Consider the following 143,416-nt stretch of genomic DNA (forward strand, 5'->3'; position numbering starts at 1 on the left):
CTCCTCATAGCCCCGCGTTGGGAGAATCAGACATGGTTCCCGGAGCTTACACAGCTGTCACTGACAGCGCCGTGGCCCATCCCAGTGAGAGCAGATCTCCTCTCTCAAGCTCGCGGCACAATCTGGCATCCCCACCCAGAGCGCTGGGCGCTGCATGCGTGGGTGATCAACGACTACCCGTCGCTCTGCCAGAAGGAGTAATAAACACTATCATACACGCTAGAGCCCCTTCCACGAGAAGACTCTATGCGTCAAAATGGTCTGTGTTCTCAAAATGGTGCACCGACAGAGACCTGGACCCGCGGACATGTGGGGTGTCGTCGCTGCTCGTATTTCTACAAGAGCTGCTGGATAAGGGCAGATCCCCATCCATGCTCAAAGTGTATGTGGCGGCCATTGCGGCGTTCGCTGAACCCCTGCACGGCCAGTCATGGGGTAAAAACGAGCTGGTCATCCGCTTCCTCAGGGGAGCTAGAAGGATGAACCCCCCGCGTCCCCCATCGGTTCCTATCTGGGATCTTTCTATAGTTCTCGAAACTATGAAAGGCTCCCCTTTCGAACCACTTCAATCCGTGGATTTGAAATACCTTTCACTCAAAACCGTTTTTCTGACTGCCCTGTCATCAGTCAAACGTGTGGGAGACCTTCACGCGCTGTCTGTCAGTGCTGCGTGTCTTGAGTTTGGACCAAGTGACTCCAAGGTCATTTTAAAGCCTAGACACGGCTATGTTCCCAAGGTGATCGGTACTCCTTTCAGAGCACAGGTCATTTCCTTATCGGCGCTGCCAGCACCGGATAGCGAACGCGACGCCAATCTCCTTTGCCTGGTCAGAGCACTGAGATTGTATACTGCGCGCTCCGCCGCTTTCAGACGCTCTGAGCAGCTTTTCGTTTCGTTCGGAGGGCGCACCAAAGGTCTCGCCGCCTCGAAACAGACACTATCTAGATGGATAGTGGACGGTATTGCTGCTGCATACGCGTCAAAAGACCTGCCATGCCCGTTGGGCATTAGGGCTCACTCCACTAGAGGCATGGCATCCTCGTGGGCATGGTCCAGCGGGATTTCCATTCACGACATATGTGTGGCAGCGGGATGGACTTCCCCTCCACCTTTGTCAGAGTTTACAATATGGAAGTGCCCGCTCTGCAGGCAAAACTACTAGCGGTTTAATACGCTACAGCTCCCTGGTGAGCTGCACTGATGGGACACATTCCACACAGACCGGCACCGCCGCTCTGTCGCTCCCTTCCCACTATGTGCTTATGTATTACACAATCAATGACCCGCATTCTTGCCGGCCAAATATTATTTCCCCACTCATAAGGGCTCCCCGGGTCCCCCTTAATTCCCTGGGGCTCATACAGTGGATGCTTGAGCGCGACGGCGTTGACAATGGGTTCCCGTAGCATAAGCTATCTTACGCAATACGAGAGAACCTCTCGTAAGAGAACGTATCGGTTACCTAACATAACCTCGGTTCTCTCTAGATGAGGGAACGAGTATTGCGTAGTCGGCCGTGCTTCGCGCCACGGCGACTTTTCGCTTCAGTCAATGAAAACCAGGGTTCCAGCCTACTGAACTACGCTTATATGCACTCTAGTCACGCCCATTTTGGCGGGCTTTGATGCAGTGAGCGCGCGGACACCTCTCATTGGATGCGAGTTCGCTCAAGCTCGTCTATAGGCTGCAGCAGTTGCCGCAGAGCAACCTATGAGCTCGCTAGCTAGCCCGCTCAAGGTCTGCAGCTGCCGCACTGCGTTGACAATGGATACAAAAATTAAGGATAATTTTTTGGCTTCAATATCTCAGAAAAGATGAATCTTTCCCGTAGCGTAAGCTAGCTTACGCAATACTCGTTCCCTCATCTAGAGAACCGAGGTTACGTTAGGTAACCCATACGTTTTAGCTAGAGTTTCCACTCCGCCCACAAATTGAAATGACATTTTTCCAGCTTACGTCAGAGAGACTGTGTCAAGTCATTCTAGCAAGTCAGTCCACAAAAAATAAATAAATAAATAAATAAATAAATAAATAAAAAAGCAAGTCAGTCCACAGTTGGCCATCTTTGGAACTCTGTCGGGAGGCTATTTCCATTCATGGCAGTGCAGCTCCTATCTACTTGAATGGAGAAAGACCAAAATCTCAAAGAACATATTTCAAATTAGCAATAAAATCGGACAAATCTGATACTATGGTATCATAGTTGTTTTTACCTCATCTTACGCAAAAAAAAAAAAAATAACAACGAAATTTCCTCGGCTCGTGTAGCTACTACGCATACGCGTTCAAACATGATTGACAAGTGATGTCTCTATCTAAAAGATGATTGGCTCTTTTACCTGTAAGGCGGGACTTCTTGGTTGAGCGTTACGATTTCTCTCATTAATTTAAAAGTGGCCCATCTCTGCTAAACAGTCTCTGACTGTATGCAGCATTCAGCCACTTACATCCGGGTCATTTTCTCATCCTAATGGCAAGGTAAATTGAAAGGGATTTATTTAGTCAGTGTCATTTTCCACTGGTCAGACGCGATTGTCACTGATTTTGTTTAGTTAAAAAACACATTTAAGCTTTATACCTTTACGACACTTACAGTAGCCTAAGATCAGCGGTGACGCTTGAAAGACATTTTTACATTTCAGCCTTTGAAAACTCATGTGTGATACACCCTTTGCTGACTCTGTAGAGCATTTTGTACTAATGCACTTTCTTTAGACTGCATCAATTAAAATTGTGTGGGGTGTTTACTCGCACATCCTGACATTCAAAAGTTTGATTAATGATTCGTTAACAGCTTATAGAGCAGACAACAAATATTGACAACCAGACTCTGCAAATAATAGACATATTTATTGACAATATGTTTACATTTACTGTTAAGTTGCCCCCATTTTTCTTATATTCAGATGAGAATTAAGTTCAATATTCTGTTGTGTATTACTAGAAACCATTAGAAATACATTTGTAACAATGTAAAAATAATAATATTGCATTTATCAAGCACGACCCAAAATCACAATACATTGTGATTAACCATCATACATAATACTGGACCATTAAAAGTATCCTTATTCGTACCATTTTGACATTAAAGTATAGCAGTATGATTCATTACATTTAAAAAAAAAAAACAAAAAAAAAACGTATTAACTTATACAATTAAAAACCATTCAATGGTAAACTGCTTAAACAATCAAAATATTAAACTTTTCAAGTTTCCAAATGAATATTGTACATTAATTTAACACATTTTAAACATATTGATGTTCCCTTTCTGATTGTCTCTATTAAGCAGAGGAAGATTTTAATGTGACAAAACTGATTCATTTTCAAGTAAATATGAATGTACCGTCTCTGTCAGTCAAACTGTTATAAACTATGCTTTAAATGAAAATTACATGCCCAGCTGTGTACAATGACACAAATTAATGGCGCATAATTATTTATCCTGTTTAAAATTCATGACCTATGCAGCACTAGCACAACTACCTTTTTTATTATTAAAGCATGAACAAGGGTTATACTGAGCCATTAAAGTGCTAATAAACAAGTATCTCCCAATATTGTAAAAGTATGGTTGAATGGTCCCCCTAATCTGTTCTATTTCACATTTGTAAAATATTATTACATTGATTATGAGATAAATATATGTGATATTACACAACACATACCATAAAGACAAGTGGACATTTTATGATAATAATGAAATGATATATAGCTGAACTCTTAACTGTTTAACAACTGGTAGAAAAGTACCAGAGCAGTAAACAGCACTCTATTAAAAGCCCTGAGTGAAGTATAATTAAAGAATACCCGAAGAGTGTCTTGAGTATAGATTAAAACAATTAAATAAGGTAAATTTACTGCTTCCTTCTGAATTGGTCGACGGGAATGTTTTAATTGTGCATATCTGCCTCTGATTCCTCATCTGTCCTCGCCCAGCTCTGAATCTTTCCAGTGCCAAAGATCACGTAAAAGATGGCTCCAAAGGCACTCACTCCTGCGGACAACCAGAACACGTGTCTCCATCCCATAACTGAGTGCTGCTCAGTGAGAACAAAGAGGGTTTTGAGAACAAACATTAAAAGTGAGTATTGAAATGTTATCCCTAAATTATCAATTAAACTGTAGTGTTTTAAACTATAAAAGGACTGCTTACATCTTTGGTCATGTAACCCACTACAATTGGTGCAAGAACACCAGGAATGGTCCCAAAAGTGTTGGTGATTCCTAGAAGCATGCCCGCATACCTGAACAAACAGAGAGAAAAAAGACAGTTATGAAGAGAAAACTAATGCGAAAAAGTGGTACTTAAAAAAAAAGAAAAGTGGGATAATTATTACTCTATAGACTGATACAAGTTATGACCAAAATATTAGTTTTAATAATATAATAAACAATAAATAAAAGTAATATACAAATTACAATAAAATAATAAACGTTATGAAGTGGGGATACAGGGACCCTAAAATTATTGGGACACTTGAGCCACAAAAAAATTATGAATGTATTTGAATTATATAATAAATGATCAAATCAAGTAGCATCTATTTGAAAAAAATACTGTAAACTTTTCAAGAAAGACATTTCACAAAAAGAAGTTGTTTAGTTTTCAAATGATAAACAATAGATATACTGTTCAAAATTAAAACAAAAAGGTATTTGGACAATTTGGAAATAATGGTAATCAAATGTTAGTGGAACCATTATAACTTAGATATCCTGCATGAATATAAATAAAACACCTTTTGGATAAAAGTTATTACAAAAATGGCTGAGAAAATGTAAGATAGTTTTAGGTCCAGCATAATTCATTTGCAGATACCTCCTGGTTTGATATTTTGTTTGTAATGCTAGGAGATTCATAGATGTTAAAGTGTGACTTAAGTGTCCCAAAGTGTCTAAATACTTTTTGGGGCCACTGAATTCTTGAACAGAGAGTCAAAAGCATGTCAAGCAATCTTGAGTTTGTACCTTGGTGCAATATCAATCTGGTTAATGTAGACGCCAGCAGCACTGAAACCGCCGAGCGCACTGGATGTAGTAAGAAATGTCACAGCCAGCACACCACTACAACCCGAGAAGCCTACAGCAAGCAGGCACACAGCAGGTAGAAACAGACCTACAGAACACAAGATAAAGCCACAAAAATTTAATCAAATCACCGGTAAGCTGCAAGACAGTTCATCCCTATTAAATAGACTCTGTTACTATAATTAAGCTATTGACAATAACCAACTTTTATGTATCCGTTTTACATAGACAATGTCACAATAAATATTCAAAGTTTGTAACATGAACATTTTAAATAAACCCAGCAGCACTATATAATATACATACCAATAAAAGTGAAGATTTTTCTGACAACTGTGACACTCAGGAGCTCCCTCTCCAGAAGTGTGTCTGCTAACACACCTGCACCCACTGAGAACAGCCAGCCAGCCAGGTAAGGGAGAGCAGAGAGTAACGAATTCTGAATAACACACAGAATGACAGAGAATGAAAGTCTACATCTAAATGTACACACTTTTGTTTGAGATTTGTCTGATAACCTCTGATTTGCACAAATACTGTACAAGTGAATTTCTTTAATTGAATTAATTCATGTATAATCTGATTGTCTCACCTGCCGTAAATCAAAGTGGAGCACATTGTCCATGTAGATAGGAAGTGAGGTGAGCAGAGTGTAGTAAGACCAGTTGCTACACATCTGTGGGATGATAATGGCCCAAAGAGGCATGGAGAACAGCATAGATACTACAGGTACTGACCAACCATGTGGTGTCCCCTAGAAAACAGAAAATGTTAAATCCATCAGTACAGAAGAGCAAGGCAAGCTTATTTATATAGAACATTTCATACACAATGGTAATTCAAAGTGCTTTACATAAAAATTATAAAGAAAATACATGATAAAATAATAAACAAGAATAAAAAGTAATTAAATAATGATGAAAATGATTTATAAAAAAAAGAATACAGAAATAATATGATGCAGTGCAAGATGTGTTTTCAGTCTGGATTTGAAGGTGGCTACTGTTGGAGAATGATTTTATGATCCCTGTTGACTTATGCTACAAATAAATTGGGGATATTGGGGTTGAAATTGATATTATTGGATGACGCTTGGGGTGAAGTTTGAAGTGAGAATAAAAGTGTAAAATTAAAATAATAACAAAAGCAAAAGTTAACATTTGCAGAATTTAACTTTACTATTTCATTCTGAAATCATAGTTGATAGTAATTTAGAGAGCTAGACAACAGTAATTAAGAAATAAACCAAATCTGCATTTAGTTTATATTGTATTATCGGAGTGTTTATCTCTCCTTGCAAATCATTCTTCCAAAAATGGCTTGTATTTACACTCACCTAAAGGATTATTAGGAACACCATACTAATACTGTGTTTGACCCCCTTTCGCCTTCAGAACTGCCTTAATTCTACGTGGCATTGATTCAACAAGGTGCTGAAAGCATTCTTTAGAAATGTTGGCCCATATTGATAGGATAGCATCTTGCAGTTGATGGAGATTTGTGGGATGCACATCCAGGGCACGAAGCTCCCGTTCCACCACATCCCAAAGATGCTCTATTGGGTTGAGATCTGGTGACTGTGGGGGCCATTTTAGTACAGTGAACTCATTGTCATGTTCAAGAAACCAATTTGAAATGATTCAAGCATTGTGACATGGTGCATTATCCTGCTGGAAGTAGCCATCAGAGGATGGGAACATGGTGGTCATAAAGGGATGGACATGGTCAGAAACAGTGCTCAGGTAGGCCGTGGCATTTAAACGATGCCCAATTGGCACTAAGGGGTCTAAAGTGTGCCAAGAAAACATCCCCCACACCATTATACCACCACCACCAGCCTGCACAGTGGTAACAAGGCATGATGGATCCATGTTCTCATTCTGTTTACGCCAAATTCTGACTCTACCATCTGAATGTCTCAACAGAAATCGAGACTCATCAGACCAGGCAACATTTTTCCAGTCTTCAACTGTCCAATTTTGGTGAGCTCTTGCAAATTGTAGCCTCTTTTTCCTATTTGTTGTGGAGATGAGTGGTACCGGTGGGGTCTTCTGCTGTTGTAGCCCATCCGCCTCAAGGTTGTGCGTGTTGTGGCTTCACAAATGCTTTGCTGCATACCTCGGTTGTAACGAGTGGTTATTTCAGGCAAAGTTGCTCTTCTATCAGCTTGAATCAGTCGGCCCATTCTCCTCTGACCTCTAGCATCAACAAGGCATTTTCAGCCCACAGGACTGCCGCATACTGGATGTTTTTCCCTTTTCACACCATTCTTTGTAAACCCTAGAAATGGTTGTGCGTGAAAATCCCAGTAACTGAGCAGATTGTGAAATACTCAGACCGGCCCGTCTGGCACCAACAACCATGCCACGCTCAAAATTGCTTAAATCACCTTTCTTTCCCATTCTGACATTCAGTTTGGAGTTCAGGAGATTGTCTTGACCAGGACCACACCCCTAAATGCATTGAAGCAACTGCCATGTGATTGGTTGATTAGATAATTGCATTAATGAGAAATTGAACAGGTGTTCCTAATAATCCTTTAGGTGAGTGTATGTTGTATCGTATTCCAGATAAACTCTAAGAACTTTAGTACGATGACAATATAAAAGCCTATATTTTTATTTTTGCAAACTTTTTTTTTTTTTTTACACAGTATAAAAAAGGTCTTTAAACATAAAAATATTTAGCTGCTTTTATATTTCAGGAAGGGGTCATATACTAGGGGATCATCATATTTGGGGGTCCTTTGCATCAAGAAGTTTGAAAACATCTACAACACCCTGTTTGGTCGCATTCTTTATCCATCAGCAGTTAAACATAAAATTAGTTCCTACCTGTGAACCTATTGAGTTAATTATGTAATCTTTCTCTTGGTCACTGATTCTGGGGTGAGTTCTTGGCTCATCTGACACCAAGATGAACCAAAAAACTGCCCAAAGACACCCAGCACCACCTGGTGGTAAAAAAAAAAAGAAATAGAGAGAAAAGAGTTATGAAGTGAAATATACAATAGTTAGATTGACATGTCATTTATTATACATGAACAAATATTAACAACAAACTATAAAAGACATGGTATTTTCTTCTAACCGCAAAAGTAGAAGACTGCTGGCCAACCCAGACTATGGCAGATAAAACCGGTGAGAGGAAGAGCCACAAAGGCCCCAAAGCTAGACCCTGCACCTGAGAAGGTCATCAGACGGGCCCTCTCCAACGGAGGAGCCCAGCGGGCCCACATGGCCATCATGGCAGGGAAAGTCACACCCTATATAAAAACACAAGACACAACGTGATTTATTTACTTAATATTATTTTATTTAGTGTAAGGACCTGGATTTGGGATTATCAAAAAGCACTCCCTGACCTCACCAAAACCCTCCAGTGCACGTAAGGCAAACAGCCATTTGGCTCCAAGTTTTGCTGATAGTGGAGTGAGGAGGGTAAGGACTGCCGTTCCAAGCACACCCCCACCAAGGAAGATGCTTCCTCCGAAGTGACCTGAAAGGTATCCACCTGGGATCTGAGTAAACAAGTATCCAAAAAAGAAAGCACCAAGCAGCATTCCCTGTGTCTCTGAATTCCATGGGTATGTTGGAATCTGGGAAAACAAAATTAAATAAACAAATATAACAAGAGCCAGTTATTGTACGAAAATAGACAAATATGTGGTGAGCCACCAGGTGCATGAAACAATGCATTTGATTAATTCTTACCCCATCTGTCTGTTCTGAGCTTTGGCTGTTGTTGTCAAGTGTATGGGGGGGTACTGGACATTCATTTGACACATTGCTATTGAGAGATGACTGGTCATTGGTTCCATTAACCATGGCAACCATAGCAACACTGAGATTTACACGTAGACCATAGACCACAGCAAAACCAAAGAACATCATAGCAGCCAGATTGCATCGTACAGAGCAGCATTTGGGAGTCGCTGTCACACATATAAACATTCCGGGAGATCAAATTGATATATATTTAAAAGATGATTAGTATCGAAATTAGTTATGAAAGTATGTGTGACAAGACCTATGGAACTCATTTAAAACATTGCATGGCAGTGAAAAGGATCACTGCCAAATTTCAATCCGATGTCTTAACATAAAGACCTGCAAAGGATCAAAACATAGACCAACCTGTAATTTTTTCAACTTCTTTTTCTAAAAGTGGTGTAGAGTCGCTGTCCTGGTCCTCCGCAGTGGAGTTAATAGAGTAACCTGGTTGTAATGTCATGATCACAAAGGGTCAAGTGTAAGTTTTAGACTGACTTAAGACCGTTCAACAGCTTCCAGAAAGCCTGAAACAAAAACAGTGCATTTCAGATGATGCCAATCATCTCATTTGTGGTTTAAAAAAAGTTTACATAGACACATCTTAGTTGGTTTGTTTTTGTTACATGAGTCATAACAAATTTGACTCTGACAAATAAGATTGTCAGAGGTTATAACAAAGAAATCCTTTAAATGTAATCTTTGTGTCTGTCCAATTTGGTTTCATAAATGTCTGGAAAAACATAAATTTTCTGCATTTTCTACACAAAACTTTTTGTCAAAATGTTATGTGGTGTAACCAAATCCAGGGGGTGCTGAGTGACACCAGCCAGGTCTCCTAAGCAACGGAGAGTAGAGTAACATGGTAACATTCTTGTGGTCACAATTAGTGGTTCTGGCTCTCAATGGGGCGCGTGGTAACTTGTGCGTGGATTGCGTAGAGTAGCGTGAGCCTCTACATCCTGCGAGTCTCCGCGGTGTCATGCACAACGAGCAACGTGATAAGATGCGCGGATTGACTGTCTCAGAAGCGGAGGCAACTGAGACTTGTCCTCTACCACCCAGATTGAGGTGAGTAACCACACCACCATGAGGACCTTCTAAGTAGTGGGAATTGGGCATTTCAAATTGGGGAGAATACTCAGACATACTCCATATCTTTGAAGAAGTTATAATAATATAAGATATACTCACTCAGAGATTGACAGCATCTATTTGGGAAGTCCAAAAATCCTTGTAGAACCTTGCCGAAAATGTATGAGCACTATGGACACTGCAAAATACCAAATCATAATAATAATGCTTTAAGTGCAGAACACAGGAAGCATGTGACAGCATCTTAAAGCAGATCTGACCACAACATTTCTGCTGACAGTTGAATCACAATGATTAAAAGAACAGATCAGCTGACAAGAGTGCTGGAACATCAACCACAATTCCATGCTACATGCAACCTGGTACATAACCAGTGATAATCTTTTTTTTTTTTTTTTTTTTTACAATTCTTAAATATGATACAGAATAAAGGCTTGATATTTGACATTTTCTGGAATATTCCAAGCTGCTTAAAGGCACAGCTTAATGACTTCAACCTAAGTATGTGTAAACTTCTGACTTCAACTGTACATAGTCTGGGCATAAATTTGAGTGTCTAGATAAAATTCTGGATTCTTACTCAGAATTTTTTAATCTTAGAGCAAAACCACAGAGTATAGGCCATGTCTCCATCCTCCAACTGACATTGCCAGCAGGCAGGTGTGTCTTTTAGATCAGGCCTAAACAATCTAGAGCAATCATTCCCAAAGGCGGGGTCCCGACCCACAAGTGGGTCGCGGGAGATTTTGTATGGGTCGCCAAGTCGAGCACTATTTTTCAGTGTGCTATATATACTCTTGATTAAAATTTATGTAGTTCACCAATTAGCCGCACGAGAGAGCTCGTCGTTTTCTTCTGTTTTTTTTTTTTGTTTTTGTTTTTTTGTTTAGCTGCGCTCTGCACTCGGCAACCAGCCATAAAAATGGATGCTTGGCTAATTAAGAAGAAAAAGCCAGCTAAAGACCAGGCTAACACTGCCAGCAGCCAAAATACCATCCCCGAGGGAGGCCAGCGTGAAAATAGACTAGCTAATGTTAGCAAAGCTACTTAAAGTGAAAAACGCCATAATGATGAAGAATGTGAGGAAAGCGGAACCAGTGGATGCTTTCGACCAGACGCCGGAGCAGGTACTTCTGAGGATTTGGGAGAACAGCCTCCAAATAAGAAAAGAAAAACAAGACCAAGGCCATATAAAGACTACTTCCTGAAATATGGTTTTGTTAATTATTCCAAAACGAACCAAGAAGCTCGACCCATGTGTGTTATATTCAGCGAAAAACTCGCAAATGAGAGTTTAAAACCAAGTAAACGTATCGGTTACCTAACGTAACCTCGGTTCTCTCTAGATGAATGAGGGAACGAGTATTGCGTAAGCTAGCTTACGCTACGGGAAAGATTCATCTTTTCTGAGATATTGAAGCCCAAAAATTATCCTTAATTTTTGTATCCATTGTCAACGCAGTGCGGCAGCTGCAGACCTTGAGCGGGCTAGCTAGCGAGCTCATAGGTTGCTCTGCGGCAACTGCTGCAGCCTATAGACGAGCTTGGGCTGAACTCGCGATCCAATGAGAGGCGTCCGCGGCTCACTGCAACAAAGCCCGCCAAAATGGGCGTGACTAGAGTGCATATAAGCGTAGTTCAGTAGGCTGGAACCCTGGTTTTCATTGACTGAAGCGAAAAGTCGCCGTGGGCGCTGAAGCACGGCCGGCTACGCAATACTCGCTCCCTCATCTAGAGAGAACCGAGGTTACGTTAGGTAACCGACACGTTCTCTTCACGAGAGGTTCTCTCGATATGCGTAAGCTAGCTTACGCTACGGGAACCCATTGTCAACGCCGTGCGCGCCAAGCATCCACTGTATGAGCCCCAGGGAATTAAGGGGGACCCGTGGGAGCCCTTATGAGTGGGGAAATAATATTTGGCCGGCAAGAATGCGGGTCATTGATTGTGTAATACATAAGCACATAGTGGGAAGGGAATCGACAGAGCGGCGGTGCCGGTCTGTGTGGAATGTGTCCCATCAGTGCAGCTCACCAGGGGAGCTGTAGCGTATTAAACCGCTAGTAGTTTTGCCTGCAGAGCGGGCACTTCCATATTGTAAAATCTGACAAAGGTGGAGGGGAAGTCCATCCCGCTGCCACACATATGTCGTGAATGGAAATCCCGCTGGACCATGCCCACGAGGATGCCATGCCTCTAGTGGAGTGAGCCCTAATGCCCAACGGGCATGGCAGGTCTTTTGACGCCGTATGTAGCAGCAATAGCGCCCACTATCCATCTAGATAGTGTCTGTTTCGAGGCGGCGAGACCTTTGGTGCGCCCTCGAACTAAACGAAAAGCTGCTCAGAGCGCCTGAAAGCGGCGGAGGCTGCAGTATACAATCTCAGTGCTCTGACCAGGCAAAGGAGATTGGCGCCGCTCGCTAACGGAAGCTGGCAGCCCGATAGGGAAATGACCTGTGCTCTGAAAGGAGTACCGATCACCTTGGGAACATAGCCGTGTCTAGGCTTTAAAATGACCTTGGAGTCACTTGGTCCAAACTCAAGACACGCAGCTGACAGACAGCGTGGAAGGTCTCCCACACGCTTGACTGATGACAGGGCAGTCAGAAAAATGGTTTTGAGTGAAAGGTATTTCAAATCCACGGATTGAAGTGGTTCGAAGGGGGGCTTTCATAGTTTCGAGAACTATAGAAAGATCCCAGATAGGAACCGATGGGGGCGCTGGGGTTCATCCTTCTAGCTCCCCTGAGGAAGCCGGATGACCAGCTCGCTTTTACCCCATGACTGGCCGTGCAGGGGTTCAGCTGAACGCCGCAACGGCCGCCACATACACTTTGAGCGTGGATGGGGATCTGCCCTTATCCAGCAGCTCTTGTAAAAATACGAGCAGCTGACTGACACCCCACATGTCCGCGGGTCCAGGTCTCGGTCGGTGCACCATTTTGAGAACACAGACCATTTTGACGCATAGAGTCTTCTCGTGGAAGGGGCTCTAGCGCGTATGATGGTGTTTATTACTCCTTCTGGCAGAGCGACGGGTAGTCGCTGATCACCCACGCATGCAGCCCCAGCTCTGGGTGGGGATGCCAAATTGTGCCGCGAGCTTGAGAGAGGAAATCTGCTCTCACTGGATGGGCCACGGCGCTGTCAGTGACAGCTGCGTAAGCTCCGGAACCATGTCTGATTCTCCCAACGCGGGCTATGAGGAGCACCGAGTGACGCTGCTTCCTGATCCTCTGCATTACCTGTGGCAATAGCGAGACAGGAGGGAAGGCGTAAGCGGGCATCTGGGCCAGTCCTGGGCCAGCTGCCCTCGCTGAGAAAAATATTGGGCAGTGAGAGTTCTCTTTGGACGCAAAGAGGTCTATCTCCGCTCTGCCGAATAGGTGCCATAACGCCTGGACTGTTTGAGCGTGCAGGGACCATTCCCCTGGGGGAATATTGTCTCTGGACAGTCTGTCCGGCCGCCGCTCAGGTGGCCTGGCACGCGCGCCGCCCTCAGCGAGCGCAGGTGGCACTGGGACCAACTCAGTATGCGTTCGGCCAGATGGAAGAGGTTCCTGGATCTGACACCGCCCTGACGGTTTAGGTAGGATACCACAGATCTGTTGTCCGAACGGACCAGGACGCGGTGACCCTGAATGACCGGGAGAAAGCGACGACGCCGCACTCGACCGCTATCATTTCCAGACAATTTATGTGAAGGAGCTTTTCCTGAACTGACCATAGGCCTAAAACCGGAGAGCTCTTGCACACCGCGCCCCAACCCGTGTTGGACGCTGCCTGTCGAGATGACTTTTCGGCGAGATACAGCTCCCATTGTCACTCCCCGCTGATACCATTCAGCCACTGTCCAGGGCTGCAGAGCTGAAATACAGGTCTGAGTCACCTTGATGGGCTGGCGCCTGTGGCCCAAGCCCGGCGAGACGCCGGGTGTTTAGCCAATGCTGAAGCGGGCGATGTGCAGTAAACCCAGCTGAAGTACTGCTGCGGCTGAGGCCATGTAGCCTAGCACTCTCTGAAATTTCTTCAGAGGTGTGAGGCTGTTCATCTGAAATGACGCCGCTAGTCGCTGCACACGGCGCTGCGCTGTGTAGATAAGCGAGCCGCCATTGCCACTGAGTCTAGTTCTATTCCAAGGAAGGAAATTGCCTGACTGGGCTGTAGTGAGCTCTTGGTCCAATTGACTGCAAGGCCCAAACTGTTCAGATGACTGAGGAGAACTGTCCTGTGAGACAGAAGCTCCGTATGTGATTGTGCCAAAATCAGCCAATCGCCCAAATAGTTCAGAATTCGCGAAACCCTGACTCAAGAGGGGTGCGAGCGCCAAGGCCCATGCACTTCGTGAAAGTACGGGTGCTAAGGACAGGCCGAACGGAAGGACGGTGTATTGATAAACCTGGCCGCCGGGCTTAATCTCAAGAATGGCCTGTGACGGGATTTATCTGAATCTGAAAGTATGCATTTTTCAGATCGAGAGAAATAAACCAGTCCCCTGGCGCACATGCGCGAGGAGTTTGCTGGTTGTAAGCATTTTGAACGGTCTTTTGCAAGCGCTTTATTCAAAACCCTGAGATCTAATATTGGTCTGAGGCCGCCGTCTTTCTTGGGGACAAGAAAATAACGGCTGTAAAACCCCGACTCGCTCAGGGAGGCGGCACTCTCTATGGCCCTTTTGCACAGAAGGTTTGTTATTTCTGAACGAAGCATGCACGCTAAGCTTCCGTGTTCAAAGTAGTTTCGAGCCACGCCTGAAGCAAGGAGGACGGCGATCGAACTGTAGCAAATAGCCCTGTTTTATTGTGCTTAACACCCATTCGGATATCCCTGAATATCTTCCCACGCTTTGAAGCGTAATGTTAGAGGGTGAATGGCCAAATCGCTTGATTGCCGCACACAGCGCTGAACAGAATGTGTGAGCCGCTTACTGTGCTTATGCTGGACTGCTCGCAGACAGCATGGACAGGCTGTTCTGTGAGTGACTTCCGATTGAGGTGAATGGGGAAAGAGTCACGCCTGTTAAGTGATGCGCAAGCATAGCCACGGGCACGGACTTACATACAGAGAAGTGTTTGCTGGCCGTGGTGACAGAGCCGGCAGAGAATGGGCGCGCGACGATTCGTGAGCGCATTTATTGACTCTAACACTGAAAGTGGTTCATGAACCGCTTTTGAGTGTGTTCTGATGGGGACACGGAACGGTAATGCTTGTGTGTAGAGGTGAACACTAGATTGTGGGCACATTTTCTACACATAAGGCTGGTCGTGTGACAGAGCGGCCAGAGAATGGGCGCCGCGACGGATTCGTGGGTGCGCGATTAACCCTAACACTCGAGCCGGTCGTGAACCGCTTTATGTGAGTGTGTTTCTGATAGGGACACGGACGGTAATGCTTGTGTGTAGGGGTGAACACTGAATCGTGGGCACATTTTCTACACATAAGGCTTTATTTTGGGCCGCCGTGAAACGGCGTTTGAGTGCAGGCAAGCGGGTAATATCACCGCTTGTTGGCTGCTGAATCCACCACTGCAGTAGCCTGAGAGAAGGGGACTGACAGGGGCGACGGGACTTACATACAGCTGGCCGTGGTGACAGAGCCGGCAGAGGAGGGATGCGCAGACGGGCTCGTGGGCGCTTATTAACTCTAACACTGGAGCCGGTCGTAACCGCTTATGTGAGTGTGCTCTGATAGGGACACGGATGTGTAATGCTTGTGTGTAGGGGTGAGCACTGGATTGTGGGCACATTTTCTACACATAAGGCATGTTTACTCTTTACAAGATTTCTTAGGTCGCCGTGAAAACGGCGCTTGAGTGCAGGCAAACGGGTAGTATCACCGCTTGTTGGCTGCTGAATCCACCACTGCAGTAGCCTGAGAGAAGGGGACTGACAGGGGCTAAGCTTTGACGGTGGTCCGCCGCGGGCGGACTGAGCCGCCGCTTTCTCAACAACGCTTAGGAGGACTTCGGTTGCTCAGGTTTCAGTACAATCTTAGGCCGAGGCCCGCAGGGGGCGGCTGTCTGAGCGCTGACGAGGGCGGCCGCCCTGTCGACACTGAGAAGTCTGGCTTGTTGAGCTGGGCGCTGTGAAGAGGCTCGTGCAGGAGGCTGGTCACGTGGGCGGCCTGCAGAGGAGCTTAGCGCGACGAGGCAGAAAGAGATTCATGGCTTGGGCTTTGAGAAACGGTCAACAATGCCACTCACCGCTGAACCGAAGAGACCGGACAGAGAGAGCGCGCGTAGTGCGCTCAGCTTCTCCCAAGTCGGCTAGTCAGATCTGAAACAGCCTCTGTCTGTAAGACGGCCATGGAATGCAGAGCAGATGCGGCTTGGCCGGGCGGCGGTATAGGCGCCGCCAACACAGGCGGAAGTAGTTCTGCAGGCCTTAGACGGAGCACCAGCTTAGACCGCCATCTCGCGGAGGGCGGGCAAAGGTGCGGCGTGGAGTCTGTTGGGAGCCTGTTCAGGGGCGGTGACCACTGAGCCCGAGGCGGTCGACGGCCTGTGTGAGGAGGCGCGTTAGTTCCCCTTCGACCCGGCGCTGGTCCTGCTGGATTCCTGGGCCGAGGAGGAGGCGCGTGAGCCTGACCACCTCGCTGTCCGAGCCATGATGGAACAGCCCTTATCCTCCGCTTCGTCCGGAGATGGCAGCAGAGCAGCCGCCGGGCGGCAACTGCGCTGGCCCCGAGTGGGCGGGAGGGTGAAGGCGATGCTCGAGGGAGGGGCTCCGGCGAGGCAATCGCTCTACCACTGGTTCCGCAGCCTTTGAGAGCGGGCGCTTTTACTGCGCTGCTGAATGGAAGGCGCGCTGGCGGCTCGGTCCTGAGCGCTGAAGTCGAGCCCGCAGGGTCGACATCGAAGCTCCTCGCAGAGATCGCGATCCGCTTCAGCGTAGGGCGAGCTCTGCATGCCCCAGTCCCAGGCAGAGAGCGCAGATGACGTGGCGGTCTCCGGTGCTGAGAGGGGCGCGCATGAGGCGCAAGTGGAGCGAGGCATCTTTAAAAAGACGCTAGTACTTTTTGTGAAGTTCATAAGAACTAGCTTGCTTTAAAAGGATACGCCGCCGATGGCGTAGCTCGCAGGACGGCTGAAGGTGGCGAAGACGGCCGGCTTCTTCGAGCGCTGTCCACGCTTGCTTGATGCCCCTCGAACGGCGACGCCGCTTCCAGTTCAGAGATGCGAAGAGCTTCGCTGAAGAGATGAAAATCAGGGTTCCAGCCTACTGAACCACGCTTATATGCACTCTAGTCACGCCCATTTTGGCGGGCTTTGTTGCAGTGAGCGCCGGACGCCTCTCATTGGATGCGAAGTTCGCCCAAGCTCGTCTATAGGTTGCAGCAGTTGCCGCAGAGCAACCTATGAGCTCGCTAGCTAGCCCGCTCAAGGTCTGCAGCTGCCGCACTGCGTTGACAATGGATACAAAAATTAAGGATAATTTTTTGGCTTCAATATCTCAGAAAAGATGAATCTTTCCCGTAGCGTAAGCTAGCTTACGCAATACGAGAGAACCTCTCGTAAGAGAACTAATAAGACATTTTGAAACACTTCACTTCGACTTGGCAAAGAAACCTCTGGATTTCTTTCAAAGGAAGGCACAGGAGATTGAATCATCAGTTGAGCTTCCCCGTAGAAATGTGACATTAAATGACAAAGCCCAGTTAGCATCATACATGGTTTCTTACCATGTGGCCAAAGAGAAGCAGCCCCATACTGCTGCAGAAAAATTAATTCTGCCTGCCGCAATAGACATGGTTAGCACGGTTATTGATGAAAAAACCGCATAAAAATTAAAATGCATCCCCCTGAGTAACAACACTGTTTACCGAAGGATAAATGACATTTCAGACAATCTTGAGGAACAGCTCATAACAAGATTGAAGGCGGCAGGGGAATTTTCAATCCAGCTGGATGAAAGCACCGACGTCTCGGACTGCGCAACTTTCTTGGTATACGTAAGGTACGTGTGGGAAACAGAATTTGTGGAGGATTTATTATGTTGCTTGAATATTCCTACTGGAACGAAAGGTGAACAGATATTTTTCTGTACTGAACAACTACGTGGTTACAGAGTGCGGGTTGAGCTGGGTCAACTGTAAAGGCATAACGAGTGACGGGGCTGCAAATATGACGGGCAGAAACAGCGGAGTTGTGAAAAGAATCAAGGAGGAGCTGGTAAAGACATCGTGTGGAATCACTGTTTCATTCACCGCCAGGCTTTGGCATGCAAAGGAATACCCCCCGAGCTTGACAAAACATTGATAGAAGTCATTCGTGTTGTGAACTTTATTAAAGCCAGCGCACTCAACAGTCGGCTTTTTGATCAGCTGTGCGCCGGCATGGGGGCGGAACACACCCATTTACTCTTTCATACAGAAGTGCGGTGGCTCTCCAAAGGTAGAGTCCTCACAAGAATATATGAACTGAGAAATGAAATTCATGCTTTTCTCCTTGAGAAAAGTTCTTCACTTGCAGAGCTGTTCACTGAAGAATGGCTTATTACAGTGTCATATCTGGCGGATATCTTTTCATCTCTCAAGGAGCTATGTTTGAAACTGCAAGGACAGAATGATGATGTTTTCCAAAACTGGAAACACATTCTCACCTTTCAAAAGTCTCTGAAGCTGTGGCTTGCACGACTCAGAAGTCCAAAACCCAGCCACTACATGTTCCCTACTGTGTTACAGCACATAGAGGAAAATGATGTCACTGACACATAAGTGAAACACCTGACTGGGCTTATAGTGACACACCTAGTTGCACTCATTAATAACTTTGAGCACTATTTCCCTAAGGACAGATATGACATTTTGCATGATAAAAGGTGGATCCAAAATCCTTTTGATTTTGAAAGTCCAGAGTCACTGCTGGAGCTTGGACTAACTGCTTCTGAAGAAACCGAACTGTTAGAGCTGAGCAGTGACCAGACACTTAAAAGAAGACATGAATCCATGACATTATCATCATTTTGGGTAAGCATTTCATCCGAATACCCTGTCTTAAGCAAGGCAAGCATACTGTTGCTTATTCCTTTTACAACTACATACAAATGTGAAGTTGGGTTCTCAGTTCTCACAAAAATAAAGACAAAATACAGAAATAGACTGAATGCTGCACCTGATATGCGTGTTGCAGTCTCCTCATGTACACCAAACTGGAATGTAATTCTAAAAAACAAGCAGGCCCATCTGTCTCATTAGCTGGGTAAACTGCCTTGATTTGGTGAAACAATGATTATAAGGACTGGTGCACTTAAACATTACTCTTCTTCTACTAGACCAACATTAAAAAAATAAAATAAAAAGGCATGTTTTTGATAGCTCTGAAGGTTCATATTACTATTGTTCTAAATATTGTTTGCATACATATTTTTGTTTTGAGAGGAAAAAATGAGAGCCTGTCATACTGTGCACTTTATAAAATGTGTATATTACAGTGGGTGCATAAAAAAGTTCTCAAAAAATATTTCAGTAAGAAACTTGTTTTTGATTTAACTTAATGTTCATATTATTCTGGTAGATGTGCAAATCATTGAATGTTATATGAAAGGCATGCATTGATTCTGTCTGGTTTTATTGATGATAGGAAGGATTTGCACTTTGTCTCATTAAGTATAAATTGTGTACACTGTAATGATGAGAATATGAAAACAATGAGATGCCCTGTCAACGCTTCCTTTCTCATTTCACCTCTGCATTTTACTTATTGTCAACAACAGGTTAATAAAAAAAATTGAGCTTTGTCAAATATCTGTATCTCTTTTAAATAGTTAACTGGAAGCTTAACTGACCTTAAAAATGGTCATACATATTTTGTTAATGCATAAATTCTCTTCGTGATATATGAACTATATGGGCCTAATGTTTATTCGGTCACAAGGATTTATCGACTTTAAAATGTGGGTCCCCAGAAAAAAGTTTGGGAAACACTGATCTAGAGGGAGTCCAAAAGTGACGCGTCATGACACTTTTCATAGACTGTGAGCATTTAGAAGACCTAGTGCTTGCTAGGGAGGGTAGAGTCATATGGGGCAACCTCCTTGTGATCGCTATAATGTTGTTCGCTCTCGGTGGGGTGCATGGTGGGTTGTGCGTGGATGCCGCGGAGAACAGTGTGAAGCCTCCACATGTGCTATAACTCCGCGGTAACAAGCCGAGGGATAAGATGCACATATTGATGGTCTCAGATGCGGAGACAACTGAGATTTGTCCTCCACCATCCAGATTGAGGCGAGTCACTACACCACAATGAGGACTTAGAAGGCAGTGGGAATTGGGCATTACAAAATGGGGAGAAACTCAAATAAATAAATAAATATATTGGGGTTCAGCCATATACTTGAGGAAACATTTAGATAAGCATCAAATCTAAAGATACGAGAAACCTTTGTACATACTGCATTAAGTGTGAAATAATGGGAGGCGTTTTTACTTCTCTAGGCAATATAATAAAAAGACTTTACAATTGTGATTTTGGGGCAAAAACCACTTGTTCTTTGTTGTACCAAGGAGGGGCTCTCTCAGGTGGAAGAGACCAATGGGCCAAGTGCCTAAGATTAAAAGCAAAGTACCAAGACAAAATTTTTGGGAGATCGAATCCTTTGTCAATTGGTCTATGTAACTTACTTAAATGCAACCACGTCGTTTACCATTCCAAATATAGACTTAGATATTCTATCAAATTGTTTAAATTAAGAAAGATGAACTTCAAGAGGGAGGGACTGTAGTAGATAATTGAATTTGGGTTCAAAATTCATTTTATAACACTGACCTTTCCTGCCATAGACAGATGTATTGAACCTTAATCTTGAGGGGGGGTAAAGATTTGCAATCCACTTCTTCTTTTACACATTGGGAGCACCTGTGTCCTTCCACTTCCCTTTACCGGACTGAAATTAAACAATCTTTATGTAGACACTTCACTGTGAAAAAAAAGTGAGAAAAACAACCATTTACATAGGTTTTTCTACATAGAGATACAAAAGATGAAGATGATGATGACAAAGTCTGTTATTTACATGAAGAAAAAGCATGACTGTTTTGATATCTTTTAAATTACTTCTTACCATGGATCCCAAACAGAAACAAGATTCTGAACATTCGATGGAAGTTTTAAATACACAATGAGGCGTTTTCGACTCCTTACACCTCATGGTCTAAGCAACCGTTTCAATGCACTTGGTAACAGGAATAGGGTTTTTACAGTGGTAAATAATTATGCCAAACCGTCTTTGTTCTCACCGCTGTGCTGTAAACTTGAGACTGTCACGGACCTGTTTTGTTACAAGTATTGATCACATGATAGTTTAGAACACTTCCTGCTCTGAAAAACACTATTGTCTAAACGCTAAGGATCGACTGACTGACTCCATTTAAACGGCATGTCCTTAGCTAGTCTATGCTATGTAAATAAGAGTAATATTTACAGAGGAATATTTTCTTCTGTCATGTGATTGAACCAGAAGGTTATCACAGTAAGTGGACTTGCTGCAACCTCGAATATATATTTAGTTTTTAATCATCTTGAATGTATTTTTTAGACTTAGCATGGCTAGCTATGATAAGAGAAACCGACCGAGGCATCTCCTATGTAGTCATTCAAATAAGACAGACGATATGGAGTTGCTTCTGTATTTAACGCTGCTAAAATGAAACTCTTTCTTAACATATCACGTCAGCGCTGTTTCTTTTGATCTATTTGTTTACGTAAGATCTTATTTTTTGACTGTTTTGATGAGGCGCATAGATATGAGGATTGCTCACTTAACTTTCGTACTTCCTTAATACTTTCATGGTTATCTCTTCTCTTCCTGTAAGCGTATTGTGTTAAAATGGAGTGAAATTTTGTATTCATATCAGGCGCAGTCTTCCCTCAAAGCTAAAATGGTCTTATCATCGACGCTGAGCCTCATTGCTGTTTCTGGATGCGTGCTGCTGCTCTGTGGCTCATCCTGCGCATCTAATGACACCATCCCTCTGGTTATATGGCATGGCATGGGTGAGACTGTTATAAATAAATAACAGAAATGCTCAGTCAGAAAGAAAGACAAGGCCATAATACTTAAAAAAGAAATGTGTTATTCTTGTCATTATTTATAAGCTTTAAAGATTGTGTTTTTTTATATATGAGCTACTGAGCAAAGAAACAATGAATGTATTATTGTTTAGTGTTATAGTTTATTAATAAATTGATTAAAAAAATTATATATATATATAATGTATACATCTTAGTTTTTTACTGATACATTGGCCTTTTATTTTCTGTAATTCTTTAATGCAGTGCTCACTGTTATTTTTAATGTAATGTGTGAATAAAAAAATCATAATAATTAAATAATAATGAGTGAGACACTTTAAATCAAATCCAGACATCCAGCTCTAAAACCTGCTGGTGAATAATAGCACTGAATAATAAAAAGTGCACTCAGTAACATTTACTCGGACAACTAGCAGCTTGGATGCAACGCCATTTAAAATCAATAGTTTTCAGTTTCAGATGCCATTGTAAAACGAGTGTATTCACAGTCAGCCGTGATTGCTATAATCAATGAGTGAAAGTTTCAAATAACCTGATGGGTACTAAAATTAAGCAAGTAGAAAATGGGCGAGTCGTGTGATTTTTATCAAGGCAGCCCCCATGTGCGGACCCTCTCCATGTAAAATGAAACAGCTTTTTAAGGTTACTGATATACACTGATTTTCACTGTTATATTGTTTAATTTGTTTGTCTGTGTGAAGGTGACAGTTGTTGCAATCCTTTAAGCATGGGTGCAATGAAGAAGATGGTGGAAGAAGAGGTGCCTGGAATATACGTGCTGTCCCTGATGATTGGCAAGTCTGTCTTAGAGGTACACTAGAGCGAGACTGAAGAAACGCCCTTTATTCTTCTTTGAAATTTTGACATTATTGTCTCAAAGTCATACAAATCTTCTTGTCTGATTTTTCTTTGTTTATTTGTTTGACAGGACACTGAAAACGGCTTCTTCATGGATGTTAATGAGCAGGTGTCTTTTGTATGTCACCAACTTGCCCAGGATCCTAAACTGAAAGGAGGTTACAATGCAATGGGCTTCTCTCAGGGGTCACAGTTTTTGTGAGTAGTAATTCATTCAGATTATGCAGAGGATAATCAGAGCTGTAATTGTGTTGTTTCACCTCTCTCTCATTTATTATTTTCTATTTTATAAGGCGAGCTGTTGCACAGCGCTGTCCATATCCCCCAATGAAGAACCTTATCTCAGTTGGTGGGCAGCATCAAGGTACTGTGACTGCTGTACAGAATCTCTTCTTCTCTATGGTTGATTTACTTACTGCAAACAATGCTTGTTTACAGGTTTAAAAAAAGAGGAGAAACACTGCAGCACAGCACACTCAGTTTTGATTTTGCAAGTCCTGTTCCATCAGAATATGCAACCTTTTTAAAAATGAGAGGAAAAGAGAAGTGTTTTGATTTAACACTTGTTTTCAAGTCACATTAAAGGAATAGTTCACCCAAAAATGAAAATTACTCATGCCATCCCAGAGGTGTATGACTTTTTCTTCAGCAGAACACAAAGCTTATTAGAAGAATATCTCTGCTCTGTAGGTCCATACAATGCAAGTGAATGGTGATGAGATCTTTGTAGCTCCAAAAATCACATGAAGGAAACAGAAGCAATCCATATGACTCCAGTTGTTAAATCTATATCTTCAGAAGCGATAGGTGTGTGTGAGAAACAGATAAAAATGTAAGTCCTTTTTTTACTCATATTCTCTACTTTCACTTTCACATCTGAAAGTGAAAGTTAAAGTGGAGATCTGGAGTATAAAAGGACTTAAGTATTGTTCTGTTTCTTTAAATGTTATCATCATGAGACTGACATTGCTTTGAGGTTTAACATTTGGACTAACAAAAGTGATGCAATAAATGAGAAAACTCATGTACACCTTTTTGCCCTGTTTGATAGTCATAAAATATTGAGAAAGAGATAACCGATTTAGAGACAAGCAAGCATACTGTAAGCATACAGGCTTCTCTGACTCTTTACTGTAAATGTGATTTTGTCGTTCCTCTTTTTTGCTCTCACAGGGGTGTATGGTCTACCACGCTGTCCTGGTGAGAGTTCTCATATCTGTGACTGGATTCGTAAGAAACTAAACTCAGGGGCGTACACAGATGCTGTTCAAAAACAGTGAGTACCTAGTCATTATTTTGCTTCTCAACAACTTGTGTTGCAAAAATTACCACTTTTTATACAGTGACTCACCAGTCAAACAAATTGAATGTCTCATTTTACTTTAGCTTGGTGCAGGCACAATACTGGCATGATCCGCTCAATGATGACTTGTATAAAAAGTACAGTCTCTTCCTTGCTGACATAAACCAGGAACGGGTAAGTCTGAGAAAAGTAGAACATTTATTCTGAAATTGTTGTATTTGACTGTCTGGTCTAAAATAGCATTATTTTCCTTAGGTGGTGAATGAGACCTATAAGAAGAATCTCATGTCTCTGAATAAATTTGTCATGGTTAAATTCCTGAAGGACACTATGGTGGATCCAGTTGATTCTGAGGTAAACTGTGTTACATCAATAGTGTAAGTCTCTTTTATTGAAGTGGAAAAGATTGGACTCTTACTAACTAAACTCTCTTTATTAGTGGTTTGGTTTTTATAAACCTGGTCAAGCTGAAGAGATGGAAACATTGATGGACAGTGCTCTATATAAAGAGGTAAAGTTATTGTTGTAGGTAATTTGCTCTGCTTATTTTGCATGGAATAGTACCAAAAAGTTGCTTATTTTTTAATTGAATATTATGTAAAGATAATGTATAGTCAGTAGATTATCCTGCTTATTACATGGCTACTTACATAATAAATACATACAATTATTTTAATAACTTAATTGTAGATGATGGGAGAGACAGAAAACTTGTACTGCAATGTAGGAAACAGGGTTCCTGGATGAGCAATTGTACAGTGTTGCCATGGGCAGCGGTCATTATTCAAAATGATGTTACCACCGAATGGCTGGATTGAAATATTCCAGAGAGCTGTGTAATAATAGTATTTATGTATTTCAATGTCAGTCCTGTTACCATTTTTCAATGGAACCTTGACAGATTTGAGATACAGTAGTTGTTCATGATCTACCATTTGTTTCTGTATAGGATCGTTTGGGGTTGGCAGAGATGAATAAGGCAGGCAAGCTTGTGTTCCTTGCTACTAATGGAGATCACCTGCAGTTCACTACAGAGTGGTTTAATGAGAAGTTACTTCCCTTTCTGCACTAAATACAGCTGACTCACTTATTTCCAACTAGAGAGCTGATGTACACGCACACAATACCGTGTTGGCTGACTGTAGCATGCTCCTTACTACTGTTTCTTAGTCTAATAGTGTCTCATATAGACATTAAGACAGTTGTTTTGCTTTATTGCACTGATTTAATCAGGAAAAATTAATTCCTCAAGATGAACTTTAATGAAAATGCATAGTTTTTACTTGTTCTAATTTTGTTCTTTTTTCCAGAAAATAAAACTTTGAATCTTTTGAACACCATGGCCATTTCAGATTATTTTAATATTAAACATTTAACTCCCACTACCTCCTTACTTATGAAGCCCAACTGCCCACATTGCTCGAAAACTTTTTATTTAAGGGATCAAAATTAACTCTTAACTAAATCACACAAATTTGATGGAAATAAAATGCCCAAATATTTAATGCCCTGTCTGGGCCACTGGAAGGCATCTGGCTGAAAAGCCGTTACCGGGCAGTACACTGTCAGAGCCAAAGCTTCAGATTTAGACCAATTAACTCTGTATCTTGAAAACTTAGAAAAGGAATGAATAATTCTGTGGAGGCAAGGCAACGATCTAGAGGGGTCGGAGACGAATAATAAAATATAATTTGCGAAAAGCAAACGTTTATGCACCACACATCCCGCAACCACCCCTGGAAAATCATCCCTTCTTATCGCGGCTGCTAAAGGTTCTGGGCAAGACAGAACAATAATGAGGAAAAAGGGCAACCATGGTGCCCCATCCAAAGAAAAATTGTCTGAAATTAATCCATATGTTTGTACCGCCGCTACTTAATCCATCCAATAAAAGTATTCCCCAACCCACATATTTCCAAAATTAAAAAAATAATCCCATTCTACCATATCAAATGCCTTTTCGGCATCAAGTGAGATGGCGGCTACCAGAGTCTAATCATTCGTCAATGACCTCATGATATCGATGAAACTTCTAATGTTATCAGAAGAGCTGCGGCCCAAATAAACCCCACATGATCTATATGTATAAGAGATGTCATAACTTAATCAGTTAGCCAAAATGTTTACATCTAGCTGGATCAGGGAAATTGGACAATAACTCTTAGACTTGCTTGGATCTTTGTCCTTTTTAAGAATCAGACTAATCTGGACTTGTGTCACCTGTAGCATAATCTATAATTAGCATAATTCAGCAGCAAAACCATTATTGGGGCCATCGGCAAAACCGTCTGGCCCCAGAGCCTTACCTTTAGGCCTTATTTACCTCGCCCAAGCTTCTCCAAGGTTATCTCAGGATCAAGATAATTTTTTTGCTCAGTCATCAATTTAGGGAGTTCTAATGGTTCCACAAAATTTCTAATATCTTCAGAAGACAAAGACGTGGAACTATAAAAATCAAGATAGAACTCATTAAAATCATTATTAATATCAATGGCTGAGGTAAGTATTTCACTACCAGCAGATTTCACTAAGGGAATGGTAGAAAAGAGACTCTCTCAGCTTGATATATGTAGACAAAAGCTTCCTTGCTTTGTCACAAACTCAAAATATGAATGTCTTAAGCCAAAACTTCACCTTCCACAACAGAATAGTGCTATATCTGTATTTCAATTGGGTCAACACTAAGGCTATCAAAAGACATACAGCTCTGTATCTTGTGCTTTGGATTGTTTGATGAATGAGGCATACTGTATGATCCGATCCCTAAGAACCACCTTAAGTGCCTCCCAAGCCACGCCCACAGAAGAACCTTTTCAGATTCTTAAAAGTTCATTCACATGTAGTACTTGAGTATTGTCAAAATGTGTATTTGCATAAACGTCTCAGTTTTAGAATCTACAGATGATGGATGGATGACTGTCTGCAAAGGCCTTTAATGTTGGTGTTTTTGAGCAAAATATTGTGTTCTTCGTACTTGAGCATTGTGAAAAGATTTGTGGCTCGTTGAGTTTAGTGACATTTTTGTGAACTTATTCATAGTCTTTTTCACATGTCCATCTAGCCCTAGTGGGAATGGTAAACAGATTGTTAATGTAAACAAATTTGGCTTGCTGTCCGTAAAAGAAGGACTCAAGGATAAGGGCCTTAGGGCATTACATTGTCAGGCTAACTTGTAAAATTGGATAGAACTCTACATGTATTGTTTGTCTTGTACTTTTGATACAGTATTTTAACGTTTACGGATTGGCTTTCTATTGTAAGGGCTTCACTGTATTACAGATTTTTAAGTCCAAATAAATTGTGTTGATAAACATTGCTGCAAATGTTGTGCAAGAAGCTGGAATTTTGCTGCTAAAAATCACCCACCAATTCTCTCCAACAAAAGACATCAAAGACTCCCCAAAAGTGATTTTATTTATTGCAACAATTTTAATGTTTGTTCTCTAGTACTACTATCTGGTAAATTCTTGGCCAAATAAGAGAAGAAAACAAATATACAAAATAAATTCCACAATCATGGCCTCAATATTATAAGAGGATATTATAAGAGGAAAAGATGGAATGATTAGAGGTTGGAATTAAAGCATAAACTAGTTAATGAATGTGATGAGCAAGAGATGGAGACAATTCACATAAACCCAGTCTCTGTACAAGTTATTACAGCAGATGGTCATTAGAAATCACACAAGGCAGCTTTCAATTCAACATGGACCGTACCATAAGCATCAAATTATTATGCTTCAAATGTATCCTTCTCCAGTTTGTGCCAAAAACACTAAGAAATAAAAAGCTTTCCACATATTTCCATCATGAACTATGGAATGTTCATTTCTTCATATTACAACATGGATTGTGCCATGTGCTCTAGAATACATTACTGAAAAGGAGGGGGTTCCTATAATAATGCTTTTAGTCCTCTTAAGATTTGACACAAATCTTCATAATAATAATTATCTCTAGAAAAGTTAATAGTTACAGTAAATGTCTGAGTTGTGGTCATCTAAAGAGACATATTTGTGTGCTTCAGATCTGAATTGCATGTCACACAGAAACTGCTGTGACCTCCATTCACATGCCCCCGCTCAGAAAATGTAGAAGACAAAAATGAACACAAGACATCAAAATAACAAAAACCAATAAACAGATCTGATTACATGATTTGCTACTTTTAGATGGCCATTCACATGTTATTTTGCTTAGCACAGCTGTAAGATTGAAGAAAAAAAAAACTGTTGGCAATCATTTTCAAGTGCTTGGTTTTATCAGGTGGAATAGAACAAAATGGGTCCCTGCCATTGGCTGAGCAAGTGCTTTTGGTAAAGTAAACACTAATTTCACTAGTTGAGGGAAGATATGATTGGATGATAGGAGTGTAGATCTGGTTGGGATTCCATTCAAGCTCATTGGCCAGTCCGATAGGACACTGTAATGGAGGTGGTCTTGCACAGTTTAATCTTTTATCCAGCAATCTCAGTTGCTGTGGTGACCAGCTTGCTACCATCCCATATGGTTTTAAATTGTTCAGGGACTGGGATCTCAGTCTGGAAGGAAAACAACATGAAGAAGAAACTTAACTAAGCAAACTCCACATTCTCATTCTATCATTTGTCAAGACATTCTAATTAGGGTTGGGTATCATGAATCTGTGCTTGAGCATAACATCTGTATGAAGGACTGGCAAAGGCACAGTTTGGTCAGAGTGAAAGAAATGGGATTAAAGAGTCTACATGCCTGTATAAAGCGATTACAATTGGTGTACTCCACATACCTTACTGCAATTATCATTACTCTGATTATTAGCATAATTGCAATAATCATAGTATTCCATTTACATTAGTTTAATTGCAATACTGCCCTAATCGTATTATAACTGCATTATGAGGGTGCATGTAAACATAGCCACAGTACAGTCCAATTCACAAACTAACGTCTAATTTTGAAACGAATTGTCAAGGAAACGTTAAGCGGAACCAGAACCTGAAAAGCTAAATTTAATACAATGCCAATTTCTTTTATGATCGTTTTACTCACATATTCTCCATCTTTGTTGGGCACCAGAACGTTCATCTCAGAGCTCTTGGCACTGATGATTTCACATGCCAGGGAGTCCTTACTCAGGTAAACATGGCAGCCATCTGTCTTGTTGATGGAGATAGTTGGCACTTTACCCATAACCTGGATAGAAAGTCCAATGACTCAACAATTAAGCAGGCACAAAAAAGGAGTGCTAAGGTGTGCCAAAATGAACAAGTCTGAATGCGAAAAAGGTCAAAGTCTCACTTCTAATCTTGTTCAAGCAAATTCAAACTGAGCACACAAAACATTAAGATTGACAAGACATCGCTCTCTGTAAGTCTTGAGAGTACAAGTTTAAACCCACCTGGACCTTTACATCTTTACAGTTGATCACCTCAACAATACCCACAACATCTTCAAAGACGAGACCCATTTTCTTACAGTTATCTACAAAAAACCCAGAAAAGCATGAAATAAAGAGAAAAATGTTCTACATACATTTATATGGATCAAATTGAGGAGATGATGGTGATGCATACATACCTAAAATAATGGAGTTGATCTTTCCTTTCACCTGTAATGTGCTGTTGTTGCACTTAAAGGCATAAACCACCTGTTTGAGTTCTGTGTCACTGATCAAAAGGCCATGGGCACCCTCATGGTTTTCCTGAGAAGAAAAAAAATGCAAAGTGTGAGCTAAAACAAGAGGCTGAGTGAACGATTCCAAGGATGCAAGAAATGTTTTACACACAAACAGAGTTAAATTTATTAGTAATATTTAAATGTTTATTCAGAGGTGAAGTTTGTTATCTCAAATCTAATGTTAAACCAAACAAATCACAAAAATATGTAGACAGAAGTAGATTTAAAGAAAAATATGATTTGGCAAATTTATGGAATGTCCCTAAACGTGGACACACTTCTGTCCCAAACCTGTAGTCAAGCTTTTATTGGCATGTATAAACATGCAAAAGAATGATTGGGATTGAAATGGAAAATCTCCCTCTAAACATTTTGGTTCCAAAATTAACTTCAGCTGCATATACACTGACAGTCATTCTGACTCACTCACCACTTTCCATTTCTTGCCATCCAGCTCCAGCACTGGGGGCAGATTGCGGGCCGGGCCGGCAGCTGCTGTGGGGCGAGGAGTGAAGGGTTTGGGTCCAGAGGACACAGGACCTCCCTGGGCTTTGAGTGCAGGATTCTTGTGGGTCTTCTGGTCATCAGACACATGCTTCAGCCCTTAAAAATTGGTTTAAAGACATAGACAGGGATACAAGTTCTCAATAAATGTTGCTGTAGCTCAACTGGTAAAGTATGGCTCTAGCCATACTCAAATCCAAGTAATTGAGCTTATTTCCCAGAAAACATGCATACTAATAAAATGTATATGTTCAATGAACTGTAATCACATTGAATGAAAAGCATTTTTAAAATGCATAAGTACAAGTCATGGACAGACATCACATGGATTCAACTGTGAAAGGCTGTGAAGACCTTTTTTTTATAAACAATGATGCCCTTATTACAGCAAAAACAACTGGAAACATCTGCATCATTTCCCATAGGCCAAAAGGACCATTTAATGATTTAGCGAAATGCATTTCCTTCTGTTGAAAAGCTATAAAAGTACAAGTGAACATTTTGTGCATTGTAGGCTCTCAAACACACTATTGTATCAATGTATAATTACTAGATCAAGATCAGATATCCATGTAATACAGTACCTTTAGTAATATCAGCTCCCTTGTTGATGGAGGCGAAAAGAGCATTGCGACTGACTGCCCCAGAGTCTCCGTCTGATGACTTGTCAAAGTCCATGGGGGGTGGAGGTGGGCCTGGGGGAGGTGGGGCTGGTGCTCCTCCACTGGGGACAGCTCCAGAGGCTGAAGCAACTGGACCCTGTGAAACCAAAACAAATTTTTATAATCCAACCTCTGAAGTTTCAGTCTTCAGAAAATTTTGTCTGAATCAGTGACAAATTGAAACGCAATAATGTGACTTACAGTCTTGCTCCAGCTCAGTCCAGTGGTGTGGTGCAGCTTGATGTAAGCCTGCAGCTCAGTCCAAATGGACACATAGGCATGGACCCAGTCCACATGGGTTTTGTCTCTGCAAAACAACCACAACACAGATGAAATGACCAATTTGCAAATTGAGTGTGTGTAACAACTGAAAATGCTATAATTTATGACAAACTCTTTAAAAACTCATTGTGATTACATTTGAAATTCATTTTAGCCATTTATTAAAGACCCCTTGAAATCAAAATGAAAGTTTTGCTGCTTTTGTCTTTAAGGTCCTTTATATGCTAGAGTACTTAACGTAAAAAATAATAATACATTTCAGTGTATAACTCACAACTTAATGCATTCATTTTGTCCAATCAAATGCTTTTTAGAACAAGAAAGCAGCCTCCCCTTACATCTGATTAGTGCACATGGCTGTGTTCTAATTGTAGCCGATCATGTTGGAGGGGACTTTAATGGGAGAACATTCCATGCTGTAGGACAGTTCCAAATAGATTTTCCAATAAGAATCACTTAATTTCATTGAGAATAACCATTATCACCTTTCTGTCCTCTGAATCTTTCACACTGTATGGAAACTGTCCTTTTTTTTTTCCTCCCCAATTTGAAATGGCCAATTCCCAATGTGCACTAAGTCCTCGTGGTGGCGTAGTGACTCGCCTCAATCCGGGTGGCAAAAGACTAACCTCAGTTACCTCCACATCTGAGACAGTCAATCTGTGCATCTTATCACGTGACTGGAGCACGTTAATATGGAGACATGGCGTGTGTGGAGGCTTCACGCTATTCCCCGCGGCATCCACGCACAACTCAACACACAGCCCACTGAGAATCACATTATAGCGACCACGAGGTGGTTACCCCATTTGACTCTCCCCCCTAGCAACCGGGCCAAACCAGGTTGATTAGGAGACCTGGCTGGAGTTAATAAGCATGCCCTAGATTATAACTCCTGACTCCAGGGTTGGTAGTCAGCGTCATTACTCGCTGAGCTACCCAGGCCCCCTGAGGGAAATGGTCTTTGAAGGAAATAGGCATAGGAAATATCACTGCTGAATGGGACACGGGAGTTGGATGCGAGGAAACTGGCTGGAGCTTATTCATATGTTTAATGCAGCAGTTTTCTGAGAAAGGCTACATCCTAAAAGTTGCTCATCCACACTAAAACATTTGAAAATGCTTCGGTCTCCTTACAGCGCATGCGGAATATCGCAGTTCCATGTACGGGCTAAAATATAATTATCCTGGTGTTCCATCGCCGGACACTAATTTAGAGTAAACTTCCTGTCGCCTTTGATGGGAAGCAATGTTAAGGTTGTACAAAATAACATCTCTCTAACAATGCTATCAAAGTGGATATCAGTCAAAACAATGCCGTTACAACATGGGCCGTCATCTTAGGGTTGAATGGATCAAATGACTGCATCACATGACAACAAATACATTATCGTTTTCTGATGTCTCAGTTTTCCCAGTCCACAATAAAACGTCAAGTTGGCTTTTAAAATGTAGCTACTTGGGAAAGAGTTTCCGAAAAAGCACAGTTTTCGCAGTCAAAAGAGGTAGATCGCTTCCCCGGCTGAACGCCTGCTCTCACTGGCATGAGAAGCATCAGGTGTGTGTTGCTTTACAGGGCACTGCGATGTAAACTAAAGCAAACTGGCCGTTTTAAAAAAAACGAGCTGGCTGTTCGACATGTCCCACCCCAACTTCATGTTTCAGTAGGAAATAGGTCAACAGGCTAAAGAAAACAGTTTCTTTCAACACACTTCGAGGCTTTAAAAGTTATTTATTGACTACGTAAATTATCAGATGGTATTTTTTAAGTAAATACTTTGTCAGTTGAACCCCTGTGATTCAAGGTTGACAACCTATGTGCTGGTGTATAGGCAATTTGCTTTACACCACTGAAACATACTTTTCCTTGTAATCCTTGAGCACACGGTTTGTGTAGAACATGGCAGCATCCTGCATCTCCTTCACATAAGGGCCTGGCTTTGGGGCCTAACACATTTAAAATAAATATTATATTACTTCTCACTGTAAAAAAAAAAATAATAAGTAGCCAGTGTAACAATAAACAAAAATATGCAGAATCAGTGGCTTTTTTGCTTGTCCTGTTAAAGTGACACACTATACATGAATCTTTGAATAATAAGCAAATTATGCAAGCTTAAAAACACTACAGAAAACCCAGATTTTTCTCAAAGCAGTGAAAGGGACACACTTCAGAATGAGAACTCTACATTTTATTGTAAAAGTCCCTGAATAGTTACTTTAACTCCACAAAGAAGTTGTACACAACAACAAAACAAATTATGTACTTGCACCTCCTTACCATGGCAACCCAGCCGAGGGCGGGAACACTCTCACTGACAGCAGAGAGGTGATTGAAAAAAGGTGAGGAGCGGTTCTTCTCTCGGAACGATTGCACATCCTGGATCGCTTTAGATACAGGGGCTAGCAGAGAGGTCAGGACAGACTAAATGCCAGAGGCAGTAAGATACATTGAGAAAAATAGGAAGAGACAGACAAGAGATCTTGAGATGTTTAAAAATACCAACTGATGCTGGTGTCAAGTATATACATTTATAAAGTGACTAATATTAAAAGGCACAGCTCACTCAAATGAAAATTCTGTAATTTACTCAAACTTAAATTGTTTGAATTTCTTCCATGGAACGCAAAAGGCAGAATGTTGGGAGCTGACAGCCTCAGTCACCATTCACTTTCTTTGTATCTTTTTTTCCATATAATTAAAGTGAATGGTAACGAAGGTTGCTCTGCTGAACAACAGAAGAAAATAAAAGTCATGTGAATTTGCAACAACATGAGTGTGAATAAATTACAGGATTTTCATTGCTGGCTGAACCTTCCCTTAACTGAACATTTCTAAAAATGTTTACCATTACATTTATGACTAATATGGTGAAGGGACACTCACATCAGAAGGTTTCTGAGAGCAGGAAGCTTTGACCAGAAGCTGTCTTTGACTGGAGAATGCCTGCTTCATCATCTCAGACTATAAAAACAGAACAAAGGATAAGGAACATGGAAAAGGAATCACAGTGGAGGGTTTATCCATGTGGGCCACTGTTCCATTACGTACGTGCTTTAGGACATCACCCCCTATCTTCTGACTGAGGGCAGCGTACTGAGCAACGGGGCCAGAGATCAAGTTGTCATAGGATTCAACATATACTGCCACCACTGAAGAGAAGAGCAGCATTAGAATCATGGCTTCATACCATGCATTATAGAAATAAAGAATCCTGCATGGTGCAAAATGTTAAAATTTTCTAAGAAATATTTGAGGGGTGCATGCTTGGTCAAAATTCGGCATCATAATGCTGGGGTGTTGCATTGTATTGACCAAGTCCAAAGAGCCCACCCCAAGTGCTCCGGCCCTATTACAGAAACAAGGGGCCGTTCACAACTGGGATGCACAGATATGAATTTGTTTTTTGGCCGATACCAATTTTAACAAAACAATTGTGTCAATACCAATATTTTGCCACTTACCTTATTTTGTCATCAGATAATTGTTTTGCTCAGGAATCATGCTTTAAATGTGTACAAAGATGTACAAAAGCTTTCTATTGTTCTTTCAATAAATAATTCCCATTGAACATTGATTGGATCTGTTGTATCTATGAAAGATAAAAAGATTTAAAAAAATACATTTCTAAATATAGCATGATGACTGATTGTAAAATTTTACTTCTAAAACATTTTAGCACTTTTGTTTTTGCAGTTCAAAGCAACAGAACTTCCATTTTACATGTTTATACTGTATATGAAAGAGCTTACAAATTCAAATTATGCATATGATGGGCAATTCCATGGAAATTTCAACCACGTCATGGAAAAATTTAAAAACCAAAAGAAACAAACCCCCTTTTGAAATTCTGTATTATATTAGTATAATGGCTAATGCAGTCCATACCGATAGAGGGCGATTCACTGACTGAAGCACTGAAATGCAAATTACATTTTAAAATGCAGCCTTTTAAGGTTTAGTAATCGTGAAAGACCAAACTGCTTTTTAAATCTTATCTCAATCAATAGTGCAGCCTAAATGGATACCATACCAATGTCTCAGAAGTCAAAGTGAGTAAAGGCATTTTAGATGGTTTCCCAAATCACATATAGATGATGCCAGAAGTTTACATACACCTTCGCCAAATACATGTAAACTCAGTTTTTCCCCAATTCCTGACATTTAATCGTAGAAAGCATGCCCTGTATTAGGTCAGTTAGGATCACTACTTTACTATTATTCTGACATTTCACATTCTTAATATAGAGAGAATGATTTATTCCACCTTTTATTTCTCTCATCACATTCCCAGATTCTCACAATAAGTTGCTGGAATTTTGGCCCATTCCTTCAGACAGAACTAGTGTAACGGAGTCAGGTTTGTAGGCCTCCTTACTCACACACACTTTTTCAGTTCTGCTCACAAATTTTCTCTCAGATTGAGGTCAGGGCTTTGTGATGGCCACTCAAATACCTTGACTTTGTTGTCATTAAGCCATTTTTCCACAACTTTGGAGGTATGCTTGGGGTTATTGTCCATATGGAAGACCCATTTGCAACAGAGCTGTAAATTCCTGGCTGATGTCTTGAGATTTTGCTTCAATATATCCACATAATTTTCCTTCCCCATGATGCCATCTATTTTGTGAAGTGCACCAGTCCCTCCTGCAGCAAAGCACCCCACAACATGATGCAGTCACATCCAGGCTTCACGTTTGGGCCAAACGGTTCACATTTTTGTTTTATCAGACCAGAGGACATTTCTCTTTGTCCCCATGTGCACTTGCATACTATAGTCTGGCTTTTTTTATGGTGGTTTTGGAGCAGTGGCTTCTTCCTTGCTGAGCAGTCTTTCAGGTTATGTAAATATAGACTCGTTTTACTGTGGATATACAGCTCTGTCCAAAAGTCTTAGGCACATAAGATATTTTACAAAAACATGTGTCTTAATAAGGTTATTTAGATCTTCAAATAGAATAGACTTAGAATAGAACAGGGAGCCCTGAAACAGATGCCAATTACTCCCAAGGATGAACCAGACTTTGGAGGTCCACAATTTTGTTTCTGAGGTCTTGGCTGGTTTCTTTTGATTTTCCCATGATGTCAAGCAAAGAGGCACAGAGTTTAAAGGTAGGCCTTAAAATACATCCACAACTCCAATTCAGTACATCTATCAGAAGCTAACTGACTAATTGTCTAAAGGCTTGACATCATATTCTGGAATTTTCCAAGCTGCTTAAAGGCACAGTTACCTCAGTCTATGTAAACTTCTGACCCACTGGAATTGCGATATAGTCAATTAAAAGTGAAACAATCTGTCTGTAAACAATGGTTGGAAAAAAATTACTTGTCATGCACAAAGTAGATGTCCTAAACGTCTTGCCAAAACTATAGTTTGCTAATATTAAATCTGTGGAGTGGTTAAGAAATTAGTTAATTACTTCAACTGCAAGTGCTGCTTTCACAACTGTCACGCCTGTAACGGCAGTTTGTCCTCAATGTGAGAATGAGAAAGAATACAAATAAACTATTACATGTAGGAGTGCCAACCCATCTACATTTTTGGCTAACATCATTTCTAGATCTCTGTGATGCTAATAAATAAACCATTGGTTTTTCATGCTTATAACCGACAGGCCAGTGGCTATAATTTGGTCAAAAACTGGCCAATAAATGTCGGCAACCAATACATTGTTGCATCCGTAGTTAACAAAAGAATGTGTCTTGTGCTAAAACAAGCTAAACGCAGCACCCTAAATGGAGCAAAACTCAGGGGTCTCATAGTTGGTCCTATTTCAATGCAAGTTTATGGCATCATTTTAGACTCTTATGTCTTACAGACAAAAATCATAAGTCAGATTGATTAGAAAAGTAATAACCTCCTCTCTTCATTAAGTCCCACGATTTCAGGTATCACTCGTGTGTAGCATAAAGGAGCACAGGATGATTTACAAGCTAAAGCTTATTAATGCTTGTGCAGAAGCCAAACTGTAATTATGAACAACAGTGTACCTGCCTTAGCAACCACCACTATTTTTTTTTTCTCCATTAAGTCAGAGCTGGGATTTCATTACCTCCAGAAGGAGCAGCAGGGCCTCCTCCACTCCCCGAACTGGACATGGCCTCCAGACGACCCACGGCCAACTCCAAACGCTGCACTAGACCCGCCAGCTCTGCCATGCCTATACAGTGAAAGAAAGCCCGCTGAAAGACGACATCCACTAGACAAAAACAATAAAAGTTTTGTAGCAGCAACTAAAAATGTACACTTATATGGCAAACATGATCATGTGAGGTGTATAAAAACACGTTAAGAATAAGTAATCAGGACTAAAACTGTTTAAAATGTCATCAAGAAGCATAAAGCAGAGTAAAGAGGCTAGTGAGAATGCTAACTTGAATAGCAGGACGTGTCATAATATATTGGAAAAGAGTGCCAATTACCACAAAGTCGGAGGAAAAAAGTAGTATGCCATGTTTGCATTTTCTGGGCAGCTTTCATGGGGCAAGTCCATTACATCCATTTTTACAGCAGATATGTACACATGCATTATGCAGGCAATATTACATAAGAGAAACCTGATACATGAATCTAGTTGACTGGCTCATTCCCCCTTTTACAAAAATGACTCTTCAGGGAAAACAACAGGTATCCATATATGAGCCAGTAATCACCCGATTCTAAATGAGCTCATAGCAATTCCACATGGAAAATGCCAATTAAGTGGCAACTCCTTATGGAAATACAAATATTTCAAGACTGCATTGTAATTGCAGTCCTAAACGATAAAAACTGGACAAGTTTGTGTCCGATACACCAAATAATAGTATTGAGTGTGAAAACTGAACTAGGGCAACCTAGTCAACAGCTCAATAAGTTGCTATTTTTATTTATTATTATTATTATTATTATTATCTTTTATTTTTTTTTAAATGCTCAGGCAAGGAGATTGAACAAAACATTTATCAGGTGTTGGCAAATGGAACTAATATCGCAGAAGATACTAAAGCTTTGTTTAATCAATATTTGTATTTATTCTCCAAAGCAGAAACCTTTTTGCCAAACAGATTGAAAGCCTCTTTATATTAGCAATAATGGCAAAAGTAAACATTAAAACAATAGTAAAATGTCCCTCTACTCTCTCTTCTTTCACAATGCGAGTGCAACATTCAAATAGGAGTAGTCATATTAAGCCCGAAGGACAAAATTTCAAATTTCTAAGTGTCCAAGGATCTAGATCAAGAACTTTTAACAGTGTGGCATTTATTTTGGATTTGCATTATATATGATCAGTGCATGCTTTATTTAGTATGCAAGAGCCTGTGCAAATGCGCAAATTCCACATTTGAAAAGCCCTAGAAAATTAAAGAGCAACTACACAAAATCTTGAAACAGTATCAATAGGAAATGTAATGCATTACACCTGCTCTAAATTATTGGCAAACCCCTAAAGATAATTAGGACATTACAAGTCCTGGGTCATACGAAATAAATACTGAAACGCCAAGCATATTGGGCGCTTGGACATAAAAACAGGCCATTTGAGCTTCAGGACTTGGAAAACTAGGCCATATCGCATCCATTCTTGGCACTTGGTGAGACGTGCCACATTTATTAAACATAGTGAAGACACACATAACCAACAGACCACTGGTTTTCCTGACATATAATGCAAACCACCGTTAATAAGATTGCAACAGGAAACGATACAAGCCAACAGCTTTGATGTGATGTGATTTGACTCAATAATCGGGCCAACCGGGTTACACAAGCTCGCGCACAGTCGGCCAGACAATACAGATCGAAAGCTTAAAGAAAATAAATAGCAGATAGAAACAACATAACGAGTTGCATTGCCCGTTTCAGTTGACATGGCTTTGCAGTCTGACGGCAGCACTGAGACTCTGTGTTATGAAAAGATTTCCGCCGGCGAGTCACTCAACACAAACATCCGCTAATACAGGCAACGCGTCTGAGAGGCGTTTATCCTTACCGTCACCGTGTGAGAATGTTTAAGTGATGCTAGGTAGTCTTTGGATGTTGAATTGGTGTGTTACGGGCTCCCCGTCTGCGCTGTTTTCCAATATGAATGTGCTGAAGTTCCCAGCTCTCACCGCGAGCGCCGTTTCCGCCCAAACTACACCAACTGCTCCACTTCCTTATAAGGACAAGAGAGAGAGATAGAGAGATGGCAGGAAGGGCTATATTCTTCTAGACTTCTGCATTGTGGTATAGGTTTCAAAATAAATGATCTGATTAAATCAATATATTCGAAAAACAGGTGTGTTGTTAATATTGGAGGCAAACAAACTGAATTCTTCACCCAGAGAAGAGGTGTTCGTCAGGGTTGCAATTTAAATCCAACTTTATATTAACTTGCTGTTCAGTTGGATCACTGTGCTACTCATTCTCTCCCCCTCCTAGATGGAGAGGTGAAGTATCTGCTTTATGCTGAAGACCTCGTTCTACTGTCTCCTACTGAACAAGGACTACAGCTGCAGCTGGACATAGTAGACAAATACTGTCAAAACTAGGCCCTAGCAGTAAACATGAAGAAAACTAATGTCATGATTTTTCAGAAACGGCCCAAGTGCCATGAAAATAAATACCAGTTTACTATAAATAATCATATAATTGAACATAGCATGAGTTATACCTACCTTGGTATAACAATAACAGCATCAGGGAGTTTCAAAATGGCAGTGAATGCACTAAAAGAAAAAGCTTGAAGAGCCCTAAACGCAATTAAGAGAACATTTTATAATCTCCAAATTCCAATTAAAATCTGGCTGAAAATATTTGATAGTGTCATCCAGCCTATTGCGCTGTATGGTAGTGAAGAGTGGGGTCCACTCAGTCATCATAGCTATACACGTTGGGACAAACACCCAACAGAATCTTTACATGCAGAATTCTGCAGATACATCTTACATGTACACAGAAATACACCAACAAATGCATGTCGAGCAGAATTAGTCAGATACCCACTGACAATTAGCATTCAAAAGAGAGCATTTAAATATTTTATTCACCTTAAATCTAGCCCCCGAGACACCCTTCAATCCAAAACCCTCCAAATCCAAGAGCTGAGTCCAGAAAAGAGTCCCCTACATCAGTTGGTGCTGAGACAAATTGTCCCCCCTCAAACACATTTTGACCATTCTCACAACAACACTGTTTTCCAAACACCAATCAGAGTAAAGCAAATTATATCACAAGGCAAAGAAACCAATGAAACTAAAAGCGAGAGATGGTCTGTGCGATAGAATTATGGAAAATGGTGAACTAAAATGCTGGAATGCAAAACAAATAATTGGGATGCAATACCCCAAACAGTAAGTGTGCATGTCGCAATTGTACTCATACCTAACAGTGTATCCACTTAGAAGTAACTTAATTTACTGACCAAACCTAAATGGACATGGTTTTCAAAGGATGTCACAGTGGCTCAGTCCATTCACTGACACATTTCCAAAGATATATGCCTCTCAGTGGACATGTATGGGTGGGTGTCACCACTGGATTTCTAGTAAACTGTTGTAGGCTACACCCTTTTTTTAGTATAGATGACAGAAATCAGGTTCTCAGCTACTTATAACCATAGCTGACCATCATTTAATTGCATCTACATGCAGCAATTTAGTCTGCAACAAGTAAAATCAGTAAACTTGTGGTTCAGTAGTCAGTTCATGCATATTGCTATCACAAACACTGCCCTATTTGGTAAGGTTTACATAAAGGTGTACAGTCATAAGAGATCTTGGTAGAATAAAAAAAAAAGGTAAAGACAAAGTTGTAAATATATTTTCCATTTTATTTAATCAAGTTGTTTTAGAAGTCACATGAAATTGAATACTTCATTTTTGTTTTTAGTGAAAAATCAAAATCAAAGGAATCCCTTCATTTTTTTCCAGTCTCTGGCATAGGGGGTTCAAACACCCATGCATTCACAATGTACAAGACATGTGGGAGATTGCACACACACATCATGTAGTTAACATTCAGACCTTCATAACAAACCAATACAAGGAACATTAGAATTGGAGTGCCTCATCACAAAAGGCTGAGCAGAAACTTATTTTAAAACAGACAGAACATTTCTAGTCAATAAGCAATATCAGAAAACCAAAAAGAGAAACATACAGTTCCAATGCAAGCCAGGAGAAACAAAACCTGTATAAGGTTTGCTATTAAAATAAATTAAAAACTGACATGACTGTAAAAGGACATCTGGGTTTGAGATGTTGAGGTGAGGAGCAAGTCAGACCCTTTTAGTCATATCCATTCTCAAGAACAGTGAAGAAAGGAGCGTGAATCAAGTGATCGTCCCCAGTGTAACATCCAACACATTACCCAGTGTAAGATATGCCTCTTCCTAACATTGAAAATCATGGCTTTTATGCTGCAGACTTCCATATAATCCAGGGGTGTTAAAAGTAGCAAAACCCACCTCAGACACACACATACAGCCAACAAGACCAAAGAGACACAAACTTAGCACACACATTCTCAATTTAATACATGCAAACTAAATAAAAAATAACCAATGAAAAAAACCCTTCTCATGCAGTCACACAACTTGGCATTGTTAGGACTCACTGTCTGCATTATTACCACAGAAAACTCAACTAGCGTGCCGGGCAGCATTTGGAAGTGACAGGCTGCTGTATCAGGAAGCCTTGTAGGGAGAGGACAGTGGCAGGCTCAGTTATCTCTGTGTAACATTGTTGTTGGAAGAAGTAGTCATAAGAGAGCTACTTTGACACGCAAAACCTTTTCCAGTTGCCATCTGTACAATACGTATCTCTCAGCAGTTAAGCAAATACATTCTCAATGTCTTTTGAGGTGTGTGGCTCTACAGATTTGGCAAGTTCTGTACAGACAGAAGCCAAGAGATAAATTCCCTGTTATTAAAGAAATATTTCGATCTCTTTCCACCATTGGGGTATGAATATATTTTCAGTTTGGCTCAGAATGGGTAGGGATTCAACCCTGGGAAGCAGTGTCAGGGGTCACCTTTAAGTCCTTCAGGTTCTTTTTAAAATAAAACTTGTCTTTAGAGACACCTTGATGAGGGGTGAACAGTGTGTTGGTGCAATAGTGAGGTTTCCTTTCGTTAAAGCAGCGCCTCCCTTTGTATTTTAGGTTTATGGGGGCCTTGGCCATTGCGAACAGATCCATTTTGAGGTGGCAGGAGTTTTCCACGCTCTCTGTCAGCCCAAGGGATGCCTGCCTGGCCGTCCTCACTTTCCAGATCGGAATCTGAGAGCATGAGTGCCGAAGAGGTGGGAGCTGGAACTGGCTTCAAGCGACCTGCAGAGGAAAGAAAAGAATGAGCTAATGTGTCCTCCTTATGGAGACATTATCATGCAATCTTATTAGTTTCTATGGATAATTAATTTTATTACCTGCTCTTGGTATCTTTAATTCCAGAGGCTCTTGCTCATCTCTCTCCAGCATTTTGTAACGACTCCTTCGTCTTGCTTTGTTTTTCCTTCTGCTCGAGACAGCATATACAATTTTAATAAACGCTAGCAACACAAACAAACTCTAACATAAACTTCACAATTTTTTTATCAATCCTTCTAAAGTCCCAGTCACTCTGACAGCGACAAAGTAACAGGAATACATTGACTAAATTTACATGGACACCAGAAAGCGAGTTATTGCGAGAAAGTGGCGTTTCCGCTTACATGTACTGTATAAGTGGTACTCCTGTATACATACTGAGTCAGTAAGCAGTTTCTCCACAGTAAAGTAATTTCCCAGCAACGCTTATGTTAATGACAAACATGGCATCGGAGGAACACTTCACTATTTTATTACCAGACATTCCTAAGTTGTTGCGGTGTTTGTTTCCTTAACTTTCCATAGCAACATGCAGTAGATTTGTGCTGCAATAGTGGGATTTCCCTCTTATGTAAAACTTCAGGATTCCCTCAATGTAGGAGCGCATATACAGAATGTGAGGGACTGTCAATATTTTACATTACTGTGAATAAATGGGTATAGTTTATAGTGCATGTGCTTTTCCCATTGTACTCCCAGAATTGTTGAATTCTTTTCACTGTGTCAAGTCATCTTTTTTTATTTGTATAGCGCTTTTGACAACAGATGTCACTATAATAAGACATTATTCTGTAATGTCTTATTCATCATTGTGCTTTAATATGCAAGTAATATTTTTTTATACCCCCAAGTGAGCAAGCCAAAGGCAACCGCGGCAAGAAATAAAAAACTCCATAAGATGGTTAATGGAGAAAAACAACCCTGGGAGAATTGAGGCTCACTTTGGGGGGACCAGTGCTCTTCTGACTAAACCGCATGAATACACTGCCAATATTAGTTATTTATGTGTAGAACAAGCCATGTAAACCATAGTAAACTAAGTCCATTTTATGGGCCACTGTATAAACAAAATTATATTGAACTGTAAGATTAGTGACAAAGTCCATCCTGTATTATCTGTGGAAGTGCACATAGATGCAGTATCCATTAAAGATGAAGGCTTTAGTTGGCAGCTATTTCATTGTCTATATATTCCATTTTAAAAGAGTGTAGTCCATCCTTTGACTAAGATGAAACAGGGAACATTCAGTGAGAGGCATCGAAGTCCAGCTGGAAGCTTAAGGCAGGTAATTTTGGTTAAGTCCATCCTGAGTCCCATGTCTTGGAGTTTGCATCAATTCATCCTCAGTAAGGTCCATTGTAGTAGACTAAAGTGAAGTCTGGCTGGCATAGGCTGCAGTTGGTCATCATCGCTCAGTGACACGTGGCAGTGGGAGTCAGACATCAGGCAGAACCGGAGCTGCATATGACAGGCTCTGGTAACCTCAGGATGGTAGGCTCTGGTAACCTATGTATCCTGAGGTTGAGACAGGGGAACAATAGAATACTTGTTCTCTTGTTGTTGGGCTCCATCCTGTGACGTTTGTTATCCAGTCTGTATGAGCAACTGTATGATGTCTCTGGCCACATGCAGCGATATAAAATATATACAGCAAAATATTTTATGTGTCAGAATTGTCAGCATTCAGAAATTGATGAATGCACTAGTGATTATTTATCTTATGCACTCTTGTAAATAATATATTCCCCTGCAGAATGTTATTTTTTAGCAAAAGCAAACTGACTCCTTGTCTAAACAGAATGATATCTAATTTTATCCAGAAACAGATCTTATTTATAATCTGTTTTTTGAAAGCTATGGCAGGTACACAGCCAACCAATAACCAAACACCAATAAAAGCAGGGAAAACCCACAGCGACCTGACAACATCCAGCGGTACATTCACTGTTTGAACAGGGCTTAAATCTTACCTTCTACAGCAGCACACCATACCCCAGACTACAGTTGCTATGGCAACCATGATCATGAATGATGCGATAGTCACATATAAAACACTCCATTCTGAAAGACAACATCCAGTCACATAAACATCAAACTGAATTCTTTAACAAAAGAGTAGCTGAATTAAAACACCTTATTTCCTATTTTTCAAGTTCCTCACCACAGTTGCTTTCGGCATCACCAAGATAAATTCTGAATAAATTCTCCATCCAGAATGGGTGGCAAACACAGCGTCTGGTGAAGGAATCGCAGTCCCCATGACTGGAGCAGTTCAGCTGGCAGACTGGGGAAAGGCCAGACAGTCAATAACAGGCCAGAGCTGGATATTGCTACAATATAAACAGTAATGGGGCATTTGATGAAGCCATATCAATACTTACTGACTGTGTCCACCCGTCGGGCCTTAAAGATAAGGAAGTCATTTTTTTGCTTGCGAAGTTTGTTGCGTAGTTCCATAGCAACACTATGGCCAGACAAGGGGGGTCGTCCAGGGCCTCCAGACACAAGAAATACCAGGCGGGTGCTGGAAAAAGTATAATATTGTTATATACACAAAAGTTAAAGCAATAGTTTAGCCAAAAATGAAAATTCTGTCATCATTTTCTCCATTTAACCTCTTCTTTGGAACATAAGAGATGTTTTAAAGAATGTTCACAGAGCTATTTGCTTTACAATGAAAGTGAATGGTGACTGAGGCAGTCAGTCCCTAAAATTCCTCCTAATATCTCTTTTTGTATTCTAAGAAAGAAAGTCATATAGGTTTGGAACAACATGAGGGTGAGTACATGATGGCTAACTCTTTATTTTTGGTAAACTATCCCTTTAAGGTGCTAATCGTTGAGGTTCAATTAAGTATTATATCAATGAAGATTAAAAACATAACTGCAACATTTCCAGTAAAGGGTACTGAAGTTGCTTTTCAAAAAAATGAGGCAATGTAATCAGATCAGTTAAGGGCAGTTAACTGATAAGGGGCATGGTCATGTGTCGGTTGGCGGGACAGTGGTAAGGCTCGTCACCTGGGTTGTGAGCACTCTAACACCAGTCTCTAATTATAGTGATGGATGCGGGAGATCTGAAGAGGAAAGCCATAGTGGGAGAGAGAAACCAGAGGCTGTTCCTGTGTAGCTATACGACAAACACTGTTGTGTGTTTTGGCCACCAAGAGCCCTTCTTGTTTAAGTTTTGTATTATGATGGGAGAGTAATAAAATACTCACATTGACTGTTCTCTGTCTCCTGACTTCTCCATTACCCACAAACTTAGAAAAGATCACACCTATAATAGAAGCCTGTTCCTAAACTAAGCTGGACTGACCTGCGCTCATTGAAGGCATTAATCTCTCGCACAGTGATGTCACTGTCCAGGACGCCCAGGAGGACCCCAACCTGGCGGATCAACATATCCTTCTGTCTTCGAGACACCTGGGTCACAGCAACTTCCAGGATCAGCTCCACCAAGTCTCGATCATAGGCATCTTACAAACAGATGCAGCAGAAAGAAAGGCAAGACATTTTTTTTTTTCTTGTACACAGTATTTTGTGTTACGCGGGGAGAGTGTAAAAAACAGAGACCATTGTAAGCATACAAACACTGAAAAATAAATAATGCAATCAGCCGGCCATTATTACAAAAACACATCTGACAGTATGATCAGAACCATGATGCCATGTGGACTTTAGCAGCTTCTAACTTCAGCAGCATATGTGGAAAAGATGTAATGTCATTCGAATACATTTCTTATTTTACAGTCATACTGACCTGCTCGAACCTCCACAGTGCCTCTATCAGTACTGGTCTTTCCTTTGCTGTCTGTCACAGTCAGTGTGAAAGTGTATTTCCCTTCCACCAGATTACTAAGAAAAAGCACTGCCTGATGGTCAGAGTTATTCAGGATATCCTGCAAGAGAAAGACACAGGGCCCCATTCATGAAACTCCTAAATATATGAGTAAATTCAGAGTAATTCCCATGTTAAATTGTCCTTCACAAAAACTTTCCTCCAGATTCAAAAACACTTTGTATACCACAGATTTGTTAGTTAAATTTGTGTGTGTTAGTGAATTCCAAACATTCGTAAATGGGGCGTGTGCATGTTCACTCACAATTATCATAATCCACACACATAAACACGCACTTCAAGGAAGGCATCAGACATGCTAGTAAATGAGAATATGTGGAAACGGTAATGAGAGGGTTTTAAAATGAAGTGTGTTCAAATCGCAAAATTAAAAATGTTGCAAACATGCTGGTGAGGTCACAAAGAAAGTGAGGAAATTAATAGATCATGTTCTGGCATCAGAGGTTCTTTTGTGAACTGAACAGTCCAAGAGTTCAATAAAAATGATTTGACAAAAGGCTTAAGTGTACAAAAAAAAAAAAAAAAGTTCAGTTCACACTGGCAGGAGAATGTCCACTACTATTAACCTTATCTGGTTCAGTTGAGCAATCACCAGCATCATTCGTGAAACTTCTCAGGTAAATCATGATGGTAACATTGAAATATTTCCCTTGCAACTGGAAGTATCTTTAGAGAAATGAATAGAATGCCTGAAGAAAATCTTTGACCAAAACACTGTACGTGTAAAGATTTGCAAGCTATAATATGTGGTCTTTTTCAATTTTGTTTGTTGTATTGTGTATGAACCTGCCCACGACATGTGTTTATTTCTAAGTTTAACAGTTATCAACTGAATGTGATTTATCGATAACTACACTGGATTATGAAACCTAAATTGAGCTCATATCAAATGAAAAAACGGTCCAACAAGTCAAGTTATAGAGGGCAATAATGTTTTTTAACTCAAACTGCATCTTTCCACAAACTTGTCACCCCATACAAAGCACTTCTGATGATACAAAATGAAGCTGAGCTAGGGAATAAACTATACTTTGAAGAAATAAGTGCAATCATCAAAGAAATGTTTATAATTAAGTATATGGTTTAAAAAGAAAATAATAAACTGTATTTTAAAATTTTATATATGATATTTTTGATAGGGTTCATTTCACGAATTTAATGATGCTTTTTTTTTTTCATTACTTATTTAATTAATATTTAATAATCAAAATGTTATCATGACAGTTTGTCTACAAGAACACAAAACGTTTGGATGTCTTACATATGTTTTACACATTTTGTTCGTACCAAATAACATTTTGAAAATAGGAAAAGTTTCATGAATTTCAACATATGCGTCAGAACAGCTTTACAAACAATTTACACAAAAATTGTGTTTCTGCTCCTGTTTCATGAATGAGGTCCACAGAGTTGACATATGAGGCCACATTTCAATGAGAATCATAATGACTGTTGTTAATCAGTTTTTTGTATAGCTCCTTGTTAAGATTAAGTCACCTAACCATTGTGGAAGACACTATGATAGTCTTATAACAATGGCACCAAATGAACTGGTCCCACTAGTTCTGTCACTACCACACAGTCTCTCAGATGTACAAACAGCATGACTGTTGAATATTCAACAGGGCAATGAATGTAATTTGAATGTTTAGAGAAGTAGCCGACTGATACATCGGTTTTACCAATTAAACAGTGTCGATAGTTGCTTTTTGGAACTATTGTTTTTTGTCAAATATCTATGCTGTTATTTTTATTCCTCCATGGAGAATTTAACAGTCGGAGTGGAGTGGTTCAATAAAATAACAGTGGCCTCTAGAGGTGAAATAAATAAAATCATGTGATGATTCTTAGCCTTTCCTTACTATGACTGGCACAGACACACACCAATCAGCCACAACATTAAAACCACCTGCCTACATTGTGTAGGTTCCCCTCGTGCTGCCAAAGCAGCGCCAACCCTTCCAGACGGGCTGGTTAGAGTATTTCTGTAACTGCAGATCTCAAAGGATTTTCACACACAACAGTCTCTAGAATTTACTCAGAATGGTGCCAAAAACAAAAAACATCCAGTGAGCGGCAGTTCTGTGAATGGAAACACCTTGTTGATGATAGGTCAACAGAGAATGGCCAGTGAGAAGAATATCATATCAGAATGCTATTCTGAGATGCGGTTTGGCGCTGATTTGGCGGCACGAGGGGAACCTATACAATATATGCAGGTGGTTTTAATGTTGTGGCTGATTGGTGTGTGTCTTTGCCAGTCATAGTAAGGAAAGGCTTAGTATTTGTTATTTGTCATATTCTATATATTGATTTTAAAATCTATCTGCCAATTATTAAAAACATTTCTTAGACATCTTTCCTTCTGCAAAATCCACAATTGGTTCACCTATATTTTGGGGCATTGTCAATGTGAATAAAACAGAACTAACCCCTGCTGCTGGGCTACTGTCTTCTCGGCTCCAGAGGAAGCTGATACCACCGTTATCATCTGATGATCGGGAACCATCCAGAACTGCAGTGCGGATGGGTAGAGTGATTGGAGGACTAGACAGAACCTTGGCAATGGGCGGCTGGTCATCCTCTGGTTTGGAAAAGCAAAGAGGAAAATGATTTGCAGTATCACAGATTGATTGAAACAGAACAGGTTGATGGTTTGACTTTCCTTTTACAGTTACACATGAATTGCATAAGCATGCCTTCTAACAAATACTTTGCATATTTGCAAATAGAAATGCACATGCAGGCATACACAAACTCATTTACTAAATCAGGACATCCCATAGACTTCTATTGCTTTTTTTACAAAGCAAATAATAAAATTTTGTGCCCCAAAACTTTCTTAGGGATTTAAAGTACACATACCTTCCCTGACAATGACAGAGACTATATCAGAATTCTCCAGTTTCCTTTCATCCCTCACAGTCAGCATGAAAATGTACTCGCCCTCCTGCAGACCTGTCACCGTGGCAACAGCAGTGTCTGCATTTTCAATTTTCACCCCATCCGGGCCCCTGCGTCACCATCAAAAATATAAACTATGAGTCTACTGTTAAATGAATAAGATTGCTAAGCTCCTGCACTTTGGAAAAACACATGTAATATAAAAAATAGCTACTTTTTAAAAAAGTTCCAGAATTATGAATATATATGAATAAGAAAGCTGGTAAAAGGGAGTGCGTGAGTGTTACTGACTTGGTCTTTGTCCAGTGATACGTGCTGATTTTTTGGTCATCGCTGCTCTTGGTGCCATCCAGCGTGGTCCGATCGACAGGCAGCGTGAGTTCTTTGTCTGGACCTGCATCCGCTACAGGGGGCTTGTTATTCTCTGGTGTGATTTTACAAAAAGGGCACTCAGGAACAAACAGTAATTTAAACAGTAGATTTACAGTAAATGCTCTGCATTTACAAAATACCTGGCTGGACGATGACCGTGACCTGAGCCGTGTCTTGCTGCTCAGACAGGTCAGTGACAGTCAGCTGAATGGTGTAATCGCCCTCCTGCATGGCAGAAAGCTGCACAATGGGCGTCCTCACGCCCTAAAGAGAAAAAACCAAAGATAGGCAGATTAATCCACTCACTGATTAACATAAATAACACTTCCAACAAAATTTAAACATAGAATCACAACTGTCCTGCCAGTAAACATCTAATTATAGATGTGTAAACCCTAATAACAACATATAATGCAATATAATGTATACTGTTTAATGTATTGTTAATGTACCTGCATTTCCACCACTTTGCCCTTACTCTCAGGGCTGAGTGACCACTCATAGGACAGATTCTCATGGTCGTCAGTGCTTTGGTTGCCATACAGTGTGATATAGTTTCTTGGCAGTGTGATCACTTGGTTGGGTCCAGCATTAGCTGTAGGCCTGTAGTCCGTGGCCTTGTTGACTAATAACATGGCTTGGGTTGAATTCTGAGCTCCGTCTGAGTCAGTCACTGTGAGACTGTAAAGATGAAAAAAATTATAATAGTAATAATACTCTTACATTTTATTTTCGGTAGTGCTAGCATCACCAAACAGAACTGCATTTCAAACAGGTTTCCTGAACAATACCCCTGACTGCTAATGGTAGAACAAACAGATAGTCCAGCCCTAAATTATCATAATTTGTTGAGCTAATGCTGCTATGTAAGGCTACTCGGGATGCTCAAATAAAGAGAAATGTTTTAATAGTGCCACAGTGTTTTACTTGTTAGAGAAATCCTCCTATGAATGGTTTACTTGCAGTATAGATGTTTCTGCTATTAAGCTAGGATAGGAGTACCTTAGAGTTATTTTAATATCAGAAACATGGTGTCAAATTGTCAAGTGTTGTTTATTTTTTTAGTGTCTTTAAACAGTTCTGAGAAAACATGTAATGTACAAACACAGTATGTCAGCCTGGTATCTATAGTTTAAAGTTTACAAAGAAAAACTGGTGTGCCAAGTTTTGTAGTAGGTATTCTGATGATTTTTTTAACGCTTGGGAGGCTTCAACAAAAGGTTGCAGTGAAAGCCTGAAGAGAAAAGATGATGAACTGATCATAATGTGAGTGGGAAGATGGGAGTTCAAATTTACCTGAAGGTGTAGTTGCCAGGAACCAGGTTGTTCAGGGTGAGAATGGCAGTATCACCGGAGGCCTTTTCTTCTCGAAGTGGCCCCTTCACCTCCTCCCAATGCCATGACATCACTTTATCATCATCAGTACTCTCTGTGAAACAGACAGGTCATTTATAACCCCAAATATTTCATTTAATATCCTTTGTCACAGTAGAGAACAGAAGGTAAAATTTAGTTTTAAAATTAATCAGGCTCAGGACAAAAATTTCACAAAGTGAACAAAATGCCCCAGATGTTTAAATTGAGGGGGAAAATATATGCCCGCTGTAGTGAATTCCTGTTTTTTGTTTAACAATTGGAATATTTTATACATAATTTTCTATTCTAGGCCAGTCTATGTAAGGTTGTATTGCCTCTGGAGATACTGTGGTGACCTTTAAGGCCAAAGTGTACTTAGGTTGTCTGCATTGTTGATCACGCTGTGCACATTATGCGTAATGCAAACTTCTAAAATTAAAAAAAGAACAAAAAAATATTATACTGCATTACGTCACAACGTGGTGCAAATCCATGTAATATTGACTTCAACACCAGTATTCCCTAACAAGCACTGTTTTGGTTCTGTCACTTTGATTGTATGTTGTACTTTGATTGTATGTTGCACACTTAACATGTACAACATACAGCGAGCATGATTTTAAAAGTGCATCAATCTGGTTTAATGTAAGACATCTGATACGCACGGCTGCCATCAATCACAGTGGAACTTGTTGGCAAGGAGATTTCCTGATACTTTGGGGAAACCACAGCAACAGGTGGCTTGTTCACTCTTGGCTCTATAGAAATCAGAAAAGCAGGTTTTTAACATATTTTACTGACATCTATATGCCATCAACAACTCCATACGGGCTTAAAAAACAGAGTGTAACTCGTAAGCGGAGTACATTAGAATTTGCAGGCAAATCATCACTAAAGTCAGTTACCTGGTTTGACAGTAACGTTGACGTATCCTTCCCCATGTGCCCCATCACCATCCACTACCACCTCGAACTCATACAGACCCACTGTCAGCTAATGGGAAACATTGTTTGGAATATAAGGAACTTTTAGAACTTTCGTTATCTGAATGGAGTAAAAGAAAACAAAGCGCCTTTCCAAAGGTGAATTTTATTTACCTTACTGAGCTTGAGTGTCTTGCTGCGTTTACCCTCCATCTCTCCACTATAGTCTTTTGGATGTGTCCTCAAACGCCAGTCAAAGGCATAGTTAGTCTCTAAAGATATTAACAGAGACAGCGAATTATAGAACATATTTTAACCTCTAAAGTAATTTATTTCAGTATCTTGCCATCACAAGCTGATATTATAACAAATACAATTCATAGAAATAAATCCCAAAATATGATATTTTAAATTAAAATAATGAGTTGCTGTTTCTGACATAAACAATTCTTGGTTTGCAAACAGCTAATTTTAGATGCACCGGCTCTAGGACACTGAGAGTTACACAGGGGCATGAACTGACATACTTAGAGCAGTACCTGAAGGGGGTGCTGGCACTACAAAAGCATTCAGCTCCACCTCATTGCGCGGTAAAGTGACCTCCACACTGTTGCCAGCAGATACAACTAGTTGCCGCACTTGAAACATATTAAACACATTAAACAAATGTTTCATTATATTGCACACACGTCTGCTTTGTAAAATAGTGTGGTTAGTGGAAAGTAATAGTTGTATAACTGGATTCTTGTTTACTTAGTTTGTAAAAGACAAACTCACAAGAAAGGTGGTGAATAGTACAAACACATAATTATTGAGTGTAGTATGTTGTACCAGCTGGTGTTGTTGGTGGAGCCACTGAATGGGTGTCAGATGTGGCTTGTGGTAACTGATTACTGTTGTTGGATTCTGAATGATCCGTAGTGTCTGCTGCCAATGTTGAACTATGCTCAGATGCTGAGAGATCCACCTGTTCTCCACTGCCACTGGTGGACTGGATCAGGGTTTCACCTGCTGTATGTGCAGGAGCCAGACCTTTGGTTGTAGTCAACGATGCTGTGGGATGTACAGACTGGACCTGTGAAATGTCCTGTTAGGATTAAAATCTCACATTAGTTTACAAGAGTTAGGCCAGAAACATACTCCACGCAAGTATGCAAATGCAGACGCGAGTGCTTTGAATATGTTTTGCCAAAACATTGTGTGGTAGATCATACTTAATGTAGGCTTTTGTATTCACAAGCACTTTATCAGCACACCTGTACACCTAATTATTAATGTGCTAATCTAATCAGCCAATCATGAGGCAGCAGCACAATGCATAAAATCACGCAGATATGGGTCAGGAGATTCAGTTAATGTTCACATAAACAAATCAAAATGGGGAACAAATGTGATCTCAGTGATTAGAACTGTGGCATGATTTTTGGTGCCAGACGGCGTGGTTTGAGTATTTCTGTAACTGCTGATCTCTAGGGATTTTACTCAGAATGGTGCCAAAAACAAAAAAACATCCAGTGAGTGGCCATTCTGTGGGCAAAACGGCTTGTTGATGACAGATGTCAATGGAGAATGGCCAGACTGGTTTGAGCTGACAGAAAGTCTACGGTAACTCGGATAACTCTGTACAATTGTAGTGAGCAGAATAGCATCTCAGAATGCACAACATGTCGAACACTGAGGCGGATGAACTACAATAACAGAACACAATGTCGGGCACTTTATGAGGACCATAGTGTTCATAATAATGTACTCCTGAGTATATTTGAGTCTTTTCTCACCCAAATCCAATTGGATCAATTCAGAAGACATTGATTAAACCACTGAAGTCATATGGATTAATTTTATGCTGCCTTTATGTGCATTTGGAAGCTTCAAAGTTTTGGTCACCATTGCATGGACCAACAGAGCAGAGTTATTCTTCTAAAAACTTTTGTCTGTGTTCAGCAGAAGAAAGAAAGTCATACACATCTAGGATGGCATGAGGGTGAGTAAGTGATGAGAATTTTCATTTTTGGGTGAACTAATCCTTTAAAAATAAAAAACTCACAGTAGGGGCAGACAGTTCACACTTATATCCTCTTGTGACAATGCAATACATACTTTTGTTATGCTACGAATTGCGATCGGACACATTTCGGGACACAACAACCCACAAAATCAAGCTTGCGCAGCTAGAAGCATCTTCGTTCACGTACAACATGGAGTATGTTTCGGGCCTTAAACTTGATTTGCAACACTAAAATTCTATCTTTCTACTCTTCCTATTGCCGAGTTATGTAGCATGCATACTGCGCACAGTACACACATTTTCTGTATGCATAAAACCCCTGCATGACCTACTATATTTGCAGAGCTTTCTGCACAGAATAGTGTATGAGCTTGATCTTCCTTTTCCAGTGCAATGAATGAACCAGAAGAAAACAAATCAGCTAAATTGTTTTACTTCTATATCTTGAATCATTATTTTATCTGAATGATCTAGTTGCAATCACTTGCAATATAAGCATTTTGATGATAAATGGACGGCACTTGATGGAACATGATGTGACAAACACAGTGATGAATGTAGCATTCAATGTTTTAGTGGAATAATATCTACTGTTTCACTACACTAACTATTTTTAAAAGTGTGAAGTATACAGTATATAGTGTGCAGTATTCAGTAGTAGTAAACTAGCATTTCATTCTGAACACTACCAATGTCTTGCTCTACTGAAATCCTTTAAGATCATTAAATGCAGTTCTCTCTGAAGCTTACACGCTCGGTCTCCCTAATGTCTCTGACATCCTGAACATGGCGTGCTTTCCTCCTCCTGCGCATTCTCTTGTTGAGCTGCTGCAAAAGCCCCAGAGATTCTATAGGAGGCTGTGGGAGCGACGTGATGGAGCAGCCTTCTGATTGAGCACAGGCCAGTAACACACAGCGGCCACCGAGGCTCCACACAGCACCACAGGAGGGATTCAGGCAGCATGATTCCCAGCACCGAGGCCCTCCCTGGTCCATCGCCAGCGGCTGCCAGCCAAGACCAATAACGCTGCTCCAGTGGATGCCCAGTACACCTCCTGTTACTGTGCAAATGCTTGATGAAACCCCTGAGAGAGGGAGACACGAGTGTTAAAGAAAAGTCAAAAAGAGAAAAGGGGATGTATTCTAACACAATATGGACAGTGAAGGCATACATTGCAAAACATCAAGAAGCCATGGCATTGTGGTATCAAACTTTTTGGTCTCAACACATATTAATCAGTGTTAGGATGCATGCTCAGTGATGTGGCTATGCATGTGAACATTCAAATGAACTTTTTGATCAAATAATCATCTTGGCAAGGTAGACATGTAACACCCATTTAAGAGAATGAAATTTTTTTTAAATGTGGCAAAATATTGGATCTGTGCATTTTGACTTGAAGTGTAAATGCAGCCTCATGCTTAATACAGCTCTCTACTACGCTGTTAAAATGAATCAAACAACCCTATTGACAAGACAAATAGAAAACCATTGAATTCCTTGTGACAATTTATTTGAATAATTAATTGGAAAAACTTCCAATTAAGCAATCATGTTTACTAGAGAAATATTAAAAAGCTATATTCTATTGTTTTAATTTGATAATTTATATTAACACTTACATTTTGAAATAACACAGTGTGTTCAATAGCACATTAGTATAACAAAATTTGGCATTGAGACTAATAACTAATTTCATTGGTATTGGTTTCGACTAATAAAATTTGGGCATCATGACAATCTTACAGCCCATGCATGCTGACTTGCATCTAGAATGACAGGATAGGAAATAATGCTTTTTCATACTACCACAAGACAAGGCTATTTATCACGTTCTCAACACATTGACTTAACTGCACTGTGACTAGAGTTGCCCATTAGGAAAAAAGGATGCAAGAGTCCAGTTAAAAATCCACCCCCTTCCCAATCCATTCATTGACACTGTTTTGTCTCTGCAGACTTTCCATAAGAACAAAGGGTAGCTTATTATGGGATAGCAGTTGAACTTGAACAGCAAGACACAGTTGGAGGCCCCACCCATGCAGATTTCCTTTTGGGGACACACTATACGTCTGTTTTGTGATTTTGTCCTTTTGTGAAATTGAACACAGAGCACCCATTATGCTTCCCACATTGCAGTCTCCCAAACCAGTGCCATCACTCATGAGTGTAACAAGTCTTCATTATACACTCACATGTACAAAATTCCCATACAAACCCTAAAGAATACTTATGTAAATAAGGTTACAGTTTAAACACAACTGACACAGGCTAACAAAAGTATACCATTCTCAACTATTGCATACAAGAACATAAGTATGGAGAAGCAATAATTATTATTTAATTCACATTCGTATTTCTAATAGCATTGAAGCAGATTTATTCCACACATAAATCACAGAGAATCTCAGGCCATATTATGCCATGTGCACACAACAAGACTGAAGCTTGTCGCCCTGTGCACATTTAAAAAATCATTGTCTTGCCTTCTGTCGAGTTGATGCATATTTTGCACAACTAATCACAGATTAGGTGTCAATTACAAGATACATTTTCTCCTCAATTTTAGTGTCGTACATTTGCATTTGAACGAACAACATGAAGGAAGGGCTTGAACATGAAGGAAGGGCTTGAAGTTATTTTTACACTGATTTGCCCAGAACGTGAAAAAAGAAGGAAAGTTTCTGCTTCCTAATGCATTTATCTCATCCTCACTGGCTGATGCTTGTTGATGCTCGCACATTTGTTGGGACACAGTGCGTACCCCTGACAACTGGTCAGCTAGACAGTTTGAACTGCAAGCTAATCACAATCTGGGGCGTTTTGTTGCAAACTGCTCGCAGACTTGAAACATCAATGTGCGACAAGCGTCAAACTTGAAGTGCTCCCTTGGCTTTAGCTAGAGTAACTGCTTACCAGTAACAGGGCAGAGGAAATAAAGACAGGCCAGGTACAGGGAAGGTCTGGACTGCATTTGCAATTTCCAGGGGAAGGAGTTCCCCCTGTGCATCCTCAACTCTGCATTGGGCATCTTTCAACTAAGAGCAAGGACCTTACAAACAGAATACCAAACTCATAGTCAATTCATGTCACCAAGTGAAAAATAAAAAACCTTGATTACAAACCATTAACCTATTTTTTATTATTATTGTTATAACAATATACATATTAGAAATAATGTTACTTCACAGAAAACTTGAAATGTACCTTTACAGAAAACAGTGATTTTGGGAGGAAAATGGACTGAGATGTGAGTAGACAGATGAAGAGTCATCCACACAAACACCGCCTGAGCCCACAGCAGCATGGCACCACAATGAATACTTAATACTGTGGTAGTCTGTGGGACTTCTGTTAAAAAAAGAATCACAATTCTGTTTTATGACAAAAACGTGCAAAACTCATCTCAGTTATTTAGTAAAATCAAACACGTGTCCTGATCTAATCCTTGTATGTGAAATTTGAGACACTACCATTGTTGATTTACTGATTTATCTTTCAATATGCCATCTCAGACTCACAATACTGAAACATTAAACAGAAGTCATGAAAGAAACATTACAGGAATAGTTCACCCTTGTCAGGCCAGATGTGTGATTTTCTTTCTTCTGCAGAACAAAAATTAAGATTTTTAGAAGACTATCTCTGTTCTGTGTGTCCTTTACAATTCAAGTGAATGGTGACAAAATCTTTGAAGCTCAAAAAGCACATAAAGGCAGCATAAAAGTAATAGATACAACTCCGGTGCTTAAATCCATGTCTTCAGAAGCCTTATGATAGCTGTGGGTGAGAAACAGATCAATATTGAAGTCCTTTAACTATAAATTCTCTTCCTTACCCAGTAGGTGGCGATGCACAAAGAATGCAAATCGCAAAAACAAAAGAAGAAGAATGTGAAGGTGGACTTTTATTTTTAATTTTTAGTGATTTTCTCCCCAATGCACTCTAAATCCTCATGGTGGCATAGTGACTCGCCTCAATCCAGGTGGTGGAGGACGAATCTCAGTTGCCTCCGTGTCTGAGACAGTCAATCTGTACATCCGCAATGTAGCGTGTGTAGAGGCTTCACGCTATTCTCTGTGCCATCCATGCACAACTCACCACGCGCCCAACCGAGAGATAGAACCACATTATAGCGACCACAAGGAATTTACCCATGTGACCCTACCCTCCCTAGCAAGCAGGCCAATTTGGTTTAGGATACCTGGCTGGAGTCACTGAGCACACCCTGGATTCGAACTCGTGACTCCAGGGGTGATAGTCCGTGTCAATACTCGCTGAGCTACCCAGGCCCCCCTGTGAAGGTGGACATTAATCTAACCCACACCTATCATATCGCTTCTTAAGTCATGTATTTAACCACTGGAGTTGTATGGATTACTTTTACGCAGCCTTTATGTGATATTTGGAGCTTCAAAATGTTGGTCACCATTCAGTTGCATTGTATGGAACTACAGAGCTGAGATATTCTTCTAAAAATCTTAATTTGTGTGCTGCAGAAGATAGAAAGTCACACACATCTGGGATATTATGAGGGTGAGTAAATGATGAGAGCATTTTCATTTTGGGGTGAACTAACCCTTTAAACTAAATTAGGTAAATTTAAAGTAAGGCTCAATCACAGACTGTATATAACGTCTATGGGCTCAATGCCAGCAAAACCAAAAGTCTAGTTCTCAACAGAGCACATGAATTGTTACAAAATGAAACAGTTCAGTTACAGCAGATGTACATAGTAGATGCATAGTGTCAATGTGAGCAATTTTGGGAATCTGTTGGTCATTTTAAAAAGAACAGATTATGGCATTTTCTGAGAAAAAAAAATTGTCCCTGGAATAAAAAAAAAAGAAAACATTCAATGAGATCAAGTAAAAAAAAAAAAAAAAAAGAAAACATTTGGGCTCAGACATGCTGCTGCACTGAAGAAGCAATACAGCATGAACAATTCTCCTACTGACGCCACCAACAACAATAAACACATTGCAGCTATTGTCACGTTGTAAGAGAATGCCCATTTAACACAAAGGCTCACTTCGACGTTAAATGCTTCATCAATTTCTCCCTTTTATTAAATTTTTTTTGGGGCGTTTCAAAAGTATGCCAACATAGCTGTTAGCAGCACATTAGTTTTGAAAGCATAACAGACAAATTATTTGTGGATATTACTAGTCCATTTTGAAGTGAAATGTAAGGTTGCGCAGTTAATACAGAACAGATACGGACGATTAGATTCGGGCATGTGAATAAGACAAGGAATCACGCAGGTGTGAAGATCCGGGCTGACAAGCTGTCATTGCAGGCCTTAAATCAGCCAGCTCAAATACAGTATAACGCACTGGTTAAACGGATTCATTAGGCAAATCCACCATGGTAGTTGTTCTGTGCAAGCATGCGACAAACTGACAAAATCATTTTATATCGGAGATAGGCCATCTTTAAATTAACACGCAGTCTGAAAATCGTTTAATTCATATTATTAAATTTACGCCATTAAAAGAATTATCTGTTTAAATTATGTTTAACATTGTTCACTGACAAGCATATACAAATCAGATTTTAAAATACGAACATTTTACTTTTAAATTCACTACTTAATCTGCAAATTAGCAGGGCTCACATCGCGCGCTGGTGGTGCACATTAGATTCGTAATCCCCCACAAAACGAGAGAGATTAAAAACGTCAAATTTCATCGACAGTGTTTTTTTAAGATCGCGTGATTAAGGCAGGCATTCGGCAAATACCGGTGGATAACCGAGAGGCATGCTGATAACAGCTGTTCTGTGTTGCTTCCTACTAAATATTAAATAACTTACAAAAACGCGAACATCATCGCTCGATTCGCTCTGTATTCATCAAAAAATTACGCTCATTGATTACCAACGTAAGACTAATGTCACACACCTGCTCAGTGTCAGTCAGATTGTTGTCGCACGAAATGACATTAGACCCTTACAGTAGAATCTGTTTTCATCCTGATCTGGGTCAGTAATCTCTCGCAATTACACTTTCACACGGATACATGCATACTACGAGCTGCATGACATTTCCGCCCCGCACAGCAGGTCGTCATGTTTAAAGTCTAGAGTTAGAGGACTGAACAGAACAGATAGCAACATGCACAGAGTTTAAGGAAAATTATGAAAATATTAGGGTATCGCGAGCGTTATAATAATTTTATGAATTCTGCAAATGATAAAGCAAAGAAGATGCACTCACATTGTTTTATATTGAACTACAATAAAGAACAACAGACAAGACACAGTCAAAGTACATTCAGAACTACAGTAATACAGAAAAAAGAAAACACGTAGCCAGGGGGTAGGCTAAAAATTATAGAAATAGATTTAAAGAACTGCAGCTTTCTTGTTAAGCCTGAAAGAAGAATAGTCTTGTCTATATATTTTTATCTCTTGTTCAAGAATAAAAAACAAAGGCATGGTTTTACTATATTTACATTTATGTATATGATATTTAGCAAAAACAAAAATTAAATTAATATTATAACAATTATTTTGTTTCGCTTGAAGGGACATTATTAAAATGCCACTCACAAATATGGCTGCTACATTCGCCTTATTAACGTCACTTCCGCTTTTAATTTCGAGGCCCGAAAACACAGAAAAAAAAATGTGATTAAAAAATGTAGATTTATATTTAAAATGTACAGTTACAGTGTAGATTTTAATTTAGAAATATATTTGAATTTAATGTAGGTTTATTTTAAACAGATATTTTTATATATTTATTAAACCATAAATATTTTACAACTGTGTATTTATTTTTACATTTCCAATATTTTTATTTATTTATGCAATTTTTTTTTAAATCTACATGGTAAAACAACAAAGTAGATTTACATTTAGAAATATGTTTTCATTTAATTTCATTTAGGTTTATATTTAACAGGTATTTGTAAATATTTATTCAACCATAAATATGCAAAATGCAAAAAAACAATTTATTTTATTTATTTTAGCATAGAATCAATGTGTGTTGGCATATCTTTTCAGCACCTGGTACCTATAATTTTGTCCAGTTATCTTATCTCAGGGTGAGAAATGAAGGCCTCATTTTGAGATTAATAGATATGTAGTAATGTTAAAGGAATTTTCCACATTCAACACAAGTTTGATCGACATAATTTGTGGCATAATGTTGAGTATCACAAAAATTAATGTGTAAAGATTTTACAGTGAGGCACTTACAATGGAAGTGAATGGGGCCAATTTTTGGAGGGTTTAAAGGCAGAATTGTGAAGCTTATAATTTTACAAAAGCACTAACATTAATTCTTCTGTTAAAACGTATGTATTATTTGAGCTGTAAAGTTGTTTAGATGTCATTTTTACAGTCGTTTTAGGTGTGTTGACATTACATTGTTGTGGCAACGAAGTTGAAAAATTGGCTACAACTTTGCCCAGAAAGGTTAAGTGTTTACATGCATATTGTTTATTTTGTGGCTGCACTTTGAAAAAATACGCATTTTAACGTTTGCGGATTGGCCCTTATTCACTTCCATTGTAAATGCCTCACTGTAACCCAGATGTTTTCTTTTTTTTTTAAGATGGATGGGTCAAAATAATTTTTTTATGCAATTTAAGTTATGCCACATATGCTGTTGATTGAGCTTAACCTGGAATATTCCTTTAAATCAGACCTTTGTAAAATCAGGGTAAAAAAAAAAAGGAAAGTAAAAGGTTTTATTTTACTTTAAACTTAGCAAACATGCTAAGTTGAAATACTGGCTTCTCTGATAAAAATGCATCCAGTATATTCTACTATGAAGTTTCCATTCCGGGCCGGAATGTCTGTTTACGTTTTGGCCTGTGTGATACCGCCCACTGCCCAATCAACAATAGTATTTCACCATCGCCGGGTTGCCAGATTTGAACAAGTTTGCAGGCAAACAACACTGTGTGCTGCAGCCATGAAGCAAGCAAACGAACTGGATCAGTGATAACAGATTCCACCAGACATTAAAAGCCTCACCATCCGTCTAAAAACCACCATGTCCAGAGGCGTAGGAAAACAAGCATAAATATTGGAGATGCCTTTGGAAGATGGAGACAGTTTAAAGCCCAGAAATCCTTTAAAACATTCTGGCAACCCGCATGAGCATCGAGTCTGGAGCGTGTCAGACAACTCTCCATTATTTTGAATATGGACTGCAGTACCCATTTCAAACGCTTGTTGTGAATCTTACGTAAAGCACCTTTAAATAACATTGAACACTATCATTGATCGCTGTCATTGACTAACATTGATCGCTGTCGCCTTTTTTACTTACATGGTTTTGGCTCAACCACTATTTCTCCCTTTAACTAGTCTTGCATGGGAACACTACCCCACTAGGAGGCAGTCACGTCGGCCTGAACAGCAACTTTTCAAGTACAGATTCAGAAATGTGGCCTGTGCAGAACATTATTGCCGAGTTCTTTCTATGTCTGTATGTATGTGCATATACGTGGGTAGGCAATAGGCTTTTACCATTTTCATACGGTTGTATGTTTGTTTGTTTGTTTTATCAGCATCAGTATTTTAGGTTACAATTTACATTTTCTTTTTAGTTTTTTAGACGTTTTATATTCAATTTTTTTTTTCTTCTAGTTCATTAATGAATGATCTGCAGTGCCACAGATTGCTTTTTTCCCTCTTTATTAATATGAGGTCATAAAAAACTGCATGTATAATAATAATAATAAAAAATAATAATAAAAAAAAAATAGAAAAATGCTGTTAAAAAAAGGTTGAATGAAGCATGCAAGCACAGCATGTCACCAGTGATGGTATAAGGGATTATGTAATCATATTACAAAAATCAAGTTCTTGTAACTAGATTAAATTACAATTAAAAATACTCATCAGATTAAAGTTTTACGGATTACATGGTTACATATTAATCAGGCAAAGTAAATTGTTTATATATATATATATATATATATATATATATATATATATATATATATATATATATATATATATATATATTAAATAATTTATTTTTAAATGTTCATTCTTAATTTAACTGACATCTGATATATGCCTGGTAAGTGGAGTAATTTAGAATAAAGGAGTGAAACCCAAAAGAAATCAGATTAGATTACCTGAAAAATTTAATCCAAGAGATTATGTCACTGACAACAGTTTTAGTCAGGTAATTTGTAATAAATACCAGATTACAATTCAGAAGTAATATACCCAGCACTGCATGTCACATCGCAGGCAACTGTTATCAACTTTTCAAAAGAATTTAAAGTCAACTACCCATGTATGTATGTATTGTATGTATGTGTGTACTGTATTTATGTATGTATGTATGTACAGCTCTGAAAAAAAATTAAGAGACCACTGCAAAATTATCAGTTTCTCTTGATTTACTATTTAATCGTCCTTCACAAGACGAATCTGGCAGATTGCAGACTTGCTGAAGCACCCCCAGATCATCACTGATCCTCACCTTGCTTCAGCAAGTCTGGAATTCATGCGTCTTTGTGAAGGACGCATGAATCAAGCCATGTACAAAGTTATCCTGGAAGAAAACTTCCTTCCTTCTGCTCTAACAATGTTCCCCAACAATGTTTTTATTTTTTTAGCAGGACAATGCTCCATGCCACACAGTCAGGTCAATCAAGGTCTGGATGGAGGATCACCTGATCAAGACCCTTTCATGGCCAACCCAGTCTCCAGACCTTAACCCCACTGAAAATCCCAAGAATGTGATCAAGAGGAAGATGGATGGCCACAAGCCATCAAACAAAGCAGAGTTGCTTGAATATTTGCGCCAGGAGTGGCATGAAGTCACGCAACAGCAATGTAAAAGACTGGTAGAGAGCATGCCAAGACACATGAAAGCTGTGATTGAAAATCAGGGTTATTCCACCAAATATTGATTTCTGAACTCTTTCTAAGCTAAAACATTAGTGTTGTGTTGTTCAACAATGAATATTAACTTCTTTGCATTATTCGAGGTCTGAAAACACTGCATATTTTTTGTTATTTTGACCAGTTGTCATTTTCTGCAAACAAATGATCTAAATTACAATATTTTTATTTGGAATTTGGGAGAAATGTTGTCAGTACATTATAAAATAAAAAAATGACAATTTTACACAAACACATACCTATAAATAGTAAATACAGAGAAATTTTTCAGTGGTCTCTTAATTTTTTCCAGAGCTGTATGTGTGTAATTCTTTCAAACTCTACTGTAGCTAAAACAGACATCTCCTGGAAACCTTGTCAGGAAGTTGACAAAATGCTCCATGTCCTGGGGAAACATCTGGAGCCTCAGACATGAATGAGTTGGTGTGGGGGTGGGCGAGGGCTGTCAATGATGCCATTTCTGTCCACAAGGACCAAAAGACTCTCACCCTTTGCTCGCTTAAGAGGATTTCCAATGCTTTGGTGTCTAGACGCTTTGAAGGAGCAATACCACAGCAGCATCAAGGTAAGGGTAAGTGCATCTAACATCAAAATGTCCCTTAAGCCATCTGTGTATTCAGTTGTACAGGTTTCTCAATGGAATTCATCTATTTTACAACTAACTACCTAAACTCCCTCTATCACTTTGCGATACATGGACCAGATCAGCAAGATGTAAGAGGGAAGAAATATACCTTACATGTGCTAATGTGTAATTATACTATGGATTCCTTCGCATTGGCCATATAGCTCAGTGCTGTGAGCACACCAGTGGTCAATTGATCAAAACAGGACTCGGTATGTTTGCATAGAATGTGAAAGGGACAAAAGAAGAGATTAAGAGCATGTCCTGTAGCAGGGCAGGGTACTGTTTCTGAGCATTGAAACTGGTTCAAACACTGCACTAAAGCAGGTTTTTCTGATCACATTGTATTATTATTAAAGATGCTATATGTGATTCCAGCCATTTTGTTAACTTCCCCCATTCTTTCCCCAACCAGTACACCTTCACTCTCCAAAAACCCAGAGATCAAAAGATACGTCAGTAAACCTAAACAAGTTAAAAGGCAGAAAAATTTCTCTGATTGGCCAAAAAAAAAAAAAGTGTGGGCAGCTCCCCTGACTATATTTTGCTGTTTACAGAGCCTAGGGCTGTTACAAAGACAAGCATGATCTCTCGGGACAGCTATTTCAGTGGTATCACATAGTAGGGACATTTTATGTGTGGTATTCCAAAACAAATCTCTTACAGCACCAGTCAAACCTGCTTAACTCCACTGATTTAGTCCACAAAAATCAATATTATTTTTACAAATATCATTGCTTCACTTACATCACACACCAGTTTATTTGAACATTCAGAGCAATTCAGTATCAGAGATAATTTAGCTTTACTAAGATATTGTCTAAGACATTGTGAAAAGTAAAACAAGTGAGAAGTAAAAATTGCCAGATACTATATGGTGTGATGTTGATCTGATGTATGATGTTAGTTCATGCAGTTGATGCTTTTGTCTTTTAACTTGTCTGTTGTGAGCATTTTTTAAGCTAGCCCTAACTATCCTAATAGTGGAAAATTGGAGTCCTCATGTCATTATGACTTGTATGTCATCTAAATCTCACATCCTCTCTTTGCAAGTGGCAAAAAAATCAAGACAGCACTCTAATCGGCCTCTCATAAATACATGCAGGCAATATAGTAAACTGCAAAAATCATTAGGGTTAGTACAGTGGCGGCTTATGGCTAGCATTTTGTAATTTTTTTAGGGGGAAATCTGTTGGAAGGACCCCACAGCTTGGGGTCATTATACTTATTCTACCATTATTATTTTTCTATGCCGACTAAGGCATAATTTAAGACTTTTCACAGTGTCCAAACATCCCCATGACTACATTTCATTGGCAGAATATTTAGTCTGTTTTGAAATGCTTGTAATTTAAAAACTTACACACAAGCCCTTTAATCTGCTTTAAGATGCTCTCTTCTTTTCTTTCTTTCTTACTGTTAAATGTAAAAATGTCTAACTTCAAGCATTTAAACCTATTTTAAACTTTCAGACAAGGTTTTGTCAAACCAATATTATAGTTTGTCTCAACAAACTTTATGTATCTAGTTTCATAAGTACTTTTGAACCACACAAAGTAAAATATCAATATTGTCTTTTTCCCAACCACCTAAACCAAGTTATTTTTTGTAATGTTGGGCAAACATGTTGTTAAAGCAATGAATAGTATAATAAAAGTATTTGTTCAACATCTCTTTTATGCAAAGAATAAAGCTTAACCATATAAAGCCTAACATACGAAATAGTCAGAAAATTATATATTTGAAACATGTTTAAACCTATTTTTCTATCATATAATGACATTTTAAGCACATGTTGATTGAATTCAATAAATACTAATTTTGAAATATCAGTAACAAGATAAATGTTATTGTTAATTTAACTTGATCAAAATCAGCAAAGATTTCAAAAAAGATGAATGCATCAAAATATGAAGGTAGCTATTTTGGAAAATATTTTACAAGGTCTTTGAGTGACTCAAAATATGTCATTAGAAATAAGAAGGCAAAAGGGTCTTATAAGAGGGCTGGGAGCCCTCATAGTCACAGGGCCCAGTTGAGAGGACCTTGTATAAGCTGTGGGGGCCACATATTTAAGCATATATAAACATTTGTTTTTGAAGTTGATGGGCCGTGAGACCTAGCAGCCCAGGGCCCCCCGGGCCCCTGGAGGTCAAGGGCCTCTGGGCACTGGCCCCATTGGCCCAGTCTGTATTTCACCTAAGCATCTATACTATGCAGTTATTAAAATGAGTGTCATTCTTGTGTCACTATACTGTCTGCATGCAACCTAGTCGTCTTGACAGCATTTGATTGTTATCAAATGCATAAACTTAATTTGATGGTACAACGTGGACCTGTCCAGTGAAGTCAGATCAAATGTACATTTTCCTACACAGTGCAAAGTACCTGTCACACTTACACTAATGAAACATTTACTCATCATTCATGCTCTTAAATGTTATGGCTAACTTCCATTTCTGAATCATTAATGGAATTTAGGCTCATGTAATGAGACGAGATTGCGAGATTTCAAGACTGCAGACTGGTTGGTGTTTCTTTTCTTGAAAGTGCTAAGGTTAGGTGGGTGTTCATGGAATGGAGCTTGAACTAATAAATTATGATACAATGCAATGTAGCCTGAGGTGTACATCACTACTGGAGGAGTTGAGGCATTAAACTGTTATTGGCTCCATAGCTTTAGGGAGTTGACATTTAATGTAAAAAATAAATGCTACTTTTTAGGTTTCAACAGCACCACAAACCTCACATCACACATCACCTGAGCTTATCAGGGGTGTAACAGAAATGTGTTATCATTACACACACACACACACACACACACACACACACACACACACACACACACACACACACACACACACACACACACACACACTAAATAAAAACAAACAAACACATATGCATGACAGATGAATGGATACAAATAACATTTACTTAAATAATTGTCTGTAATATGACTTTTGCAGATGCAGCTGTGTCGGCAAGGCACAGCATAAAGGAAAACCTTTATGTTTAAAATGCGACAAGCATATAACATCAGATTCACTCATCCTGGCATAAGCACACATGAGTAAAAGTCTAATGATAACCCAGGCAAAACATCAAGGTAGACTGTGCAAAACCACTTAACATTAAGAGCACGTAATTGGTTTGTATGCATTTATGTGTGTTTAAATGCAGCAGAGAAGAGAGAGCTGGCTTGTGTCACATGATACACAGGTGTGATATTACAGCAGGAGAGGAGAATTGTGGGTGGCACTTTTCACAGGAGTCTGCCAAACAGTGAAAGGACTCCGTGTTATGAAGAACAGAGTGCTCTTAAGAGAAGCGGTCGGACATACAGATCACTTTGTCATGCTATAACTTGTTTGCAAACTTCAAGGTTGCAAAACAAAATAGGCTTTGCAGAATGCTTGAGAAATGTGTTCCAGAATATTTTCAAAAAAGAAAGACAACATTAGTATTGCAAATATATCTCTAGCATGCAAAAAAACTGTTATTCCTTTGTTCCCCTACTTGTTTATGGGCCTATGACTAAAAACAAAATGTTTTTCATTTTGGTTCATTCTGAGCAAAAACAGTATATTTTCATTCCGGTTCAGAAGTTCTGCAGCCTCCTTTCCAAAAGGTTACCGGTTAGAACAAAATAAAATAATGGTTAATAACGTTCTTTTTAAAATGACAGTACTCTGCGCTAAGGGGTGTGTGAAATATCAATTGCAGTGTTGCCAAATCTCACAAGAGAAACTAGTAACATGGTCAAAAAACAAGCCCAAAATAAGCCACTTCCCTCACCAAAATAAGCTAAAATAAGCTATTTTGTGTGTGTGTGTGTGTGTGGTGGATTTATTGGCATGGAAATCATAACAAGCAGTTAATTAACAGTTAATTATAATTTTGTTTACAGATCTGCATTTCAGTCAAAACCAGGCAGCATCAAATCTGTATTAATGCATAATTTCTAACAATAATTAAGTGAAGACTTGGAAACAACTGAGAAATGTACTTTTTACCTCTAATAAGGTTTTCCCTGTATCTGGATTAGCTGTGCATGTATATGTAATATTTATACATATTCATTCGGGCCTGGGTAGCTCAGCAAGTACTGACTCTGACTACCACCCCGAGAGTCACAAGTTTGAATTCAGGCCGTGCTGAGTGACTCCAGCCAGGTGTCCTAAGCAACCAAATTGGCCCTGTTACTAGGGAGGGTAGAGTAACATTGGGTAAACTCCTTGTGGTCGCTATAATGTGTGGTTCTCACTCTCGGTGGGGCACGTGGTAAGATGTGCGTGGAAGCCGCAGAGAATAGTTTCCACGGTAACACGTTCAACAAGCCATGTGATAAGATGCGTGGATTGACTCTCTCAGACGTGGAGGCAACTGAGATTTGTCCTCTGCCACCCGGATTGAGGCGAGTTACTACACCACCACGACGACTTAGAGCACATTGGGAATTGGGCATTCCATATTGGGGAGAATTCACAGAATGCGACATCCACATACAACGGGCAATTAGGCAAAGAAATGTGTGATGCAAAAGTTTCCTTCAGGATCGAAGCACAAGATAAATTTTTTCGGGGAACATGAAGTGGTGTAGTTCCAAAAAGTAACTGTGATAAACCCTTTGGCCTTTAGTTTCATGAAAAAATTATCGGAACAAAATTAAGCATTATAACCGGTTACAGCATTTAAAAATAAACTTTTTACCCCGGAAAAATTAAAAATCACTTTATACCGGTTTTTGGTTACGTTCTGCTAAAAATGTAGTTTGTTTTCGGTTTTAGTTCCTTAAACCGTTTTTAGTGCCTGCTGCTGAGACACACCTGAGTCACATTCAAGCGAGTGAGTGAATGAGTAATGGATATATTGTATATGCATATACAATGGCTATCTTGAATATTTGCAGATTCCATTTTTGTGGTTATTACAAATAATATTTTTTTTTTTGTTGTGGGATTTGAGTGACCTCATGTGAATGTGTACAAAGTGGTGAGCTTATGTACATAGCATAAAAGGTGAGTATGCTGGTGTGTATGAGGAATGATTATGCGGTGGTGAGTGAGTGTCTCTTAGTTGCGCTGGCACATTCTTCAGGGGGCCGCGCCCTTTCTCACACCCTCCCTTATCTGAGTGGTTGCTAAGTTAAATAACACATGTATATGCACGCGTGCACAAACACATGTTGGTGCAGGTCTCATTATGAGGACTCTCCATAGACATAATGATTTTATACTGTAAAAACTATAGATTATATCTACCCCTAAATCTAACCCTCACAAAAAAACTTTCAGCATTTTTACATTTTCAATAAACCATAATTTATTATGTTTTTTAAGCGATTTGAATTATGGGGACACTAGAAATATCCTCATAAACCACATTCATAGCATAATACCCTTGTAATTACCAGTCACCTAAAAAAAAGTCCTCGTAAACCACTTAAACCTGCCCACACACACGCGCACACACACTTACATTCATAATCAAACACACAAGCATAAACATGAAGAAGAAAACTTTTTGCAATTTTGCTGAAAAAGGGTGAAGAAATCTTCAGTTCAAAGAAAAGTTCTGCATGCTAATAGGGGTGAGTCTGAGAGATTATGGATATGTTTTAGCCTTTTTCTTTTAAGTGTGGGGCAAAATGTCCTCTGAAATCATAAAGTATGTTCTTGATACAAAAGAGCATGCACAAAAAATAATACTTTGATCACTTCAAAAGAACATATATTAACTCTTTAATGCGTACCATGGGTCTTTAGTGACCCCGACCTCATTCCATTTTTTGTTATGCATATACATCTTTAGTATTCTTCAACCTTTATTTTCTGATAAAGAAAATGTATAAAAAATAAATTTTAATAACTGCTTAATTACCAAAAGCATTGGGTCATTAAAGATCGAAGAAGTTTTTGCAATTCCATAAATCATAATCATAATGATGATTATAATTATATGATTATTTCATATCTATATAAATGTACTAGAACAGGACATGCTGTATATGTATTTGTTTATTACAAGACAAATTAGTACTATATTCATATGAACCAATACTATATAACGTTGATTTTCTTTTAAAAAATTGTGAATTATTTGTATTCCATATGCGTGTCAAGCACATATACACTCACCTAAAGGATTATTAGGAACACCATACTGATACTGTGTTTGACCCCCTTTCGCCTTCAGAACTGCCTTAATTCTACGTGGCATTGATTCAACAAGGTGCTGAAAGCATTCTTTAGAAATGTTGGCCCATATTGATAGGATAGCATCTTGCAGTTGATGGAGATTTGTGGGATGCACATCCAGGGCACTAAGCTCCCGTTCCACCATATCCCAAAGATGCTCTATTGGGTTGAGATCTGGTGACTGTGGGGGCCATTTTGGTACAGTGAACTCATTGTCATGTTCAAGAAACCAGTTTGAAATGATTCGAGCTTTGTGACATGGTGCATTATCCTGCTGGAAGTAGCCATCAGAGGATGGGAACATGGTGGTCATAAAGGGATGGACATGGTCAGAAACAATGCTCAGGTAGGCCGTGGCATTTAAACGATGCCCAATTGGCACTAAGGGGCCTAAAGTGTGCCAAGAAAACATCCCCCACACCATTACACCACCACCAGCCTGCACAGTGGTAACAAGGCATGATGGATCCATGTTCTCATTCTGTTAACGCCAAATTCTGACTCTACCATCTGAATGTCTCAACAGAAATCGAGACTCATCAGACCAGGCAACATTTTTCCAGTCTTCAACTGTCCAATTTTGGTGAGCTCTTGCAAATTGTAGCCTCTTTTTCCTATTTGTAGTGGAGATGAGTGGTACCCGGTGGGGTCTTCTGCTGTTGTAGCCCATCCGCCTCAAGGTTGTGCGTGTTGTGGCTTCACAAATGCTTTGCTGCATACCTCGGTTGTAACGAGTGGTTATTTCAGGCAAAGTTGCTCTTCTATCAGCTTGAATCAGTCAGCCCATTCTCCTCTGACCTCTAGCATCAACAAGGCATTTTCAGCCCACAGGACTGCTGCATACTGGATGTTTTTCCCTTTTCACACCATTCTTTGTAAACCCTAGAAATGGTTGTGTGTGAAAATCCCAGTAACTGAGCAGATTGTGAAATACTCAGACCGGCCCGTCTGGCACCAACAACCATGCCATGCTCAAAATTGCTTAAATCACCTTTCTTTCCCATTCTGACATTCAGTTTGGAGTTCAGGAGATTGTCTTGACCAGGACCACACCCCTAAATGCATTGAAGCAACTGCCATGTGATTGGTTGATTAGATAATTGCATTAATGAGAAATTGAACAGGTGTTCCTAATAATCCTTTAGGTGAGTGTATATTATAAATGCTATTTCTTATACAAGGTGGCAATGATGTTAAAGTGATATACTTGATTTACATTTAATGTTGCAATTTTACGAAGAAGCAATGTGGAAGTAAACTATAGCAAGTGTAACACATGAACAGAATGAATTGTTTTTTGTCATTTGGATGTACTACTGAAATGATGCATGATATATGTCTATTTAGACTCAAAAAGTGCCTGAGAAAATGTTTATGTGTATCTTATGTGTTATGCGTTGCTCAATATGAGTTTGACACAGGGACTAAAAAGTAAATGTTTTTCATTTCACTTCAGTCTGAGCTATTTGGGGGGGGCAATGTTATAATGTCAAGAGGCAGCAGTGCAATGTACATAAAATCACGCAGATATGGGTCAGGAGCTTCAGTTACTGTTCACATCAACCATCAGAATGGGGAAAAATCGCCGTGATTTTGACCGTGGCATGATTGTTTGTGTCAGAGGGGCTGGTTTGAGTATTTCTGTAACTGCTGATCTCCTGGGACTTTCACACACAACATTCTCTAGAATTTACTCTGAATGGTGCCAAAAACAAAAAACATCCAGTGAGTGACAGGTCTGTGGACAGAAATGCCTTGTTGAAGACAGAGGTCAATGGAGAATGGCCAGACCGTTTCAAAATGACAAAGTCTACGGTAACTCTGTCCAATTGTAGTGAGCAGAATAGCATCTCAGAATTAACAATATGTCAAACCTTGAGGCAGATGAACTACAATAGCAGAAGACCACGTCGGGTTCCACTTTTGTCCATGAACAGAAAGCTGAGGCTGCGGTAGGCCTACCATCTGCATGTTGCAGCAGAAATCAAGATTCATTAGACCAGGCTATGTTTTTCCAGTCTTTAACTGTCCAGTTTTGGTGAGCCTCAGCTTTCTGTTATTGTCTGACAGAAGTGGAAGCCAATGTGGTCTTCTGTTATTATAGTCCATCCACCTCAATTTTCGACTTGTTGTGCATTCTGAGATGCTGTTCTGCTCACTACAATTGTACAGAGTTATCCGAGTTACCGTAGCCTTTCTGTCAGCTCGAAGCAGTCTGGCCATTCTCCATTGACCTCTGTCACCAATAAGCCGTTTTCGTCTGCAGAACTGCCACTCACTGGATATTTTTTTGTTTTTGGCACCATTCGGAGTAAATTCTAGAGAGTGTTGTGTGTGAAAATCCCAGGAGATCAACAGTTACAGAAATAATCAAGCCAGCCCGTCTGGCACCATGATGTGAACATTAACATAAAGTGGCCAGTGGTGGCTCAGCGGTTAAGTCTCTGGGTTACTGACCGAAAGGTTGGGGGGGTTCAAGCCCCAGCACCGCCAGGTACCACTGTTGGGCCCTTGAGCAAGGCCCTTTACCCTGTCTGCTCCAGGGGCGCTGTTTCATGGCTGACCCTGTGCTCTGACCCCAGCTTAGTTGGGATATGTGAAAACAACTGCATTTCATTGGCTCTGTACCTGTACTTTGCACAATGACAATAAAGTTGAATCTTTATCTTTAACTGAAGCTCCTGACCCGTATCTACATGACTGTATGCATTGCACTGCTGCCAAACGATTGGCTGATTAGATTATTGCAAGAATAAGTAGGTGTAGGCCTACAGGTGTACCTAATAAAGTGGTCATTGAGTGTACCTGTATTTGATATGTGCACTGCAACATGTGTTGTGGTGTGAGGACTCAAGAAACAAAATAGGGAAATCGTCAAACAGGGAGTGTTAAAATATTAAATATGAATGAATAATTAATTTATCTTAAATACTGCTTAGCCATCAGCAGCAGATATATATACACAAAAACCTAGCTGTGTGATCTGGGTGTGCCTTTGTCCTACGATGAGTAACAATCCACCGTCTGTATGTTCGGTGAAAGAGGAAGAGAGGGGAAACTGGTGTATGCCTGCTATCGTGAATGTTTAGGCGGTTAGGCAAATGGCTTATAACTCTAACAAGAAAGGCTGCTGCAGAAATAATTTCTTCCGTACATATCAGGCGGTTATATAACTTTGTAGTTTAAATTTGTTTTGTTGTTGTTTTTTTGTGGAAAGTTTTGTATTGTAATAGGAATAGTCTAGTGAGCGGTGACGCCGGGAATGGTTGGGAGGAGTTATACAACTGAACTTCAAAGAGGTTTAGCCGTTCTTCACGAACCGAGCTGTGCATGTTATCTTAACGGCGCATAGACGTCCGGCGGGCGGGCAGGACTCGGCCGAACGCGAACAGGTTTCGCCAGAGCTGGTATTCGCCTTCCAGCTGAATTGCATTAGGGTGGGGTTTCCACCGACACCAGGAATGTACCGCAGATGCGCTCGCTGAAGAGGGGGTGAATACAGCCGACTTTTTAAGGACAAAAAGTTTCATCCCCGGGGTCTACTGCTTTTTTCCTAACTCTAAGGTAAGAACAAGCCTTTACGACTCTAAACTCCCAACAAACAGACGAGTTACAAAGAATGAAAGAGCAGTTGATGGTTGACTGCAGAAACAATTGTAGCCTGCTCTTCCTCCACGAGCTGGGCACATTTGGTGTTTGAAGGGGCCGTTCACACCGAATGCATATTTGTCTCCGTCTGCGCAGTTTTCTAATAGTATTTGGATGTAAATAAGCGCTAGACGGACCTCTTTGAGCGTTGCGGCGTCCACCTTTTCGGACTGAACAGCCCCTTAAAGTTTTTATTATTGTCAAACGTTGTTGTCGCTTTAATTTAATACAACATCGAACTCGTATACTGACCAGCACCCATTTAAGCGTAAATCTGACTAACATCTACAACAATTGAATATTAAACAACCTGTTAATTGAAGTCATTTAGTAAAGGATGGAGAAGCTTTTGACAGCTGTGTGGCGAGGCTGGGGAAATAAAGGCACTGTGTAAACTCCACATTGTGATAATGTTTTTCGTGCGCTTTCTCCCATTTTTTGTTTAGAAAAGTACTAACGAAAAGTTCTTAAAACACAAAATATTTGATTTGATTATATATGTTTTATTAAAGTTAGGCTGCCATTGAGCTTTGAAATGTGAGTGATTGTTGGTGCACTTAAGTCTGTTATCAGGGTGGACTTTAGTTAGGGATTGGTTTGGGATGTCCACTCCTTGTAGTGCCACCAGACTTCATTGGATGGCTAGTCAGTTGATCGTAAAGCATTACATAACTCCAAATATTAAATTATCATTCAGTGTAAATCTTCTCTTTTTAAACGGATTCTTGTTGGGTGAGGCCCAGTAACCACACCATCAACTGACAAACTACAGTCGAAGTCAGAAGTTTACACACACTTAGCATTAAGTCATTAGACCTAATTTTTAAACCTCTCCACAAATGTCTTAGGCTTGCCACCCGTCCCGTATATAAAGATAAAATTATGCGTCAATTTGTCCCGTATTTAAACTGGTCAGATGGCGTCACAGTGGAACCGTTCCAGATCGTCAATTTAACATCGAAATAAATTGGAACATTTGCCTACGGTGGGTAAGGGACCGTCTGTAAAGTCCACATATGGTGGTAAAACTGTGTAGATTTTTCTATATAAATGTTCAATAAGATCAAACAATGTATGAATACAATCATAAAGACAAGTACAGGTGAAGGAAAAAAATTTATAAAATACATTTTTTATTTAAAATAAAATGTATAAACAATCCAAAATGTATACATAAATATGATAACGAAGACAAATAATCGAAAAAAATATTAACATAAAAAAATACAAATAAAATATTGCTAAAACTGTTGAGGATGTGGTTAGGGGCCGTGATTCCATCTCCTAGAGATGAATATAGTTTGGTGCAAAAAGTGCAAATCAATCCCAGGACAACAGCAAAGGACCTTGTGAAGATGCTGGAGGAAACAGGAAGACAAGTATCTATATCCACAGTAAAACAAGTCCTATATCAACATAACCTGCTATAAACTCCAAAACTGGCATAAAAATGCCAGACTACAGTTTGCAAGTGCACATGGGGACAAAGAACTTACGTTTTGGAGAAATGTCCTCTGGACTGAAGAAACAAAAATTGAACTGTTTGGCCATAATTACCATTATTATGTTTGGAGGAAAAAGGGTGAGGCTTGCAAGCCGAAGAACACCATCCCAAACATGAAGCATGTGGGTGTCCGCATCATGTTGTGGGGGTGCTTTGCTGCAGGAGGGACTGGTGCACTTCACAAAATAGATGGCATCATGAGGAAGGAAAATGACGTGGATATATTGAAGCAAAATCTCAAGACATCAGCAAGGAACTTAAAGCTTGTTTGCAAATGGGTCTTTCAAATGGACAATGACCCCAAGCATACCTCCAAAGTTGTGCCAAAATGGCTTTAGGACAACAAAGTCAAGGTATAGGAGTGGCCATCACAAAGTCCTAACCTCAGTCCAATAGAAAATATGCACACACTCAAGTGTCTAACATCATTCCTTGGCTCAAGACGAACAAAATGTATAACTCCGATTTCATTTCAGTCATGAATTTTTTTGCACTAATTTGCATAATTCAAAAAACATACTTTTTCGAACACGTCCTGAGCTGTATGTCCGATTCGCACGGAAATTGGGGTGTGTCTAATATAAACCCTACTGACAAAAAGATTTGTCGAAGAGTTGCGAAGGTGTAAGCCAACAAATTGGTCAGGCATCATCCATTTTGTACTTATTGACCAATATCTGCCAAATGAAAAGGCCAAATGTTATGAAACATGATACACATAGACAACAGGGCATTCTGAGGATGCACGCAAATTAGCAAAAAATTTCACCCATAGGGGATGCTACAACAAAAAAAAAACCTCATAACTCCACAACCGTATTATCAATTAAGTTGAAAATGTGTTTGCATCTTGTAGGGGCCAAAGGCTAACATATTCTAAAATATCAGTTGGACAATTAAAAAAATATGGCCGCCAGCAGCCAATCAACTTTCAGCAGCTAATAACATAAAATCTGAATGGCGACTGTTACGAAACGTGAGATATTTCTAGACAGTGTCAGAATGAGGCTGTGTACCAAGTTTATTTTTTTTAAATTGGCCACAAGTTGGGACTATAACAAGTACATTTACGTTTTCGCCAATAACTCCACAACCGAGTTGAATAATCTCAATTATTTTTCCTCTAGTTCCTGGTACCAATGCCTACAAAATGTATATCTTCGTTTTATTGTATTTTATAAAATGTTTACACTATTCTAATTTTCTAAAAAAGCTACTTTTTCTTACTCCTAGGACGTATATCTGATTCTAACAAAAATTGGTGTGTATCTACTATGAACCCTCCTCAAAATCGTGAAAACATTTGCCTATAGGGGTTGCTAAATCTAAAAAATGCTCATAATGCCGCAACTGCGGCTGTGTCTCGTTTGGAAGGATGCGTCCTCCGGAGGTCGCATTTGTAGGCCGCATACATCATCGAGGCTGTCTCGTTTAATTTTTTTTTTTATTGGGAATGCAAAAAAGGTTAACAGTTGTATACATGTAAGTCCATATACATAAAAGGCATTGACAATAGATACAAAATATGAAAAAGAAAGACCAAAAAAAAAAATGAAACGAGACAGCCTCAATGACGTATGCGGCCTACAAATGCGACCTCCTGAGGATGCAGCCTTCCAAACAAGACACAGCCTGTATTATCAATGAAGTTGAAAATTGGTATGCTTCTTGTAGGGGCCAAATGCTAACATATTCTACAATATGACATGGAAAACATGGCCGCCAGCAGCAAATCAAATTTCAGCAAAATGGGTGTATAAATGATGTTTAAATTATTGTATATTATTCAATGTTACCTGCTATTGTGAACTATATCTAGGACTCCCTAGGTCAATAATTATCAAAGAAAAGTTTAACTTTATGTGGGGTTGACCAAGTGTATCCAAAAGCCTATAATTCCTAAAATAAATATTTGAATTTCTAAAACCTTTGTGGAGATTGGGTCCTTTGTGGCTTTATAAAAGGTAAAAAGTAAAAACAAAATGACAACCATAACAATTATCCTGTTTCAGGATCGTTGAACACAAGACATCAGTCATATTTAACACCAGTTTGCAAATTCGGCAACTTACAAAGTACATATACAAATACATACCTTTTTTGCATACTCTGAAAGTCTTTAAAAGGCTTGAACCCTGACAATTGATGCTTGCAGCTATATTTATTATTATTATTTTAGAGGTAATAAAAAAAGATGATTGAGCAGTCTTATTGTTTGCAATACAATTTTTAAGATGAACATGATGTAAATCAAAGAGTTTAAGCATATTACCCTTTGAGTCTGGTGAAAAACAAATATGCAATTCTTGTATGTTTAATGAATTGTTTTTTTGGGAAGGATGTCTAAAATATCCATGCAAGTGTGAAATGAAATAATGTAAATAAATCTAAACATTATCTTTAGATGGAAATCCAACTAAATAAAAAGTTAAAGGGGGATTATATGTAAAATGACTACACTGAGAAATAATAGTTAACTGTTGTTGCTGTTAAATTCAACATATATTAATGTATTTTACAATCAAAAGTTGTATGTTAACAATATTTAATGCATTATTAACTAACATAAACCAACAATGAACAATTGTGTAGCCTATTCATAAATGAACATTTACCAAGATGAATAAATGCTGTAAAAACATTGTTTATTGTTAGTTCATTACGCAGTGAATGAGAACTGAATGAGAACAGCTACATGTGTACAAACCCAATTCCCAAAAAGTTGGGACAGTATGAAAAATGCTAATAAAACAAAAAGGAGTGATTTGTAAGTTATAATCACTCTTTGTTATATTGAAAGCACTACATCTAAACATATGATGTTTTACCTTGTGAATTTCATATTTTATTTTTTATTTTTTTTAAATGTACAGTAATTTCAAATCAGATGATTGCAACATGCTCCAAAAAATTTGAGATGGGCAATTTAAGACTTAATTACAATTGTATGTGTTAAAATAACTAGGCAATGTGAAACATGAGATGTTAAACAGGTAAGACAATCGTGTCTTAGTATATAAGGAGCATCCAAAAACATAGATATCATGAACATGAATATGGGCTTGTGATTACTTTAGTAAACCTTTGTTAGTCAACACCATTCGCCACTGCATCCACAGATGCAAGTTAAATGCAAAGCAGAAGCCTACATCAACACTGTCCAGAAGTGCTGCCATCTTCTCAGAACAGTGGAACAGTGAAACTGTGAATTTTGGTCCGAAGAGTACACATTTCAAAAGTTTTTTGAAAAACACAGCCGTCAAGTTCAAAGAGGAAAAGGACCATCCAAGGTGTTATTAGCATCAGGTCCAAAAGCCAGTGTCTGTATGGGTCAGGGGTGTGTCAGTGCCCATGGCATGGGTAACTCACACATCTGTGAGGGCACCATTAATGCGGACAGATATGTAAACATTTTGGAGCAGCATATACTGCCATCCAGCAGTGTCTTTTCCAGGGATGTCCTGGCAGCAGGAAATCTTCAAACCAGATACTGGCCGAATAACCAGAGAGTGTGGTTGCTAGATTGGCCCGCCTGCAGTCCTGACCATCTCCAATTTAGAATGTGTGGCACATTATGTAGCACACCATACAGCAATGAAGTACAACTGTGCTGCTGAAGACCTACATAATGGATGAATGGGGGGGAATTTCCACATTTTAAACTTAACAAAATGGTGCCTTGGTGCCTTTCACAGACTTAAACACTCGACATTCCCAACTTTTTTGGAGCTTATTGCAATCATCTGATTTGAAATTACTGTACATTAAAAAAAAAAAAAAAATAAACAATGAAATTCACAGGGTAAAACATCATATCATATGTAGTTGTAGTGCTTTCAATATAGAAAAGGGTGAATCTATTTAAAAAATATATATTTTTAGTTTTTATTAGCATTTTTCATACTGTTCCAACTTTTCAGCTAATACAAAACCTCATACTACACTGGTCTCGTCTTTATTGGAGTCTTGCTCTTAATCTTTCTGAATAGTAAAGGAGTGTCAGGGTAAAGGTTTTAGTCATGTAAAAACTCATTCTTTGTTTACTGAAAATAATTATTAAGATCACTACAAATCTGTACCTACAGAGTATGAATTAACATATTTATGCTAAACATTGAGTACTTAGTCTTGCTGATAATTTTGTTCTAGACAAAAACTAGACCACTTAAAAATACCTGTTATGTGTCAGTCTTCACCCCTTTGATGCCATTGTTAATGATATCCCAGGTATTTGAAGCATCTTCAGCCTCTGTCTTGAGTGTAAGAATGTAATGCATAAGTGAGTGCCTGTGCAGAATGTGTGTGAACACATAACGTCTCAGAAGGTAGAACAGAATCACATTTAATGATTGGTATTGACAGTTCAGTGTCAAACCCTTAAAGAGTCTCCCAACCCTGGATCAATGGAACCAAATATTAATTTCATAATATTAATGATTAATTACATATGGAAATGCCTCGGATTTATTCTTTTGGGTATTTTTTCCCATTTTGCTAACCAAATGTTAAACTAATTCAGCATGGATAGATTTTTCAATTATTGATAAATCAGTCAATTGTTGTATAAAATTTGTACAACCCCTAAGATTTTAATAAGATTTTTATAAACAAGTTCAGTCTTAATAAACAGTGACATTTAAATGTAATGTCTGGTAAACTTGATTGAATCTGCTCCAACATGATATACTGGTCTGGGTGTCACCCTTATAAGGAAACATGCTGACAGCATTGGCTTCAGATTAGTTGGCAAAATTGAATTATGATAATAAACAATACTATACTGTACATAGGCAGAGCATAAACATTTGTGTCTAATGTTAGATGCAATCAGAAAATTCTAGTTGCCACTTTTTGAGAATCGTTTTGAGAATCTTAAAATAGTCCACTGAACTTTTCAGATCACAATGTTATCAACATGCTATGAATCAGCCACAGTCAATTTTATGACCTACTCAAAGTCTAATTCTTACTTGCACAGTTAGAGCTCACGGAGTTCTTTTTCACAAGAACATCAGCATAACACTCCCTTCTTTGGCTCAGTCACATGTTTCTTCAATTTTCCCTTTCTGTTGATGTCTGTTCTCCTTTTGGCCGCAATGAGTCACTCGCCAACTGGCTGCCACTGTTTCTATGGTGATGTCTAAAATACAAACAAATGTACTTAAGTGTCCATAAGCTTTGTATGTCATACTGGATCCAAACCTAGCTGAGAGGTCATTGTCTGGATCACAGAATGGATAGGAATTCCGTATGTACACAATAAGTCAAACAGTTCCTAGAGTTTTTCAGCGAGTGAATCAAAACCATGCCAAAATGGAATACAAAAGTAGAGGTTTAGCAGTGGAATTTGGACAGTATCAAATTTAGAAAAATTTGCTGTTGTTCAACAAGGCAAACATTTATTTGGTTTAATCAACATCTTATTAAACTTGGAAACATTTGACTGTTTCTTGATTTTACTTGTTTGTGAAACATCTAATATGCAAAATTCAGACAGATTTTTGCCTTAGCATGCATATTTAGTTTTTTCCTTCTTGGTTCCTTCAGTATCATAGTAAGTTAGTTAAACAATTTTGACATTGGTCCAAACACAGTGATATTTTTATTTCTGTTAAAATCTGAATTTCTTTCATTTAGGTATTTGCTTTTATGATCAAATAAAACAGTGCTTAAGTAGAGCTACTCTACAAACCTGTTTCTTCTAAAACGGTAAAACATTTTGCAAGGATTATTTCATTGAAAATATAGCACAAGAGTATGGTTCCGGAAGTAAAATCCCATTTATTGTTTTCATAGGGGAATTGATTATTAATGATAATTTATAAACTTTAAAGGTACACGTTATTAAAATTTTATTTATATTTTAAAAATCACATCAAATAATGGAATGCTTGATGAAGAACTTCAATACAAATAATCCCGAGGAGGAAAAATCCCCAAATATATCCCCAAAATCCCTGTATACAGTATCTAAATATTTTGAAATATATTTTAAATATACTGATCCTATACTTATACTCAATAACTTTGACAGCTACAGAAAGAAACAGAAATTGCAACCAACTTTACTTCCATGTTGTGACTTATTTCAGAATGATACGGCTTATCAAACAAAAAAAAATATATGGCGGGGACTTGATTTTATCCATCGATTGTTGATTGGATTTTGAAAAGTGGGCATTGCACATCAGAATGGAGGCAGACCTGAATGCGAGTTTGCAGTCAACAAACAGACACACACACCCTTTCCGATGCGCTGCTTGTTCCAGAGCCAGAGAAAACTGAGAATCAGTTATATACCGGCCCGCTTTTGAACTGACTTGAGAACCGAATGATGATCTAATTGACAACAATACATAACCATCCCACAAACACACCCTCCACATTGTGATCTTTGCCTATGAAACTGGAGCCATTGTGCAAGTCCAGTGCAGATGAATATGAAGCAAGTAAAAGATCACAATATTTCAATGTTTTGAATCAAAATACACTAAATATAAAGGGAAAAAAGAACACTTAGGCTGTGTCTACATTAATCTGCATACATTTGAAAAAGGCGTTTTCATTTTCAAAATGCTCTCCTTCCACACTGTCGTTTTTAAGCATTTTCCAAAAGTTGCTCATCCACACTGAAACGGATGAAAACGCTTAAATCCTCTTAATGCGCATGTGAAAAAACGCATTGCATGTGGTCTAAAATGCAATTGTATTCGCTCAATTCATTACACAACACAAGTACACGCTGCATTCTTAATGTTTCTGCAAGGGAGGCTAGAGCAGATTTTCTTCTTTCAAACAACAACTTGTCATGGCGGACTTGGGCAGTACTTTGAGTTGAATCTTTAAAAAAAAAAAAAAATAGATATGTCCCCAGTCCATTCAAACAAACTTGTTTTTTCTCTGTGTCTCTCCCCACTTCTCAACTATCGACTCATCTACCACATCCGGGCTGCTCTTGAGGAAACTGGTCTCTGAACTGTTTGAAAAGCACCTTATTTTCATCCTGCCTCCATTTATACTCCGTATATTGCTCTTGTCAAGGCAGCATTTTCCTGGTTTCGGATGCAGCAATGGTTTCGTGGTCAGGCCAAAAAATCGATTGCCCACTTGTGGTCTGATGTTTGTAACCGCTAGAGCAACGCAAGATCGCACGTAATATATGTGCAATGGGACCACTCGCTGGCCAAACGCTTGCATCTGCGTATGTGTATTTGCATAAAGTATGTTTCGGCTTTAAGCATATTAGTGTGGACATGGCCTTACTCCCAATATAATATAATAAACTACAAGATAATATAAATAAATTCCAGTCACTTTTTCAGCATCTGACTCGCAGTCCACTCAGAAGTAATCACAAGTGGAAGCATTCATGCATGAAATGTCTCGAATACAACCGCAAATTTGCTGTTATTCCTCATTCATTTGGCCAAGACCAAGGAATTTAGGGTAGGGAACAGGGTTTTTAGGAAATAATACACTTTAAAATACTTTATCTCTGCATTAGCTGCTTTGATGCAAGGTTTGTTAACATGACAGGCTCTTGAAGAGGCAGTGACAAAAAATTTGGTAGGTAGGAAAACCTATCAATAAGCAAAATATTATATATCATACAAATTATTATTTCCAGATGCTCTGTTAGATTTTCATTAATTGAAAAATGTTTCTTAGGTTTTTCCCTGCTCCACCATGGCCCATCGCTCCCAGAATTCTTCAGTGGGAGAAAACCCCCTGGATCCTAATTACTTGCGCCCCCATTACCGGGAAGAGTATCGCATGGCTATTGATGCACTGGTGGAGGAAGACCTTGAGGGCTATTACAATTTCTTACAAAATGCTAATGTAGTTGAGTTCTTGTCAAGGCCAGAGATTGAGCATATTAAAAGCACTTTACGGTCACCTCAGAGCGCTGGAAATGTACCAGAACTGCCCTATCATGAAATGGATCAGGATGGGTCTTCTGACACCTACTGGCCACTGCACTCTGATTTGGATGCACCAGGACTAGACCTTGGCTGGCCTCTACAGCAGCACAGTTTTGTGGGGCCCACAGAAGTCACAATGTTGGTAAACCCCTCAGAACCTGACATGCCCAGCATTAAGCAGCAGGCCCGACGACTCATCAAAAATGCTCAACAGGTTAGTACTGTATAAATGAAGTCAGGTTGGAATGAAGTACATAATGTACACACAGTGGATGTCTCAAAAACTAGATTTGTTTGTTTCTGATTCTTCATTTGTAGTTAAATCATTACACCCGTTCAGTTGGTTTGTCATGAAAAGGAAATTAATTGTAATTTGGTTAGTTTTAATTGGCTACACTCCAAATAAACTGATGCACAGACTCAAGTGTTTTCTTAGTGCTGTTTTACATGTTTATTTCCTTGTTTCACAAACAGGTCATTGCAGTGGTGATGGATATTTTCACAGATGTTGATATATTTTTTGATCTTTTGGAGGCTGCATCACGTCATGTACCTGTCTATATTCTGCTGGATGAACAAAATGCCCATCATTTTGTGTCAATGGTGACAAACTGCAAAGTTAACCTGGATATGATGCATGTAAGATTAACCAAAAAATTTCACCAAATACTTTTTTTTAACATTTAAACTAAAACAACTTGGAGTATTGCACAACTGTCCCCCTGGGGTAAATGGGTTAAGTGCCATGCACAATGGTACAATGATGTACCTTTGGGTTGTAGATTTAAATACATAATGAATATTAAGGAACCACATGCTCAAAATCCTCTGTATGATAACTTCAATGATTACAGATGATGCGAGTACGGACAGTGGCGGGCGTTACCTATTTTTGCCGCACAGGGAAGTCATTTAAAGGTCAGGTGATGGACCGTTTTCTTCTTTCAGACTGCAGAGCCGTGCTCAGTGGAAACTATAGGTGAGCTCAGCTATATTTGAATGCAGTTAAGAACTAAACTTAGCCAAACCTAAGATAATTTATTGTAAAAGCATGCCCTCTTCAGAGTGACACTGATGACAATGTAAACTTTTATTTCCCTCTTCAGCTTTATGTGGTCTTTTGAGAAGATCCACCGCTGCATTGCCCATTTGTTCCTCGGAGAACTAGTTGCCACTTTTGACGAAGAGTTTCGTATTTTGTTTGCTCAGTCTCAACCACTTATTGTTGAAAATGCACTTGTACCCATGCCACAGGACAGCACAAATAGTTACCTTGGCAACCAGTTTGGCTTAAAAAGGACTCAGTCACTGAGGAATCCCAGAGGATTTCTTCGTCAGCCTGAACTTACTGCTTACCCATTTGGGGATCGTGTAGAATCTATACTGCCTTTTCAGAGGGATGACCCATTCCGCCATTCTCTTGAACCAGGTGCAGGTGCTATGCAAGTCACAAAATATGCATCACAGCAATTCAGAATGCAACAGTCATTCTTGGATCAAGGCCGCTCAATATTAGCTTCCAGGCAGATGGAAATGGATGCATTTAAGAGGCATAGTTATGCCGAGGGCACACGTGAGACCTATGCCTCCTCCCGGCAGTATATGAAGCATCGTGTAATGAACAATTTGGAGGAGATGGAATCACATTACCAGAGAGAACAACATTACTATCAGAGTGAGGGTGTTGGACCTGATCCTGGGCGCTATGACCCGCTCAACGTTGGATTGCACCAGATAGATCAGTACTCTGATTCTGCAAATCCCTCTGAACTTGAAGCACCTGGAAACCTTAATGTGTTATCATCTGATGACCTCAGACATGGTTCAGAAAAACAGAATCATTCTGGAGGGGGGCGCTATGGCCCACACAGCCACAAGAGGCCATCTGTGGGCCATGCATATGCCTGTCAGAGTTCGCCAACTCAGCCGCATCCTCCAGAGCATAAGCAGATGTTCCCCACTGGAGACCAAGCACGACAATCCCAGGATGCCAATGCGAAGCAGGGATTACGGAGCTGGAGAATCAACTCTTATCTCAGCACCTGTGAAGATTCAGGGGAGGAGGGCCTACATCAGCCCATAGGTTCAGATGCCTTTGATGAGCCACAGCAACAACCTGACTATTTCAACACAAGAGAAACTCCAGATATCCAAACTAAGCCAAACCTTGACTTGCGGCCACGCTTCGGTAAACCCATTTTACAAGAGAGGAAACAAGTAAAAGATATTAGCTCTGATCTGGGGCCCACAGGTACTGACACTTTGAAGCCAGCAATTTCAGCTTCATCTCTAGCATCATCAACAGATTATGAAAAAGAGGTGGCGATTAAAGAACAAAAGGAGATAAGCATCACCAAGCATGAGTCGTTCCGATCTCGAATTAATCCAATGCTGCAAAGGAGTTCAAGACTACGCTCTTCATTAATCTTCAGCTCCTCTAAGCTGGAGCAACATAGCTCCTTACAGGCTAAATCTGGTGGGGAGCTGCAAGAGGAGAAAGAGGAGTCAGAGCCTATTCGTTACTCATCTGTTGTGGCAGAGATTCTGGAGAAAAGGAGATCACTTTCAAGAGAGCCATTTGATTGGAACAAGCATAAAAATACAGAAGAAAAAGATGGTAATAACTCTTCAATGGGAGATCTGACGACAATACAAGATGCCACAAATATCAAACAGGATCCTAACAAAGAAAAGGAGAAACCTGAAGAAATTGTACATGAAGACCAAAGCAAAGTTACACAGCCAAAGGAGCTGTCAAAATCTCAGCAAATACCTTCTTTCCGCAACATGAATGATCCAGCAAGCCGACTTCAGTACTTCAAAGAACTGGCAGAAAAGAGAAAGTCTAAATTAGATTTAGTTCCTAAAAGACAAGAACCATCCATGATAAAGCCAGACCTCTCTGATACACAACCAAGTGTAACAGCAGTCAAAATTCCAAATGTGTCAATTACTTCAGATGAGTCCACTGTACAGATACAAAACCCACCAGTTGCACAAACAGATCCCACTGCAAAGCACCCAGTGATTCCTACAAAACCAAAATCTTTAGAAGTGTGTGTTGACAGGCCATACACAAACAGCACAACTCTGACTGAGAATATAGCTGATGCAGCAAAAATAGAGCCAGCTAAGGAACTAACTGTCACAAAGTCACCTAAGCTTTTCCCCTCACCCAAGTTCTTCAATAAAGACACATTAAAACCTTTCAAGAGCTCTCAAGCTCGACGTATCTCATGCGGTGAGGAGATTCTCACAGATGCAACAGATGCTGAAAAGAGTGAGCTCAAGAAGTCTCGCAGCCTCAGCTCATCAGGCATGTCATGCACAGAGTCCAAAGAAACTCTAAGCATCACCCGGCAGGGCTCCAATACCTCCCTAAACCTTGTGGGCTCTGATAGCAAAGATACAAAAGCCCTTGACTTCCTCAAGAAACAAACACAGAGATTGAGGGGTTTCCTTGTGCCAAAGGGAGAAAAAAAGCATTCAGGAGTGTCAGGCTCTACAGAAGACAAGTTGATGAAAACGGTCCCTGAGGTACAAGAGAAGCCCACAGACAAAGGGACACATTCAGAATCTATATCATCTTCAACAACAGTAGAGAACAACAAACCCAATACTAAATCAACCCAATCACGCTATCAGTCCTCTACCTCGAATGTGCTGTACAGCAGCAACCTCAGGGATGATACCAAAGTGATCCTTGAGCAAATATCTGCAAATAGCCAGAAGAATAAACAGGAACTGGCAAAGCAGGCTGAAGAGTCCGGGAAAGGTGAAGGGGACAAGGAAGATACCCTCCGAGATCAAAGCCGGAACCGGTTCATCCGATCTCCGGTCAACCCACAGGAGAGGGACAATCTGCTGAAGAGAATAGAGAGCATGCGCAAGGAAAAGAAAGTCTACAGTCGATTTGAGGTACTCTGTCATAGCCAAGAAGAGTTTTGCTGGGAACAGGGAAGTGTAGAATAGGCTGAGCAAAGTCCTATTAGATCAATCACATAAGAACCTTTTACAATATTTTCAAAGAACTTTTTGTATGGGACTCGTGAAATATACAAATTCTAGGAAAAAAGATAATGTAGAAATGATGATGTCAAATTAAATTTATTGTATATATTTATTTACTAATTGCCTTGTGAATGTATTTTGTGGTTTGATGGGCAAATTATACCTAGAAGTTTCTAATTTCTTTTGTTACATTTTAAGCATATTCTGTGCCATTTAATTATCTGTTTGTTGCAACCTACTCTCCAGTCTATATTATTGAAATTTAAGTTAAGTTTTATTAAAATTAATATACATATCATTGAAACAGTATATCATAGAATCTTCTTTACTATTTGTGGGGATGGGGTGGGCAGAAGGATGGGAGATTGGCAAAATCATGTTTCACTCACATATCTGTCACTCTACCTCTCAACAGATGGGGAATAACCTGGGATAACAAAACATGGAAGAGGGTGCCAATGTTCCTCACAAAGGACCTAAAAAATATCCCCGGTACCAAACAAGGCTGATAATGCTGAAAACACACAGAAAAGGAATTAAGTCGCCTCAGATTAAAGCGTCTACTAAATGACTAGTAACCTAAATGGTTCATGGATCTCATGTAACCAGACCACGAAAATAGCACAACCTCAAATATGAGGAGTCTTGTTGCAGCAAGAGGAATATTCCTCTCTATGTGCCAATCTGAGCCCTCAGTGGATTCAATTTGCCCTTATAAGGAATCAGGGCATACCTCATAATAGTAATCGCACACCATCCCTACAAGATAGAGGGATACAAATGGGGCCAAAGGAGGCTTTATACTTTGAGAAGCTTTTCTAAACTTTCCCTTCTTTTTAACGAGACCATTTCTATCTTCATGATGTACTGTATATGTACATGCGAACAGTTGTTATGCGCCATTTCCAACTCTGGTAAAGGAAAGTAACAAGTCTGGGCAGATTATTATTATTATGCCATACTGAAGGCCCTAAAACACGCCCTCGTTGACATACACCACATAAAACCCCCCAGGACACGTCATCCTGAAATTATGCTTTGGCAAGACTCTTGTGCCACTGGATCACCAACATAAAGGAAACAGACATTGCTGGAGGACATTGCTTCTATAACTGAAAGTTAAGAACACAGAAATTCTGCAATCTGAAACTGTCAGAATTCGATAGCAGGTAAGTATGCAAGGAATGTATGGAAACTGCCTTTTACTTTCAACAGTATGCTGTCAAGGAAGTAGATTGAATTGAAACCACATGGTCATAAAGTCATGTGGCAGGGTTATTTTTGTTGTTTACTGTAAATTCAACAATAAATAAAAAAAATTTAAGGAACACATGAAATTACAGTATAATGGTTTCTACACATTTCTGCATTAGATACATAAGTTGGCAGGAGAAACTGTAATATATATGTTTGATAAAGATGTTCTCAGGACTGGGCTTTGCCCTGTGTTTTGTCAATGCAAAATGTAATTGAATGGTAGAATATTATTACTGAACACCAAAGAATTCCCAGAGTGCCCTAATGGATGTGTAATTGGACTGATGTATGCAAACTGGAAGCTGATCTAATAATGTATATCTGATCGAGGAATGGGAATGTGATGGAATTTAATAGTTTTTCTAGTCAGTTGTTAAGATGAGAAATGTATGTCATCGCTAGAGTTCATAAATAATTTTTTTGGGAAACTAGAAATGTTAACAGTTTTTTATTGTGTAATAAATTCAGAATAAATGGTCTAGAAACTTATATTCCATGTTCAGGGTATATTTGATTGTTGTTTATTCCAATATTCATTAATTTTATATCGGCAACGTCAAAACAATATCATTGGTAACACGTTAAACAGGAAACAACTGGAGACAAAAGAATGTCTAAGGTGCTCTTCTAATTCTGTAAAGTTGCATATAACATATTTTTTGAAAGAGGTGAAAACTGATAAGTAATGCTCACACAATTCATGAATGCAAAATGTGAGATATTCATGATGCTGTGTCACAGGTATCTATTTGCATCTCTCCAGTCTGGGTGGGGCTTAACCCGCCCAGCAGCTTGGCCAACTGTTCCAGTTTCTGTTGCTCTGTACAGTTATACACACAAACATATACAGTAAAAAGATTACTTCGAGTATGATGTTGGGCATTTGTTTGACTGTCAGTCGAAATGTTGAGAGTTCAATCCCAAGTCTTGCGAGAACTAGGGTATAAGGTTACATTCCTGTACAATCCAACAGTTGCAAGTCATCTAGTCCAACAGTGCAGAAAGCTGTCTGGATAACTGAACAAATTACTTTTGGAAAAATTACTAATTTGGCCTGAATGTCTTGAGTAAAACCTTAGGAAAATATACCTCATGGAAAATGTCCCACTAAACCAACACACACAGAGCATGGGGAGGGCATTGGAACGTAAGAGAAGGAACAAAATTAATAAAACAACGTACCAGCCCTTAGCAACTGCACAGTGATGTACTCTGCAGACTGGATCTCTGCTGGTAGTCTCTGTGGAGTCTGGAAAAAAATAATAAAGAGTCAAAGGAGAGAAAGATGCTGTTCTCAAATGCACGCTTTAGAGTGTGGTGAGCTATAATGAAAAAAGTAGTTTACTTTAAAGAATGCTCAGTATTTTTTTTATATATAACATTAATCCCTTCATTTGAAGGCCACTTACGAAGATAGTGGACAAGTTTTTGTGCTGCTCCAAAAGCTGCAGAAGCTGATTCTGGAACTTCATCCTAATATGAGTTGTCTGGACTTATAATCTAGCTCATGATGTTACACATTTCTAAAGAAGTTTTTAATTGCAATAAAATGGACTAAAATGGTTTTACAATGCAAAAGTGTAGAACAAGTAGACAAATGTCCTGTTATTCTAAAGACACCTGCACATGCTGATTATTGTAATATATATATATATATATATACTGTATATATATTCAGTTGAAGTCAGAAGTTTACATACACCATAGCCAAATACATTTAAACTAAATTTTTCACAATTCCTGACATTTAATCGTAGAAAACATTCCCTGTCTGTATCACTACTTTATTTTAATAATGTGAAATGTCAGAATAGTCATAGAGAGGATTATTTATTTCAGCTTTTATTTCTTTCAGCACATTTCCAGTGGGTCAGAAGTTTACATACACTTTGTTAGTATTTGGTAGCATTGCCTTTAAATTGTTTAACTTGAGTAGCCTCCCACAAGCTTCTCTCGATAATTTGCTGGAATTTTGGCCCATTCCTCCAGACAGAACTGGTGTAACTGAGTCAGGTTTGTAGGCCTCCTTGCTCGCATACGCATTTTCAGTTCTGTCCTGAAATTTTCTATCAGACTGAGGTCAGGGCTTTGTAATGGCCATTCCAATACCTTGACTTTGTTGTCATTAAGCCATTTTGCCACAACTTTGGAGGTATGCTTGGGGTCATTGTCCATTTGGAAAACCCATTTGTGACAGAGCTTTAACTTCCTGGATGATGTCTTGAGATTTTGCTTCAATATATCCACATAATTTTCCTTCCTCATTATGCCATCTATTTTGTGAAGTGCACCAGTCCCTCCTGCAGAAAAGCACCCCAACAATATGATACTGCCATCCTCATGTTTCACGGTTGGGATGGTGTTCTTTGGCTTGCAAGCCTCACCCTTTTTCCTATATATATATATATATATATATATATATATAGGAAAAAGGGTGATAGACTCTTTTACTCTGGATATAGATACTTGTCTACCTGTTTCCTCCAGCATCTTCACATGGTCGCACCAAACTACATTCATCTCCAGGAGACAGAATGCATCACCTTCCTGCACTAAGCAATTATACTTGCGTACAATTATTTATACAGATGAACGTGGTACCTTCAGGCTTTTGGAAATTGCTCCCAGGGATGAACCAGATTGTGGAGGTACACAATTGATTACTGAGGTCATTCTTTTGATTTTCACATGATGTCAAGCAAAGAGGCACTAGGTTTGAAGGTAGGCCTTAAAATACATCCACAGGTGCACCTCCAATTCAGTACACCTCCTATCAGAAGCTAATTGGCTAATTGTCTAAAGGCATGACAAAGGCTGCTTAATGGCACAGTTAACTTGGTGTATGTAAACTTCTGACCAACTGGAATTGTGATATAGTCAATTCAAAGTGAAACAATCTGTCTATAAACAATTGTTGGAAAAAATATTCATGTCATGCACAAAGTAGATAAAACTATAGTTTGCTAATATGAAATCTGTGGAGTGGTTAAAAAATGAGTTTTAATGACTTCAACCTACAGTAAGTGTATGTAAACTTCTGACTTCAACTGTGTGTGTGTGTGTGTGTGTGTGTGTGTGTGTGTGTGTATATATATATATATTTATTTATCTAAAATATAAATAGAATAATCTATCTATCTATCTATCTATCTATCTATCTATCTATCTATCTATCTATCTATCTATCTATCTATCTATCTATCTATCTCTATAAATATATAGTATATTTCTGATATTAGAAGAGACCATAACAACAAGATGCTATGAGTTTCCTATTTCTCTTCTGTTATAAAAACAAATAATGAGTCATACCGAATCTTTCTGTGCTTAAGTTTGGTTTCCTCGATCTGACAGAGGTACTGCTTCACCAGTTCCTCTTTCTGATGGTTCAGCTCAAGCTGCCTACCATACATTGTTACAAGTTAGACCTTGAATCAAAAAGTTTTAGGACACCCAGAATGTGACAATTAATTGATATTTGATTATCATGCATCTTCAAAATGTTGAAGTAGGATAGGCTAGCTCTACTGTTAAATGTTCTCACAAACATTCACACGTTGCTGTGTTAACATTATTCAATTGTAAAAATGGCATGACAAAATTCTAGTCTATCGACTTTGTTTTATTTTTAACATAATTTGTGTAAGTTATCAAGTGACAGAATACTCACCTTGTACTAGAATCTTTGACTAGGGACCAAAGCTCAATTGTGTATAGGTGACTCATGTTGTGATTTTCATTCTAAATAAACACAGTGGCCAACATGTCTAATTGGATATCTACAGTACAAATATGCTTAATAAGAAAGGGCATTATCGAGTAATTTAGTAGTCGAGTACTCTTAACCCACAAAAATCAAGTAATTGATTACTTGAAAATTAAAATGAAAGTTCAAAATGTCAAGTATGACACATCCAACCCCAATTCCGAAAAAGTTGGGACATTTGCTAAAATGCTAATAAAAACAAAAAGGAGTGATTTGTAAATGATATTCACCCTTTGCTATATTGAACAACTAAATCTTATATGGTGTTTTTTTTATGTACAGTAATTTCAAATCAGATGATTGCAACACACTACATTAAAGTTTGTACCACTGTTAAACATCACCATTTCTTCTATTAACACTTATTAAGCATTTAGGCACTGAAGACACAAGTTTGTTAAGTTTAAAATGTGGAATTTTCCCCCATTCATCCGTTATGCTGGTCACTTGTAGGGGGTCTTCGTTGTCTTGTTGTGGGCTTCATAATGCGGCACACATTCTCAATTGGAAATGGTCAGGACTGCAGGCGGGCCAATCTAGCACCTGCACTCTCTGCTTATTCAGCCAGAATGTGGTTTGAAGTTGTCCTGCTGAAAATTCTGGGACGTCCCTGGAAAAGGCGGTGCTGGATAGCAGTATATACTGCTCCAAAATGTTTACATATCTGTCCACATTAATGGTGCTCTCACAGATGTGCGAGTTACCCACTGACACACCCCAGACCCATACAGACACTGGCTTTTGGACCTGAAGTTGATAACAGCTTGGATGGCCTTTTCTTCTTTGGCCCAGAGAACACGATGGCTGTGTTTCTTTTTTTATATTTGAAATGTGGACTCATTGGACCAAAAAACATGATTAGACTGTTCTACTTTCATCTAAGATGAGACCGAGCCCAGAAAAGTCAGCAGAAAAGTGTTGTTGACTAACAAAGGTTTACTAAAGTAATCCCAAGTCCATATTCATGATATCCATTACAGATGGATGATGTTTTTAACACAGTGATGTCTGAGGGATTAGAGATCATGCACATTCAAAAATGGTTTTCATCTTGCCCTATACGCACCGTGATTTGACCAGATTCCTTGAATATTTTAACTATATTGTGCACTGTAGAAGGTGACATGCACTGTAGAGGGTGAAATGCCCCAAATCCTTTCAATTTGTCTTTGGGGAACATTGTTCTCAAAGTACTGGATTATTTGCTGAAGCATCTGTTGGCAAATTGCCAAGTCTCAAATGATCCTTGCTCTTGAAGGACTAGAGACTATTTTTGGAGGCTTCTTAAATATACTATGGCATAATTGCCTCACATGTTTAACATCTCCTGCTTCACATTGCTGTGTTATTTTAACTCATCAAATTTTTATTAGTCTTAAATTGCCCCTGTCTCAAATGTTTGGAGCATGTTGCAATCATCTGATTTGAAATTACTGTACATAAAAAAATTAAATGTATTCACTAGGTAAAACATCATATAATGTTTATTTGCAGTGCTTTCAATATAGCAAAGGGTGAATCTAATTTACAAATCACTCCTTTTGGGGGCCTGGGTAGCTCAGCGAGTATTGACGCTTACTACCACCCCTGGAGTCACAAGTTCAAATCCAGGGCATGCTGAGTGACTCCAGCCAGGTCTCCTAAGCAACCAAATTGGCTAGGTTGCTAGGGAGGGTAGAATCACATGGGGTAACCTCCTTGTGGTCACGATTAGGGGTTCTCGCTCTCAATGGGGAGAATGGTAAGTTGTGCGTGGATCCCAGAGAGTAGCATGAGCCTCCCATATTGTGATTCTCCGTGGTGTCATGCACAACAAGCCACATGATAAGATGCATGGATTGACTGTCTCAGAAGTGGAGGCAACTGAGACTTGTCCTCCGCCACCTGGATTGAGGTGAGTAACCGTGCCACCACGAGGACGTACTAAGTAGTGGGAATTGGGCATTCCAAATTGAGAGAAAAATAAAAAATATTTTAAAAAATATATATTTTTTTTAAATAAAGAAAATAATAATAAAAAATAATAATAATAATAATCGCTCCTTTTTCTTTTTATTAGCATTTTTCATACTGTCAGAGCTTTTTCAGAAATGGGGTTGTATGTGAAATGTATATCTTGTTTGGTTCAGAAACGTTACCAAGAGCTGTTTTAAAATAAGCTAACATTGAAAAATTTTTGTTTCTTTTGTAAAAACTGAAAAAAAAAAAAAAACCCACTATGCATTAACTCAGTTCGTGTTAGGAATATGGGAAGGCAGGAGAAGGTAGACGGGAGGTTCAGATCTAAATGCGGTCTTTTTATTAACAAGCAATAATAAACAAACACAGGAACTAAGGAAAAGTCCACGATGGGAAAATGAAATTAACACACGAACACGAAACATCCACGAAGGGCAAGGCTATCCTCGAACGAACAAACATGGGATCAAGAGCAGGCATAAAACATTGGAAAACATGAAACATCACATTCAACGATCGACAGTCACTAAACAAAGAACCAGGGTTTAAATACACAGACATAATTAAGACTGAACGAGACACAGGTGAGAACAAGGATGAGTGAGGGCAGTGAGGGAGGCCGGGAATTGTGGGAATTGTAGTTTTTAGACAAAGACAAGTGAAACACAGAGCGGACAACAAGGAAAACGTGACATGGAGCGTGATCAGTGATGAGTGAAACAGGAAACACGGGGCAGACAACACGGGAACGTAACATAACCCCCCCTCAAAAGGACCGGATTCCAGACGGTCCTACAAAAAAGAAAACCCACAAAAAAAAAGTCCAAGAAGTGAGGGGGTAGACCCGGGGGAACACAGACAGACAAAAGGGGGCACAAGGGACACAGAGACAGTCCAAGGAGGCACAAGGGACAATTAGGCAGTCCATGGGGGCAAAAGGGGCAATTAGGCAGTCCACGGGGGCACAAGGGGTGGACAGGCAGACCAGGGAGGCCAAGAGGGCAGACAGGCAGTCCACGGAGGCACAAGGGGCCAACAGATAGACCAGGGAGGCCGAGAGGGCAGGCAGGCAGTCTATAGGGGTGTGAGACGGGGCCAGGGTCAGGTGGCCTGGGGGGCCTCCACCGGGTAGGAACAGATTTAGGAGGCCAGGGAGGTGGCCACAAGGCAAGGACCGGTTCAGGAGGTCTGGGAGGTGGCCACAGGACAGGGACAGGTTTAGGTGGCCTAGGAGGTGGCCATAGGGCAAGGGCTGGTTCAGGGGGCCTGGGAGGAGAAGTGGCCACTAGGGGAGCTGGCGGAGCCAAGGAGGACTTCTGCGGCGGAGCAGTCGAAGACTTGGGTGGCGGCACCGAAGGAGGCGTAGGCAAAGCCGCAGGAGACCCTGGGGGCGGAGCAGAGGCAGGCAGAGCCGTGGGAGACACTGTGGGCGGAGCAGAGTCAGGTTGAGCCGTGGCAGACTCAGGTGGTAAGGCCTTGGGTGGACCAGGAGGCGGAACCGTGGTGGGCGGAGCCAATGAGGACTTTGGAGGCGGAGCCGTAGCAGGCTTGGGAGGCGGCGCTGTGGAAGGCGTAGGCGGAGCTGTAGAAGGCTTGGGAGGTGGCACCGTGGAAGGTGTAGGCTGTGCCGAGGGAGGCTCGGGAGGCGGAGCCGAGGGAGGCGATGGCGTAGAAGGCTCAGAAGGCGGAGCTGAGGGAGCCACTGGAGGCGGAGCCGAGGGAGGCTCTGGAGGCTCAGGAGGTGGAGCTGTGGGAGGCTCAGGAGGCGGAGCTGTGGGAGGTTCTGGAGGCTCAGGAGGCGGAGCTGTGGGAGGCCCAGGAGGCGGAGCCGAGGGAGACTCAGGAAGCGGAGCCAAGGGAGGCGGAACCATGGAAAGCCCTGGGGGCTCAGGAGGCGTAGCCATGGGAGGCTCAGGAGACGGAGCCGAGGGAAATGGCGCCGTAGGAGGTTTCAGAGGCGGAGACCTGGAAGGCTCTGAAGGCAGAGCCGAGGGAAGGGGCGCCGTAGGATGCTCTAGAGGCGGAGCCCTAAAAGGCTCTGGAGTCTCTGGGAGAAGAGACGTAGGAGGCTCGGGAGGCGGAGCCGTGAAAGGCTCGGGAGGCTCTGGAGGCGGAGTCGTAGGAGGCTCGGGGGGGCGAAGCCCTGGAAGGCTCAGGAGGCGGAGCCCTGGGTGGCTCGAGGGGCTCGAGAGGCGGGGCCCTGGAGGGCTCGAGAGACTTGAGAGGCGGAGCCCTGGGCGGCTCGAGAGGCGGAGCCCTGGTTTACTCGAGAGACTTGAGAGGCAGAGCCCTGGGTGGCTCAAGAGGCGGAGCCCTGTTAGGCTCGGGAGGCGGAGCCCTGGAAGGCTCGGGAGGCTCGAGAGGCAGAGCCCTGGGAGGCGGAGCCCTGGGAGGCTCGAGAGGCGGAGTGAAATGTATATCTTGTTTGGTTCAGAAACGTTACCAAGAGCTGTTTTGAAATAAGCTAACATTGAACAAATTTTGTTTCTTTTGTAAAAACTGAAAAAAAAACCACTATGCATTAACTCAGTTCGTGTTAGGAATATGGGAAGGCAGGAGAAGGTAGATGGGAGGTTCAGATCTAAATGAGTTCTTTTTATTAACAAGCAATAATAACAAACACAGGAACAAAGGAAAAGTCCACGATGGGAAAATGAAATTAACACACGAACACGAAACATCCATGAAGGGCAAGGCTATCCTCGAACGAACAAACATGGGATCAAGAGCAGGCATAAAACATTGGAAAACACGAAACATCAATTTCAACGATCGACAGTCACTAAACAAAGAACCAGGGTTTAAATACACAGACACAATGAAGACTGAACGAGACACAGGTGAGAACAAGGATGAGATGCGGCAGTGAGGGAGGCCGGGAATTCTGGGAATTGTAGTTTTTAGACAAAGACAAGTGAAACACGGAGCGGACAACAAGGAAAAGGTGACATGGAGCGTGATCAGTGATGAGTGAAACAGGAAACACGGGGCAGACAACACGGGAACGTAACAGTTCGCATGTATCTATTGTAATGGCAAGATTTTTTGTGCAATTTAGAGGGAAAGTACAATCTAACTCAGCGTGGCCTAAGAGCAGGCAAATGTGCAAAGGAAAATCTCTCTGTGATATTTGAGTTGTATGTTTAATAGTCGATAAGTTTGTGCTGAACAAGTACTCAATTAGTTGATTACTTGTGCACAACTGCACATCCCTAATGCTTACCTTTGTGCCTTTTGTTTGAGGTGCTCACATTTGAGCTGCAGAGATCTGTTTAACACTATAGTACAAAATTAGATGTGTTAACACTAGATATCTAATGGAAAACCTAGCCTTTAGTTTATACCTAAATAAGCAATTTATGGGTGATTTCAATCATTCAGTTGAAGTCAGAAGTTTACATAAACCTTAGCTAAATACATTTAAACTCAGTTTTTCACAATTCCTGACATTTAATCGTAGAAAACATTCCCTGTCTTAGGTCAGTTAGGATCACTATTTTAAGAATGTGAAATGTCAGAATAATAGTAGAGAGAATTATTTATTTCAGCTTTTATTTCTTTCATTCCCAGTGGGTCAGAAGTTTACATACAATTTGTTAGTATTTGGTGCATTGCCTTTAAATTGTTTAACTTGGATCAAACATTTTGGGTAACTTCCCACAAGCTTCTCACAATAAGTTGCTGGAATTTTGGCCCATTCCTCCAGACAGAACTGGTGTAACCGAGTCAGGTTTGTAGGCCTCCTTGCTCGCACACGTTTTATCAGATTGAGATCAGGGCTTTGTAATGGCCATTCCAATACCGTGACTTTGTTGCCATTAAGCCATTTTGCCACAACTTTTGAGGTATGCTTGGGGTCATTGTCCATTTGGAAAACCCATTTAAGGCAGAGATTTAACTTCATGGCTGATGTCTTGAGATGTTGCTTCAATATATCCACATAATTTTCCTTCCTCATGATGCCATCTATTTTGTGAAATGCACCAGTCCCTCCTGCAGCAAAGCACCCCAACAATATGATACTGCCACCTCCCAAGGTTCACGGTTGGGATGGTGTTCTTCGGCTTGCAAGCCTCACCATTTTCCCTCCAAACATAACAATGGTCATTATGGCCAAACAGTTAGGTTTTTGATTCATCAGTACAGAGGATATTTCTCCAAAAAGTAAGATCTTTGTCCCCATGTGCACTTGCAAACTGTAGTCTGGCTTTTTTATGACAGTTTTGGAGCAGTGGATTCTGCCTCGCAGAGCAGCCTTTCAGGTTATGTCGATGTAGGACTCGTTTTACTGTGGATATAGATAATTGTTAACCTGTTTCCTCATGCATCTTCACAAGGTCCTTTGCTGTTGTTATGGGATTGATTTGCACTTTTCGCACCACGTTGCATTCATCTCTAGGAGTCTCCTTCCTGAGTGGTATGATGGCTGCGTGTTCCCATGGTGTTTATTATTGCATACTATTATTTGTACAGATTAATGTGGTACCGTCAGGCATTTGGAAATTGCTCCCAAGAATGAACCAGACTTGTGGAGGTACACAATTGTTTTTCTGAGGTCTTGGCTGATTCCTTTTGATTTCCACATGAGGTAAAGCAAAGAGGCACTGAGTTTAAAGGTAGGCCTTAAAATACATCCACAGATACACCTCCAATTCAGTACATCGATCAGAAGCAAATTGGCTAATTATCTGAAGGCTTAAGATCATTTTCTAGAATTTTCCAAGCTGCTTAATGGCACAGTTAACTTGGTGTATGTTAACTTCTGACCAACTGGAATTGTGATATAGTCAATTCAAAGTGAAACAATATGTCTATAAACAATTGTTGTAAAAATTATTCATGTCATTCACAAAATGGTAAATGGTCTGCACTTATATAGCGCTTTTTTCTAACCTCAGAAGTTACCAAAGCGCTATACACTGTGTCCCAATCACCCATTCACACAGCAATGGCAGCAGAGCTGCCATGCAAGGTGCTAGGCTGCCATTGGGAGCAACTTGGGGTTCAGTGTCTTGCCCAAGGACACTTCAGCATGTTGAGTCATGTGGGCCGGGAATCGAACCGTCAACCCTGCGATTAGCAGCCGACTCTACCAACTGAGCCACAGCTCAAAATAGAGGTCATAAATTGCTTAAATATTCGAAAAACCATAGTTTGCTAATATTAAATCTGTGGAGTGGTTAAAAAAATGTATGACTAAAGTGTAGCTAATCTTCTGACTTCAACTGTACATGGTGTTGAGCAGTCGTTAAGTATGTTGCCAAGTTAGGTAACTGTACAGTGTTATATGAATACAAATGTCAAGTGGTGGCCAGATTTTGGTTTATAATAGTGCACCTTCCTTTTCATTCCATTTTTCCTCCAACTGTAAGACTTCAGCAGTTACTGTAACAACAAGACTACATCAGTCATTACAGTTTTACTCTCACTTGAAAACTCACGAATGTATGATAGCACAATTCATACTCATTCGCCAATTAAGGATAATTTCAAAATACATACAAGCATCCTCCTCCTTTCTGGTACTTCTGAGGAGCATTGTGTCTGTCACCTCATCTTCAAGGTCCTTTTTGGCTGAAATCAATATATGGGTGTTTATTTCAGATTTATTAAAAGGACAGATTTACAAATGATAAAACAGCAGCACACAGATCATGACATTTGGGTTGAGCAATCTGGAAAAAAGGGACAAAATCACCTTGTTGCAACTTCCTGAGTTATAATATATATATATATATATATATATATATATATATATATATATATATATAGATAGATATATATATAGATATTTTATAATTTTTGAATTATATTTTCCAAATGTATAAAAAATAATTTGCTCAATTATAAATTCCTATTCACATCTTTATCTAACTAGGCAGGTGAACTAGACGACACTTGAGAATAAAAAAGTATCAGGTAAAACTTTGTCACGCCACATGGTTGTAAATTGTATAAATCTGGCGCCTTCATCTGGTAAAATATGGCACTTCAAATGAAATGAAAATTGTAAAACCAGAAGCAAATCCGTAAAATCATGACTAAATAAATAACGTTATTAAGATGCACAAGAAGTGAGGCTTTCTTGAATAGTCTACTTTTGATACGCCCTTTGAAATGTGGCTGTGATTGTCAAGATTTTAAATGCAAAGCTACTGTTCTACTAAAGTTTTGGATCAGACTTCTTTACAGACTTCTTTACACAAATAACAATACAATACTCGCATAAACGTGTTAATCGCCTTAAAGGGATAGTCCACCCAAACATTTTAAATTCTACTCACCCCCATGTCATACCAGATGTGTATGGCTTTTTCATCTGTTGAACATTTTTTTTTTTCATTTGACGCAACTAAAAGCAATCCATATGAAGACCAGTGTTTAAATCCATATTTTCTGAAGCGATGTGAGGTGTGTGTGAGAAACATAAATATTTAAGTATTTTGCTTGAAATTCTTCTCCCTGACCAGTTGGGGGCGATATGCATAAATCATTTTAAACACCAAAAACACAAGAATGTGAAAGCGATCTGTTTCTTACCCACAACTATCATATCACTTCTGAAGATATTGATTTAAACACTGGAGTCTTATGGATTACTTTTATGCTAATGTATGTCATTTTTAGAGCTTCAAAATTTTGGCACCCATTCACTTGCATTGTATGGACCAAAAGAGCTGAGAAATTCTTCTAAAAAAAAAGAAAGTCATACACATCTGGGATGGCATGAGGGAGAGTAAATGAAGATACATTTTCATTTTTGGGTGAACTATTAATTTAAGACGTACCAGTGCAACCTTTAAAAGATCTGGCCATAATTAACCAAACATATAAAACAGTATCACATAAAATGACTAGTTTACAAGAACAAACATTTTATTAATGAAATTAGAACTTACAATCAAAACAATCAATTACAATGCAAAGAACTTGATATCAACGGAGATAACCTGGTCTTTAAATTAAATTCTGAAAGGCGTAACAAAAATGGGGAAATACTGCCAAAATGTTCCTGGCTGATTCTCAAGACCCAACTGTTACTCAACTTGGAATTATAGAATAAAATTAATCAAAACAAAACAAAAAATATTTGTCATATCAACAATTTTGTATTATGCATTACAAAATAAACTAAGTGTAAATGTGTTTTTCATTTGGTGGGGACACATGACCTGTGTTGGAAAGAAAACCAAACTGAACATTCAACACTACTGTTGTCTCCCCAAATCTAGTACTACAACTGTCTGCAAAAGAAGACAACTTATATTTTTATGTAGGTGATGATTGTAATCCAAAACGGATTCCAAATCAAGATCCATACCATCTTTTGCTCATGGGTTCTAAAGCATACATTTGAACCAAAGATACTATGCTATGAAGTACATTTTTACATGTATAAGCAAGGTAATTACCATGTAACTTATCAATGACAAAAAAAAAAAACGGATGGTTTATGCTTTAAATCTGAGAGAAATCGCTCTTGTTCGAGAAACAAAATGGTACATAACTTTGTTTATATTAGGTATTCTTTTTCATCTAGAATTTCAGTTATGGCACGGGGAATAGTGCACAAGTAAAAAAAAGATAACAAAGTCAGTGTTTCTAATTGGAAGTTAACAGATATATATTCACTGGTTGCACAACCTGTAACACAGTAAACACGTGTGCCTGTGAACTGCGGAACAGCAATGATGACTTTGAATATTATATAAATAATTGATATAACACAATTTAGGCAGGTTTTCAGCTATTGTCAACCAACAAATTATCTTTAAAAAATTGGAGGAATTTATCAACTTGAAATGAATTTATGTTAACAAATTAAATGGTGAACTGATAAAAAAATAAATAAATTGAACACAAAAATTAAAATAAACCATTTTCCCCCCAACATTCCAAAAGATGCACAATTTCAGTGGATGAGATTGCATTGCTTAACATAAATACCAAAGATTAGCTGTATGTGTACAGAACACAAGCTTTAAAAATTTGCACGGAAAAAGGTACCAACTAATTCAGTAATAGTTTAGTCTAATTTTTTATTGACTGCAGAATTCTTGCTGGTTTGAAAGTCAAAACTTCTGTTAATTTCAAATTTTGTTCAGAAAATGTGTCATCTTTTCTCTGCAAGCATCTTTTGAAAATCAACTCTGAAAATATGTTGCTACAGGAATACATACAATACTGGAATACACATTATAATAAGTACTGTATGTAACTTGCAAACTCAGGATGATACATTGTATCTTCTCCAGTGTTTTGCCTCTGCAGGACTGATTCATTGCTACTGAAGAACCAGTCCTGCACTGGCCAATCAGCATACGAGACAGAGACCACCTCCTCCAGTGAATCATAGTACTTAAGTATGCAAGAAGGTTGGACCACTGGAATGAGTTGAGCATGGTCAAATTGTCCAGTGTATGCATACTGAGCCGGGCTCATGAACTGATTCTCATACATATATGCAAAATTACCTCTTTATGAGTATAGGTCACTGTGGGAATGTTGGCCTTTGTGAGCATGTTTCCATGCTCTGTATTCCAGTACTCGGCGGGGTCACATACTGTCTGTGGGCATTCATGATTGCATGGCTGAACTTCATGTCTGTTATTTCCTACAGCCGATTCATCATTCTCTGTGTATTTGGACTTGAGGGTTTGATGCTCAATCTCAGGTGCTACAGTGGTTGTGTTTCTTAGAGGGGTTCTCTCAATGACAATGGGCCCCTGCTGTAGTGACAGACTTACTTTAAACACAGGCTCCTTTACTGTATCACACATTACTTGACTCTTAGGATAGGCTGTCTTCTTATTTATGGACCTTTGATGGGTTTGGAGTGGAACACCATCATTATCAACAGGGGACAGTATAGATTCTGCTGGGCATTTTAGAGCTTGGCTAGGACCTTTAGAAACAGGAGTATCTGTCAATATCTGTCCGTGACTCACAACATAAAGAAATTTAACATAAAGCAAACCCAAAAAGTATTTGAACATTAGAGCCCCACTTAAAGCATGAGTCATTGCATTCGATAAAAAAAAAAAAAATCGAACCAAGTGCCATTAATTTTTAAGCAATATAGCTGGGAAAAAAAAACTCAGTGGAAAATAGTTACTCTATTAGGTACGGACATCTGCATGAAATGACTTCATACATCTACTAAAAACCTTTGGAGCAGTTGGTTAAAGGTGCACTCAGTAACTTTTCTATGTGTCATCTTGGACTTACAGTGACATCTAGCGGCTTGCATGCAACATCATTTAAAATCAATAGTTTTCGGTTTAAGAAACTATTGCAGAAATGTACTATTCACAAACAGCTATGATTAAATTAATACATGAATGAAAGTGTCTAATACAGGGCAGATACTGAGACTGTTCGGCTGATCACGTGATTCTAACATGGCAGTCCCCATGAGGGGACCCTCTCCATGTAGAATAAACCAGCTTTTATATGGTTACTGATATGACTGGTGTCTTCACAACTAATGGCAAAAAAAGCAAAGTTAGATCTAAGCACATCATTTGTTTGCAGATAACATTTGGTTTGATATTTTGTTTCTTATGCAATGGAAATCATACTTTGTAAAGTGTGACTTATAACCCCAATTCTGAAAAAGTTGGGAGAGTATGGAAAATTCTAATAAAAAAAAAGATTTGTAAATTTGATTCACCCTGTTCTACATTGTAAGCACTACAACACCACATTATCTGATGTGTTACCTTGTGAATGGAATTAAAAAAAAAAAAGATATATGCAATCATTTCAAATCAAATGATTTCAACCCGCTTGAGACAGTCAAGTGTTTACTTGTCTAACATCACTATTTCATCAGATATAACTCGGAGCGAATAACTTTGAGCGTGTTAATCATCTGATTTGAATTTAAAATAAATAAATGTAAAATAAATACATTTAAAATAATAGTAAAACATCAAATAATGTGTTGTTGTAGTGCTTTTAATATAGCACAGAGTGAATCAAATTTACAAATCCCTCCTTTTTGTTTTTATAAGCATATTCCATACTATCTCACCTGTTTCAGAATTGGGGTTGTAAGTGTCCAAATACTTTTTGTGGCCACTGAATATCGGTATAGGCTCACCAGTGGTTTGGTCTGTTTCTCCACTAAAAGACCCCACACTGGCTTTACAGTTCAAAACTTTCATACCTTTGTCAAAGACGTGATTAATATAAAAAAAAATATGAAGAAAATAATGAGAAATATGATAAGGCATGAGTTAAGACTAAGTACTCCCCTTTGGTGTTTTCATCTGCTGTACTTACACCAATGATAATCCCTCTGCAGTAATTTACTAATTAGACATGCAGACAACCTCATCACCTAGAACAACATGAAGTTACCACACAGCTCTGGATTAGCATGTTTCAGACACATTCACACAACTGCCAAATGACATCAGCCCATGAAAATCACAGGTTATTGTTATGAAGGGTGTGGAAGCAGGACAAGAGGTGCGGATCCAAACGCGGTTTTATTGGGATTAACACATAAGAAATAAAAGGTAAACACAAATGAAAGTCCACGATGGGAAAACAGGAAACTAAAACACAACGAAACAGATTTAACACAGTGAAACAAAACTCAAACAAAACTAAGAACTCGGGTAAGGAACACAGACCAGGCTTGACGACATTCAAGAAACGAACAACGATTGACAGAGACTAAACAAAGAACCAGGGTTTAAATACACAGACAAAGTGGAGACTGAACGAGACACAGGTGAAAACAATGATGAGTGCAGGCAGTGAGGGAGGCCGAGAATTGTGGGAAATGTACTTTTAGACAAGGACAGTGAAACACGGGGCGGACAACAAGGAAAACGTGACATGGAGCGTGAACGGTGATGGTGAAATGAAAACACGGAGCAGACAAGGAAACGTGAATAGAGAGACACAGAACACAGGGTAGACAGAGGAACGTGACATAACCCCCCCTCAAAAGGACCGGATTCCAGACGGTCCTAACAAAAAAGACAGAAATACCAAAAACAAAAAAGAGTGAAATGGTAGACCGGGGGGGAAACCAGACAGATGAAAGGGAGCACAAGGGACACAGAGACCATCCAAGGAGGCACAAGGGACAATTAGGCAGTCGGTGGGGACACAAGGGGAAATGAGACAGTCCACGGGGGCACAAAGGGAAATGAGACAGTCCACGGGGCCAATTAGGCAGTCCCTGGGGGCACACAGGGACAGGTTTAGGAGGCCAGGGAGGTATCGACCGGGCTGGGACAGGTTCTGGTGGTCTGGGAGGTGTTGACCGGGCAGGGACAGGTTTAGATGGTCCGGAGGCTGGCCATAAGGCAAGGGCCGGTTTGGGGGACCTGGGAGGAGGCCTCAGGACAGAGGCCGGTTTTGGTGGCCTGGGAGATGGCCGTGGGCCAAGGGCCGGTTCAGGGGACCTGGGAGGTGGCCACAGGACAGAGGCCGGTTTTGATGGCCTAGGAGATGGCCGTGGGGCAAGGGCTGGTTCAGGGGACCTGGGAGGAGGAGTGGGCACTGGGGAGGCGGGCGGAACCGCGTGAAGCGGAGCCAAGGAGGACCTCTGAGGCAGAGCCGAGGGAGGCTCGGGAGGCGAAGCCGAGGGAGGTGATGGCTTAGAAGGCTCAGAAGGCAGAGCTGAGGGAGGCTCAGGAGGTGGAGCTGAAGGAGGCTCAGGAGGCGGAGCCGAGGTATGCGGAGCCGTAGCAGGCCTTAGTAGCAGAGACCAGGAAGGCTCTGGAGTCTCTGGTGGCAGAGCCGTAGGAGGCTCGGGAGGCGGGGCCGTAGGAGGCTCGGGAGGCGGGGCCATCGGAGGCTCGGGAGGCTCGAGAGGCGGAGCCGTAGGAGGCTCGGGTGGCTCGAGAGGCGGAGCCGTAGGAGGCTCGGGTGGCGGAGCCGTAGGAGGCTCGGGTGGCGGAGCCGTAGGAGGCTCGGGGAGAAGAGCCGCAAGAAGCTGAGCCGAAGGAGGCTCGAGAGGCGGAGCCGTGGATGGCTCAGGAGATTCTGGAGGCGGAGCCCTGGAGGACCTAGGAGACGGGGTTGAGGAAGGCGGAGCCGTGGGAGGCTCAGGAGGCTGAGCCGAGGAAGGCTCAAGAGGCAGGGCCGAGAAAGGTGGCGCCGTAGGAGGTTTCAGAGGCGGAGACCTGGAAGGCTCTGGGGGCGGAGCAGAGGGAGGTGGTGCCGTAGGAGGTTTCAGACGCGGAGCCCTAGAAGGCTCTGGGGGTCTCTGAGAGCAGAGCCGTAGGAGGCTCGGGAGACGGAGCCATAGGAGGCTCGGGGGGCGGAGCCCTGGAAGGCTCGAGAGGCGGAGCCCTGGGTGGCTCGAGAGGCCTGGGAGGCGGAGCCCTGGAAGGCTCGAGAGGCTTGAGGGGCGGAGCCCTGGAAGGCTCGAGAGGCTTGAGGGCGGAGCCCTAGGAGGCTAGAGAGATTTGAGAGGCGGAGCCCTGGAAGGCTCGAGAGGCGGAGCTGTAGGAGGCTCGGGGGGCGGAGCCCTGGAAGGCTCGGGGGGCGGAGCCCTGGAAAGCTCAGGGGGCGGAGCCCTGGAAAGCTCGGGAGGCGTTGGCCCTTGGACGGTCATGGCTGCTGGCGCTGGCTCTTGGACGGTCATGGCTGCTGGCGCTGGCTCTTGGACGGTCATGGCGGCTACAGGCGCTGGCTCAGGGACGGTCGCGGCTACAGGCGCTGGCTCAGGGACGGTCACGGCTACAGGCGCTGGCTCAGGGACGGTCGCGGCTACAGGCGCTGGCTCAGGGACGGTCGCGGCTACAGGTTCTGGCTCACTGACCTCTGAGGTGACAGGTTCTGGCTGGTTGACCGTGGTATGCGTTGGTACACTGTTCCTGGTCGGCGTGGATTCAGACTCGCTGGCCGTGGCTGGCAAGGGCTCAGGCTCGCTGACCGTGGCTGGCGTGGGCTCTGGCTTGCAGACCGGGGCAGGCATGTGGTTAATTATGTGTGGTTGGCAGTTCAGGGCTGTCTAAGTGACATGTTTGATTGGTTTTGTTTCTCAGTATGTCTATTTTAGTGATATTTGTCATGTAGATGGTAAATTGTTTTTGCACTGTAAAACATTTTATGCATTGTAAATCACTTATTGCCCTTTAAGTGACTGGAAATGTATATTTGTGCATATCATGATACATGAATTGTGGCATACAACAAGTTAAAACAATTATAAGAGAGGGATTATAATCTTTTATATTCACACTCACTAGGTAGTTACGCTGGTGTAGACAGCCAGTCAGGTGACTGATAATTTTCTTTGCCTTCACCTTCACTGAACACAGCTGACACAGGTTATAGCATGGAGGAGGATCGCTATCCACACTTAGGCACTTAATAACAGCCTGTAGACCTGTAGACAAACAGGCTCACACAAAGTTATGCGCAGTGAATCTGAATAAGTGCATCATCTTTGAAATGTTCTATAACGTGTTTATTGTGCCAAGTTAAAGTTGAAGTGGGACACTAGCGTCACTGAATGGAATCGCAAAAATAAACTTTCTTTTCAAATAGACTTTAGAATACACCCTGCGTCTGCCATTGGTCAATTTAACAAATAGTCCTGCCTCAAACTCACATCATTGGTTTAGCCAATGTTGTTGTGACAGGCTTGATGGGTTGCTTAATCAGATAAATGTTTAAAAGCACCACAGAGGCACAGAGTTTAGACCTTTTGGGAAAATCAACCTATAAATGGTTTACTTTTAGTTGTCTCTGCATATTAAGCTGGAATATAAGAAGGTATTTTAACATTGAAGGGATTACACACATCAACTTTAACCATGCTAATTCACACAGTTTATAGTTAACTTCAACTGGACTGTATTGAGATCATATAGCATGTGGATATACTCACCGATAAGTGGCTTTCTTCCAGTGTAGCTTTCTGGAGAGTCTTTGGTGGACTGAATTAGCAGGAGGGTTTTGAGTCTGAGTAGATGGGGACTGGGGAGGTGAGTTTTGAGAGGAGAGAGTGATGTTTTCTTCTGCAAGGGTCTGTGATTGAGCCTCCACTGTAAATGAAAATGAAAACACCAGTATAATTTTTTATGCAGTAAATTATATGCTCATAAGGAACATGTCTCTATAATCTCTTCAATATTCTTTCAAGAGAACTCTACATTTACACTGTCATGAAAAAATGTACACTACCATGTGCTTCCCAGTCAGTGCTGATTGGTTCCTGAAAGTCTGGCTCAAGGAATCGGTTTGATTCAAGTGTGAAAGCTGGTTTCAATGTCCCTGTTAGCCTTTGCTTTATGATGGGTTCTCTGGTCAACTCATAGGCACTCATAGGCACTGGTAGGCTCAGGACTGTCAGTTAAACTCACATTTCTGAAAATGTCTTGCTTGCTGGTCAGACTTAGGGTTATCTCTGGCAGCATGTGGCTCACACGAAGAGGTGATGTTTGAAGCTGGGCTCTGTATGGAACATTTATTGTGGCTGGGCGTAATGAATGTGATTCAACTCTAACTAAGTGGATAACACCATTTCCATCTTCTTCACTAAAATGCACAGTATCATTCTGGCAAGGAATTCTGATGAGGGTCCTGTTTCTATGTGTGGACTCCTAGTTTCAGATGGCATCATAAATCTTGGACTCTGGTTGCTGTCTTGAATTACAGGCTGATTCTGATTTGAGTGTTGAATTAAGGCTGGAGGCAGGGAACTTTCTAGATTAAGTATTCTATCCGAAACATTAGAATCCACTAGATTCTGGGAAGAAGATCTCTCTTGGGAAATGGATAATGGTGTGACAGGACTTGGGGTTCTTCTTGGGGGTGATGGGGCTGGTGTTGGATTCAACACCAGATTGGTGTTTATACAGGGACTCTATTACACTTGAACACTTTGAACTAAGTGGAGTTGTAGATACACACTGTGTTGGGGTAAAACACTGCCATGTTGGGAGTCTCTGTTTTCACACTCTTGCAGCACTTGTACATTAGTTGTATTACCTTTCACAGAAAAACACAGATAAAATAAAAAAAAACATGAAATAAATTTTAAAATCTTTTACCAAATTTAATATAAATGGAATAAATAAAGTCATATTTAACACATGGTAGTGTACATACCTTCAACTGGGTTGTTATAAATAAGTGACTAGGTGAAATAAGTGAATAAGTGAAGCACATTGGGGTTTTGTTGATTCATTTTAATCCTCAGTTTAGCAAAAGCTAAGATATTGGAGGAAAAATATCATGATGAGGGTTAACGTAAGATATGTTAAGAGCTATTTTTCACAATGTCATTAAACAGCCATATTTCCATACACTGCTTAATTTCATCCAGCATTTTACATAAAGTGACATTATTTATGTTAAAACACAGTTCAATTTAAAAATAACAAAAGCAGAGATGTGAAATTCATTGCAATGCTCTAAATAACTTCACTAAACAGCCCCAAACTGCTGTTTCAAAAGGCGTTAGCAACATAAACAAAATTAGATGTGCTTCTGATGTGACTCTGCCCCTATTTCAATTAACTTTATTTACAAAAGTTTAATATAACTTCAGTGATTTATTTGGCGCTATTACCCACAAGTGTGGAATGAAGGAATGTTGAAGCTAAACAATTAGAAATATAAGACAGACCAGCAGGGTCAAGACATGATATAATTTCCCTGTAGATGACTTCATCCACACACTGAACCTTATAGAAAACACAAGATTAGAGCGGAGAATTATGAAACATTTATAGTAAATTTTTTCTTTTTTTTTCTTTTTCCCTGTACATCACCTGTTCCCTCCTTCTTTTCTACAGTTTTTGCAATATCCATGAGAGGGTGAGCCAAAACAGAAAGATCAGTATAGGATCTCCACCCATGAGCGTGATGAGATTTCTGTTATCAAAATGAACAAAGACTTTTCTTAGAATTCTTAGAGGTTTAATGGATGCAACAACAGAGAGGTAAATAATTTCCCAGCACATATATAAAGCAGTATTTCCCAGACCTGTTCCTGAAGGACCCATCACTGCACATTTTTTTTTGTCTCCCGTATCTGACATATACAGTTAAGTTCATGGAGCATCTACTAATGAGCTAAAACAGATGTGTTAGATAAGGGAGACATAAAAAATGTGCAGCGCTGGAGTATGCCAAGAACAGGGTTGAAACACTGGTTTAGGTAATGTTAACATGCAGATATCTTCTCACTGATTAATGGGACAGTTCACACAAAAATGTAAATTCTCTCATCTTTTACTCTCCCTCATGCCATCCCAGATGTGTAAGACTTTTCTTTTTTACTTCGGCTGAACACAAATATTTTTTTTAGCATAATATCTCAGCTCTGTAGTTCAATACAATGCAAGTGAATGGTGACCAAAACTATAAAGCCCAAAAAAGCACATAAAGGCACCATGGTACTCCAGTGGTTTAATTAATGTCTTTTGAATCTATCTAATCAGTTTTGGGATAGAGCAGATCAAAAGAGAACTTCACATCATAACATCAGGAGTCTCCTTGATGATCATGATTTCAAGCTTGATTACACATCCTAGTGCCATAAAGCGCTCTGCGCATCTGTAAAGTGCTAGCAAGTTTAATCAAGCTTGAAATCGTGATCACCAAGGAGACTGCAATGGCAAGATGCATAGTGAAACAATAAGTAATTAGTACAGTGATTTTTATTTAAACTTTAATGCTAACTATATGTGCTTTTTAGAGATTCAAAATTCTGGCAACCATTCATATGCATTGTATGGATTACAGAGCTGAGATATTCTTCTAAAAATCTTAAATATTCTGCAGAATAAAGAAAGTTATACACATCTGGGATGGCATGAGGGTGAGTAAATGATGAGAAAATGTTCATTTTGGGATGAACTATTTATTAAATTGAAGATCTTTAAAGCAATCTCAAAAACAATAACTTACAATGTAATTATATCTGTGAAGGCTGCCCATGATTTGGTGTCTGATGTCTGCCTTGCTTATTCTCAGAAAGCACACATCACAAAAGTACACTTCAGCTGATTGTGAGTCCACATCTCAGTTACAGAATTAAGACCTGAAATGGTCAGACATATAGGAGATGTTATGTGATGTCTTTATTCCAGTGACTAAATAATGATAGATGTCACAGTCTTACCAATGATGGGCTGTGCTCTGCTTTGATTGCGCAGATATGAACATATGGCATTATAAAGCTGGCTCTTGCAACCTGGAACACAATCAATATATTGACATAAAAAAAAAAATGCCAATTCCCCTGACATACAGGTTTTTTCAAATGAACAAGTAGGACAAAATCACATAATTTTATTGCAGAGGTGAGTGTGCTATGAAGTTGCAAACCTGGTTAGCTGCTGGCAGAAATCATCACTTGGATGCTGAAAGAGAATAAAAAATCTGAAGAAACAACTAGAGGGCGAGCAAGAAAAAATAGCAGGCTAATAGCTGGTGTAAACTTCCAAGCTGAGCTAAATCCATAACTGACTTGAGGCGAGTTAGGGAAACTTTAGTGTCTAAGGACAATAATTGTGCAAACTGTTACATGACTCAAAACTTTAACCAAGTCACACTAATCCCCGTAATATAGGTGTGACAGGGCGGAGGGCGGGGCCGAGTCGTGATTATACACACCCAGTCCCTTATCAGGCTAATTAAGCCTCCAAGGGGGATAAAGGCCGATTGCGGATGGTGGTGCGGGAGAGAGAGATCGTTTACAGGCTTCTTTCTCATACTTGATTAATATAGAAAAGACAAGCTATAAATCCAACTGTGGTAAAGTTAGTGTTACGTTTGACATTAGTGTTAAAGTTAGTGTTACAGCCCTGGCCTACAGTATTGGCAGTGACATACATTTAGCAAAAAATGTCAATATTTACAGTGTTGACCCTTGTTCTTCATATCCTCTGCAATTCACTCTGGCATGTTGGATATCAGCTTCTGGGCCAAATCCAGATGATGGTGATCCATTCTTGCCATATTAGTGCTCTGGGTTGACCACAATTTGTGGGCTTCTGTTTTTCCACTCACCTTTTGAGGATTGACCACAGGTTCTCTATGGGATTAAGATCCGGGGAGTTGCCTGGCCACGGATCCCAAATTTCAATGTAATGATCTCTGAGCCACTTCATTATCACTCGCCTTGTGACATGGTGCTCCATCGTGCTGGAAAATGCACGGATCATCACTGTGGCATTTTCATGTAATCCCAGACTCAATGATGTTGAGATGTAGGGCTCTTCTTCTATTGAACTCTATTTGCAAAAATAATTATATGTATATATATATTGGACAGACTTTTTACAAAAAACAAGAGGTAACATATCTATGAGTTAATGGTCTGGCCCAAGTCAAGAATTTATTAACTGTTTATTCATATAGACTAGCTTCCAGATACGCACTTGGATTGAGTAATTTATTGATTAATAAATCATAATCAAATTATCAAGAATTATATTTTGTAGAGAGTGAGAGTTTTTTGTTTGAGTTGGTTCTTTTTTTTTATTATTGTGCTGATACTTTTAGTCTCATGCTCTTAAAAACAGCAGAATACATGTGTGTGTCTGTCTCTGTGTCTCCTATGCCTAAAAGGTAAATATGCCCCAAAATGTATCCATTCACACAAATGCATTCTTAGCATTTGTTGCTTTTTTTAATTATTATTTCACAGCGCCATTAGTTGCTTCACATTAAATGTTGGCAATGAGTCATGCAAACAGTTAGCTCTGCTGTTTGTGGAAAGTATTGTGCTATCTCCATTTTCTGATTCTGTCCCTTGCAGCTGGTTAAGGCTTGCATTCCAGTAAGTTCTTGATGACATTCAACCTTGAAGCAAAAGATACGTTGTGCTGTATGTACAGATTTTACTGGCTAATGTTGTGTTTGCAGGAATTGTTAGGGCTATGAGAGGCATGACAGGGTCTCCAAGAGGGTCTTCTGCCACCCAGACTGTATTTCAGGGATGTATAGATGAGAGGAAACCTTACAACATATGACCAACCTATGAAACTTGCTTTCGGATTAAGTGCTATGTCGAACATGATCAACGTTAAGTCTCTACCTGCAAGAACACAGTCCAACAAAGTCCATGTTTGGACAGTTTCTAATATTGATGCTTGAAACCTGTCAGGAAGAAATTCGTCAGCAACCTGTTTGCTGTATTGCTTAAACTTACCTTTGGAAGTGTGGAGGGCACATTGTCTTCACACTACTAGCAAATGTTTACCCCTTTTGCTATTGGAAGACATAACATTTCCAAAAACTGTTTAGAGGAATATAATACTTCCTTAAGATCTATCTTAAGAAACAGTTGTCTTATGCTTACCCTAGCAATAGTAAGGACAAGAGAATGTGTAGACTTCAACATCATTTTTATTCACAACACATCAAACTCCATGAGTTCTTTAGCTGCAGGCCAGTCAGTCTGAGCTTGACTTTTCTGGGGATTGAATAAGCAAAGTTCTAGTTACTAAAACGCTTAACTTTTACTCACATAGTTTTCAGACCACCCCAAATGTGCTATTAATCATGAATTTGATTGAATACTTTTTTCTTTGGGTGACAAATCTGTGTTGATTGGTGGAATTGGTGGCCTTTGCATTGCAGTTCCAACAAACACAAGAAAAATGCTGGTTACTCATACATGGCATTCCACCATAGCCAGACTTGGTAAAAACAGACTAGCTTAATGTGAAATATTAAAATTGATAATCAAAGTCATGCACCTCTAAAAGCAGTGATCTCACAGTCATACTGTGAATGCACACTTTTATGCATGTTAGTTTCAGCAGAGGTTATTAAAAGTTAAGCAGATGTTGAAGATCACACTTTAACCACATATCCTGTGTTTGCACCACTTTGCAGAGAAACATATGATGCTTTTCTGTCTGTCTAAATGTCTTGTTGGGCTGTTTCTTCACAATTTCTTGGGACCTAGCACTCATAATATCATATATCATATATATATATTAATAAACATCATTGTAAATCTAAATAGTGAATTAGGTTTATTTGTTCTAGTTCACACTTTTTTAGAATGAATTTGTACGAAGCACTTCTATCATAGAGCAGATGATGTTTTAAATTGCATGTTTGATGAGGTCTTACTGTCAGGTAAGCTTCAGTTGAAGACTTTCAGACAGACAAAAACACCTTGTAATGTTGTAGACTAGCCTATTATATTGCAGAAAGAACTTTATCACAGTATTTATTATCTATTCTATCTAGCCACCCTGTTTCTGTCTAGCTTTTATGGTTAGGGAGTAAGATGAACATAGGGAGAAATATCTACAGTTCACGTTAATGTGCCAAAATGAATTGATGGACAGATCATTTACTTTTTATAGATTACATAATAACCAGGTAACACCTAAAACATGTAATCCAAGAGATTATGTTACAGATTAAAATTTTAGTCATGTAATTGTAATTGGTTACTGGACCTTGCAACAGAAATATCATCCTGCAGCTCTCAAATGATTGCCAGCTAAAACTAAGCAGGGTTGTGCCTGGCCAGTACCTGGATGGGATACCTCCTGGAGAAAACTACCTTTTTCAAGAAAATTTACCTTGAGAAAATTATATCTAAGGGATTTAAAGTGACTTTAAAATGTATTATAATGGAAATCTAAACAAAGGTTAAATTAACTATTTACATGTGTAAAATGACATTACAAAATAAACAAATTGAAGAATGGAACACTGACATTTCCCCCCACTTTCTGCTTTCCAACTCCCCTCACTCCCACATAATAATCATATTGATTATTTATATGTACTTACATTTTTATCTGAAAAAAGTAGGTCTCCTGAACAAAGCAGACTTTAGGCTTATTGCCTTATTGTGCGTTATTGTACTGACAAAACCTTATTATCTAATCCCGATGCTCTTCTCCAATCCGCAAAATGAAAAATGTATTGGGAGTTAACGCCACCATCTTAAAATCCTGCACCTCTGACACAATAGTTAACATTTTAATGCGTCTTCCTCAAGAGGGCGCTTAAATAGAACCCTCAAAACAGGAAACATTTTGTACACGAAAAGTATGCTTGTTTAAATTGACTAATATCAAGAATTGGACATAAAATACCAATGGAAGTCCACCCGCATAATCTACAGAAAATGTATCTGTAGATTTAATCATTCAAACAACTGTGATTGGTGCATCCTCAACAGCGCTGAGAAATGTAACAGGTGCTACGTGACAACATCATTTAAAGCCGTTTCAGAAGAGGTAGGGCAATAATTTACGCATTCATAAATATATTAAATTAAATTATAGTAATAAATACATGTAATTGTTGTTAAAATGAAAATAAAAACAGTATAAATTTAAAGTATTTTCTGTGTGGTAAAATTGCCCAAATGTTGGTCTGAAAGTTGATTGGGACAGCGAGGTAAAGTTAGCTTTAAGTTCGGTATTTCTTTCGGCATGGTGTAAAGGGTGTTTAACTATACTATATGGCCATAACAAATTGGACTCAGAGAAGTCAACACTTGGCTGCAAAATTATGCCTGAATATGCTCCGGTGCGCTTCGATTGCCTGCGAACGTAAGGGACCGTCTGAAAACTCCACCCACTACGCTAAAACATAGGAGGTGTCCACTCATTCATTCATGCAAGTTATACATGAAGAAAAAAAACAACAACAGAAAAATACATTTTCACATTCATAATGTTGTAGTAACTTCCCAGAGGAAAGACGGACTAACTACAGGTGAGTTGTATAAAGTATTTGCTTTCAGCAGATCACGGTCTTTTGTTGTTACCGGAAGTAAGTTTACTCTGCGAGGGGCACCTCCGAAAGCGAGAAACGCGGAGTGTCAAAAAGGCCTATTACGAATAAAAAGACACCGCACCCCTTAAGTTGGAGTATGCTCTCAAATGACTGACATGAATTGGTAAAATTAGGCATGTATGAGAATGTTGAAGGAAAAAGTCACATGAGTCTGAAACAAAACGAGGGTGAGTAAATGATGACTTATTTCATTTTGGGGTTCAACTATTCCTATAAAAATGTCATTCTACTGACACCTACAGACGTAATGGTGCATTTGTCCCAGAAGGAAGTGTGTCACAGAGATTCTTATCCCTTTATTGCTTCATAAACAAAAATAAACAACAAACTCAATGCTAAATGAATGCAGGTGACTACCAAGAAAACGTAACATACAGTTTAATAAAACTTAATTAAAAGGGCATGCACCTATTCAAAATATTAAAAAGAATATTAAACAGTTGGTCTTATCAAACTAATAAACAAAAGCTGAAACAAACCAAAAATTCTAAAACTGAGATAAATCATCTAAAAGGAAACACAACGCAAAAGAAAATAAGAAACATACATTTAAATGTGGACATATGTAATATGAAATGCCTATATCATTCTCTTGTCACATTTTTTTCTCATGTACACACACACACACACACACACACAATAGTGTCATTCAAGAACCGGAGGGGATGAATTTCAATGATGCTTTACCAACACATTTAAAAGCTAATGCAATTTTAGGGCCAGCGAAAAAATTAAAAGTGTCTTTAGCTCATCAATGCTGCATCCATCCTTCTGAATATCCATTTCTCTTTCTTTTGTTCTGTGTTTTTCTGTCTCATTCACGACCCCTGTTCTCACTGAGGTTGGTCACTGAGAGAGAAAAGATAAAATAGTTCTTAGAATGTGTCCATGTTGTCAGAAATGGACACACTCCCCCATACAGTTGATCCCTCTGAATGTACAGGACTAGTTCCAGTGCACTGCATTAAATATTGAAAATTTCGGACCAGCTTGATAAATGCACTCTTAAGTAATACTCACATAGTTTCATAGGAGCTGTCTTTGGTTTTGAGGAAGCGCATGGCAAAAAATCCCCCAGCTTGCAATACTAGCACTAAGATGATTCCCCCAATGAAACTGGACAGGTCAAATGATGCTTGAGAGAACTCAGGGGTTGTGTTATCTGTGTGTGTGTGTGTGTGTAATGAAAGAGAATGAAAAAGAGATGTAAGGAAAAATAATAAGGTTCTGAGTTCCCACACATTTTGACCAATGAATTTGCATGCCTTTTCCACAACCTTTCCAGTTGTTCATGATTACGGGATAAAAGGGCTGCACAATTATTTTAATCGAGATTACAATTACAGCTCTGACAATTAAAGAATCGTTAAAAGTGTTTAAGTGTTCTATTTCATTTTCAATTATGTGTGATTTTGCAGTGGCTAAACATTTTAAACAATCACAGATTTGTCCCTTGCTCACTTCTGTGTACATTTAATTTAACAGTTTATTTATAACCGCTTTTAAAATAGTGTAATTTCCATGACTTTTCCTGGCCTGGAAAAGACCATTTTAAAATGCACTAATATATTCAGTTTTAAATCTAAATCTGTATAGACGAACTGAAACAGTGAAAATAAAACCCTCACCTTTGCAATAAACAAACAAATTCCATATAAACGACCACACTCTAAATATGGAAATACACATTTGCTAGAGAGATAGTGTTGTCTAATTATGTTTTTATCAGTATTTTGCTCACTTTGGCACATCCCAGTCTCATTGAAGGCAGAACAGTCCCCAAAGTCTTCAGTGTCAGACATGCATCCTGTGTCATTCCCTGGAATTCAAACAGAGACTAAAATTCAGTCACAGGCAGGTGCATGTGTAATCCTGTGTGTGTGCATACAGTACATGCATGAATGTGTGTAAAACTGGGTGGGGGGGCACAGATTCTGTGCATACAAGCCTAGTTTTGTCTTAAATGAATGAGTTTTGAGAGAGAGAGAGAGAGAGAGAGAGAGAGAGAGAGAGACTGTTGCGGAGTTGGTTGCCTTGGCAACAGAGTATGAACAGACTAAAAGATGTAACTTCTTGCTGAACATCTCTCTCTCTCTCTCTCTCTCTCTCTCTCTCTCTCTCTCTCTCTCTCTCTCTCTCTCTCTCTCACACATATATTTCCAGGAGGGTAGATAATCATGTTGAATTATTTACTAAGACTGATGTCTGTGTAGACGGCAGCCGTAACTATGCGTGGGCCTATGTTTGAATAATTCACTAGGTTGTGCCTGAGATCGCTCTCCATGGTCAGGATCACATGTCCATCAGTGGGATCCTCTGTGTGTGTGTGTGTGTGAATAAACAACAGCGACATTGCACAGGAGAATGAATTTAATCTCATATGATACATGTGTTCTTTTACCATTATTACAACTTTGCCAGACACATCGTGTGAGATTGAGGTTTGGGTCTCCACTGATGCAGCTATCACATGAAGCAAACTGAGAACAGTCTCCACTGGGTGAATCGTCTGTCAATACACCAAATACATACAAGAAGCGAAGCCTATATTTTTAGCACCTCACATAACTCACACAACATAACTCACAAAACAACACTTTTGAATCACACTGAAATAAAAAACGAGGACAAATGTTATCAATTACACAATTAATTGACAGAAGCATCTGTTAATATATTTAAGTGTCAGTAAGCAGCACAAAGCATCAAAGGCAAAAGAATCAAACAGACTTTACAAATTGGACTTTGGATCAAACAAAGGACTTGTTCCTATAGCTTAAACGCTATTTTCTTTGGTTTCTTCATTTTGGCAGTGACTCTAAAATTGTATTCCACAGATAAGATTTTATACTGAGATTAGGTTTAAAGAGCTACAATTTTAAGCACAGAAAAGTTTATAGCTGATATAATCAGATGCCATGGTTGAAAGACTTTTGCAGGGGTTGAAAGAAAGCTCAATGGAAATAAAGAGAAAAGAGCTAAATGCAAACCAAACATAATAATTTTAAGGTCATGATTCTTCAGCACACATACACAAACTTATTTTTGTATTGACACTTACCTGAGGCTTGTGAATTGGTTATCATAACATGCATTAGCAGCACAATCCCACAAAGCGCAGCCCGTACACACCTCATCTTAAAAACAATTTGACAATAACTCCACCTACAAACAAACATACTGTGAGCACAAGATCGAATTGTGAATTTAGAATTTTCAATGTCTTATCTATCTCTATCAATAAAGTGACTTTCTAACTTCAACTATAATGAATTGTGCTCTGTTGTATACAGATTTCAAACAGTCTAGCAGAAGACCTGTTCTTAGAAGCACTGACCCCTATAAAGCAACTAACAGCTGACACAAGAACCAGATGCCAACAGGTTGAATGTCACATTAAATGTGAAATACAAGTACCTGATGACATTGCATACCTGAACTTAAAATTTGGCACACAAATCAATAACTTAAGAATATAAAGAGGAATATATAGGAATATAGACTTTGCCTTACCTCAGAAAAGCCTAAAACTAAAAATGTAAAGAGCAGGAATCATAAACGCACACACGTGCCTGTCAAGCTAACATCAAGTCCTAAATGTCTAAGCTGTGTCCTCCAGACAGAAGGGCATTGTGAACTGTGAGGTGTATGTGGTTTTGTGTGTGTGTGTGTGTGTGTGTGTGTGTGTGTGTGTGTGTGTGTGTGTGTGTGTGTGTGTGTGTGTGTGTGTGTGTGTGTGCGTGTGGGCTGGTTTGCGTGGTTTACGGGGATAATTTTAGGGTACAAACTGGTAATTACAATTATGCTATAAATGTGGTTTCAGAGAACATTTGTACTGTCTCCATAATTTAAATAGCTTAAAAACATACTAAACTATGTTTTTTGAAAATATAAAAATGCTGAAAGTTTTTTGTGAGGGTTAGGTTTAGGGGTAGGGGATAGGATCTATCATTCATACAGTATAAAAATCATTATGTCTATGGAGAGTCCTCATTAGGATAGCCACATCAGCATGTCTGTGTATGTGTGTGGGGGGGTTGATGTCATGCACTCTGATTCAGTGAGACTGGAAGGTGTGTAACATGAGACAGGTCACCTGGCAACCAAATGGAAAATTACCATGTCTTGATATTCACACTACTGAAGATGTTCTGTCTTTTAACATCTAGACAGCAGAAATGTGTTACACATCATTCCACACCACATACTTTTGGAAAGTTGACACTGTGATGCTGTGTGACATGCTTTACTTCATGAAAATATTTTGAACAGCAATTTGCTATTTCTTTTGTAATTATTATGCATACAGCTTTTATGATCTCATATTAATAAAGAAACTACATTTCACTTATACATAAGTACACATACATTTGAACTTAAAATCTGGATGTCACAGTATAAACATCGATCATACCTTTGCTGTATGGCTGCATGAACTTGTTAATGTCTTGTCCATTTTTGTTTTAACTTATTTCTGATTGTTTCTCTCTCCTGATGGCCCAGCACAGGTTTTGGATTAAATCTCTGTTTAATGTGCTGGGCATGATTATGTAAGAAGTTCCCATTTCTCGATCCCTCCAAACCTTTGCATCATTACAGTCCCACAATATTATGAAATATTAAAAATAAAATTTGATTTACTAATAACTAGATAACAAGAAGAGGTGATGTAATGAATGTGTCTATGTGTAGGTGCAAGAGTGAATTCTTATGTAGGAGGAATGGTAGTCACACAACCATTATTCCCACACAATTTCAGTTTCAGAAATCAGGTCAGCACTTGTTCATGCAATTACATTTAGGCTACCTGCTATTCGATCAAAACCCACTTACAATCCCCCTAACCCACACTATCATGCCTTTAACTGTTTTTTAACGTCGTACAACATGCACAGATCAATAGTGCCAAACAACATGAACAGAGAGTGCAAGGAGGACAAGGTGCAGAGAGAAAAAGCCGCGCATGCGCTCTGTAGAGCTGATGATATTGGGTAACTAAGGAGAAATTCCGCAGTATCCCACCTCCCCCCTAGTGTCTGTAGGCTACTCTTAATTCTGCAAGTAATTTTCGACAGATTCTCTCACTGCGCCAAAGTCTCCCGAACCTAAGGTATCATAAATGAGACTCTATATTTGATAGGGGGAGGCACGTGAAATGATTCAGATCAAGTATTCTTTTATTTATATAAAGCTTTTACAAAGAGACCTCTGCAAAACAGTTGTTATAAGCTTTATGAGTCGACACTGCACAAACACTTAAAAATACTCGCCCTGGCCATAGGACCTTCCTGGTGACCACCGGAAACGCATATCCTTTTATAGAGAGCCGGAGAGTTCCCCTCTGTTATGTAGACCTCACGCCCACCTGCTTCATTAAAATGCAGGGCCACGCCAGCGCTGCGACGCCCACGCGCTTCATCTGCCGGGAAACGCGCGACAATCTCCATCATATGCAGTGAAATTATGTCATCTTTATCACCCCTGGCAGTCTCCAATCCTTCTAATAATTATATAGTATATCATCAACAAGTGACAAATTAGACCGACCTGCGTGCACGCATTATTTATTTATTTATTAATATGTTTTTGCGTGGGAATGGCACATTAGGTGTGTGTCACCTAAACAAGGTAACAGATGTGATTTTATGTTAGAGGTGAAAGTAATGATGACACAGTAAGTGCGGCAGAACTGACGTCACAGTCAACGACGGGAGTGTCGTTCACGCGGGTTTTCAGAACCATGGACAGTGACTCACTCCCGCGTTCCCTATCAATCACACTCACTCAAGCGCGCGCATGGGCACGCGCATACTGAAAGCAGGCCTGCTTTTGTATCATCATGATTATGGTTAATGAGCTATATCATTAATAGCTGTGATTTCCAAACTTCATCATGTTTATCAAGGCCTATAGTCTCTTTTGATCCATTTTACAAGGCCAGTGGATTACACTTTGTCCTCTCTCCCGCCGTCGCAGTGGGCGGGGTGAAAGAATGCGGTATTTTTATGAATGAAATTACGACAGAGGACTGTGTTCCTGTGAGTCTCCTGATTGGTGACCAAGGCAGAATCGCCTCTGATCATCGTAACTGACGTCAGAAGGGAATCAGTGAGGGTATAGCTCGCAGCCCACCACAGCTGAGTGTTATTCAGAAGCGCTCGCGAGGACGACAGATAGAATACCGAAGGAATCTCGCTTTGCAAGAAGAGCACGCATATCATTTTCAGAAGAACTGGACTTGCACGCACCTCCGTTATACGTTAGCTCGAGCTCAGATTTCAGCGCGCACTCCAAGGGAACTTAAGTTGGATGGTACACTGTACCGTGAAGAATTTTACCTTTGCAACTCACTAGAGCTTCCGTAAGTTTGCTTTTTCTCCTTCTATGCATATCCCATCAAATTGTATATTTAGAAATTATTTTTCCGATTGTGTGTCGCAGGCTCGAGCACTTACGTAAAGCGCGTGAAAAGCGTGCAGCTAGTTGAGATGACGAAGAAAGAGTTAAAGTCCTATAATTAGCTAGAACCCGTTATTAACACATTGTTTGTTAATAAAGAAAAATAGCTAGATATTTACGCATTTTAAGGTGTAGGAACGAGTTATTGCAAGGATTTATATTGCATATTTGGAATATATGCATGCAAGGTGACTGGCAACTGAATTTGCAGCATCTCCACCTTAAGTACTTGTGATGGTCAGGTTGAAAAATATGTTGAACTGCCAATGAAAGTTACTTCATTTTATTGTCAGGTCAGCCCATAGTGTGGAGTGCATGAGCTCTAATAGTGAACAAAATATGTGATTGTCACATTGCTGTGGATTGCATGACTAAAACATTTTTTTCTTTCCATAGTAGTTTCTTTCCATGAACAACTCTGAGCTGGGCTTAGAAGTCATCTTGGCGATGGACCAACTGCTGGAGCTCTCGCCTTCCCATGTGACCCCTAAAGCCCTTGATGCCACAGCGATGACTCCATGGGATGTAGCCCTATGTGTATCAGGTGCCCTGATTTGCTGTGAAAATGCAATCATAGTGGCCACCATCTTCTCATCATCATCTCTACGGGCACCCATGTTCTTGCTAATTGGAAGCTTGGCCTGGGCAGACTTCCTAGCAGGAGTAGGGCTCCTATTGCACTTCTTGTCTCGCTGTTGTGTGTACTCAGAAGCTCTGGAGTTGGGGAGTGTGGGTCTGTTGGTGAGCGCGCTCAGTGCGTCTGTGTTCTCTCTGTTGGGTATTACATTGGACCGCTTTCTCTCTCTGCATCGTGCACTGACTTACGGTTCCCGCCGTACACACACCCAAACACGCTGTGCACTGGCTGTTGGCTGGACTCTTGCTGGACTTCAAGGTGCTCTACCTGCCCTGGGCTGGAACTGCTTGAATGATGGAGAATCTTGCAGTGTACTTCGACCTCTGACCCGGGTGCACCTGGCGACCCTGTGTGGTGGCTTTCTGCTGACCCTGGCTCTGATGCTGCAACTGAATGTCCATATCTGCCAAGTTGTACTCCGTCACTCACACCAAATCTCCCTCCAGAGACACACACTCCCATCTGCACGCACACACACGCATCGTCGTGTACACACTCTTGCCCTCATCCTTGCTACATTTGCCAGCTGCTGGATACCCTTTGCCTTGTATGGGCTCCTGGGTGATGGATCGTCCCCAGCTCTGTATACATATGCCACCCTGGTTCCAGTCACAGGGAACTCTCTGCTTAACCCTCTGATCTATGCCTACAGAAACACACACATACAGAGAGTGCTGCGACAGGCCTGCTGCTGCTGTCTTCCAAACACACCCAACAAACACACACACACCCCCAGTGATGTCTAAACATAGTCTTCTTTAAGCTCATTCAAGAGCATATGGTGCCATACAAGATAGTATTATGGTCATATCATATGGGAATATATCACTGTGCCAGTTGCCATATCATGGGTCTGACTGGTGTTAAGAAAGCCACTGTCAGCTTATAGATCTATAATCAATCTCTTCTGCAACATTATATTGTATGTATTTCTAAAAAGGATTTATGGAACTGTCTATCTCTTTTTTACACTAGATTGAGAACAGAGAAACCTTTTTCATATTGCAAATCCTTTTAGCTACTTGCCAACTAATGGGGGTAAAGCAGAGCAGAAACCCCTTTGTCCGATGTACTTATCTGAGATTTGTGCCTCATAAGTATACGTCCTCTGAAATTCAGAGTTTACCGATGGAATTAAAATCTTTTGCACTTTACAATGACTTGACTTTTGAGATGAAATGTGTCTGAATTTTCTTTGTACTAGAATCCTATTCACATATTTAAAGATTAAATTATTTGCTGTCTGTTATTCTGACAGAACGTTGTTTTTATACTTTACAAATGTCTTGTTTGCACATATAATGTGTTAATGTTGCACAAAATGTATGAGTGAATGTTTTCTTGTTGAAATGAGTTTTATGGAAAATGTTTGTAATTAATAAATTTTACTTTTGTACATATCCTGTTGTTGTTGTTTTTCAGCATACATTTTCAATATAACAAAAGTGAGAAAATTTTGTTTGAACTAAAAGGGATAGCTCACCCCAAAATGAATCATTCTCTCACTCTCATGCCATTCTAGATGTGTATGACTTTCTTTCTTCCGCAGAACACAAATGAAGTTATTTGAATGGAGATATGCTGTCTAGTTGCCCATACAATGCAAGTGAATTGTGACCAAAATGTCTAGTTCCAAAAATTACATAAAAGCAATATAAAGGTGATCCATAAGACTCCAGAGTTCCAAAACCATGCCTTCTGTAGCCAAAATAATCCAATCAGTTTTAAGTGAAAACAGATTAAAATATAACGTCTTTTTCACAGTCTGTATTGCAATCTCTAGGCAAGATCATTATTTCAGGCTTGATTACACTTTCTAGTGTTTGACACATGCAGAGTGCGCTAGATGGTGTTAAGAGCTGAAAATCATGATCGTCGGGGCCTGAGTAGCTCAGTGGTAAAGATGCTGGCTACCACACCTGGAATTCATGAGTTTGGATCCAGGGGGTGCCAAGTGACTTCAGCCAGGTGTCTTAAGCAACCAAATTGGCCCTGTTGGAGGGTAGAGTCACATGGGGTAACCTCCTCATGATCACTATAATGCAGTTTGCTCTCGGTGGGGTGCCTGGTGAGTTGTGCGTGGTGAATAGCATGAAGCCTCCACACGTGCTATGTCTTCGCAATAACGCGCTCAACAAGCCACGTGATAAGATTTTATTTTGGTCAGTTCTCACCCAAAAATGATTAGATTGCTTCAGAAGACATGGATTTATCCACAAGTTCTATGGATTATTTTTATGATGCATTTGTCATATTTGGAGCTTGAAATTTTGGTCATCGTTTAATCTTAGTTTCTGTTCAGCAGAAGAAAAAGTCATACGAGTTTGTGAGGGTATAAATGATGAGAGATTTATAATTTTTGGGTGAACTTTTCCTTTAATTCAGATTTAATTGAAATATTGTTTTATGGGCCATGAATATAGAATTACTGAATGGCATGGTGTTAACTAATATTAAATTGTCTTAATCTTCTGTGCCCACGTTATTTAATAACAGCAAAGCTACATGTCTGACAGGAAGGTCACTTAATCATTGCTATTCAATTCAAACATGAGAAGTACATGTAAATTATAAAGCTGATTGCTTCGCTCAAAATGGACTAAAATACAAATTGACATCGAATTTATATTATAGACTGCTCACAGCATTCAATTTCCTGTTAAACTTTTCTGGAAAAGCTCAGAACATAATGGTAAAGACCACCTATGTGGATTCAGTTATTTACCTGAAACATTATAAATGGCATGCTTGCAGTCTGAAGTCTCTAAAAGCCCATGCACACGCAAGATCAAACATGCAAAAAGCAGGGAACATTTTGTCCATTTATGTGTGCAGCACACATACGAAATAGCTGTGAAATTTATAAAATAACAGGACACAAACATAAATTTAATATCTTTATTTCGGTAAATTGCTGATAGAAAAATCTTGGTATTATTATTACCCACATACATCAAATAATAATAATAAAAAAAAAAATCTCACTTTACTTTGATTTCTAAAACATTTGACATTAAAACAGGCACTTGAATTGTGGTTGAAGCAGGCACTTTGGAGCACAAGATTAAATAAAGAAAACTACACATAGGACCGTGTGGCTGACACAAACATCATTCAGTCAGACATGAGGGCCACAAATTGTTGCAATGTCAAAGACAGTAAAAAAGCAGTTTAGAAACATTTACACAATTTAAATGCTTTAGATCATTGAGTATTCATGTTTCTTAACCTGTGAATATGTGCTGAAATTTCAAGGAAATACTGCCAAGACGACAAGTTATATCATCCTGCAAGATGCAAAAACTGCTTGTTTAGACACAGGGCATCTTATTGGTTTAAATATCTGCATTACAGAGTCTGTGTCTTCTCATAGTTATAAGCCAGCTTTATGTGATTAGTTAATACAGAGTAATGTTAATCCAAGTGGGATTTTTACAGATACACGATACTGATGCGCAACAAGGAGAATTATGGAAGCACATACACACAAGTGCACACACACACACACTGAAACACACACATGGTCTCAGTTTACCTTTGGCCACATTATACAGAGGTACAGGCACTCTGAAACAAGAGAAGGCTAATCAACTAAATAATTCACGTTCTCATTTAGAACGGACTCTGGACACGCACACAATCTTTGGACCTCTCCTCCTTACTTTGCTTTCGGCCTCACTGAAGGTAAATGGCTAATTGGAGAAGTGTGATGTATAAAAGGAATTATCTTAAATGCCATAACAGGTTTAGTCAGGCTTTATTCAGACCACTCATCATCATCAAACTCGGATGAATCATCCTCGGAGTCGCTGCACTCCACAGCAATGCGGCGGGACAGGATGGCTGCAACATCGTTGCCCATGTGATCTCTCTTCTCTTGCTCTCTCTGTTCCTCCACTTTACGCAGGTTAAATCCTAAACACATACACACAATTTTAGAAGGCACAGAGAATTTAAAACCATTCTGCCATACAAGGGCAAAATACAGTAAACGTAAAAAATTGTGGATTTTGTAGTTACTGCAATATCTCACTGCGTTTTCTGAATCGGAGCATACCTGAGCAAAACCATTTGTGAGAGGACAGATCATAATCTAAGAGACATGATGTCTTTCATGATGCAATTTTCACAAAATGTGTAGTTTTGTAGTTTTAAGTGCAATACATATTACTGGAGCTCAATATTTGTTTTGAAAATGAAGATATCAAAGAATATGTATGCCCATTAATCTCGTGAATTTAGCTTTTTTCTCACAAGATTAAAGCAAGACAATATGTGTACATCTATTATAAACATGAAGTGTTAAATGTTGTCATTGCCATGATGCTTGTGGGTGTCATTTCTTACAAAGTAGTCTGTGTTTTTGACAGTAGTTTCTCACCTCCAGATAAGCAGTTCGATACATGGCCCAGTGTGATTATGTATCCCCTTAAAGCTGTGATTTAATTAAATACAGTCTGTATATGCTGCACACTTCAGTGTGCTCTGCTCTGTTATCTCTTTTACATTTGTATTTATTTATTTATTAAATTAAAACAGACTTTAGCAGTTTAATTATCACACTCAGACATATCACAATTTTAATTTGATTAATTGTGCACAAACATTAATTTTCATCTACAAATGTAATATTTCATGACATTCTGCATTTTATCGGAGCAAAGCAGAGATGACAGCAGATGAGAAAGTATGTGACAGGAATTCGTTCCTGACAGTAAAACATTGACGTTGTTTCACAATGCGCTGCCACCGGCAGTGACAACACAATACAAATTTGTGTATTTGACTCATATTCAGAGTCTCGATTGTTTGAAAAAACATATTTTTCATAAACATAACAAAAGCCTTGTTAGCAACAAATTCAAACAGTTCTATTAAACAAATTTTTTTTCCAGGACAATGAATTATTTTTCAGGACTTTTTGTTTTACATTTTTCATGACTGGAAAATTGCAGGTTTTACAGGATGAGTGGGAACCATGTTAATGGCTTCTTTACTGCATCTGTGCTATGTGTGATAAGAATTAAATGTTTATTTTTGATCACTGACTGTTAAGAACAGAAAGGGTATTAAAGAGACATTGTTCAATGATAAACTGGTCGTGGATCGTGGATCTTGTTTTTGGACACACATTACACAGAACGAGTCAAACCAAGCTTTTGCCTTCAACACACAGTGAAAGGATCTGTGTGCTGTAGTATACTACACAATCACTGGTGAGTGAAATCTAAAAATGTATCCTCCAGTAGCCAATCACAGACATTTTTAGTTGCGAAGCGCAAAATCTGGTGACAAATGCAAAGGAATTACTTGCATTGTACGGAGTTGTGCATCGAATATCTATATCATTTAAGAATTGATATCAAGATTGTTCAAATGCAGATCGGGTTGCATCGGAAAATCTATATATTTACCCAACCCTAATGGTGACAGGAGCCATTAACAGTGGTCACAGTGAGCCATCGAAGGATGTTTAGGTGGGAATTTTGTTAGCTTGATGATAACAAAGACAGCTATATAGGTCACAGTGACCCATCTAAGAGTATTTAGGTGGGGATTATCTCACCTTGACGGATAGCTACAAGAAGGTCACTATGACCATCAGCAGCTGGAGCAGGCTGGGCTTTGGGTGTGGGGGCGGCAGGAACTCCTCCTGAGGGAGGTGGGCGTGAAGAAGAGGGAGGAGGAGGGCCTGGGGGAGGAGGAGGAGGGGGAGGAGGCGGCGGTCCACCTGACATGGGTGGAGGAAGAGGAGCTGGAACACAGGTTTCCATGGGTGGTGGAGGTGGGATGGAAGCAATATTGTTGGAGAATGCAGGAGGAGGAGATGGGGGAGAATCATATCCTGGAGGAGGTGGAGGTGGGACCATCCCACCAGGAGGTGGAGGTGGAGGAGGTGCCATAGGGGGGCCACAGTTGGTCGGCCTGGAGGAGAGGTAGCCATTGCTGGTGGAGCAGGAGGAGGGTGACTGGGGCTTAAAAGACTGCTACGCTTCTGGGACGCAGCACCAGGCTGTCCATCGAGAAACCTGCAAGAGAACAAGCATTAATCTTTTAAAAAAATTAATAAATCACTTAGGAATAGCTCACAGCATCACACAGAAATAAAATTTCATTTATACAATCTAATGTTGTTACAAATCTGTATAACTATATTTCTTCCATGGAACACACAAACAAGACGTTAGGAAGAATGTTAGCCTTAGTCACCATTCACTTTCATTATATGGAAAACGTCAATGAAAGAGAATGGTGACCGAGACTAACATTCTGCCCAACATATCCTTTTCTGTTCCAAGGAAGAAAAAAGGAATATATGTTTGGAACAACATAAGGTAATTTTAATTTTATTATGGGTTATTACTGGATCAAGAAAAGATTCTCACGGTATGTCTGGAGGTGGTGGTGGTGGTGGGAAGTCTTCTTGCATCGGAGGTGGGAGAGGAGAGCCAGGATCATAGCTGTAGGAGCCAGTGCTTTGGTCCAAATATCCATCAGAATAATTGAAACCTGTATCATCACCAGAACCAATACTGCCATTCAACGCTTCTGAAGAGCTGTGGGAGAAACAATGACATAAAAACACTAATATAAAACATAAATTGCAATAATTGTATTTAGAAACCAAAACAGCAAATTATCCTCAAACAGTTACTTCGAATTATGTATTCATTACCCTATGCCATCATTTTTAGGGACAACAAACTCCTCTCCCATTTTTCGGCGTTCCCATTCTTCTTTACGAGTTTTGATCTTGCGGGGGTTTAAGTTCCTTCGGTCAGTACCGTCATCTTTCTTCTTCTGCTCTCAGTAAACAAAGACATAAAAAAAAAAACACAGACATGTTAAAGAGGACAATGTATTCTGGAGGGTATTTTAAGGTGGTACTGTGTATGTGTGACAATGTGTGTATGTCTCACCTTATGTTTGCGTTTCTCTTTCATAATGTCCTTGGTATCTTGAAGCATTTTCTCTTTCCAAAGGTCAAAGAAATAAGAAGGATCAGTATAGAACTTCAGAGCCTCCTTACCATCCTCTCTGAAAAACAGAAATGAGAACATGCTTTAATACAAAGGTTTTCAAACTGGGGTTCGAGGACCCCCAGGAGGTTGCAAGGGGGCGCTTGGGGGTACACAGAAAAAAGAAAATCATATTTTTTATCATTGTGCACTTTTTCATAAAGCATGTTTAACATGTTATTTTTTAACAGTTTTCTGACATGATTACCATTTCATTTTTCTTTCTAAAGACATGGTGAAAATCATAAAATTAAATCATAATTATTTAATTTATTAAAGGTGCACTTTCAACATCATGCAAAGTACATTTTTCCAGATAATATGCAAATTAAATTGTTTTTTAGTTTTAGTGCAATATAAAAGTCAATAATAAAAATATTCAAACAACAAATTTTTTTTAAATAAAATCACAGGTATTATTTTGCTCTCTCATTAAAAATGGGTCTTTCTCTATATATCTGAAAATATATAGTATTGTACGTGGATGCCGCGAAGAAGAGCGTGAAGTCTCCACATGCGCTATGTCTATGTGGTAATGTGCTCAACATTAGCCACAAGATAAGGTGCACGGATCTCAGACACGGAGGCAACTGAGGTACGTCCTCCTTAAATAAGCCCAACACACTTCCAAACACAGAGATAAGGTGCACTTTACCCTTAGTGTACAGAACAAATGATTTAAAAGATTTCGAAATACTGCAACTACCCTTCACTAAGAATCCATGTAGGACTTCAGAAATCTGTGAAGTAGCAACAGTAGGCATTAATAAAGCAAGATCTTGCTTAGTTTTTTCAGCATTATATATAATTGGGCATGCGGAACATTGTTCAAATTTTCTCACCATAATAATTACTAGAAAGGTTTCCAAATTTTTCTTCAAAATGACAGATTTGTCCAAATCTGACAAGCGTCCTTAAAGTGATAATTTTGCCAAAAAATGTATATTCTGTCATTATTTTCCCACCTTCATATTGTTCCATACCTGTGTGACTATCTGTATTTTGTGGAACCCAAAAGATGTTAGACAGAATGATAGAGACTGACAGTCTCAGTCACCATTCCCTTTTAAAATATGGAGGAAAATACAAAAAAACACAGTGAAAGTAAATGGTGACACAGGCTAACATTCTGTCTAACATCTCCTTGATTGTGGGGTGCATGGAAGAAAGTCATATGGTTTGGAACAACATGATGTTGAATGATGACAATTTCCAACATAGTAATTATAATTATTATGTAACGCATGTTAAATGTGTATAATGTTATGGAATATTGGGGAGTATAGATCTATTATGTTATATGAGGAAGTAAGTAGTTACTCGCTACTTGAGTATTCTTTCAATTTGACACTTTCTTATTCTTACTAAAGTAATTGTTAACATGTGTACTTTTACTTCTACTTGAGTCATTTTTTTTTAAAAGTAATTGTACTTTTCCTTGAGTAATATTTTTGGCTACTCTACTCACCTCTGTCCATTATTTGCTGTAAGACTTCTTGGTAACACTTTACAATAAGGTTACATTTGTTAACAACATAATTTAACATAATACTTAAATAATACTTTTACAGCATTTGTTAATCTTATTTAATGTTAATTTCAACATTTACTAATTTGTTTAACATTAGTTAATGCACTATAAACTAACATGAACTAATAATGAACAATTGTATTTGTATGAACTAACATTAACAAAGATTAATAAATGTTGTAAAAAAATATATTGTTATTGTTTGGTTCATGATGCCTAATGCATTAAATGATAACAAATTGAATCTTATTGTAATGTGTTTCCAACTTATTTACATATGGAATAAATATATATTATATAAATAATAATGCTAAAGAACCAAACTGACATCCTAATGGTAAGATTTGTTGGGTTTATGTGTATACCTGTAAATGCTAAGATTGTTGAGGGGGGGTGGCTCGTTGCAGGTCAAATAGGTCTCCTGGATAGGCAGTGGTAGTGATTTCCTAATGAAAAGCTGCTGATCCTGGATAACGTTAGAGTGGAATGCTTTGCGGGAGGTGATTGCCTGAAGAGAGACTGCATAAAGAAAGCAAATAGGAGAAACAGAGTAAATATCCATTTTGCATCAATGCTCCAAAACCTCTTTTGAAGCACCCCAAACTAAGATCCCACTGTAATTATCGCCCTTTTAAACTTAAATGAAAAAAGGGAATATTAGAATCAAATGTGAAAAGATAATACAATAAACAACATTGTACCTAGCTGGAATCAAAACTAATGCAACATTAACCAATCTTTCTGCAAATCAACCAATGAGGTCAAAAAAAGGATTTTCTTAAATCCAAATGGATAACAAATGACTCAAATGCCCCACCCTTACATATCATATCACCAGTATAACACAATTTGTCTCTTACCCTCTTCTTCTTTAGGGTCCAGCTGGGTGACTTTGACCTGCAACTTGTCCACTCTCTCTCCTAGCGTGTTTACCCGTTCTGCAAACGAGCTGGCCTGAACAAACAACTCGCCGAACACATCCTCTGCATACTTACCTATGATTAAATCAAGGGTTAAAAGCAGTCCCACACAACTGGACTGTCTTCAGTATACACCCCGGCCAACTACACAAATACTTACTAAGTGAGCCAAGCTGGCGAATGATGTTGGCAAGTGTGATGTTGGTCACACACTCCAGCTCACTCTTGATAGTATTTGGCAGTGTCTGGCGACAAAGATGCCGTGGTTCAATGTTTCGTGTCACCAAAGGCATGGCGGGATCTCAGTCACTCTTCCCTTTAGAGACAAAACAGACAATTAACAAAAACACACACACACACACACAATGTGTTACAAATTCTGTGAGTAGCTGGGCTGGTAAATCTACAACACACTATCTCATGACTGCTTCTCCTTTTCCATTCACATCACACATATACCCAACACACCCACACTCACAGACTTGTATGCATCCAAAGCAGAACCAAAACTGCTGCTATGTTTCTTCTGCCAAGTTGCAACCTACAGACTAATTTCTGCAGTTTTAACACCAGCAAGCAAATTAAACCCTTTAAAGCAGTAAGTTTGTTGTTCAGGCCTAGAATTTCCTTGTGTCTTCAACAGACCTTTTTCAGGAGGCCTGGGTAGCTCAGCGAGTATTGACGCTGACTACATTTACATTTATGCATTTGGCAGACGCTTTTATCCAAAGCGACTTACAGTGCACTTATTACAGGGACAATCCCCCCAGATTGTCCTCCAGCAACCTGGAGTTAAGTGCCTTGCTCAAGGACACAATGGTGGTGGCTGTGGGGATCGAACCACCGACCTTCTGATTAACAGTTTACCAGTGTAGTGGTTTAGACGACTACACCACCACCACCACCACCACCACCACTACCAACCCTGGAGTCGTGAGTTTGAATCTCGGGCGTGCTGAGTGACTCCAGCCAGGTGTCCTAAGCAACAAAATTGGCCCTGTTGCTAGGGACGGTAGAGTCACATTAGTTCCAAAGACAAAATGGAGGAGAAACTGATTATTGCCGTGGCGGGTTTTCCCGTAATATTTGATCTGTCCCTGTTTGCTTACAGGGATATGAATAAAATAAAAAACGATGCGTGAACAAAGGTGTCTGAAATTGTTGGTGTGTCAGGGGAGTTGATGAAGTGGATATTAAGGTTAATATAATATTATATAACAATATATTAAAATATTTCATGAGGATATACGCTACTTGGGATATGTCGTCAAAAAGATACCGGTCGACACGTCAGGTCGAGTCACTACGCCACCACGAGGACTTAGAGCACATTGAGGATTGGGCATACCAAATTGGGGAGAAAAGGGGAGAAATAAAAGAAAGAAAAAATAAATTTTTCAAAGTATTTGACGATGCATTTCTGTCTTAATTAGCAGTGAAAATATGCACGTTTTTTTATATTACATATTTTTTTAAATATTGAATGTAAATTTATAACATGCTTATTTTGATATTACCCTGGAAATAGTAAAAAAAAAAATTATTACCACAGCTGCACAAATTAAGATTTTTAGATGAATCAACAGCTCTATAGGTTCATAAAATCTAACTGAATGGTGACCAAAATGTTTAAACCCCAACAAGCACATAAGTGCAGAATAAAAGTAATCTATGAGAAATCAGTGGTTTAATCCATGTCTTCAGAAGAGATATGATAAATGTGGGTGAGACACAGATCAATATTTAAGTAATTTTTTTTTTTTAACTATAAATCTCCACCTTTTACCACCTCTAACCAGTAGGTGGCTATATGCACGAAGAATGGGAATCTCCAAAAACAAAAGAAGGATGTAGACAGGAAGTCCCGCCTTACAGGTAAAAGAGCCATTCACCTTTTAGATACAAACATCGCCTGTCAATCAACTCAAATGGCGCATTCGCATTACAAATACAAGCCGGGAAATTTTCGTTTTTAAGCGTAATATGAGGTAAAGTATGACAATTTATGATACCAGTATTGTCAGATTTTATTGCGGATTTGAAATATGTTTTTTTGATCGTAATGTTCACCAACCGTTTTTGAGATTTTGGTCTTTCTCCATTCAAGTAGATAGGAGCTGCACTGTCATGACTGGAAATAGCCTCCCAAGATCGTTCTAAAGATGGCCAACAGTGGACTGACTCGCAAGAAATCTAATATACAGTATAGTAGGCCCATTATATCTTGCTTGCTCGTGAAGTTTCCTAACATGTATCCAAATGTCAATTTTGCACCTTTACATAATAAAAGAGACGTGCAGAGAAGCCAAAAGTATTTATGATCATAGATTAGTGTCTGTGAGTGAAAGAATACATGTCGTTCACCCAGCAGACTTCCTCAATTGAGAGGGAGTGGAGGCTTTTGTGCTCTGATTCACAACATCCCAGCCGTAACTTTGTGAGAAGATAAGATCAATTTAAGGCAGATCCCAGAGAACTGATTTTTTGTTTATAGTTCAGCGCTAAAAATATGTTGATATAAATATTACAGAGATATTTGTCACGAGTGTATAAACTGTTCAAAACGTTTAGCGGAGGCCTAAACTCTATAAAGCGTCTGTGCTGAGCAGGAAGTGACTAGCGTTAGCTGCCTACATACTGTCAACTCCCCAACCCAACCGCGACTCTTAAATTATTTACATATATAAACAACTTTAGAGACTTACCCGAATATGTACGGATTTGGCTTTAATTGCCGACGTCTATTGGCTTTCTAAAATCCTCAGCCGTACCATTCCCAGAGTTTAATGCCGTCCATAATTTTCTAAGCCGACAAAATGTCTACAAGTACTGTAACACGGGCAGCGACTGTTCGGTCTCACATTTGCTAACTTTTCATTGGACGGTGCGTGTAAATCCAAAGATACTATTGGCCGATGCATCCGTCAATCACAGGGCGGATATGGAAATTGGAATCTTGAAAGCGTATCTCCACCCTAGCGGCTTGAAAACATGGGTACGCCTTTTCTACAGGGAGCGGAGGGTTAATCAACATTCCTGGACGTCGGGCCAGTCCGAACAAATCCGAAATATGTCGAAATTCAGCAAAGAACACGGCAACAGATGATAGAAGGTCTAGGAATGTCCATGATGAGACATAGTGAATCAAAGACAATAGAGTCTATAAGGATTACATAGTTTGGCAAAAAAAAAACAACTAGGGCAGAACTTAATACATTGGTATTGTGTATTTCTTTTCATATAACAAAAATCACACTTATATTGTTACATTTTGCATATAGCTCTGTTGTAAGAAATTGACGTTCATTTATTACATTCGCATATTATGGCTTTTGAATGATTTATTGTAACGCAATGCTTTTGATTGTGTGCACAATGCAAAGGTGAATCATTGCAGTACCATTTATAACCACTAGAAGGCATTTCTTAGCCAACAGACCAAACTCAAGCTGGTTTATTCGTATTACTTGATGTCATATGAAGGCAAAATAGTGCCTAAATGATTTGCATGTAGAGTAGGATTTGTAAAAGCAGAAATCAAGTTACAAGTATGATAGAAAAATTTGCGTGCACAGATTATGAACTGTGAAAAGCGTAAATCAAATTGCAAGCATAAAAAGAAATTGCATGCACACAGAACATTATGTAAGGATGTAAATCAAGTTGCTAGAATAAAAAAATATTAGCAATACTTTCATACTTTGCAGAAGTATAATTTATGTGTTGTGAATCTCTAATTACGTATTAACAAGTACATTTTGTGTGTTTCTTCATGGGTTTTTTTTTCTTCTTCCTTTTTTTCATGGAAGGCGTGTCTACCTGCTTCTTGTAACCAGTCAAATAAGGTTTTCCCCTGATCCAATTGGTTTAACAACGTGACAGACAGCTTCTTTTTCATATGGCTGAGCTTTGTTCCTCTGGTATCTCTCCTCTCTTAAATATTAAACTAAAATATTTGTACCATAATTGTGAGCGCAACAAAATGAAGACGGAACAGTATATATCAGATTATTTCCCAAAAAATATTTATGCCACAAACACAAGTCATTTGCAGGTTTGCTGTATTTTATTTTACACATACAGACTGATTATATGCAGTCTATCTGTTTTGCTGTTATTTAAACCCTTTATGTGCTTGCATATCACTGATTGTAGGTTTGCAATGTTTTTGGCCATGTTTAGGCACAAAAACTGTGCCTAAAGCGTAAGCACGAAAAAAAGGAAGTCAGAAGAATACACACCAAATTTACTTGTTAATACGCAATTACAGATTCACAACACATGAATTACATTTATACAAAGTATTAAAGTACTGCTAATGTTTTTTTCTTACACTTGCAACTTGATTTACAACTTTACAAATGTTCTGTGTGCATGCAATTTATTTATCATGCTTGTAACTTCATTTACACTTTTACAATTGACAATTTGACAATTTACACTTTTACAATTTGCACATGCAAATCATTTAGGCACTATTTTACTTTCATAATGTCAGCACTTAACAGACCACCATGAACAGAAAAAAATGATAAGAAAATCTACTGCTTTAATCTTTCATGTACAGTGGGATTCAAAAATCTGATTCCACTTGTAAAAATACTTCTATTTTGGATTTTCAACATTCTACAGTTAATTTCATTAGATATAATGTATATTATTAGCATAACATTTTCAATTGAGTCCAGATTCTCAAAACATGCTTAAAGGGATAGTTCACTAAATTACTCACTTTCATGCCATCTCAGATGTATATGGAGTTCTTTATTTTGCTGAATACAAATGAAGATTTTTAGAAGAATATCTCAGCTTTGTTGGTCCATTCAGTGCAAGTGAAGGGTGGCCAGGACTTTGAAGCTCCAAAAATCACAAAAGTAATCCATACATCATCCAGTATTTTTATCCATGTCTTCAGAAGTGATATGTTAGGTGTGGGTGTAAAACAGTTCACTAAAAAAAGGCCTTTTTTTTGTTTAACTATAAATCTACTTTCAAACAGCCCTCATATGCACAAGATATTTATCTAAAAATCTTTGTTTGTGTTCTATAGAAGAAAGAAAGTCATACACATCTGGGATGGCATGAGGGTAAGTAAATAAAGAGATATTTTTCATTTTTGGGTTGAACAATCCCTTTAAGAATAAAAGTATTTTCTAAGTACTATTTTCTTCTTGTTTTGTAACTTAATAAATGAAGTTAGGAATGTTTTGTATTCCCAACAAGACTACTTAAGAAAGTTCTTCAAGAATTGGACTTTGACAAATTTGTACAACCTGCTTATAATTTATCCTAAGAACTTTCTTGCAGAATCAAATATTTCTTAATTTTTCAATTTTCTTTTTAAATTTGTCAAATTCATAAAACAAATTTAGACAAAGGTATTTTGAATCCCAGATTTTCAATGTTGACTGACTTTTGACCCCCTACTGTATATTTTATTTGTCAACCTCTTAAAAAATGCAGTTTAGCTGAAAGTATTCTAAGATGTATCTGTCATGTTCTATTTGATGAATTGGCAACACTTTACAATAAGGTTCCATTTGTTAACATTAGTTAACAACAATAGTTAACAGGAACTAACAATGAACAATACTTTTACATTTTTTACAGCATTTTTATTAATCTTGGGTAATGTTATTTTCAGCAGAATACATTTTTAAAATGAAAAGTTCCTTATGTTAACATAAGTTAAATCTACACTCTGTAAAAAATAAACAAAAATCCTGTCTTCACCCAAATACACTTTGGTAAACCTATAATAATTATTTATATTTCAGAGCAGCCGGGACGTATTTCATGGGAAATTGCATACATACATCATTCGCCCTTGTGTGTCACATACACAGAGAAAATAAGCTCCGGCTTCTGTAGCACGTGTATGGTGTGGGAGTAGCTGAAGCTGAAAGTTAGCTGTCACAACGAATGAGAAAAACTGACCATGGATCATTCAAAATGGCAAACCTCTGGGGAATCACCGGTTATAGAAACAAAGAAACCCCAAACAGATCAAAAAAGTCTACAAGCAAAAAGTGAAACAGAGTTCGTAATAATACCCGAATCAACGTCGGCTTGGCTTTTCAGAGATGGCGACAACTGAAAGGATTTAAAAGCAACCGAGAGATGCCTTTTTTCTAACACAATAAGTAAGATATTTTATTGATATGGTTTGTGTATTGTTGTGTGATCAAACATACACACGTCTGTGTTGCGTATGTGTAGTGAAATACAATAATTATACTGTAATCAGTGCAGAACTTTTCACTTGCTAACACACATGTGTATTTTTCTTTGTAATGGTAAATAAATAAATCCTTTAGTCCTAAGCTTGCCAAGGATATGTGAGTCTTGAAATTATGTTGACCACTGGTTGGTAACAATGACAATCTATAAATTAGTTACTACTGTCGTCTATTTGGCCAGAATATTCTGCAGTTATAAAAACTTTACAACATTTGACCATATCAGACAAGCAATCGTCATGTCTAATGTTAACAAACGTTGCCTAACTTTTGTAACATAATTTATTTAAAAACGTCAATGTTTCCAATAAGTCATAACAACAGCATAAGATATGGCAGTTACCTGCTCAGATTAAATGTTTTTGGATATCTGTCTTTTCCTTTCTTTTGTTAGTTATTTGTCCATTCGCTCTGATAAGATGTTCTTTATCAATAAAACACCGATACCTCGAACCACATTCATCAGCACAGAGGAGCAAAGCCGAAGCACAACCAAAACACTGTTCTTCCACAAGCGTCAAACGTTACATAGTGTAGCTTTATTATTGTTCCATTAATAAAAATGAACAATTTTATTTATAAACTATCATTAATAAAGATGAATAAATGCTGTAATAAATATATTGTTCATTGTTAGTTCATGATACTTAATGCATTAACTAATGTTAACGAATAGAACCATGCTGTAAAGTGTTACCAGTGCAATCAGAGTTATGCTTTCACATCACAATGTCCATGGGGATTTTGGTTATCAATTCATTATCTGGGCATTGTCCTTATCCAGCTCAGTGTATGTGAGCTGTACTAGTTAGCCGGTTTGTGTCTCAGCACTACATGTCCTGGGCCATGAGTTGAATGCACGAGATGAAGTCAAGAGCCTCAGATGGCTCTCAGTACAGTGTACCAGAAATGCACCACCTCCTCTTCAGATCCTTTCACCTCAAGCCCTGCCCATTGCAGATGAATGGTTAGAGTGAGCTGATTGATCCCATTGAGAGTTCCATCCTTAATCCAGCTTTCTAACATGCGCGCACAGCGCTCTCCAAATCCATACACAGGACATCTACCTACACATTCAAGCAAGATTAGCATGAATTTCATATTCAGAATTTGACATTTTGGGACACACAAAGATTGGAAAACACTTGAAAACTTTGTATTTATGCCAGTCCTTGTAAAATTACCAATGTTAAGACAAACTTACACAATTGATCAATTATGTCCAGCACATCATAATCCGAGTCACTTTACATTGTTGCAGTGCTACTCAAGTGAACACAGACTAAAGTATGGAAGATTGGATTTTAAAACAGTAACTGAAAATTGTAATATTAATTCAGCACTGCACAGTGAATATAAAATAAAGATGATGTGTTCTTGACTTGTGTAGGTGACTGAAGTCTGAATCTACATGAGTGTATATGGGTGTAAGTACCATGGTGTGGCCCAGGGAATCCATAATGTCAACCATCCTGTGCTATATTTTACTCATGTGACCTGCCTGTGTGTAACTGCATGTGCTACGCCAGTCCAACTAAGCCCGATGATTCTTGACAGATGCAAGTAGTGAACCACCAGATCTCCCTCAACTACTGGGGTCAAACTGATTTACCTCGCAGCCTAGATGCAACATTGTGTCTAAAAACACAGCATCCTTCCCATCCAGACAATAAAGATATAGACAAAAGATTCCACTTGTTTGGAACAGCCTAAAGCAATGAACAGTCCTACCAATTACTGCTTTCCTATATCATGAAGTGGGGAAAAAGGAGCTATAGAATCTGGCAACCTTCAGCTTTTTATCAGTTCAAATACAACAAATCCCACTCTTCCTGCATTACAAATAAACAGCTTGATAAATATCCCACACTATTTGAAACAAACAAGTCTGGTTCTAAGTTTTTGTCCCCTTTTCTCCCAATTTAGAATGCCCAATTCCCACTACTTTGTGGGTCCTCGTGGTGGTGTGGTTGCTCACCTCAATCTGGGTGGTGGAGGACAAGTCTCAGTTGCCTCCACTTCTGAGACAGTCAATCTACACAGCTTATCACATGACTCATTGTGCATGACACCACAGAGACTCAGCATGTGGAGGCTCATGCTACTCTCCGCGATCCACGCACAACTTACTATGTGCCCTTTTGAGCGCGAGAACCACTAATCGTGACCACAAGGAGGTTACCCCATGTGGCTCTACCCTCCCTAGCAACTGGGCCAATTTGGTTGCTTAGGAGACCTGGTTGGAGTCACTCAGAACACCTTGGATTCGAACTCATGACTCCGGGGGTGGTAGTCAGCGTCAATACTCGAAGCGCTTCCCAGGCCCCCGTTTCCTGGCTGTTTTAAAGAATAACCTAATGTTAAAACATTGTCACAAAAAACATCAAGTTCTACTTTCTACATACCTTAATAATTAGTTTTAACAAAACACTGACAGCATGCAAAAATATTAAGTATATTCCAGGTTAAATCCAAGTTAAGTTCTATCAACAGCATTAATGATATGATTACCACAAAAAATTATTTTAGGAAAAAAGGAAAGAAAAAAATCGTGATTACTGTGAGGCACTTACAATGGAAGTGAATGGAGCCAATTTTTGGAGGATTTAAAGGCAGAAATGTGATGCTTATAATTTAGTAAAAGCACTCACATTACTTATTTTGTTGAAACTTGTGTATTATTTTAATTAAATCATAATTGTTATGGTCGTTTTATAGTTTTCAGAGTTATTTCATCATGACAACAAAGTTGAAAAATTGGATATAACTTTAACAGAAAAGGTTAGTAACCGATTTTATCAAAAATCATGTTAACGTGCATATTGTTTACATCTTGTGGCTATACTTTTGAAACAGTGAGTATTTTAACGTTAACGGATTGGCCCCATTCACTTCCTCATCAAGGAGGGACACAATCTGTGAAATTCACATATGTGTTCACTTGAAAGAGTAGGCCACACAACCACTTTTGCCTTTCCAGTAGTTAATACACAAAACATCTAAATGAGCAGAAGAGTATGTTGACTGATTCTTATCTGAACTTTGATCCATAGAGCAGTGAGTAAGAACAGGACAATGCCCTTGATTATCTTACATATCTGGATATGAGCTTCTTCAAATGGAAGTTAAAATGCATTACAATTAAAATGTGATTCTGCATAAAGTATGCAAGACAGCTATAAACATTGATCAAGCCTGAAAGTTTATGAAAGAGAGAAGAGCATTAAGGTAAGTGTGTATACTGTTGTGGTGATAAACTGGGTGAAATGCTGCAACTCAACAGGAAAAGAGGGCTGTTCTGAAGCCCATGCCTGCAGTATAATTTCTCTAGCTGTGGCCTATAAACGCATACACAAAACACTCCCTCATCTTTGCCAAATTTCAAAGATGCATTTAAAAATATCAGGATTGCAATGGTTTCTCCGGAGGAGGGTCAGGCATGCAAAAAGCACACAAAAGTGTGTTAGTGTATTTAGTGCTTCAGGCAGGAAGAGTTGCAGCTTGTTTGGGGTCATAGAATGTGCCCTTTTGAAACCAGAAGTTATATGTGAATGAACAAATGGAACAAAGCGAGAATTAAGAGAGAGTAAGAATTAAACCTGATAGAAATGAAGCCCCTCCCAAAACACAGAACAACCCTGTTTAGTAACCATGGAGACACAAGAGGAAGCTGGGATATGACTCACCGAGGAACTCACTGCTGTGGGGGTGGACAGTGAGACAAACAGAGAAAGAGTGGGAGATTTTTATTTTTCAGAATTTTCTTTTATGTGGGATCTCCTTTTGTTCTGCCAAGTTACCCATATGTTTTCCAGAAACACTCCAGAAAAAAGCAGGATGAAATGTACACTGTAATTTATTCATACATTTCAATCCAACCACATTTTCTTGTCTCTGAGTATATAAAGACTATACCCCAGTATGGAAGGCCAAATTATCTTTTAATGTTACCAGCATTATTAGTCATAATTTAATTTTTACAAGTAAGAATTTCAATTAGAAAGCCATCTAATTGAATTGTTACTAGTAAAAATTCCAGTTCGAGAGCTCTATAATAAGAATTCTTACTAGTAAAAAAAATATTATAGAGCTCTTTTTACTTGTAGAAAATAT

At 39.4% G+C, this 143,416-nt stretch overlaps 10 protein-coding genes across 15 annotated transcripts in view; 3 read left to right on the forward strand and 7 right to left on the reverse strand.

The window, feature by feature from the left end:
* Positions 1–2,855: 2,855 nt before the first annotated feature.
* On the reverse strand, positions 2,856–21,175 carry si:ch1073-513e17.1 (sialin). Its single transcript, XM_052136082.1, has 13 exons — positions 20,963–21,175; positions 20,668–20,818; positions 10,000–10,078; positions 9,172–9,332; positions 8,749–8,969; positions 8,400–8,633; positions 8,126–8,300; positions 7,870–7,988; positions 5,628–5,789; positions 5,342–5,474; positions 4,976–5,123; positions 4,161–4,251; positions 2,856–4,044 (listed from the first exon to the last, which is right to left on the reverse strand). The coding sequence occupies exons 4-13, from the start codon at positions 9,266–9,268 to the stop codon at positions 3,898–3,900; spliced, it is 1,527 nt and encodes a 508-aa protein (XP_051992042.1). The 5' UTR covers positions 9,269–9,332; positions 10,000–10,078; positions 20,668–20,818; positions 20,963–21,175; the 3' UTR covers positions 2,856–3,897.
* A 62-nt stretch (positions 21,176–21,237) lies between these two features.
* Positions 21,238–25,429, forward strand: ppt1 (palmitoyl-protein thioesterase 1 (ceroid-lipofuscinosis, neuronal 1, infantile)). The gene is made up of 10 exons (XM_052136083.1): positions 21,238–21,370; positions 21,756–21,894; positions 22,635–22,744; positions 22,862–22,989; positions 23,085–23,155; positions 23,965–24,067; positions 24,178–24,268; positions 24,350–24,448; positions 24,534–24,605; positions 25,044–25,429. Exons 2-10 carry the CDS (start codon positions 21,780–21,782, stop codon positions 25,164–25,166), a joined length of 912 nt encoding a protein of 303 aa, XP_051992043.1. The 5' UTR covers positions 21,238–21,370; positions 21,756–21,779; the 3' UTR covers positions 25,167–25,429.
* A 2,067-nt stretch (positions 25,430–27,496) lies between these two features.
* cap1 (CAP, adenylate cyclase-associated protein 1 (yeast)) lies at positions 27,497–39,329 on the reverse strand. 2 transcript variants are annotated; one of them, XM_052135407.1, is made up of 13 exons: positions 39,178–39,329; positions 37,258–37,365; positions 34,253–34,353; positions 34,088–34,165; positions 33,482–33,625; positions 33,062–33,147; positions 31,120–31,225; positions 30,841–31,015; positions 30,183–30,355; positions 29,654–29,777; positions 29,475–29,557; positions 29,126–29,269; positions 27,497–28,635 (listed from the first exon to the last, which is right to left on the reverse strand). In XM_052135407.1, exons 2-13 carry the CDS (start codon positions 37,361–37,363, stop codon positions 28,552–28,554), a joined length of 1,404 nt encoding a protein of 467 aa, XP_051991367.1. In that variant the 5' UTR covers positions 37,364–37,365; positions 39,178–39,329; the 3' UTR covers positions 27,497–28,551. The 2 variants fall into 2 exon arrangements, with proteins under 2 accessions (XP_051991367.1, XP_051991369.1); XM_052135409.1 differs by having other exon boundaries at positions 37,258–37,404.
* Positions 39,330–40,995: 1,666 nt separating this feature from the next.
* LOC127650169 (dyslexia-associated protein KIAA0319-like protein) lies at positions 40,996–59,983 on the reverse strand. Of its 2 annotated transcripts, none has more exons than XM_052135406.1 (22): positions 59,862–59,983; positions 57,167–57,310; positions 56,876–57,011; positions 54,709–55,043; positions 52,782–53,037; positions 52,490–52,588; positions 52,125–52,222; positions 51,933–52,020; positions 51,693–51,785; positions 50,968–51,100; positions 50,124–50,352; positions 49,812–49,935; positions 49,591–49,723; positions 49,261–49,409; positions 48,828–48,979; positions 46,297–46,435; positions 45,853–46,012; positions 44,916–45,058; positions 44,696–44,818; positions 44,505–44,595; positions 42,593–42,681; positions 40,996–42,497 (listed from the first exon to the last, which is right to left on the reverse strand). In XM_052135406.1, exons 3-22 carry the CDS (start codon positions 56,988–56,990, stop codon positions 42,301–42,303), a joined length of 2,946 nt encoding a protein of 981 aa, XP_051991366.1. In that variant the 5' UTR covers positions 56,991–57,011; positions 57,167–57,310; positions 59,862–59,983; the 3' UTR covers positions 40,996–42,300. The 2 variants fall into 2 exon arrangements, with proteins under 2 accessions (XP_051991366.1, XP_051991365.1); XM_052135405.1 differs by having other exon boundaries at positions 52,478–52,588.
* A 4,353-nt stretch (positions 59,984–64,336) lies between these two features.
* fam83hb (family with sequence similarity 83 member Hb) lies at positions 64,337–89,494 on the forward strand. Of its 3 annotated transcripts, none has more exons than XM_052135402.1 (6): positions 64,337–64,412; positions 83,487–83,954; positions 84,215–84,379; positions 84,595–84,719; positions 84,847–87,658; positions 88,167–89,494. In XM_052135402.1, exons 1-6 carry the CDS (start codon positions 64,356–64,358, stop codon positions 88,185–88,187), a joined length of 3,648 nt encoding a protein of 1,215 aa, XP_051991362.1. In that variant the 5' UTR covers positions 64,337–64,355; the 3' UTR covers positions 88,188–89,494. The 3 variants fall into 3 exon arrangements, with proteins under 3 accessions (XP_051991362.1, XP_051991363.1, XP_051991364.1); XM_052135403.1 differs by having other exon boundaries at positions 64,337–64,406; XM_052135404.1 differs by lacking the exon at positions 64,337–64,412 and adding an exon at positions 73,716–74,230 and having other exon boundaries at positions 88,167–89,493.
* Positions 88,165–103,513, reverse strand: si:ch211-199g17.9 (uncharacterized protein LOC108180085 homolog). Its single transcript, XM_052135292.1, has 9 exons — positions 103,208–103,513; positions 102,953–103,091; positions 100,236–100,307; positions 100,071–100,118; positions 97,957–98,011; positions 92,321–92,410; positions 90,418–90,481; positions 90,191–90,257; positions 88,165–89,828 (listed from the first exon to the last, which is right to left on the reverse strand). The coding sequence occupies exons 1-9, from the start codon at positions 103,511–103,513 to the stop codon at positions 89,731–89,733; spliced, it is 939 nt and encodes a 312-aa protein (XP_051991252.1). The 3' UTR covers positions 88,165–89,730.
* A 14,001-nt stretch (positions 103,514–117,514) lies between these two features.
* LOC127650976 (CD164 sialomucin-like 2 protein) lies at positions 117,515–119,635 on the reverse strand. The gene is made up of 4 exons (XM_052136660.1): positions 119,554–119,635; positions 118,900–119,007; positions 118,214–118,317; positions 117,515–117,664 (listed from the first exon to the last, which is right to left on the reverse strand). The coding sequence occupies exons 1-4, from the start codon at positions 119,633–119,635 to the stop codon at positions 117,515–117,517; spliced, it is 444 nt and encodes a 147-aa protein (XP_051992620.1).
* Positions 119,636–122,665: 3,030 nt separating this feature from the next.
* LOC127650975 (G-protein coupled receptor 12-like) lies at positions 122,666–124,714 on the forward strand. 2 transcript variants are annotated; one of them, XM_052136658.1, is made up of 2 exons: positions 122,666–122,859; positions 123,354–124,714. In XM_052136658.1, exon 2 carries the CDS (start codon positions 123,366–123,368, stop codon positions 124,338–124,340), a length of 975 nt encoding a protein of 324 aa, XP_051992618.1. In that variant the 5' UTR covers positions 122,666–122,859; positions 123,354–123,365; the 3' UTR covers positions 124,341–124,714. The 2 variants fall into 2 exon arrangements, with proteins under 2 accessions (XP_051992618.1, XP_051992619.1); XM_052136659.1 differs by having other exon boundaries at positions 123,357–124,714.
* Positions 124,715–126,496: 1,782 nt separating this feature from the next.
* LOC127650973 (actin-binding protein WASF2-like) lies at positions 126,497–135,908 on the reverse strand. The gene is given in 10 exon segments (XM_052136657.1): positions 126,497–127,509; positions 129,161–129,517; positions 129,520–129,623; positions 129,981–130,151; positions 130,271–130,395; positions 130,515–130,632; positions 132,510–132,663; positions 133,005–133,139; positions 133,225–133,380; positions 135,770–135,908. Coding segments are annotated over 9 exon segments (1,455 nt in total). The 5' UTR covers positions 133,358–133,380; positions 135,770–135,908; the 3' UTR covers positions 126,497–127,351.
* Positions 135,909–140,062: 4,154 nt separating this feature from the next.
* The window catches only part of LOC127650092 (probable methyltransferase-like protein 24), a 4,452-nt gene continuing 1,098 nt past the window's right edge, over positions 140,063–143,416 (reverse strand). Inside the window, 5 exon segments of the mRNA XM_052135293.1 lie at positions 140,063–140,334; positions 140,337–140,370; positions 140,739–140,971; positions 142,246–142,371; positions 142,548–142,641. Of these exon segments, the coding sequence (XP_051991253.1) occupies positions 140,063–140,334; positions 140,337–140,370; positions 140,739–140,971; positions 142,246–142,371; positions 142,548–142,641 (759 nt within the window).

This window comes from Xyrauchen texanus, chromosome 10, assembly GCF_025860055.1.
Source record: "Xyrauchen texanus isolate HMW12.3.18 chromosome 10, RBS_HiC_50CHRs, whole genome shotgun sequence".
In the NCBI taxonomy this organism is placed as follows: Eukaryota; Metazoa; Chordata; class Actinopteri; order Cypriniformes; family Catostomidae; genus Xyrauchen; species Xyrauchen texanus.

What these genes read in the sequence shown, in the direction of transcription:
- si:ch1073-513e17.1 (XM_052136082.1), bottom strand. Translation starts at nt 9,268, where the DNA reads ATGACATTACAACCAGGTTACTCTATTAACTCCACTGCGGAGGACCAG. An exon ending in CACTGGAGGGTTTTGGTGAG is followed by an intron (nt 8,301 to 8,399) that starts GTCAGGGAGTGC and finishes GTTTTTATATAG; the next exon opens with GGTGTGACTTTCCCTGCCAT. An exon ending in TGGGTTACATGACCAAAGAT is followed by an intron (nt 4,045 to 4,160) that starts GTAAGCAGTCCT and finishes CTCACTGAGCAG; the next exon opens with CACTCAGTTATGGGATGGAG.
- ppt1 (XM_052136083.1), top strand. Translation starts at nt 21,780, where the DNA reads ATGGTCTTATCATCGACGCTGAGCCTCATTGCTGTTTCTGGATGCGTG. An exon ending in AGTTGGTGGGCAGCATCAAG is followed by an intron (nt 23,156 to 23,964) that starts GTACTGTGACTG and finishes TTGCTCTCACAG; the next exon opens with GGGTGTATGGTCTACCACGC. An exon ending in ACAGATGCTGTTCAAAAACA is followed by an intron (nt 24,068 to 24,177) that starts GTGAGTACCTAG and finishes ATTTTACTTTAG; the next exon opens with CTTGGTGCAGGCACAATACT.
- cap1 (XM_052135407.1), bottom strand. Translation starts at nt 37,363, where the DNA reads ATGGCAGAGCTGGCGGGTCTAGTGCAGCGTTTGGAGTTGGCCGTGGGT. An exon ending in CTCAAGGATTACAAGGAAAA is followed by an intron (nt 31,226 to 33,061) that starts GTATGTTTCAGT and finishes GTTGTTTTGCAG; the next exon opens with AGACAAAACCCATGTGGACT. An exon ending in ATGGCAAGAAATGGAAAGTG is followed by an intron (nt 29,778 to 30,182) that starts GTGAGTGAGTCA and finishes TTTTCTTCTCAG; the next exon opens with GAAAACCATGAGGGTGCCCA.
- LOC127650169 (XM_052135405.1), bottom strand. Translation starts at nt 56,990, where the DNA reads ATGCCCAATGCAGAGTTGAGGATGCACAGGGGGAACTCCTTCCCCTGG. An exon ending in CACTGTGGAGGTTCGAGCAG is followed by an intron (nt 46,013 to 46,296) that starts GTCAGTATGACT and finishes TCTGTTTGTAAG; the next exon opens with ATGCCTATGATCGAGACTTG. An exon ending in ATTAAAGATACCAAGAGCAG is followed by an intron (nt 42,498 to 42,592) that starts GTAATAAAATTA and finishes TTTCCTCTGCAG; the next exon opens with GTCGCTTGAAGCCAGTTCCA.
- fam83hb (XM_052135402.1), top strand. Translation starts at nt 64,356, where the DNA reads ATGCTTTGGTGTCTAGACGCTTTGAAGGAGCAATACCACAGCAGCATC. An exon ending in TCATCAAAAATGCTCAACAG is followed by an intron (nt 83,955 to 84,214) that starts GTTAGTACTGTA and finishes TTTCACAAACAG; the next exon opens with GTCATTGCAGTGGTGATGGA. An exon ending in GTGCTCAGTGGAAACTATAG is followed by an intron (nt 84,720 to 84,846) that starts GTGAGCTCAGCT and finishes TTCCCTCTTCAG; the next exon opens with CTTTATGTGGTCTTTTGAGA.
- si:ch211-199g17.9 (XM_052135292.1), bottom strand. Translation starts at nt 103,513, where the DNA reads ATGTGTGATACAGTAAAGGAGCCTGTGTTTAAAGTAAGTCTGTCACTA. An exon ending in TGACCTATACTCATAAAGAG is followed by an intron (nt 103,092 to 103,207) that starts GTAATTTTGCAT and finishes TGCATACTTAAG; the next exon opens with TACTATGATTCACTGGAGGA. An exon ending in CAGAAAGGAGGAGGATGCTT is followed by an intron (nt 100,119 to 100,235) that starts GTATGTATTTTG and finishes TTGTTGTTACAG; the next exon opens with TAACTGCTGAAGTCTTACAG.
- LOC127650976 (XM_052136660.1), bottom strand. Translation starts at nt 119,635, where the DNA reads ATGAGGTGTGTACGGGCTGCGCTTTGTGGGATTGTGCTGCTAATGCAT. An exon ending in TTCACAAGCCTCAGGTAAGT is followed by an intron (nt 119,008 to 119,553) that starts GTCAATACAAAA and finishes GTGTATTGACAG; the next exon opens with ACGATTCACCCAGTGGAGAC. An exon ending in AAAATACTGATAAAAACATA is followed by an intron (nt 117,665 to 118,213) that starts ATTAGACAACAC and finishes ACACACACACAC; the next exon opens with ACAGATAACACAACCCCTGA.
- LOC127650975 (XM_052136658.1), top strand. Translation starts at nt 123,366, where the DNA reads ATGAACAACTCTGAGCTGGGCTTAGAAGTCATCTTGGCGATGGACCAA.